Raw genomic sequence first — 126283 nt, 5'->3', positions numbered from 1 at the left:
GGTTGTGAGCCACCATGTGGTTGCTGGGAATTGAACTCAGGACCTCTCGAAGAGCAGTCAGTGCTCTTAACCGCTGAGCCATCTCTCCAGCCCCAGTGATTTCTTTTTTAAAAAAGGTGGTCCATGCCTCTAATCCCAACAGTCAAGAGGCAGAAATAGGTGGATCTCTGTGAGTTTGAAGTCAGCCTGGTTTACACCATGAGTTCCAGGACAGCCAGGGACATGTTGAGAGACCCTGTCTCAAAAAACAAAACAAAACTAAATAAAACATGGTTTGGGAGTCTTACTCTAGGGACAGAACATTTGCCTTGTATACGTGAAGCCCTGGGCTTGATTTTTAGTATGATGGATAGATGGATGGATGGATGGATGGATGGATGGATGGATGGATGGATGAATAGGAGAAGGAACTGAGGAAGCTTCAACTAGTGACTTTATTTCTTTGTTTGTTACTGAGACAGGATCTCTTTGTAGACCAGACTAAACTTGAGCTCAGAGATGTTCCTACCATTTGCCTCCTGAGTGCTAGGATTAAAGGTGTGAACTGCTATGCTCAGGTCTTTTTTTTTTTTTTTGGGGTAGTTTTGTGTAGCCCTGGCCTTAAATTCAGCAGGATCCTCTTGCCTTGTTTCAAGAGTTGCTGGCTTGAGCCACTCCATTCAACTATGTTGTCTTTGATTATTAGCTTATGAAAACTCAGCTGAGTTTGATGCCTCATACTATAATCTGAGCATTGGAGAGTTTGAGGCAGAAAGAATGTATGGAGTTTGAAACCAGTCTGGGCTCTGTAGTGAAGTGAGTTTTAAGACAACCTGGGCTACTGTGGGAGACCCTCAGATACAGCACAATTATAGAACAGTTGTTTAGCATATGTGAGGAGTTAGGTTCAATTCCCAGTACTATAAGAACAACAATAAGGCAGAATTACACAGTTATATAGGAAGAATTAGTTCTTTTTTTAAAAAATGATTTATTTATTTATTTCATGTATGTGAGTACACTGTTGCTGTCTTCAGACACACCAGAAAAGAGGGCATCAGATCCCATTACAGATGGTTGTGAGCCATCATGTGGTTGCTGGGAATTGAACCCAGGACCTCTTGAAGAGCAGTCAGTCCTCTTAACCGCTGAGCCATCTCTCCAGCCCTAGAAGAATTTGTTCTTATGGTCACAGTAGGGCCACTACACAATAATTTATGATGCTTTTCAAAATATCCAGACAAGCCTGGGGTTCTGAAAAATTATAAATCTCTCTCTCTCTCTCTCTCTCTCTCTCTCTCTCTCTCTCTCTCTCTCTCACACACACACACACACACACACACAATGATAAATGTGGTTTTAAAGTGTGGTGACACCACAAGCCCAGTGATCTACGCTCCATCCCCGGTATCTTTATGATAAGAAAGAACCGTTCCCCTTACAGTATCCTCTGACCTTCCTCTGTGTGTTGTGGCAAGAAAGTGCAGCGCACCACCAGAAGATTTTTGGGTGCATTTCTCTCTGTGGAGTCCCGACGAATGCAGCCCAACCTCGCAACATAACACAGACCAATACATGTGTGTTGTTAGCCAAGAATCCTTCATCATGTGTCCTTTCACAGGCTTGCTTTAGCAGGATATCCTCTCTTGTGTGTCTGCTTCAGTGAAATATTTCTTCTTGAGTCTGCCTTAGTCTTTCACCTGTGCTCGCCTCAGCTAAACATTCCTTCCTGTGTTTGCCCCAGCAAAACACCATCTGACTGACTTTCCAAAGAACCCTTACGTTTTCACTTCATATGAGCTTTACTTTACAATGGTCAGCCCTAGCCTGATTTGGTCGTTATATAATCTATACATGTATCGAATCATTTTACTAACCCTAATAAATATGTACGAATACATGTTGATTTAAAACTACTTGTTGGGGACATGTCAGGTTGAAAACCTGAGGGCCAGAGTTTGGATTAGAACCCAGATAAAAGCTGGTTAAACCCCAGCACACATTAGGCAGAGGCAATGATTCCAGGGGCTGGGCTTTCTGGATAGCTAGATTAGCCAGAATAAGCTAATCTGGCCCAGAGGGACCCTTCCTCAGTAAATAAAGTGGGGAGCTACTGAAAAAGATGCCTGATATCCTCTCAGAACTCAACATGAATAAGCACAGGTCCACATGCACTCGTGCACGCAAGCTCTCTCTCTCTCTCTCTCTCTCTCTCTCTCTCTCTCTCTCTCTCACACACACACACACACACACACACACACACACACACACACACACACACACACACACACCCCTTTTCTGGTTAGTTATACAAAAACTCGTCACCTGGAAAGAAGAAAACCTCAAACTGAGAAATAGCTTCCGTGGCACTTTGTGGGCCATTTTCTTTTCTTTTCTTTTTTAAAAGATTTCTTTCTTTCTTTCATGTATGTGAATACACTATCACTGTCTTCAGACACACCAGAAGAGGGCATCAGATCCCATTACAGATGGTTGTGAGCCACCATGTGGTTGCTGGAAATTGAACTCGGGACCTCTGGAAGAACAGTCAGTGCTCTTAACCTTTTATTTTTTTCTCTCCCAGAACCCAAGGACGGAGCCCAGGGCCTTGTGCTTGCTAGGAAAGTGCTCTACCAGTGAGCTAAATCCCCAACCCTGTGGGGCATTTTCTTGATTGGTAATTGATATAGGAGGGTCCAGCTTACTGCAGCTCACGACTGGCCTTGAACTCCCGGTGAGTCACCAGCTTCAGGAGTCTAGCCATGGAGCCTAGCTTTCTTTTTCTTGACCTTTCCACATGTCACCGGAGACTTGTGTATAGATTCAGATACATCAACGACTCTATCTACCTCTTCTTCCCTTCTGAGCATATGTGCACATGTGTAGCCAGGTATACACGCACAGGTATCTATCTTGTATCTTTTTTTTTCCCTTTCTCCAGATAGGGTTTCATATTAAACCTGGAAGCAACTCATTGATTTAGTGAGCCCGGCTGGCCAATGAGTTCCAAGGATCTCCTGTCTCTGCTCTCCCAGCACTGGGACTACAGACGAGGTGACTATGACCAGCTTTTATGTGCACACCAGGGATCCCATTTTGGTCCTCCTACCTGACTGGCAAACACTTTACCAACTGAGGCACCCCCAACCCCCCCACCCTTTTTGACACTGTGCAGTGACAGCACATGCCTTTAATCCCGGCACTCAGGGGGCAGACAGGCAAATCTCTTGAGTTCAAGGCCAGCCTGATCTACAGAATGAGTACCAGGACAGCCAGGGCTACCCAGAGAGAACCTATCTCACACAAACGAACAAGCAAATGAGACAGAATCTCATGTAACACAAGCTAACCTCAAATTCATTATGGAGCTGAGATTGGGTCTGGACTCCTGAGCCTTCTGCCTGTATACACTAAGTGCCGGGATTACAGTCCTGAGTCCAAATCATCAGGAATCTACTTGTGCTAAAGAAACAGTAAAGTGATTTATGAGGAGCACTGTTGAGGTTTCCAGATTAGGAAAGTCACTTGCATTTTGGCTTTAAGCGATCACGGTCCTTTTTTCTTTCTTCTTCTTTCTTTTTAGGTGTCTAAGTCTTTTGCCTATATATGTCTGTGCACCGTGTGTGTGCCTTATGCCTGTGCAGGTCTGTGCTTTAGAACTAGATTTACAGATGGCTGTAGGCACCATATAGGTGCAGGGAATTGAACCCAGGTCCTCTGCAAGAGGAGCCAGTACTTTTAATCACTGCGCCATCTCTCCAGCAGCATCCCCCCCATTGGTTTTCTTACACTCTTGAAAGTTATCTTTCAGGACTGCACTCCTTGTAGGCATTCTTCCTTGGTTTTGTCAACTATATTAAGCTCTTGACTTCAGCCAGCAGGAAATGTAATATGTATCATTTGGGGAGGGCCTTCTTGTCTTTCCTATGTCCCCTTTATTTTCCTGGTACTGGAGAAACTGGGGCCTTATCCAAGCTAGGTAAGAGAGCTGTTCCACAGATAACCCTTAGACCCAAGTGCTTTCCCCCTGTTCCCTTTATTTTTTTTTAAAGATTTATTTATTTTATGTACACGAGTACACTGTCGCTGTCTTCAGACACACCAGGAGAGGGCACCAGATCTCATTACAGATGGCTGTGAGCCACCATGTGGTTGCTGGGAATTGAACTTAGGACCTCTGGAAGGGTGATCAGTGCTCTTAACCACTGAGCCAACTCTCCAGCGCCCCCTGCTCCCTTTAAAAATAACTTTTTTTTTTCTTTTTTTCGGAGCTGGGGACCGAACCCAGGGCCTTGCACTTGCTAGGCAAGTGCTCTACCACTGAGCTAAATCCCCAACCCCTATTTTTTATTTTCATTTGTGCATATGTGTTGTGGTGCTTTGAATGAGATTGGCCCCCATAGGCTCATATACTTGCATGCTTAGTCCTCAGTTGACTGATTGAGGACTGAATTGGAGTTGGTTTGGGAAGAATCAGAAGATGTGGTTTTGCTGAAGGAGGTGTTCACTGGGAGTGGGCCATGAGGTTTCAAAAGGCCATGCGTCTGTCTGTCTCCCTCCCTCCTCTCTTCACCGCATGCATGCATGCATGCGTGCATGTGTGAGACCCTGCTGCCTGAAGACCAGGATATAAAACTCTCAACTACTTCTCCAGCCCCATGTCTGTCTCTGTGCTTCCTGCTCCCTGCTATGAACATTAGAACACATGTATACATCTGTGTGAGTGTATGCCACAAGTGTGTGGGTGTCCAAGGAGGCCAGCAGAGGGCGTCAGATCCCTTGGAGCTGGAATTGTGACCAACTGACTTGTGTTTGGGAGTTGAACTCTGGTCCTCTGGAAAAGCTATCTCTCCACCTCTGTTTTTTTTTTTAATATATTTTTTTTAATTTTTAAATTGTATGTAGATGTATTGTGGTTTGTGAACACCCATGTAGGCACCTGCAAAGTCCAGGAAAAGACATAGGAATTCCTGGAGCTGCAGTTATAGGCAAGTCTGAGCTGCCAGATGTGGGTGCTAGGAACTGACTTCAAGTCCTTAGAAGAACAGGAAGTGCTCTTAACCACTGAGCAATTTCTCCATCCCTTCCTTTTTTTCTCTTTGAGGTAAGGTCTTATACCATAGCCCAGGCTATATGATAGCCTCCTGTCTCAGTGTCTCCACTGTTGTGATTACAGCCAGGGGCTGCCACTATGCCAAGTCAAGGAATTCTTTCCTTTTAAACAGGAGCTACTGATTGACTTGTATGGACCACGCTGGCTTGCCCCTTGCGTGACCCCTAGCCTCTGCCTCTGCCTCCTGAATGCTAAGCTATAGGCTGTGTGAGCTACCGTATCCTGCCAGGGATGGGCTTCCGGCTTGGCCTCCCTGGCTGGAGAGTGTTACCCTAGAGCAGGTCTGACCGTGTCAATGTCACCCAGCCACACCGGCTTCTCGGGCTGTGAGTAAGGCTTGGCTCCTGAGCTCTTTGGGGATGCATTCTGTTTAATGGAACCACTGCCAACACTGCAACAGCAGGCGTCCCTGCTTCTCGTTCTGCTGCAGAGCCTCGGATCTGCATTGCTGAAGCAGCGGCAGCAAGAAGAGGTGCCTCGTCACTTGCGAGAGAGACGGCTTCCTGGGTTCACAGACAATCCTGCTCACAGAGCAGGAAGAGTGTATCGACAATAATAACGGCTGGTTTCACACACACACACACACACACACACACACACACACACACACACACGTTGTTTCCTATGGAGTCAAACATGCATAAAAATCACAGGCATTGGGAATTACTGTTAACTCATGCTACAGCCAGAAATAGGAAGACACAGCTGTGACTGGCCAACTGACAGAACAGCCCCCATTCCTGCTGGGACTGACTCCGTGTCCTCTTAGGCTTCTTGGTTCAGGACACCAAATGTGGAAAGTATGTTCTTGTAAGAAAAACTAAAATATGAGAGAGAGAGAGAGAGAGAGAGAGAGAGAGAGAGAGAGAGAGAGAGAGAGCGCTCATGTCCTCCTTGCCCATCCTCACTCATCACTCATGCAGCATGCTCTGCTCCATGATGGGTTCACTGCAAGTCTTATTCCTTTACGTGTTTAGGGATGTTTGGGGCTCCAGGGTCTCTTGCGTGCTAAGCAAGTGCTCTATCTAGCACTGGGCTCCACCAACAAAGCCATGGCCCATTGCTTCCTTCTTTCCTGAGGAGATTCTCAAATTCAGGCTGTAACCATGGTTGCACTAGAACTGTTGATTCTGCCTTCCCCTCCCATGATGCAGTACTTAAAAATACTTTTCATTTCACTTGTGTGTGTTCTGTTTTAGTCACGGTTCTGTGGCTGTGAAGGAGCTATGACCAAGGCAATTCTTACAAAGGAAAGCACTTAATTGGGGGCTGGCTTATAGTTTCAGAGGCTTAGTGCATTATCTTTATGGCGTGGAGCATGGTGTCTCTCGAGCTGAGAGCTTTCCATCCTGATCCCCAAGCCAAGGGAGTGAGAATGGGCCTGGCATGGGCGTTTGAAACCTCAAAGCCCACCCTTAGTGACACACTTCTTCAGCGAGGCCGCACCTCCTCATCCTTCTAATCCTTTCAAATGGCTAGTGACTAAGCATACACATACGTGAATCTCATTCAACCCACCATCATCCATTCCCTGGCCCCCATAGACTTGTGACCATATCATATTGCAAAATGCATTCAATCCAACTTCAAAACCACCCGTAAGTAAGCTCTCCAGTCGCAACACTGTTTAAAATCCACATCTTTGCTGAGACTTGAGGCAGTCTCTTAACTGCAACCCCCTGTAACAAGGAGCAAATCACACACTTCCAACATATGATGGCACAAAATATACATAACCATTCCAAAAGAGACGAAAGGGAGCTTTGTGAGGAAATGCTGGACCAAAGCAAGACCAAAAGCCAGCAAGGCATTTTCAGTTGGTTCTCACTTCCCACCTTTACCTGGGCTGTGTAGGTGAGGATGACATTGAATTCCTGATCCCCTTACCTCCCAAGTGCTGACATTACAGGCCTCTGCCACCCCACCCAGCCTTACAAAAGGCCTTGAAGGGAGTCCATTACTGTGCATATATATATCAACCATCTTCTAGTCAAAACCTTCGTGAAACATAGAACCCTCGTCAGCGATGCTGGAGTGTCTTCCAGTTTGGGGCTATGACAAACGATGCTGTCACGCACAGCTTTCGAAAAGTTTTACTGGAAGCTTTCCACTGTAGAGTTGGAAGTTTATTCCAGAAGGATCCACCTGAGAAAAACAGGAAAACAGTATCCCAACTGTCAATCCAATTCTAGCTGAGTATGTTTCCTCCTCAGGAACAATGGTGAGCCATTCCCTGCTTCTTCACAACTCTTGAGGAAATAAAAATTTTAAAAGAAAAGAAGGGAAAGAAAAAAAAATCTGAAGAAGTTGGGTCATGGTGGTGAGTTTGAATAATCCTAGCATTCTGGAGACTGAATTAGGAGGAGTTTGAATTAGGGCCAGCCTGGGCTACATAGGAAGATCCTATCTAAAAAAAAAAAAAAGGCTAAAGTGATGGATCAGCAGATGGCTGCTCTTCTAGAGGACCTGGGTTTGTTTCCTGTCACACAGATGGTGGCCACAATGGTCTTTAACTCTAGCTTCTGAGGCTCTAACACCTTCTGCTTTCCTCTTCTGGAACGCACGAGGTGCGCAGACACACATGTAGGCAAAACAGTCATCCACATAAAACGATGCTGTTGACAGTCATAATAAAAACTAAATAATTTTAATAGTTTTTTATTTTTATTTTTATACGCATTGGTGTTTTGCCACATTTATGTCTGTGTGAGGGTGTTGGATCCTGGAGTTACAAACAGTTTTGAGCTTCATGTGTGTGCTGTGTGCTGGGTATTGAACCCTGGTCCTCTGAAAGTGCAGTGAGTGCTCTTAACCTCGGAGCTATCTCACCAGTCCCTAAAATAATAATTAAAAAAAAAAAAACCTTTTTAAAAAGGTCAAAATTGGGGTTGGGGATTTAGCTCAGTGGTAGAGCGCTTGCCTAGCAAGTGCAAGGCCCTGGGTTCGGTCCTCAGCTCCGAAAAAAAAAAAAAAAAAAAGGTCAAAATTAGGGGATTGGAGAGATGGCTCAGCAGTTAAGAGCACTATCTGCTCTTCCAGAGGTCCTGAATTCAATTTCCAGCAACCACAGGGTGGCTCACAACCATCTGTAATGTAATGGGATCTATTGCCCTCTCCTGGTGTGTCTGAAGACAGCTACGGTGTACCCATATTAAACCAATCAACCAATCAGTCACTCAGTCAGTCAATTAATAGATAAGAAAGACTTAGCTTTAATTAAAGCACTAAAAGAAAAAGTCAAAATTACAGACAGGCGGTGGTTCCACATGCACTCAATAGACAGAGGTAAGCGAATGAGTTCCTGGATAGCCAGAGCTACACAGAGAAACCTTGTCAAGAAAAAAAAAAAAGAGCAAAACATACTTTTACCTTGTACCCCGAGTCACAAAAACAAAACAAAACGAAAACTGGCGAGTGTCTTTACTTCTCTCTGGTGGTTGTAGTTCTGGAAGTTGGTACGTGGAGCGCTCCGTGTAAGTTTGAGAACTTTTTCCCTTCAGTAAGGCGGGGCTGCATGCAGGCTCTACGGACTCTGGAGCAAGATCGAGTGAACTCCATTTCCCAGAGTGCGCTGCGCGGCATGCGCAGTCACGTTAAAGAGCCGGCTCTGCGAGCTCTGGGCGGACGCAGGTAAGTGGGTCCGCGGGGTCTTCAGTTCCACTCTAGTTTGGGGCGCTTTCTCGCGGGTCTCCCGGATCTCTGTCGTTACCCCAGCGCTGGTTAGCTGCAAGGGACCTCTGCAGTGCAGCTTTTTCTTGATTTGGGTTTTTAGAGGGCGCCCCGCGACTTGGGGACACCTGGCACACAGAGCGACATTCCCTTGAGCCAGTTGAGCTCTAGATGCCAGCGCTACTCAGATTTTGATATGAGTCGTTTTCCTGCCTCAGTTTATACCACTAGGCACACATTTTATGAACGCATTGTTTACTATTTGGTTTTACTTCTAGGCAACTTCTTTCTGCCTCTTGTTCTTCAGAAAGCCGCAAATTAGTGTCTCCTGGGCCTGATATTCTCTCTCTCTCTCTCTCTCTCTCTCTCTCTCTCTCTCTCTCTCTCTCTCTCTCTCTCTCTCTCACACACACACACACACACACAAACACACACATTCAACTTTTAAAGTTTTTAAAATACTGAAATGTGCATAGTCCTTACCTATACCATCTTTCTTCAGTAAGCATATTATTGTGGCCCAGGCCTGTAAACCTAGTTACAGGGAAAGTTTGAGGCCAGCTAGGGCTAAATAGTGCGAGCCTGTCTCGAAAATATGTGTGTGTGTGCACGCGTGTGTGCAAGAGGGGCTTTATTTTATTGCCTCTGCTTGCTATCCTGTAGTTTTGCTGAGGATGCCTAGCACTAAAAAGCAAACAAAACACAAAAAACCAACCAACCAACCAAAAATGCTTGACTAGGTGAGTCGGTGCAAGCCTTTATTTACAGTGCACAGGAGGTAGAGGAGGAAGACCAGAAGTTTGAGGCCATGCTTGGCCATATAGTGGATTAGAGACCAGGTTTTCTTCATTGGGACCATATCTTAACTCAAAAAAAAAAAAAAAAAAAAAAAAAAAAAGGCCCAGTCCCCAAAACTCCAACTTGGATTGGGCAAATGAAGTTCTGTTAAAAGCAGGCCTAGTGCTGTGGTAATCTCTTCTCGGTATTCCAAGATCACTGCACCAATGCCACGTGTGACGCCAACTGCAGGACCATTCCTCACTGTGACTAAGGGCAGCCGTTGGGCCACACCCAGCTGTTTGCACTGGCTCTACCTGACCTTAAGCAGCCTGCTTACTCTTTAAGCCACTGTTTCTTTATGTGCATGGTGTGATAAGATCAACTATTAGGGCTGGTGAATGGCTCCTTTGAGCTGTCACTACAATGTTGTTGGCTTGGTGCCTGAGAAACACTCCCTGAGTGTTAGTTACTCTCTTGGCTGATCTGACTGGGAATGCTTGATTTCTTGAGACTTTTCTCTATCTTCCCGGACCCCGATCCCCCATACCCTATTATTCAGAATTATCTAAGTTTGCTTTTCTTTTCTTTCTTTCTTTTTTTTTTTTTAAGAATTATTTATTTTATATATATGAGTACACTGTCACTGTCTTTAGTCACACCGGAAGAGGGCATCAGATCTCATTACAGATGGTTGCGAGCCACCATGTGGTTGCTGGGATTTGAACTCAGGACCTCTGGAAGAACAGTCTGTGTTCTTAACTGCTGAGCCATCTCTCTAGCCCTAAGTTTGCTTTTCTATTACTGTGATAAAACTACCAAAAGCAATCCAGGGAGGAAAGGGAGGGTATATGCCTTATACTTCCAGGTCAGGAACTCCCGGCAGGAATTTGGAGCAGGAACCACAGAGGCATGCTGCTTACTAGTTTGCTTCTTGATTGCTCAGCCCTTTCTTATCTGTCCCAGGGGCTTTCTTATATGGCTAGGGATGGGGCCACACACACCAGCCATCAATCAAAACAGTCGCTCAAAGACATGCCCAAAGGAGTCTGATTGAGGCAGGTCTTCAGCCGAGGTTCTTTCTTTGCACATGACTATGTTATATCAAGTTGACAATTAAAACCAGGACTATGGCCTTTGACCCCAAGACCATTTCAAAGCCTTCATTTCCTCCTAAACAGGGCTAGGCCAAATCTCTCTTACTCTCTTGTCACACCCTGGAAGGATGTGTGTCATTCACTCAACCACAGTCGGGTGCCACATGTTGTCTTGTGGAGGGGGACAATTTCTTTTTTTTAATTCATTTATTATATATAAGTACACTATAGCCGTCTTCAGACACCAGAAGAGGGCATCGGATCTCTTTTACAGATGGTTGTGAGCCACCATGTGGTTGCTGGGAATTGAACTCAGGACCTCTGGAAGGTAGTTGTGTGCTTTAACACGTGAAACCATCTCTCAGCCCAAGAGGGGACAATTTCAAGTCATGTTTTTTTTTTTCTTGAACTGAGGCCAGACAGTGCCTTCTGCTTGTTAGGCAAGTGCTCTACCACTGAGCTAAATCCCCAACCCCTCAAGTCATCCTTTTTTTCTTTGGAGCTGGGGACCGAACCCAGGGCCTTGCGCAAGTCATGCTTTTTTTTTTTTTCTTTTCTTTTTTTTCGGAGCTGGGGACCGAACCCAGGGCCTTGCGCTCCCTAGGCAAGGGCTTTACCGCTGAGCTAAATCCCCAACACCGCAAGTCATGCTTTTTAAAAAAAGATTTATCTTTATTTTATGTGCATTGGTATTCTGACCGTGTATATATCTGTGTGAAGGTGTCAAGATCCCCTGGAACCAGAGTTACAGACAGTTGTGAGCTGCCATGTGTGTACTGGGAACTGAACTCAGGACCTCTGGAAGAGCAGCCAGTGCTCTTAACCGCTGAGCCATCTCTCTAGCCCCTAAAGTCATGCTTTTCATTTTAAAAGTCCAGTGAACAAAGTTAAGGATTAGGAGGGGCTGGAGAGATGGCCCAGTGGTTAAGAACACTTACTGTTCTTCCAGAGGTTTCCAGTTCAATTCCCAGCATACACGTGATGGCTGACAACCATCTGTAACTCCAGTCTCAGGGGTACTGACACTCCCCTCCAACCCCTGAAGGCACTTGGCGCTGTACTCCTGTGGTATAATACACACTTGCAGGCAAAACACTTAAACAAAATAATAAAACTTAGAAAGAGTCTATACTTGTGTTATAATTCATAGAACTGCGTGCAGAACAAATTAATTTTAGTGGATGACCTCAGAAACATTCACGTATGCATTATATACATTGCTGTTTCAGGAAGCCCCTCCATTTTGGCCAGAATGGACCAGCCAAAGGGGGTCAATTGGACGGTCATTATCCTGACATGCCAGTACAAGGACAGTGTCCAGGTCTTTCAGAGAGGTAGGTGACACACCCTCCCCCCTTTACTTTATATTAGAACTCCTTCCCTCTCCCTTACCAGACCCCTGCTGCACTGGAGGCCTGGTAGACCTGGGTTGAAACACAGGCTTTCTTCCTAGTCTTGTAACTTGATGTACATCTCATGTCCTTAGTCTTTAGTTTTCTCATCTGTAAGCTCAGGATAACAGGACTTAATTACGTCCAAGAAGTATTTAACCACCTGCTCTATGTAAGGCTGAGTCACAGGAATCAAACGACTGTTAACAGGCTCGCTCGGGTCCTTGGGGCCAGCACAGGCGGGCGGTGACTGTGCGTGTGTCCCAACGTTTATTTTGCTCACAGAGCTGGAGGTAAGGCAGAAGCGAGAGCAGATCCCTGCCGGGACGATGTTACTGGCTGTGGAGGACCCCCAGACCCGAGTAGGCAGTGGAGGAGCTACTCTCAATGCACTGCTGGTGGCTGCTGAGCACCTGAGTGCCCGAGCTGGCTTCACCGTGAGTGCTTCTGAGCTGCCGCCCCGCCCCTCTGGCCCACGTTCATAGTTCCTAAGACTTCCAGACCTTCGTTCTGTAAGTTTGACTGGCTCGTTTCTGCCGGGTCACCCTGCCCTTAGACGGCTCTCCTGCTCTTCACAGGTGGTCACGTCAGATGTCCTACACTCGGCTTGGATTCTCATCTTGCACATGGTAAGCAGAATTCAGGATGTGGGCTGGGCAGAGGGTCGGATCCTGGTTCTAGCGATTGGATGGGACTGTACGGGTGTCCTATAGTGGTGTGTGTGGGAGGTGATCATCCTGTAGAGCCAGAGGGATCCGAATGAAACGAAATGTCTGGAAGTTGGGAACTGGTTAGGTATGTACTTCAGACAAATTAGAAGGTACATCTGGGGATGGAGAGAAGGCTCAGTGGGTAAGAGCATTTACTGTGTAAATATGAAGACCTGGGTTCAAATCCCCAACACCATGTAAACGCTGAGCATGGCTTTGTGTGTCTGTAATCCCAGGACCAGAGGACATGCACCTGCGCACACGTGTGCATGCAACACACATACACACATACAGATACATGTGCATGCGACACACACAGACATGTACATAAAACATACACATACACGTGCACACACACATGTGCATGCAACACACACATACATGCACACACAAATGTGCATACATACACAGCTCAGTGAGTCAAGGCTCCTAGTGCCAAACCTGATAAACTGAATTCAGTCCTGAGGAATCAGTTCTCCTTGGAATTTTCATCAAGATACAAATGCACATAGAAGAAATAATACAGAGAGGGTTTTTTGTTATTTTTGTATGTATGTATGTATGTATGTATGTATGTATGTATGTTTGTATGTATGTATGTATGTATGTATGTATGTATTTTTGCCCATATTCCCCCAGTGGTAATATTTTTAAATTGCCAGAATATTGTTATTGCTGTAGATGCCCGTCTCATTCTCCAGTGTTAAACCTTCAGGATCTGTGTGACTTTCTGCTGTTGTTTTTGCCCTTCCTCCTTCCCTCCCTCCCTCCCTCCCTCCCTCCCTCCCTTTCTTCCTTCCTTATTTTTATTTATGTTTGTATGTGTGTGTTCCTGCTTGTTTGCATGTACATCCATGTGCACACACTGCTCATGGAGGTCAGAATGGGGTGCAGAGGGTAGAAAGGGGCATTAGGTTACCACAGAACCAGAGTTACAGGAGGTTGTGGGTGCTCTGAACTGAACCTGGGTCCTTTCTAAGAGCAGCAAGTACTTTTAACCAACGAGCCATCTCTCCAACCCTGTTCCCACCTCTTCAGCATACTCTATGGTTTTTGGGGATTGTTATTATGTATCTAAAGTTTTCATTCTATTTATTGTGTGTATGTGCGTGTGTGTGTGTGTAGACAGGTGGAGGTCAGGGGGCAGCTTTTGGAGTTAGTTCTTTCCTTCTACCATATGGGTGTAAGGACTTTAAATCACCTTTCAGGCCTGGTGGCAAGGTCCCTTACCCACTGAACCATCTTCCTGGCCCAGACCCTGTTATTAAATCTTTCAATCAGGCCTCATGGGGTCGGAGAGGTGGCTCAGTGGTTAAGAGTGCCTGGCCCTCCTACAGAGGATCCAGGTTCAGCTTCCAGCACATGCCTTGGGCAGTTCACAACCACCCATACAGTTCCCGTTTCATAGGATTTGATGCCCTCTTTTGGCCTCTGCAGACACCCGCATGTACATGACACACATTTTCAAAAATGGTAAAAATAAAAGGGGGGCCTCATGTAGCCTTGTCTTGCCCCACACTTGCTGTGGAGCTGAGAACAGAACTTCTGATTCTCTACCCCGCAAGGGCTAGTATTCTAGGCATGTCTCCATGCCCCGTTTCTAAGACACTGGGACTTACACCCAGGGCTTCATGATTGCAGAGCGAGCAAGCTGCCAACTGAGTCACGTCTCCAGTTTACTGAGCTTATGTTTGCTTGCTTGTTTGTACCCTGAGGCCCTGTGTAGCCCTGGAACTCAGAATGTAGACCAGGCTAGCCTCAGACTCACAAAGATCCACCTGCCTCTGCCTCTCAAGCCCTGGGACCGATGGCTCGTTCCATCATGCCTTATCTGCTCACGTTCATTAAAAAACAAAACTTAGAGAATGTATGAATGGAAGTTGGGTGAATGGCTCCAGGGTGAAGGCGCCCTCTGCCCTCAAGACCAATATGGTAGGAGCAGAGAGACCCAGCTTCTTTTGTTCTTGGACCTCCATTTCCTGTCCTATGGCACATGCATGTGCACATACATGCAGACAGACAGACACTTAAAACATGCAAAAGAAATATTAATGACAATCTGATGGGATATACCTCAAAACGAGGACAGCACTTAGTGTCCCTGAGGATGGTTTTTCTTTTCCTCTTGTATGTGTATGGTTTATAATTTTGCACAGTAATCATGTTAGTTGTAAAAATTCAAACAAGAACCATCATATAATTTTCTTAAAACCTCTTTTGCCTAATGCCTTTTGCCCTTGTACAGTGGAGGTGTCCCCCTGTTCCCGCTTCCCTGCAGCAAGGAGTCCCTCTAATGAGGTTCGCTTCCTCCCTAGGGCCGAGACTTCCCCTTTGATGACTGTGGCAGGGCCTTCACTTGCCTCCCTGTGGAGAATCCACAGGCCCCTGTGGAGGCCTTGGTATGCAACCTGGACTGCCTGTTGGATATCATGACCCACCGGGTAAGGCCAAGTAGTCAACCAGAGTGGGTCCTCCCAGATGAGCCAGTTTGTACATACTGAGCCACCAGTGAGGGTCTGTGTGTCCTGGGTGGGGAACCCCAGGAAGAAAGGTCGGTAGTGAGCAAAACTAGAACTTCAAGCAGTTGTTGTGGGGCCAGGTGTGGTGGTGAAGGCTTTTAATCTCAGCACTCAGGAGCCCAGAAAGTTGGAGCTCTGAGTTCCAGCCCAGCCGGGTCCACTAGTTGAGACTGCCTCAAAACAAACAACAAACAAACAAACAAAACCCCAAAAACAAAAAACCCAAGAAGTTTGGAATGGGGTTGAGTGGGAAGGGGGTTAACACTGAACACTGGCCCTGATGGCAGATGCTTTTCATATTTAAGTGGCTGGAACACAGGGAGGTGGGGTGTGCGTAGGTGGTTAGGGGATGGGGGGGAGGGCGGGAGAGTGAAAGAGTGGAGGAAGGGCCGGGCCACTAGCTAAATTCTGTCTTTTCTCTCTTTCCCGTCCTCTGCAGCTGGGTCCAGGATCCCCACCAGGTGTGTGGGTCTGCAGCACCGACATGCTTCTGTCTGTTCCTCCAAACCCTGGTGAGCATGGGTGGCCTGGGACCGCCTTCCCTCATCAAGTCTGTTTCGGCAGCCCGTTTATACAGGAAGAATGGGCTAGACCATCGGTCTGTTGAGCCTCAGTCTGCCCTTCTGCAGACTTGGTGGCTGGTTGTGGTGCTTCATGCCTGTAATTCTAGCACTCGGGAGGGCAAGGCAGGAAGATGCAGCAAGTTAAGCTACAGTGAGTTCTAGATCCACTTCCGCCCCCACCACCTCCACGGGAGCGGGGTTAAATAGGAATCACCAGACTCCCCCGCCCCCTTCGCCTACAGTTTGTTGTGGAAGGACCTTAAGGGAGAAGGGGTTACGATTTTCCCAGAGGAATGTCCGGTTGGCCTTGGAAACTGTATTTTCCTTTTAGAGCTCCCAAACGCTTCAGCTCTGAGCTCATGTCTGGGGCTCCCTACCTTGCCGCCCTGATTGTGCCATCCCGTAGGGATCAGTTGGGATGGCTTCCGGGGAACCAGAGTGATCGCCTTTCCTGGGAGCCTGGCCTACGCTCTAAACCACGGGGTCTACCTCACTGACTCGCAGGTATTACTCCTGGTATGGCTAAGCCGCCCTGGGATCCTGGGATTGAGGTGCTTTTCCGGCCCTGTGCTCTGGGACCTGCCTTGCTTGTCATTCCGTGTGGTCTCGAGGCTGCGTCCTTTTATGGCACTGCCCTGATGCTGCTCACTTGCCTGGATGTCCTGTACCTAGGGGCTGAGGCTGTGTCAGTGACTAAAACCTGCCCTCCTCTCCGACTTATACAGATAGAAGTCCCCACAAACACACTGGTACCTGCCAGACTTGCACCTTCTCCCTTGGAGACCCTTTGTTGACTCTCACACAGTGGTGCCTACCTCCTGGTCCTCTCTTGTTCCTGACGCTAATTCTGTTCCCCCCTCCCCACAGGGCGTGGTTTTGGACATTTACTACCAGGGCACTAAGGCAGAGATACAACGGTGTGTCAGGCCTGATGGGCTGGTACCACTGGTATGGCTCTATGGGCTTGGGATGAGGGATCCTGGGAAATTTGGGAATAGGGGAGGGACAGTTTCCCTTTCTTTCTGGAGAAGAGCTCCCTTTTTTTTTTTTTTTTTTTTTTTTTTCTTTTTTTTTTTCCGAGCTGGGGACCAAACCCAGGGCCTTGCACTTGCTAGGCAAGCGCTCTACCACTGAGCTAAATCCCCAACCCGGAGCTCCACTCTTTTTAGACCATCCCAGGCCAAGCTAGAACTGGAACCTAAAGAGACATTCAGGAGAGCAGATGAGGCTAGAGGCTGTGGAACAGGTAGATGTGGAGGTTCAGGGTCTTGCCTCGAGCCAGAAAGCTAGCAGAAGTGAGGGAGAGGCAGCCTGGTGGATGTGGGTAAGAGTGTTGGGAAAGGGTGTGGAGCTGGGCTTGGCAGGAGAAAGTTGGTGGGGTTCTATAAGGTGCTTTGGTAGAAGCTGTCCAAACCTGGGATCTGGGGGCTGGGGTGGATAAAAGTCCGTGCCTTTTACGGTACCACACCCCGTCTGGCTCATCTGCTTGCGCCCTTCTCAATCCATGCCTGAGCTTGGCACCAGGGTTCCCCCACGTGAGCCTTGTGGGTCCCTCCAGGTCTCTGGGGTTGTCTTCTTCTCTGTGGAGACTGCTGAGCACCTCCTAGCCACCCACGTGAGCCCACCGCTGGACGCCTGCACCTATATGGGCTTGGACTCCGGAGCCCAGCCTGTGCAGGTGACTAAAGGAAGCAACCGGGGGCCCCTGGCTAGGAGTGAAAGGCTGAGTGACCTCGGGCCAGTCCGTTCCCCTTTCTGGGTTAGCCTCTCTGCAGATGGGACTAGCCCAACCGTGGGATTGCGGGGCCCAGCTGCTGCCCTGCCAATAGCCACGCTTCTCACCCTCACCCAGCTGTCTCTGTTTTTCGACATCCTGCTCTGCATGGCTCGGAATATGAGCAGGGAGAACTTCGTGGCTGGGCGGCCCCCGGAGATGGGGCAAGGTGACCCGGATGTAGCACGTTACCTGAAGGGAGCCCGGGCCCAGCTGTGGAGGGAGCTTCGAGATCAGCCCCTCACTATGGGTGGGTATCTCTTATTAGCCCTTGGGTAGAGAGAGAGCTACCTCCTGCACTGTGGACTAGCAAGATGGCTCAGCGGTTTAAGAGCATCCACTGCTCTTTCAGAGGTCCCCAGTTTAATTCCCAGGAATCACACGGTGGCTCACAACCATTCGTAATGGGATCCAGTGCCCTCGTCTGTGTATCTGAAGACAGCGACAGTGTATCTCACAATATATAAAATAGATAAATCTTTTTTTTAAAAAATCCCAAAAAACTGTTTGTATTTTTGGGTGTCTGCCTTGATGGTATGTTCATGTGGGTGCAGGTCCCCAAGAGGCCAGAAGAGGGCGTTGGATCTCTTGGAGCTGGAGTTACAGGTGGTTGTGAGCCGCCTGGTGTGGGTGCTGGGAATTGTTTAGACCTCTGCAAGAGCAACCCGACCATCTCTCGAGCCCCCGGGGTTCGTTCTCATGTCTTTACAGTGTATGTCCCTGACGGCGGTTACAGCTACATGACAACTGATGCCACGGAGTTCCTGCACAGACTCACGATGCCTGGAGTAGCTGTGGCCCAGATTGTTCACTCTCAGGTGGAGGTGAGACCTGTCTGCCCCCCCCCCTTTTTTTTTTTTTTTTTTTTTTTTTCGGAGATGGGGACCGAACCCAGGGCCTTGTGCTTGCTAGGCAAGCGCTCTACCACTGAGCTAAATCCCCAACCCCCTGTCTGCCCCTTAATAGGTGCCTGCTGAGTACTTGAGGTCAGGTGAGACCTCCAGAGAGAGAAATACCCTTGGAACAGTTTACCTATGAGTTAACTGCTGGGAGTGAAAGGTCCTCCGAAGCTTCTAACTTAGCCATTAACTGGTCACTCTGTCATTTCCTGTCTTTTATTGTCTATTTCCTGCAGGGTCTCATGCAGCCTGAGGCTACTTGGTGGCTTGTGGCTCAAACTTGATATATTTCCAAGGATGACTTTAAATTTTCTCCACACCCCCACCCACCCCCATCTTCCAGACAGGGTTTGTGTAGCCCTGGCTGTCTTGGAACTTGTTCTGTAGACCAGGTTGGTCCTGAATTCAGAGATCTGCCTGCCTCTGCCCACTGTTTGGCTGACCTTGAAATTTTTATTTGACTTACTTATTTGTTACATTTTATTTGTGTGTGTGTGTGTGTGTGTGTGTGTGTGTGTGTGTGCATGTGCACATACTATAGTATGTATAGTACGCATCTGGAAGTCAGAGTTCAACTTAAAAGAGGGATTTTTCTCCATTATTTGAGTTTCAGGGATCCAGCTCAGGTTTTCATACTTGGTAACACAGGCCTTTACTGGGCAATCTAGTTTTTAGACTTTGAACTGTCTTATTTTCTTGAGGCAGTGTTTCTTTGTGTAGTCCTGACTGACCTTGAGGTCACAGAGATCCTGCTGCCTCTGCCTCCCAGTTTCTGGGATTAAAAGCATGCACCACCACATGTCGATACCCCGAGAGACACTGGAGGCTCAGAGAAGCCAAACTACTTATTCAAGGTTACAGAGTGACCAGTTAATGGCTTAAGTTAGAAGCTGCGAAGGACCTTTCTGAAGGTTCTTTGGGGAGCCACGATGCTGGGGGTCTGGACAGATGGCGTTCAGAAGTGACTCTTAGGGTCGGCGTGCTGGAGAGATTAGATAGGATGGAAAAAGTTCCTTGGCTTGGGCCAGGACAGGTCTAGAGGGGGACCTGGCTAGTTGAAGATCCTGGAGTATGGTGGGTTTTTATTCTTTCCACCTAGATATTTGTTTGCAAATAAAAATTGAGGTGCCCCTGGCCCCTGGCCTTCAACTTTACTGGTTTTCTTCCCTGGCTTCTCAGGAGCCGCAGCTGCTAGAGGCTACGTGCTCCATGGTCAGCTGCCTGCTGGAGGGTCCCGTGCACCTGGGGCCTCGCAGTGTCCTGCAGCACTGTCACCTGAGGGTGAGCCATGACAGCATGGGCAGAGGGAAGCAGAGGGGTTGCCATTGCTTGGCACTTGTTTGGATGCCCCGTGGACCTGCCCCTCACCTCAAGATACCTGTCCCCTCCCCTTCAGGGCCCCATTCATATTGGCGCTGGCTGCTTTGTGAGTGGCCTGGATACGGCCCACTCCGAGGCACTGCATGGCCTGGAGCTTCATGATCTCATCCTTCAGGGACACCACATACGGCTGCATGGCTCCCAGAGTCGCGTATTCACTCTTGCTGGCCGTCTGGACAGCTGGGAAGTAGGCATCTACCTCTCATTCCTTTGTCTCCATCTTTAGACATTGGGGAGCCCCCAGTGGTCTGGCTCTATCTGTCCTCTTACAGGGGTCTCTGAGCATTGGCCTGAGGGATAGACTGGGGGCGGGGGTGGCCAGACGTCTTATTAGACCTTAGAGAACTTTATCCCCATGTTGGAGGCTGGTGGTTGAGGTTTAGAGGGGATAGCTTGCTTTGGGTCGCATGGTCAGTGATGGCCCCCATCAAGTAGAACTCAGGATTCTGCTCTAAATCCTAGGCATTTGGGTAGAAGTGTTCACGTGGTTTAAAAGAACCTATTCCTGTGTGTGTCTCTCTTTCTTCCAGTCCCCCTTGGAGCGTCTGTTCCCCAGTCTCTGGCCTGGTGTCCCCTAGCCCCTTTCAAAGGCCCCTGCATTCCTGACTGCTTCTTCCTCTTCCCCCAGAGACAGGGGGCAGGCATGTATCTCAACATGTCCTGGAATGAGTTCTTCAAGAAGACAGGCATTCGGTAAGTCAGCTGGTGCTCCAGCAGGCCTCTGTGGGCCTAGGCAGCCAGCGTAGCTGCTTCTTTGTAGCCTCTCCCTGAGCAGCTCTGTCAGTTCCTACCACCCTGCTAGGCCCACTACAGTTTGGGATTCTCCCCAGTACCTTTTCCTGAGCAGCTCTAAAGCCCTGATACGTCATGTCTACCCTTTGGGATTTTTTTATTCAGTATCTTCAGCAAGTTGACAAGGCAGCATGGCTTCCCTCCCCTAGTAACACGCTAGTGCCGCCCATGGTGGGTTGGGAGGAAGTGTGTCCTGTCCCCATGAGTGACAGACAGGCTTGGAAAGAAGGCAGGAACCTTAGCTTTCTCCCTACTAATGCACCTTTCTGCACCCCAGAGACTGGGACCTGTGGGACCCAGATATACCCCTCTCAGATCGATGCCTTCTCAGTGCCCGCCTTTTCCCTGTGCTCCACCCCACGAGGGCTCTGGGGCCCCAGGATGTGCTGTGGATGCTGCATCCTTATAAGGACAGAGGCGAGGCCCTGCGTGCCTGGAGAGCCTCCTGGCGTCTGTCCTGGGAGCAGCTGCAACCTCGCCTGGACCGGGCTGCCACACTGGACTTCCGTCGGGATCTGTTCTTCCGCCAGGCCTTGCAGAAGGCGAGGCATGTGTTAGAGGCCCGGCAGGACCTCTGCCTACATCCACTGATCCGGGCTGCTGTCGGTGAAGGTTGCTCTGGGCCCCTGCTGGCCACACTTGACAAGGGTGAGTGTGCTGGCTGTTATAGTAAGGAGCAAGACTATGTTGTCTGCCCTGCCTGCCCTCTGCGCCATCAATTGAAAGGACTAAAGACTAGGGGGCCATGCAATTCTAAAATAGAAGAGACACTGGAGTTTTGTTTTCTAGCAAGCTTCGTCCTTGTTAGTAAGGCTTTTACTGGGAGTTTTTAGCCCAGTTGTTAAGACTCTGGGTCCTTACAGCATCTACAGGCCTGTGTGTTCTGTACGGAGTGCCAGGATGGGGGCAAAGAGCTCTCACAGGGACCTGGCATATAGGCAGCTCTCCCATACTGTAGATGGGCCAGTTGGGCTGGTGGCTCAGAGTCTTAGCCTCAGAAAGTGACTCATTAGTGGCCTTGAGAAGAGTGCAATCTTGTCCCAGTTAAAATCACTCACCCACAGCTAGCTGAGACGAAGACTTAAACCCAGGTGGTTTGACCTCCGAACTCTTTTTTTCTTCGGTTTTTTTTTTTTTCTTGGTTTTTTTTTTCGGAGCTGGGGACCGAACCCAGGGCCTTGCGCTTCCTAGGCAAGCCCTCTACCACTTAGCTAAATCCCCAACCCCCCGAACTCTTTTTTTAAAGTATTTATTTAAGTCAGGCAGTGGTAGTGCACTCCTTTAATCCCAGCACTCTGGAGCAGAGGCAGGTGGATCTGAGTTTGAGGCCAGGCTGGTCTACAGAGCAAGTTCTAGGATAGCTAGGGCTACACAGAGAAACCCTGTCTTGAAAAACCAAACCAAACCCATTATTTGCGTGCGTGCGTGTGCGTATGTGTGTGTGTATGTGTGCATGTGTGTATGTGTGTGTGTATGTATGTGTGTGTGTGTCTGTGCGTGTGTGTGTGTGTGTCTGTGTGCGTGTATGTGTGCGTATGTGTGCGTGTGTGCTTGCGTGTGTGTGTGTCAGTCTTGTGTGTGTGTGTGTGTGTGTGTGTGTGTGTGTCTGTGTGTGTGTGTGTGTGTGTGTGTGTGCGTGTGTGTGTGTGTGTGTGTGTGTGTGTGTGTGTGTGCATGTGTGTGCACATGTGCGTGTATGTGTGTGTGCGCATGTGCGTGTAGTATTAGAGGACAACTTTCCCCATGAGCGGCAGAGATTGAATTCAGGTTGTCATATTTGGCAGCAAGTGAGTTTACCCCGAGCCTCCACACTAACTCAAGCCTGAACTCTGAGCCACTCTAATGCCTCAGGTAGCACTGGGGAATACAATTGGGTTGGATCTAGTAGAATAAAACCTTTGCTAGGCAGAGTAGGGTGCAGACACAGGCAGGGACACACCTTGACAAAAGCTTGTAGGAATGAGGAGCCTGTCATATTGGGGACTGTTGAGCCTGGGGTAGAATATTAGAGGTCAGAGCCTTCTCTTCTGAAACTTCTAACTCCTGGTCCCTCAGTTGCAGCAGGGGCAGAAGATCCTGGTGTGGCAGCCCGGGCTCTGGCTTGTGTGGCAGATGTACTCAGCTGCATGGCAGAGGGCCAAGGAGGCTTGCGCAGTGGGCCAGCTGCCAACCCTGAGTGGATTCAGCCTTTCTCATACTTGGAACGTGGAGACCTCATGAGGGGTGTGGAGGCACTAGCCCAGGAAAGAGAGAAGTGGCTGACCAGGTGGGTGTTAATCAAATTAGAACCTGTCAAGCCATCTGTGGAAGGATCTCCTGATGGTGGAGGCTCAGAGAGAGAGAGACAAGCAGTCTACTCCCACTTTGGGGCTCCGTGAGACTGTCTGTCTTCCCTCCTGTCAGGCCTGCCTTGTTGGTTCGAGCTGCCCGCCATTATGAGGGGGCTGAGCAGATCCTGATCCGCCAGGCTGTGATGACAGCCCGGCACTTCGTCTCCACCCAGCCAGTGGAATTGCCAGCACCTGGGCAGTGGGTGGTGACTGAGTGCCCAGCCCGTGTGGATTTCTCTGGTGAGTTCCTTAGGTTAGGTATGGGTAACCTCAGAGTCAGGTTGGCAGGCTCTGTGACCATTTTGTTAAACTGCTATAGGGGGCTGGAGTGACACACCACCCATTGCCTATGAGCTTGGTGGAGCAGTATTGGGCCTGGCTGTTCGGGTGGATGGCCGCCGGCCCATCGGGGCCAAGGCACGCCGCATCCTAGAGCCTGAGCTCTGGCTGGCAGTGGGACCTCGACAGGATGAGATGACCGTGAAGATAGTGTGCCGGAGCCTTGATGACCTGCAGGATTACTGCCAGCCTCATGCCCCAGGTCAGGACAATTAGAACATCATCAAGGAGGGAAGGCAGCCAGAGCCAGCTGGGATAGGGCAGAACTTGGATATTCATCCACAGAGGACTGCAGACTATTGAGGACCTGACCTTAGCCATTATGTTTGAGGAGCTCTGAGACCAGAAAAGGGTGACAGTTACCCTTCTTAGGTACCAACTGTCACTGGACACATTTGCCTGTGGTAGAGCCTAGATGCCCTTTCCTGTTTTGAAGATGTGACCTACACTGTCCATCTTGGGTTGAGAAATTGCAGGGGAGGTGTGTTAAGTGAGGCTAAGATGGGCCTAGGAGCATAATTCCTTCCTTTTTGTTCATCCCTCAGGTGCCTTGCTGAAGGCAGCCTTTATCTGTGCGGGTATTGTGCATATCAACTCAGAGGTCCCTCTGCATGAACAGTTGTTACGCTCGTTTAATGGTGGCTTTGAGCTGCACACATGGTCAGAGCTGCCACACGGCTCTGGTCTTGGTAAGCCCTGGTTCCCTGTTGTTACCTTCCCCTCCTCAACTCTTCAGTCTTGCTTGTGGTCCTGGTCCCTGGCCTCTGTGCTGCACAGAGTGGGGTGGGACTGGTGGGATTGGACAGAAGTGTCTCATGACTGGTGCCTTCCTGTGTTCTGCAGGCACTAGCAGCATCCTGGCAGGGGCTGCCCTGGCTGCTTTGCAGCGGGCTGCAGGCCGGACAGTGGGCACAGAGGCTCTCATCCATGCAGTGTTGCACCTGGAGCAGGTGCTCACCACAGGTACACAGTGGTCCAGGGTGGTGGTGAACTCTGACAGTTTTCCTAGACCCTGTAGGCGGGGCTCCCCTAGATTTACCAGTAGCCACGTAACTGTAAAATGGTTGTAGTTCCCTTACCACTTTGATTTCTGATGCTTTTCTTTTTTTTTTCTTTTTTTCGGAGCTGGGGACCGAACCCAGGGCCTTGCGCTTGCTAGGCAAGCGCTCTACCACTGAGCTAAATCCCCAACCCCTCTGATGCTTTTCAACTTGGAAATATTTTACCTCAAAGGAGCTAAGGTCCTACTTAAGGCCTGGACTTGGCTGGAAGCTATTGCTCCTTTTGATTTGTGTGTGAGCGTTTGCCTGGACGTACGTTAGTGCACCTTGTCTCGGGTCCGTGGAGGGCAGAAGAGGGTGCTGGATTCTTTGGAGCTGGTGCCAACAGGAGGAAATGAGCCACCTATGGGTGATGGGAACTGAACCGGGTATTGTGAAAGTAAATACTCTTAACTGCTGAGCCATCTCTCCAGCCCAGCCACGCCTTTCTTTTATTAGGTACCTGTGGTCCAGATGGTAGTCTTCATGACTACCCATTCCAGGCTGCCCTTCAGAAACTGGGGGGCAGATCTGGCTTTGGAGGGGAGGATGGACCTGTCTTTCTGGAAAGTGTCACTTTCTAGGCTATAAAGATTCTTGCCCCTCTGCTCTCCATATTGCAGAACAATGAGGGCCCAGCAAGAACTATACTCTGAGGTGTTCTGGGCACCAGACCTCTTTTTGGCTGTTATGGTACCTGGAAGCTGAGTATTATGTAAAGCAGCCACACGTTTGTCTGGTTCTAGGTCCTAGACTGTTCTGTTCACCCATGGGTCTCATCTCTGGTATAATTTGAAGGAAACTGCCTCAAAAATGTATGAATACCTGACCACAGGGCCTTCTCTAGTTCCTCTGAAGCCCTTTGTACTGACCCAAATCCCACAATTGGCAGGACATTAGCAAAAGTTAGATATCAGAGCTTTCAATCTCCTTTTGAGATGTACCATTTGAGTTCTTCATTGGTCAGTATACGTTTATTGATAATTTACTCTATTGGGGCCTAGGGATAAAATGAGCAAAATCATGTCCTTAGTTTCAAAAGTCATGGGATATAAGGGACATAGGCATTATTAGTAGCCACTGGGGTGAATGTAGCATTAGCAGCTGAACTGCATGCTCTGAAGAAGGGTGTAGTCAAGTGCTTGGTATTTTTCTACTCTGTCTCTCCATCCTCCTGTACTTTAGATCCTTAAATACTGAGGGATTGAAGGTTAGAGAGATAGCTTGGTGGGTAAAGTGCTTGCTGTGCAAACATGAGGATCTGACCTTAGATGCCCAGCACCAGTACAGAAGTCTAGGTGTGAAACCATGCACTTGTAAGCCCTGTACTAGGAGGTGGGCACTATGCGTTCCCAGGGTTCACCGGCCAGCCAGTGAGCTAATTGGTGAGGTCCAGGTGGTAGAGGGCCTTGAGAGTTCCTAGCTCACAGCCACCTCTAAATCCTGCTTCAAGGGATTTGGCACCCCTCTGGGCACTGCATTCATGTGCACATACCCACAAACACAGCAATTTTTTTTTTCAAGACCTGGTCTTAGTATGTAGTACTGGCTGTCCTGGAACTCGCTCTGTGGAACAGGCTGGTTTTGAAATCACAGCGATGTCTGCTTCTGCCTACAAAGTGCTGGGATTAAAGGTGTCTGCCACCACTACCTGGCTTTTTTTTTTTAGTATCTTATTTTATATATACACGGGTATTTTGTGCCTACATGCAGAGGTCAGAAGAGGGTAAGGGAATCCCCCTGGGACTTGAGTTATTAATACCAAATGGGCACTGGGAATTGAACCTGGGTCCTCTGGAAAAGCAGCCAGTGTTTTCTCCAGCCCTCTTCTTTCTTTTTTTTTTTTTTTTTTTGTTTTTTTTTTTCGGAGCTGGGGACCGAACCCAGGGCCTTGCGCTTCCTAGGTAAGCGCTCTACCGCTGAGCTAAATCCCCAGCCCCGCCCTCTTCTTTCTTAAAAAGACGTCTTATTTTTAGGTATGTGTACATGTGAGTGCCTAGAGGCCAGAAGGTATTTAATGCCCTCTGCTGAGTTACAGGTGGTTGTGATCTGTCAGATGTAGGTGCTGGGATCCACACGCTGGCCTTCTGCAGGAGCAGTAAGCACTTTTACGTGCTCAGCCACCTTTGTGCGTCTATGAACTTATTTTTCAAGGACTCTTAGAAGACATTGTCAGGGTACTGGCAGATTATGTGGAAGTCTATCTTCTGATGTGACTTGTTCCAATTCTAATTACACATTAGATGTGCAACAAATCTTTCCCTTTCTGGGACTGGCCTACTGTCATGGTTTGCTAGTTGTAGCTAGAGTTGGGGCAAGCTGTACTCCCACTCTGGCTAGAGATTGGGGCCATGGAACAAGGCTGGGTGAGGTTGGGCCACTTAGGCTCCAACAGTGACAGGACTTTGGGCTCACAGGAGGTGGCTGGCAGGACCAAGTGAGTGGCCTGATGCCTGGCATCAAGGTGGGGCGCTCTCGGGCACAGCTGCCCCTAAAGGTGGAGGTGGAGGAAATCACTGTGCCTGAGAGCTTTGTCCAGAAGATCAATGACCATCTGCTCCTGGTTTATACTGGCAAGACCCGGCTGGCACGGAATCTGCTGCAGGTGAGCTCAGCCCCTAGAGAAGGAAGGCAGTTTCTTGGCTGGGCTTGGCTGGAGCCAGTTCTCATGGCACTGTCCATGGCCCACTTGCCTTGCAGGACGTGCTAAGGAACTGGTATGCTCGGTTGCCTGTTGTGGTACAGAATGCCCGCAGACTGGTGCGACAGACTGAGAAGTGTGCTGAAGCTTTCCGCCAAGGTGAGCTGTTCATCCACTCTGAGGTAAATCCTATCTCAGGGCCCAACACAACTCCACATACTAGGTCCTTGGGATCTTGTTTCCTCCTTGTGGGAGCCCCATCTCAGTATCAAACTTTTCTCATGGGAATGGCCCTCTGATACCATTCACCAGGAAACGGGAAAGAGGCTCTGCCTTGAGTTGCAGGGAGGTGGGGGCTGCCCAGGCCCCAAGGATGAAGCGGTAGGATGCTGACTGCACACTATGCTAGTTGCTTTGTGCATATCAGTCCACATCCCTGTGCAGTTGGTGAAGTCATGTCTTGACACTCCCTTCCCTCTGCAAAAGTTACCACCTGAGTATCCTGGCCCAGGCAAATCATTCCTTCCCCCAACCCAGGAAACTTGGCTCTGCTGGGACAGTACCTGACCTCATACTGGGAGCAGAAGAAGCTTATGGCCCCAGGCTGTGAGCCACTGGCTGTGCAGCGGATGATGGATGTCCTGGCCCCTTATGCCTTCGGCCAAAGTCTGGCAGGGGCAGGCGGTGGGGGCTTTCTCTATCTGTTGACCAAGGAACCCCGGCAGAAAGAGGTCCTGGAAGCTGTGCTGGCCAAGGTGGAGGTATGTGCCGCTGTAAGGGCTGGCAGTTGGCTGGAATGAAATACCCAACTATGGCCTACCAACTCATGGGCCTCCCGGCCCTGTGCCAGCCCAGCCTCCAAAAGGCCTGCAGTTGTCTAAAGCCCTTTCAAAACCTTCTGTCCCATCCAGGGCCTCGGCAACTACAGCGTCCACCTGGTGCAAGTGGACACTCAGGGCCTGAGCCTGCAGCTGCTAGAACATGACGCCCATCTTTGTGGGGCTGGGCCCTCTGAAGTGGGCAACACCTAGAGCTGCAGCTGCATTTCCCTTGAGCGGATCTCGGTTTGCTATTCCTCATCTACCTCTTCAAGTCTGCCGATAAGGAAGCAAGCAGGACTTGGGCAGAAGAGGCAGTGTTTGGAAACAGTACTGTACTTCATGCTGGACAGTGGCTAAGACTTGGCCTCTGTTTCATCTGGATTAAGGGAGGTCTTGGTCACAGTGTCCCATGTGGACTCTACAAATGGCTCAGTATAGGCCTCCTAGGGCCCCGGAAGGGATGACAATCAGACCAGCTCTGAAGATACACTTTCAGGCATTCCCATACCAAGTGTGAGCCTTGGTCTTCTACAGTAGGGGCAGGAAGAGTGGAGCTGTTTTCAGGTCTGTGGCAGTGAACCATTTCCTGCCACAGTCCACGGCAAGTTTTGATAACCTAAGCCTTTCCAACAACACTACAGTGTCGAAGGAACCTGATGGTAATAGGTTCTCAGTACTGGCATTCTTGGAATAAATTTTAATTTTCAAGGTTGTCTTCAGAAAACTTTTGTTTTTGCTGGGAGAAGTTCCTACTTCTGGCACTGTAGGAAGCTACCACATCTGGACTGATCCAGTTCCTGGCGCTGACAGCCCAAGAGAGTTCTGATGTCCAGGACTGGATGAGGGTTCCTGCTGTTATGTGACTAGATGAGGGAGGACTTGACTTCAGGTTTTAGGGCCATTGCTGGAATGGTCTCGGCTAAGCAGCCAGCCCTTCCTGGACCCAACACAATGGCATGTCTCCAGGTAGTGTCTTTATTCTGATGTTTATTTGTGAACATCATAGCCTTGCCTTTAGGTCACCAGGAGCCTCCAAGCTCTCTATGCTGTCAGCATGTGTGCTGCAGTGTGCGGGTGAGAGTGACTGCTCATGGGATAGATGGCTGGGTTGTGTGCTCCCTGCTAGTCCCCACCTCTCTGTAGGGAAAGCTATCGTAAAGTAGCCCTCTCTGCCTCCAGCCTTCACTGCTCCTGGGAAGAACTTTGCAGTGAGTGAGTGTACTCCTTGCTTCCTGGTTTCCGTGCAGTGGTGCAGTCTGGGCCTTCGGCTTACCCAAGCCAGCAGCTCTGCATAGTTCTACTTAGAAAACAGGCCCTGAGGTCTGGTGGGCCACATGGCCTCACATGGCTGCTACAGGCGCAGTCTCTTGATGTCCTCATTGCGGAAGTCTATGCGCAGAGCCAGTACCTGTCGCACTTCAGCAGGGGTGAGGCGCCATGTCAAAGGGCCAGAGTTAGCACCCCAGTAATCTAGTATCTCGGTCACCTGTGGGGGAAGAATAAACTAGTCAGCAGAGGTGAGTCTATTCTGAGGGACGCTCTTGGGCTTTACTAAGACATGTAGGGGAGTAGGGGTGCCTTAAAGAACTGTGCTGCTATCAAGTGAGGGGGCAGGGGCTTCTAAACTTGGCTATGGACTCTTCCCAGTCAGTTTTCTAGGGTGGCTGAGGGAGTCACATACCCGCTCTAGATTAAGGATTGTAGCCATCTGGGAGAGCCGGGCGAACTTGTCTCGGATGGTCCAGGTGGTCACAGTGGTAAGGTAAGCAATGAGTGACCGGAGTTCCTTGTCAAACTGCAGACCACCTAGCTACAGGAGAGTGAACATGAACTTTGTCTCTGAGGCCCCACCCCATGATGAAGCAGAACTAGAATTCAGCGGCCCTCAGAACTGGGAGGCAAAGACTGAGGAGATGGTTCAGCAGGAAGAAGTACTCGCCACCAACCCCGATGGTCTGGGCTTGATTCCCAGAACCCACATGGAGAACCAAAACAGGCTGTCCACATGCACCGTGGCATGTGCTTCCCTCCAAATAAATAAATGTTTTTTTTTTTTCTTTTTTTCGGAGCTGGGGACCGAACCCAGGGCCTTGTGCTTGCTAGGCAAGCGCCCTAGCACTGAGCTAAATCCCCAACCCCCAAATAAATAAATGTTAACAACAACAACAGAAGAGGGAGCCAAACAGAACAGGGTCTGGATAAGCAGAGTGTGCTGGTAGCGCAAAGGCTATGAATATGGGATGGCATGACTTACTAGGAGAAAGCTGCAGGCCCATGTTCCTTTGAACTTACCCTGTTGAAGGTGGATTTCAGAACCACTTTTTCCAGTTCAACAGCAACAAGGCTGGTCATGAGGCCAGTTAGGCTGTCATAGATGACCGGGGACAGGCTGGCCTGCATAAAAGCTTCTATCAGCCGGAGTCCTGTCAGGCTCCTCTGCCTTTAACACGGAGGGTCTTCCAGTGAGACAGTTCGTGAAGAGGCAGTGTCTCCATGGGCTGCCACTCAGTATGGCCTTTGGCTCTACAGCAAGAGTGGCAGGCCACAGGATGCTGGTGAGGGCAGAATGGGCAATCCCACAAACACTCACCTTGAACTCTGCCATCTGCTGTTCTAGGCTGAGGATGAACTGCTGTACCCAGGGGTCATTGGCCTCATAGTCGTTGAATTCTTCCTATTGTGAGAAGAAAGTGGTTTGCCAAGGACCTCTTTCTGAGTTCCTTAGTTCCTCTGCCCAGTTAAGTAAAATCAGCCTGTGTGGGCATGGCGTAACCTCAGAGCCAAGACTGCCCTAAGTTTGATGTCAGCATTGGTTACACAGGGAGATGAGACCCTTGCTTGAAAAAAGTAAAATAAATAAAAATATCCCCCTTTCAGCCAGGCAGTGGCGGTGCACACCTTTTATCCCAGTACTCAGAAGGGAGAGGCAGGTGGATCTCGGTGAGTTTGAGGTCAGCTCGGTCTACAGAGCAAATTAATTCCAGAATACCCAGGGCTACACAGAAACCCTGTCTCAAAAAAATAAAATAAAATAAAAAAAATAAAAATCAGTCAATCAACTCCCATTCAAAACCAAAACCCAAGCAAACCAAACTCAGAAAACCAGCCTCAGTCCCGGCTGGGCCTGTTCTTCCATCAAGCTAACAGTGTGGCTGCAGCAGTGCTTCAGATACTGGGGCAAGGCTAGGCTGGGAAGATAGAGCTCTTACAGGGTTGGCTGTAGTGGCAGAGCACTTGGGGGACAGACACAGGCAGAACTCAAGAGAACTCAGAGTTCAAGGCTAACCAGGGCTACATAGACTCTATCTCAAAAAAAAAAAAACCAAAAAAACAAAAACAAAAACCAAAAACAAAACAGAAGGTGGGGCAAATGCCTCAGTATTAGATGAGTAATATTAGAAGGTAAGGTCCCTTCACATGTCTCTTGAGCCATGCACAAGCTACTTCCTGGGAGGAGCCTAGTCTTGGATGGGTGGAGGTGGGCTGGGAGTAGTCTTGGAGGGGTGGAAGTGGGCTGGAGTAGTCTTGGAGGGGTGGAAGTGGGCTGGAGTAGTCTTGGAGGGGTGGAAGTGGGCTGGAGTAGTCTTGGAGGGGTGGAAGTGGGCTGGAGTAGTCTTGGAGGGGTGGAGGTGGGCTGGAGTAGTCTTGGAGGGGTGGAAGTGGGCTGGAGTAGTCTTGGAGGGGTGGAGGTGGGCTGGAGTAGTCTTGGAGGGGTGGAGGTGGGCTGGAGTAGTCTTGGAGGGGTGGAGGTGGGCTGGAGTAGTCTTGGAGGGGTGGAGGTGGGCTGGAGTAGTCTTGGATGGGGTGGAGGTGGGCTGGAGTAGTCTTGGATGGGGTGGGGTGGGCTGGAGTAGTCTTGGAGGGGTGGAGGTGGGCTGGAGTAGTCTTGGAGGGGTGGAGGTGGGCTGGAGTAGTCTTGGAGGGGTGGAGGTGGGCTGGAGTAGTCTTGGAGGGGTGGAGGTGGGCTGGAGTAGTCTTGGAGGGGTGGAGGTGGGCTGGAGTAGTCTTGGATGGGGTGGAGGTGGGCTGGGAGTAGTCTTGGAGGGGTGGAGGTGGGCTGGGAGTAGTCTTGGATGGGGCGGAGGTGGGCTGGAGTAGTCTTGGATGGGTGGAGGTGGGCTGGGAGCACTAAGGTTAGTCTGCTCGGATGATTCACTGTCTTTGATGACTGCTATGGTCAGGCTGACCTCCTCGATGCTGTGTGAGACTGAGAGAAAAGTGTTGATCCAAGGTTGCACCTGCGGCTTGACTGCTGAACTGTTGAGCTCCGCCAACCCTTCCTGCAGCAGGACAGACAGAGACACATCAGTTCACACACCACCTCTTACCTTATCATCCACCCCTCTCTTTAGCAGCTGAGAGTCCCAGCAGTAACTTCAAGAATTGTAATGGAGGTCAGGATATAAAAGCCAGGAATGTGCCCCTTTCCAGATCTGTGCAGATTTGGGTCCAGAGATAAGGTACTAGGATTGCCTTTGTAAATCTCAAAAGGCGATTTCAGTGCCTGTGGCTATGGTCAAGTATCATGAAACCATGTGGTTCTATTCCTCTGAATAGCCCTCTGAGGGCTCTTGTCATCTTCGGGCCAAGCAGAGATTCTAAAGGAACAGATGCTAGCTTGTTCATGTGATATGTGCTAAAACAAGAACAGTAGGCCCTTTAGTTGCAAGGGATGTGTATGCTTTAGTTGCAGGTGGCTGGCATGCTTTGCCCTTGCCCCATCTTCTCCTCGTTTTCTGCATACAGTGAAATCCATGGTAAGTCAGCTAACAGTCTTCTCAGAGCATCAGGGCAGCAGCTGGAACTTAGGCTTACCTGCAAGAGGTCTCGAAATTTGTTGGACACAGCAGCTAAGTCAGAAAGGCAGCTGTCAAACTTGGCCTGGGCCTGTTCCCCTCCAATGCCCTGACTGAAGAGCTTGGTGCAGTCACTCTGGGGGAAAACACAGCTTTAGAAACTGACTGTCCATGTCATCGTGTGAGTAGTGACAGAGAGGGTCAATGTGCAAAGTAGCCATTTGTCCTTTGCTAGACTTCGCTGAGATTTTTATATTGGTGATTCTCTGCTTTCACCCCCTTCTAATTTGGGGGTGTCTGAGGGAGAGAATTAAAAAAACAGAAATGGCATAACTGTTTTTTATATGTTTCAGGCTAACATTTCTAGGTTCAAGTCCCGATTCAGTCATATATTTCTCTTTTCTTTTTTTTTTTTTTTTAAAGATTTATTCATTTATTATATGTAAGTACACTGTAGCTGTCTTCAGACACATCAGAAGAGGGCATCAGATCCCATTACAGATGGTTGTGAGCCACCCTGTGGTTGCTGGGAATTGAACTCAGGACCTCTGGAAGAGTAGTCGGGTGCTCTTAACCGCTGAGCCATCTCTCCAGCCCCAGTCATATATTTCTTAAATAACTTCAGGCAAACAATTCAGTGGCCAAGTGTCAGTTCCCCTTTCTATGAGGACAGATACATACTGCGCTTACAATTTTGAAATGTTGGTTTCTTTAGAAACCCAGAACTGTAAGTTTTCACTTTAACCAGGTGTGGGGTATGTGGCTGCTTCTGACTGTCTGCAGCAGCTCAGCATGATGGCTTCCTGCTCTAGCAGGGGTGGATAGTTTCTGCGACTGGATGACATTTGAAATTCTCGGAATTTTTCCAAGGTTTGTAGATGCTAGAGCCCTGTAGGTGGGGGGTGGAGGTGGTTCAGGGAGGGGTTGATTGTAGTTTATTAGTAGTGTGCTTCAAGAAGAAACGAGAAAGAAATTAGATTCAGAGATCTCTCTCCCCTCTATCCTTCTTTCTTTCCTATCTCAAGGAAAGGTAGGTTAGACAGCCAGAGCTACACAGAGAAACCGTCCCTGTAAAAAGCTCGGTAAATAAATAAAGTTATTGCCCTCCTTTAAAACACACGCACACAAGTGTGCGCTCACACACACTCAGGCCCAACTCTAAGGTCACAACAGTTTATACAGGCAGCCCTTTCCTTCTGCTTTAAAGTATCCTCCTATTAGTGTCCACCTAGGTGGCAGGACCCTAGCTTTCCTCCTTTCTGAGTCAGGGAGTGGGATGTAACTAGGACCTCACTTTAATGCTTCACAACACTTGCTCTATGCTGTCTGGTCCTGCTATTGGAGACTGTTAGCACATATTTCTCCTGTATCAAGTGGACATTCATTTCATGACAGTGTCATGGTAGAGGTCATTACCTCTCTTTTACAACTGAGGCTAAGGAAACTTAAAACAACTTGCCTACAGCCACCTAAGTGGTTAGATGTCTAGTGGAGATTTGAACATACTAATATCTAACTTCAAGGCCCAAGAAATTTCTACTATGCTCTGCAGCCCTCTTAAAAAAATGACAGCAGGGAGCTGGAGAGATGGCTCAGTGGTTAAGAGCACTGACTGCTTGTTCTTCCAGAGGTCTGAGTTCAATTCCCAGAAACCACATGGTGGCTCACAACCATCTCTACAGGGATCTGTTCCCTTCTTCTGGCATGGTGGTCTACACCATGTGTATGAGATAGAGTACTTATACATAAAATAAATTAATAAAAAGACCCTGACAGACAATTTCCCTTGTACCTCCAGAGTCTTCTTCAGAGTTGAGATGTTCTCACTGCAGACTTCCACATTATTCAGAGTCACCTGCAAGATGGTGGAAAAGGAATGTTACTTCCTGCTCACTGGGCTTGCTGACCACTCAAACGCTACTCGAATGTCTGACGGTTATGGTTCATGAGGCTCAGAGAAGTGCAAGCATGAATTTCAGCCTGAGGAAAGCCCACAGCACTGTTATTAGGCAGGATGCTCAGATCTTGGCTCAGAATGGGAAGCCAGGCTCATGCTTTCTCCTGTTCCCAATACCAAAGCAGAAAACCATATTGACTGCAGAAGTATCACACCCCAGGCTCCACATTACTTACAGACCAAGAACAATGCAGGCAAACAGGAACGTGGTAAGTCCTGGACATTAAGGTAGCAGGCCTCGGTAAGGACTGCAAACATATACTGAACACTTGTGGTGAGCCAGGCATTCTTCTGGATAGTGAGGGGGAAACCAACCAACAGTGCAGCAGAACAGGCAACGCACACGCCTTGAGAGCAGGCGCTACACTTTAGTGCTAGCACGTGTGCTGGGCAGGAGCAAAACCCTGGACTGAGTTCCTAGCACCCAGCCCCGGCCCAGCCTCCGGCCTCTGATACTTATCATACAAAGTCAGGTAGTGATAACACTACGATAAAAAATAAAACAGGGATGGAAACAAATTCACAGTGGAAAGCTCACAACACTAGACTAGGAATGAGCCCCTAGTGTGGACTAAGGGCTTCTTTTTTCATGACTCACATGTCTCTGAGACTGGTCATCAAAGCAGGAAGTGGACTGGAGAGACACCTCAGCAGTTGAGGGAGCTTACTACGTGATCAAGAGGACTAGAGTCTGTATGCCAGCACCAACAACGCCATAACTACAGCTCCAAGAGCTCCACATTGCTCTTCCGCACTCTAATGAAAGGCACACGTACCTTCCTGTACCATGTGCATTTAATCACACACACACACACACACACACACACACACACACACGCACACATGCACACCTCTTGGGGAAACAAAAAGCAGTCAAGGGATGTGACTGAGTTGGTAGAGTGTTTACAGAGCATACGTATACCCCTGGGTTTGATTCCCAGCACTGCATAAACCAGATATGGAAGAGCTCACATAATTCTAGTACTCAGGAAGCAGAGGCAGGAAAATCAGAAATTCAAAGTCGTCCTTGGTTATATAGTGAATTGAGGCCAACCTGGACCATATGAAATCATCTTTAAAAATGGGGCAAAAGTGATAAAGGACAACTATCAACTATGACCATCTGAAGGAATGCATCTTTGGTTTGAGGTACTCAGGAAGGCTCCCTGGTGTAGATGATGGTTGAATTGAATTTACAAAGCTAGAATGCCCACCTTCACTCACTGTAACTGATGGGACCGCCTCACCACTTTATCAGCCTCTCCTCAGCTCCCTGTCATATTCCTTTTCTTCCCACCTGTGGTGCTCAGGATCAAATGCAGGCCATGCCACTAAGGTACATCCCAGGCTTCCCTTGCCCTCTTTAAGGCAGTCTCCTATCATCAGTCCTGTTGACCTCAAACTCCCTGCCTCTACCTCCCAAGTACTAGAGGAATGCCTGACGAGAATTTTTTTTTAATTGTGTGTGTAAGCATGTATATGTCTGGTACAGAGGCCGAGAGTCCAGGCATCAGAACCACTGGAACTGTAGTTATAGATGGTTGTAAGTCACCATCCATCCATCTGGTGCTGGGAAGGGAACTTTCTTCCACAAGAACAGCATGTGTGCAGCCAGGAGAGATGGCCCAACAGTTAAAAGAGTATTTGTCATTCTTGCGGAGGACCTATGTCTCTTTCTTAGCACTTACATGGTACCTTACAACTATCCATAACTCCAGTTATAGGGGACCTGACATTTTCTTTTGATCTCAGTAGAAACCAGGCATATCCATGTGCACATGTATGCATACAGGCAAAACTCATACATGTGGGGTCAGCAGAGATGGCCCAGCAGATAAAAGAATATTCATTATTCTTGTAATGGACCTAGGTTTAGTTCTTGGTACTCACAGGGTACCTTACATATACACAAAATAAATAAATCTTTAAAAAGTTAAAAACAAGATATCTTAATTAATAAACCACTTTTCCAGCACCATCATGGCAATTTTTTTTTAAAGATTTATTTATTTAATGTATATGAAGATACTGTAGCTGTCTTCAGACACATCAGAAGAGGGCATTGGATCCCACTATAGATGGTTGTGAGCCACCATGTGGTTGCTGGGGATTGAACTCAGGACCTCTGGAAGAGCAGTCAGCGCTCTTAACCACTGAGCCATCTCTCCAGCCCCATCACGGCAATTTTAAGAGGGTCTCCTATAGCCTATACTGGCCTCAAACTTGCAATGAAGCTGAAGCTGGCCTTGAACTCTGGACTCTGTCTCTACCTCCTGAAGTTACAGATGTGTGCCACCATGTCCAGTTTCTGGCAGTATGTTTTAGGGCAGTGATGCTATATAAGCAAGACTATGGCTTGGGATATTGGTAATAGAGACTGTGGGTGGCAGGATTAACATACCTGGGAGATGCCTCAACCTGGTTAGTAGGTGGCATGGCCCAGGAAGATGGCAGGCAGGAGCCACAACTAAGAACTTAGGGATTTTAGGGTAAATGGAGAGTCCCAGATCCACATGGGTTGAAGTACTTTTCTAGTTGACATCATGCAGTCAGTACTGAGAAACCACACTGCTGACTGTGCCACTTAGACCACGCTGAATGGGGTTGCGTAATGGAACTAAAGCCATAACAGAAGCCTGCTAACATTGAATGTTTCCAGAAAAACAACTATTCTGTTACAACATAAGTGATTCCCAGGCACTTTAGGGCACCAAGAAATAATTGTCATGAGAGGAAAATGGGTTGGGTATTGACTTTTAGAGTTTCCCTTGGACTGACAATCTTTGTAAACATGGAATCGCTGGGTTTAGCTCCTGCTTATAGAAAATGGGATTATAGAGTTGGGGGATTCCTTTTGACAGCTAAATGAATCAAAGTGTCATGCAAGTAGGCTCTGTGGGGCTGGGGGCATGGCTCAGGCAGTAAAGGTCAGGCTTACAACTAAAATGCCAAAGAAGAATTCGTAGTGGGGGGATGACATTCTAAGTGTTTGGAACCAGAAAAACTAGAAATCTGTCACCAAGCACTCAGTACCACCTTTGTTTTGGCTTTTTCATGTGGGTCTCCTAACAATGAAATTGTCAGCCTATCGATGGTGGTGCAGTCCCAGCACTTGGGAGGCAGAGGTAGGTGGATCTCTAAGGCCAGCCTGGTCTACAGAGTAAGTTCCAGGACAGCTAGGGCTCCATAAAGAAAGCCTGTCTTGAAAAGAATCCAACAAAACAAAGCCAAACAATGAAACTGTGTAACTGGAAGATTCCCAGGGAATGATGAATGAGAGCCAAGGCACTCAGTGGCCAGCCTTGGGGATGGGAGAAGTCATGTGGTAGAAAAGAACTACAAAAGGCAGATGGGTTAGATTAAGAGGTTCGAAACAAAAGACCAACTCGGCTTGTGGCCTGTGCCAGTAACCCAGCTGCTCAGAGGCTGAGGAAGGCAGGTGTAATTGCAAGACTGCCTGGGTTATGGAGCAACCAGGCAAGCCTAAGTAAGTTGGTGAGACTTTGGCTCAGATCAAGCATCGGGAGACATATTTTAGGGGCAGTGTGCTTACCTGGCACATGTGAAGCCTTATGTTCAATTTCTAGCACTGAAAAAACAAAAATGGGGTGGAGAGATGGCTCAGTGGTTAAGAGCACTGGCTGCTCTTCCAGAGGTTATGAGTTCAATTCCCAGCAACCACATGGTGGCTCACAATCATCTGTAATGGGATCAGATGCCCTCTTCTGGTGTGTCTGAAAATAGCTACAGTGTACTCATACACATAAAATAAATAAATGATTCTTAAAAAAAAAAAAACAACCCAAACAAACAAAAAAATCAAGCAAACAAAAACCAAGTAAAACAAACAGATGCCTAGTCAAAGACATGGAGCGCTAATGTGATAGGTCCCAAGAGGCCTGAGTGTTTCTGAGTCCAGCATGGCAGAATGAATGAATGAATGAATGAATGATGATGATAAATAATAATAATAAGTTCTGTGAGACAAAGGAAATAGTGTGCAAGCAAAGCTAAAAGTGTAAGTTCGTCAGAGTGTGACAACGTTTGTTGGGCCTTTTTGGCAAAGTTTTTAAAAGGAAATACATTTGATAAGTAAATATCTTTTGGATATTTAGTTATAACTTTAGTTAAAGTTATTACTTCTTTGTGTGTGTGCTATGTGTGTGGATGGATGTGCCTTATTGAGGCAGGGTCTGGCTCTGTAGCCCTGGCTGTCCTGGAACTCTCTATGCAGACCAGGCCTTAAGCTTCCAGTGCTGATAGTAAAAACGGGCACCCCTATTTCTAGCCTTCCCTCCTCCCCACTTTTAAAAAGACAAGGTCTGATGTATACAGGGCTGACTTTGAACTTTCTACATAGCCAACTCATCTTCCTGTCTCCGCCTCCCAAATGCTGGGTTACAGGTGTACACTACCAAGTTTGGGTTGCTCCTCTTTTTGGACAGCACGCGTGACATCATACAGCTAGCTCGGACCGATGGAACTCATACCAACACAATTTTCTTCTTGTTTTTTGAGACAAAGTAACCTTGGTTGGCCTGGAACTTCTAGAGATCTGTTTGCCTCTACTTCCTGAGTGTTGGGATTAAAGGTGTCAATCACTATACCTGTCTCAAGGGAAATTTTTTCAATGTCAACAAGAGGACAGGGAGCTAAAATAACCATGTTAGATGTGTCTGGTGACTAGTTAGTGTGATTTCCTTGTAATGGTTAAGGTTTCAGTAAAGTTATAGCCAATGTCTCTGAGATCAAGAACCTAAATGTGAGAGTAGCTGAGCACCCTGAACTTCATGGACACACTTTTGTATTCAATCTATCGGCAGATTATTGACTGAGAGCTCAGCTTCAGACATGTCCTTCACTTTAGGCCTCAGGCACTAAGCTCAAGTCTAGTGGATGTGAAGGAGGGAATACAAGTGACCAGGATAGCATTGTTCCTATTCACGTCAGTGAGCATGGGCAGAGAGACTGGATCGTGAGCGTCAGCGTCTTTTCTGTGTCCTTTAGTGTCACGAACTCTCTGCCCCCTGTACGAATGCTTTCATCTTTGCAGGCCCCTCTTTCCTCTTACCACACAGTGGGGAGGCTCACTGGTTCATTACTCTCTTCTTTGACTCTGTGAGGATAAATGTCCCCTACCCTCCTTGCGACAGCCTGGATAGGAGCCCAGGATAACCCTGAATTCATGATCCACCTTTCTCAGCTTCCCAAATGCTGAGATTACAGGCATGTTCCAAAGAGGAAGTTACTAGAAAAGCAGTTTTGTGAGGCAAAGGGCTCTCGATTGTCGGCCTTCCCTCAGAAAAGCCTAGCACCGCTGTTAGAATTGGTTTGTGGGACACATACACCACGGAGCCCCTTAATTGCTTGTAAAAGGAGCTTTGGAAAGAACACTGAGAAGTAAGGAACCTAGGTTTTCAGAAAAAAGAAGGAAAAAAAAGTACATATTCTGCCTCTGGTTACTTAGAGCAGGTTTCTGGCAAGAAGTGGTTTCAGAACCTAGAGGAACTTTCCTTAAAGGTGTTTTCCTTTTCAATTAAGTTCTAGAGAAAAAGTCTTCACCCTGAGGCTTTTTATGATATGACTAAGGAGTTACAGTATAACCTTTCAAGGGGTCTGGAAATGTGGCTCAGTTAAGCCACCACTGCTGAAATGGGGCACTCCAAAGGCAAAGGCAGGAAGACTGAAGTTAAAGGTCATCCTTCGGGTTGGGGATTTAGCTCAGTGGTAGAGTGCTTGCCTAGCAAGCACAAGGCCCTGGGTTCGGTCCCCAGCTCTGAAAAAAAAAAAAAAAGAAAGTCTGCCCCAGCCGCCGGCCTAATGGCCACCTACCAGGAAGGACAGCTTGGCTTCATCAGTGCTCTCGATGCCTTTGGTGTCAAACTTGCCCTGTTGGAGGCTGCTGTGCATGATGTTCACGGCACTCGTCACCCCACGCTGGATGTCCTGTAAGGTGGTGGCTGGGAAGCCCATTCTTAGCTTATTACATAGAACATCCCTGTGGGGCAGAAAGGCATATGCAGTGTTCACCCTGGCCTACAGGACAGCAAGAACAGAGCACCCACTACCCTGAATCAACAGTCCCAGCTACTCTTTGGGGGTGGAGACTACTGTGGGGGACCTCAGGGACCAGGACAGGACAGCAACCAGTACTTGCTCAAAGATACTAAGAGTATATAGAGGAGACCGGTCACTTCTTTTTATAAAATACAGGAAAAAAGAAACTACACTGTCCATGGTGGCCCTGACAGTGTCACTGTGCTTCTAGCTACTGTTTATTTCTCCATCAGGCTTTCATTTATCACCAATGAACTGCAAAGAGGACAGAGTAAAGCTTAGTGAGATGCAGTCCCATGCAGGAGCTGAAACACTTTTGAGTCAAGTTAGTACTGAGTTCTCTGTTTTACTTCTTAAGAGGTCTGGGACCATGACAAAGGGTCACAATATAACCTCTCCAGGCCCCAGTTCTACATTTACAGAACAGAAAGCATAGTTTCTATATCATTATTTAAATATTTATTTATTTTGTGAAGGCAGCAATGCTACAGCACATTTGTGGAGGTGAGGGAACAACTTGCAGGAATTGGTTCACCTTCCACTCAGTGTGGGCTCTGGAGATTAAACTCAGATCATTAGATTTAGCAGCAAATATCTTTACCTGCTGAGCCATATCATCTGTCTCACATCAAAGTTTTTATACAATAAAAAAGGGGGGTGGGGACAGGCATGGTGGCACACAGCTTTAGTCCCAGCACTCAAGAGGCAAAGGTAGGCAGATCTCGGAGTTTGAGGCTTGCCCAGTTTACAGAGCCACGTTCCAGGACAGCCAGGGCTACACTGAGAAACCCTGTCTCAAAAAATGAAAGTATAAGGGGGAGGGTGGAGGGTGTTGGTATAGTGCTTGGCTTATAGAAACTATGAGTGTCATTATAACCACTGCTCTTATCTAAACCACTTGCTTTTCTTTTGGGTCTGAGGGTAATGACACCTTCAACATACTTCAGTGAATTAGGTTAAGTATTAGAAATTGGGCACTTGGGCTGGAGAGATGGCTTAGTGGTTATGAGTACTGACTGTTCTTCCAGAGGTCATGAGTTCAATTCCCAGCAACCACATGGTGGCTCACAACCATCTGTAATAGAATCTGATGTCTTCTTCTGGTGTGAATGAAGACAGAGTACTCATCCACAATAAATAAATAAATAAATAAATAAATAAATAAATAAATAAATAAATAAATAAATAAATGGAAATTAGGCACTTAAGATATTTGGCTGATAGTTTCCAAAATAAATAAATAAACAAATAAATAAATAAATAAATAAATAAATAAATAAATAAATAAATAAATGGAAATTAGGCACTTAAGATATTTGGCTGATAGTTTCCCTGAGCTTAGGATGTCATATTTGGAATAGAAACATATCTCTATTTTTTTTTTTTCCTTTTTGAGACAGGGTTTTCCTGAGTCCTTGGCTTTTCTCGAACTCACTCTGTAGAGCAGGATGGTCTTGAACTCAGAGATCCACCTGCTTCTGCCTCCTTAGATTAAAGGCATGTGCCATCAGGCTCAATCAGCTTAATCTTGTTTAGAACCAAATATGACCAATAAAAAAAGGAAAGAAACAAATAAGACAAGGAATCAAATAAAACTAGAACTTTTATGCCCATAAAGCAGAAAGGGCATCAACAATACCTGAAATCAGCTTCCAGCTCTCTGGTCGCAAGGTTGATCATGGCACAGAGACAGTCGATGTTAGAGCTGGAGAGAGCACGCCCAATGCACTTTTTAACAATGTAAAAGACATCATCCACCATGCTGGATGTCAACTGGCCCTTCTCATAGGTATCCAGAGCCACAGCCTATCAAAAGGCAAAGTCCTAAGTGAGTGTCCAGATCTGATGTTCTAGATAATTCTGGTTATACTAGCCCTGTCTCTGAACCATTTCTTATATTTTGTCCATGCTGGTCACAGCTTGACAAAAAAAAAAAAAAAAAAAATTACTACGTTAGAAAGCAATATTTGGGGCCTTTCCTTTGGCAATATCCATTACCTGGGATGTTAGACATAGGAGAGGCCCTACCCTCATATATCTGCAGGGAGGTGGGGAAGAAGTAGGCACCATAAGAGCTAAGCTGTTCTTTTGTAATCTTCAGGAAAGACCCAGCTAGGAATGTGAAGAGCATGACAACTTCAGAGATGTCTTCTTACTAGATCCAAAAGTACTTTCAAAGCAGGACCAAGAAATATGTCAGGTCCCAGCCATTTCCCTCAGCTTGGCTTCTTGGACAGGAAGCCCCACTTGCAGAGATGTATCCTAATGTCCTACCTTATTGACAGTCTCTCTCATGAAGTACTCCTCCATGGTAATATAGAAGCCAACTAGCTCCTGCATGGTACAGCTCAATAGGCAGTTATTGAGGAGTTTGTCCAGGCACTTCTGGTGCTCTAGGGGACAGCCAAGAAAGGAATATTCACTTTTTCCCCAAGACGGAAAGAGCAAGGCTTTTCATTTTTCAAGTTCCTCTCTAGTCTTTTTCCCAAGCAGGTGCATATTTTCCATGATTAAAATCAGTATAGATAGCATTTTTCTACATCTTTTTTCTGTAGCTTAATTTTTTTCATTTATTTATTTATGTGAGTACACCGTCACTATCTTCGGACGCATCAGATCCCATTACAGATGGTTGTGAGCCACCATGTGGTTGCTGGGATTTGAACTCAGGACCTCTGGAAGCGTAGTCAGTGCTCTTAACCACTGAGCAATCTCTCCAGCCCCAGCTTAATTATTTTTAAAGACTTTTTGATTGATTGATTGATTATTTATTATTTATTTATTTACATGTGTGTGTTTATGTGTAGGCTAATGAATCACTGCAGAGACCAGAAGAGAGCATCTCTGGGGCTGGATTACAAGTGGTTGTGAGCTGCCCAACAAGCCTTAGGAACCAAACTCTGGACCTGTGGGAGAGCTGGAAGCACTCTTACCCACTGAACTACCTCTCTCGCCCCTTAGTCATCTCTAGCCTGGGATACAAAAATGAACCCAGGGCCTTGAACAGAATAGATGACTCTTCTGCCTTAGCCTCCCAAGTCCTGCAATTACAGACCACTGTACCCAGCACCACTGGACATTTTATTAATTATTAGATAATTTGTATTATTTTAATTTTACTTGTTTATGTTTTGAGATAGTATCTTACTATATTTTGAACCATTTTGACGGAGATCTATCTGCCTCTACCTACAGAGCACTGGGATTAGAGGTGTGGCCCACCACCTACAGTCCTAACTCCAGTTTTAGACACCAGGGTTTTTTCTTTCTTTCATTCCTTTTTTTCTTCTGTTTTGGTTTCTTGAGAAAGTTTTTCTGTGAATTCCTGGCTACCCTTAGAACTTGCTGTAGATCAGGTAGGTCTTGAACTCAGGGATCTGCCTATTTCTGCCTCCTGAGTGCTAGGATCAAAGGCATGCACTACCTCAGCTAACACATGGGTTATTTCTAAATTTTTCTTTCATAACTGGAAATAGTAATTGAAGAAAATACTGAACATTTAAAAAATAGATTTACTTTTATGTATGTCTGGGTGTTTTGCCTGCATGTAAATGTACGATTGTCTGGTACTTATGGAGGCCAGAAGAGGGAACCTCTTTCCTAGTACTGGAGTTGCAGACGGTTGAGAGCAGTTACATGGGTACCAAGAACAAAACCCAAGTCCAGGATTCTTAACTGTTGACCCACTTCTCCCATAGTGAACGATTTTGTACAAATAATTTAATGCCTTTTCATTAGTTTCTCCAAGATGACATAGAAGTCTAAAGATGCACATTTCCAGGGTAAAGACCAAAATTAACTAGTCATAGAGCCCTTCATCCTCTATGTCATCACTGCCTAGCTGCTCAATAGGAGTATCTGTGACGGTACAAGTTTTAAAATACTATACATATTATTCTGTGTGTGTTAATAATGTGTGGAAGCGTGGGCCATACATGCATATATATGTTCTGGTGGAGGTCAGAGGACAACTGCTAGAAAGACAGCTCTTTCTTTCTACCACAGGTTCTAGGGATTGAACTCAGGTCATAAAGCTTGTAGGGGAAGCACTGTCATGGTCTGAGCCATCTAGCCAGTCAAAGACATGTTTTAATTACGCTGTCCAGAAAGGAAGTCAAATCCATGGCATGGCTGGGGAAAAGACTCAGTAGGTAAAGTGCTTCCTGTACAATCACAGGACCAGAATTCAGATTCCCCAGCAGTCGTGTTAAAAGTCAGAGGAAAGTGTCAGGCAAGATGGCACATACATTCAATTCCAGCACTCAGAGGCAGAGGTAGGGAGATCTCTGTAAATTCCAGCTGACCTGGTCTATAAAGTTCCAGGCCAGCCAGGGTTACACAGTGAGACCCTATTTCAAACCAAAACCAAAACCAAATCTGAGGAGTGTGGCAGCCTGCTTGTAATCCTATTCTGGGAGAGGGAAACAGAGAATCCTGAGAGCAAACCAGCGAGGCTATATAAGTCTCACTGAAGAAGATACTCAGTATTAACTTTAGGCCTTCACACACATGTGAACATATATACATGTAAAGAAGTCATGGCAGATTTCTCCCCCATTAATGAAGTCTGGCTCTCTAACCTAGGCTGGGGTGATAGTCCAGGGTACACTCAAGCTAGCAGTGGTATATCTATATCAGACAAGTGCTGACGGCTGAACTAATCTAAGGCTTTCTCTAAGGCCCTGATAATGGAGAAGGAACATAGCTCCTTCTCTAAAACCAGGAATACGCTTGGTGGAGCCAGTAATAGCCTGGAATCAGGGCCTCGGGAGATAGTCCTTGAGGCCCTGATGTAGGAAACTAGGAATATGCTTGGCAGAGCTGGTAATGGCTTGGGGCCTAGGCCTTGGGGAAGCTATGAATGGCTTTGGGTCCTGAGAACCCAACTCTTACTGCAAGGCCACTGTGTACTCAGTCTGTAATGTTCTGCAAATGACCTGCGTTACCCTAGTGCATTATTGTTTGATTAGCTTCCTGTCAACTCTGTCCCATCATATGATAGTTTCTGTTGACCTGGTCCCATTTCTCCCTGAGAATCGCACATAAGATGCTGTATTTAATCAGCCTGCCTGGCCTAAGACTCTCTCAGGCAAGGTCTCCAAGCCAACCTGTTCTCTCTTTTTATCTCTGATCCCTGGAACTTCCTTCTTAGGACTCTGTCACTAAAGAATGGCTTGCTAGTCCAGGTCTGTCAAATACTGGCATTATCAGAGTGTGCCACCACGCCTAACTTCATGGCAACTCTTAAGACTTCAAATACGGGGGTTGGGGATTTAGCTCAGTGGTAGAGCGCTTGCCTAGGAAGTGCAAGGCCCTGGGTTCGGTCCCCAGCTCCGGGGGAAAAAAAAAAAAAAGACTTCAAATATGGCTAAGGATCAAGGAATTGAATTTTAAAATTTTAACTGTAGTTAAATTTATTTATTTTTTTAAAGATTTATTTATTTATCTATTTATTTATTATATAAGTACCCTGTGGCTGTCTTCAGACACACCAGAAGAGGGCATCAGATCCCATTACAAATGGTTGTGAGCCACCATGTGGTTGCTGAAATTTGAACTCAGGACCTCTGGAAGAACAATCAGTGCTACAATCAGCACTTTTAACCACTAAGCCATCTCTTCAGCCCTGTCTGTTTATTTTTTAAGACAGTTTTCCCTGTATAGTCCTGGCTGGCCTGGAACTCACCTTGTAGACCAGGTTGGACTTGAACTCAGAGATCCACCTCTGCTTCCAGTGCTGGACTTAAAGGTATACAGTACCATGCCCAACTTGATTTTAATTAAATCTTAATTTCAGGGGGCTGGAGAGATGGCTCAGTGGTTAAGAACACTGACTGTTCTTCCAGAGGTCCTGAGTTCAATTCCCAGCAACCACATGGTGGCTCACAACCATCTGTGATGAGATCTAATTCCCTCTTCTGGTGTATCTGAAGACAGCCACAGTGTACTTATATAATAAATAAATCTTTAAAAAAATAAACAAATAAATAAATTCCTTCTACTGTACTTGAAGGCAGATCACTCATGTACATAAAATACATGAATAAATAAATCTTAAAACCCACTAGGTAGGTTGGGGATTTAGCTCAGTGGTAGAGCGCTTGCTAGCTTGGCGCAAGGCCCTGAGTTCGGTCCCCACTCAAAAAAAAAAAAAAAAAAAAAAAAAAAAAAAAAAAAAAAAAAAAAAACCCACTAGGTAGATTTTAACTTCAACAGTCACTCACATGTGGCTGGTAGCTATTATGCTATACAACAGGGGGTCTGAACAGAGGTAGACTTTCAAGCATATGTGGCCATGTCTGACGATTTATTTATTTATTTTTTTGAAAATAGGGTTTTTCTGCGTAGCCCTGGTTGTCCTGGAACTTACTATGTAGACTTGGCTGGCTTTGTACTCACAGAGATCTGCCTGACTCTGCCTCCCCAGTGCTGGGAATAAAGGCATGCACCACCATCATCCAGGTTATTTTTTTTTGTTATTCACTTTTTTTTAAGATTTATTTATTTATTTTATGTACAGCATTTTGTCTGCATATGTGACTGAAGGCCAGAAGAGGACAGCAGATCCCATTACAGGTGGTTGTGAGCCACCATGTGGTTGCTGGGAATTGAATTCATGACCTCTGGAAGAGCAGTCAGTGTTCTTAACCACTGAGCCATCTCTCCAGCTCTATTCACCTTTTTTTAATTAGCCACTTCATATCTTCATTTTGTGCAGTAAGCACTCTTAGCCAGTGAGCCATCTCTGACACTGCTAAGTACCTAACTCCAAATAAGTATGTAATTCCCTTTAAACTGATTAAGTAAATCTCCTCCTGTGTTTTATTGACCTAAGCCACAAAGAATGTCAGATACTCCAGGAGTCTGCATGTTACATAACTCAGTGTGGGGACTAGATGTGTAAATCTATTTTCTGTTTGTATTATGTACTTTTTACTGAGGTGTGACCTGTAGTCCACAGAATTCACTACTGTATCCAATGATCTTTAGCAACTTACTCTATTTGTGCAACAATGGCTACTACCCAGTTCCAGAGTGTCTGTCACTTAAAAGTTCACCAGTATAAGCAGATCTTTTGTATTATCTAAATCTTTACATGGACACACTTCCCAAGTCTAGCTATAAACCAGAGCATAGAGAAAGGTGTAAGAAATCAAAGGCCATCAAATTTCCTTGCCTTTATATAAAGTGTTTAGAAGTTTTAAAATTCCAGTCTAATTCTAAAGTGTGGCACACTGAACAATCCCACTGAGAGACAGCTTGCCGAGAGAGGCTTCCTTAGGAAGAACTCTGACTTGACAAGTCAGGGCCAACTGCTTATCAAATATGAGAAGTATGTTTTACCTTGCTTTACTTCTTCTGAAGCCATGGAGTCCCCCACCTCAAAATCTGCACTGATCCTCTTCCTAAGGAAGCGTAAGTACAATTCACTTCGAGCATTCATCAGGGTAACCTCAGTCAAGACGGGGTCCAGCTCCCTGAGACACAGAGCACAGGAATAAGAACATTGTGTCCCTGTAACGGCAAGGCTACAGAGTGAACAGACTCCCTGCTCCTAACACAGGTACGTAAGGGTAGCTCTGTCAGATGATGGCTGCGCTGCCTTGTTTGTTACAGAGACTGCTATCAGTCACATTTTCCTTTTTCTTTCTTCCCTTCTTTCCCTCTCCCTCCCCATCATCCCCTCTCTTTCTTTTTTAGTAGGGTCTCTCCATGTAGCTCTGGCTGTCCTAGAACTCACTGTGTAGACCATCTACCTGCTTCTGCCTCCCAAGTGCTGGGATTAAATGTGTGCCACTACACTCAGCTTCACCCACAGTTTTCACTCAGCTTCACCCACAGTTTTCACTTGCCAGGGCTCAACCATGTACCTCCAATGGGAAAATTACCTATGCTTTTGTGAAGAAAATATACTCCTCTAATCTCAAATTGAGCCATGAGATTTAGGACACACCATTATACTATGTCCTATCTATCTACCTCAGTGAGCAGCCAAAACAGTCCTGAGAACAAACGGGAAGACTTAAACTTGCGGACTTCACAACTTACTGCAGGGCGGGAGACTGCTCTCTGGCTAAGAGTGCTTGCTGCGCAAAGTAAAGGCTCGAGTTGGAATTCCCAGCACCCATGTTAAAAAAAAGGCTGGGTGATGGTGGTACATGCCTTTAATCATCAGCCCTCGTAGGACCAGCCTTGTTCCAGGACAGTCAGGGTTAAACCTGTCTCAAAAAACCAAAAAGCAAACCAAACCACCACCCACCCAAACCTTCAGGCATGGCCACTTGTGCTGTGATTCCAGCATCACGACAGAGTGGCGGTGGTAGAGAGGCTAGGTCCTGGGAGCTTACTGCCAACCAGCCCACCTCAAACAGCAAGCTTCAAGACTATGGTCTCAGGTGAACAAGGTGGAGAGTACAGGAGGAGGAGAGTAACAGAACAAGATACTCAAAGTCTTCCTCTGCCTGGGGACTCGCACAAATACACAGACACAGACACAGCCTGCACTTGCACACACCAAGCTATACTAGTACAGACTAGTGTAAAGATACAGGTATAAGTGGAACAGAACAGAGAGTCCAAGGCGGTCAGCTGATTTTTTTCAGACAAGGTTTACTATGTAGCCATGGCTATTCTGAACTAGCTCTGTAGACCAGAATAGCCTGGAACTTAGAAATCTGCCTGCCTCTGCTTCCTGAGTGCTTGGATTAAGGGCCTGTACCATTGCCACCCAGCTCTTCCCATCTCCAGACAGGGTTTCTCTGTGTAACAGAGCCTTGGCCGTCCTAGAACTCACTGCAGATCAGGCTGGCCTTGAGCCCTGTGCAGAGATCTGCCTGCCTCTGCTTCCCAAGTGCTGGGACTTAAGGTGTGTAGCCAGCTCTTTAAAAGACAGGGTCTCTTTATATAGCCTTGGCTGGCCTAGACTTCACTCCAGATACCAGGCTGGTCTTAAACTCATAGAGGTCCTGCTGCACAAATGATTTTTTTAAAGGATTTATTTATTTTATTTGAGTACCGTAGCTGTCTTCAGACACACCAGAAGAGGGCATCAGATCCCATTACAGATGGTTGTGAGCTACCATGTGGTTGCTGGGATTTGAACTCAGGACCCCTGGAAGAGCAGCCAGTGCTCTTAACCTCTGAGCCATTTCTCCAGCCCCCCAGCACAAATGATTTTTAATGGGACTACTAAGACAACTGAATGGGGGAATGAATGATCCATTCAAAGAACTGTGCTAGAAGCACTGATATCCACATGAATAAGAATGAAGTTGAACCTCATTTCACATTATAAATACAAGATCCCTTTACTCACTGAAGGGAACTGGCCAAAACATGTATTTGGTCATAAAGTTTCCACAGTTATTGATACACAACCTGAGAATAACTCTATAATGCTCCTCTCATATTATGTTATTTCAGGATCTCTCCAGAATTTAGGATATACTTCCTTTACCCTATCTGCAACACTCTTTCTTATACTCCAACTCACTCTTCAAGTCTCAGGCCTATGGCCATTTATCCTGAGGAAGAACCCTGAACCTTGCCCATATTTGATTATATCTCATTACATGTTCTCTTGTACCCTATAAATCATATACACCTCAGTGGTTGACACCATGTACTCAGAGCTAAACTGTGTGGATTCTATTTCTGCCTCTGCCATTTTCTAGCTTTATTATCTTGATCAAATCCTTTAGCATTTCTAGGCTTTAGTTTGTTCTTCGGAGTTATAGATTAGTGATTTACAACTGATTTTGCTCTCCCAGGGTTCCAAGGTACTATAGTGGATAGACAGGGATACTGATATTCATTTCATAGAACACAGGACAGTTCCTGGGGTGGGGACAGCTATCTAGCCAAAATGCCAGTAGTGTATAGGTTAACATACCTTGAAGTGGTTTAATATTTGTTAAGTGCTTATAACAAAGCTTAGCGTATGATAAACGTTATATATGTGTCAACTATCATAACTAACCTAGTGAATTTTTCTGACAACTTAACACAAGCTAGGGTCTACTGGGAAGAAGAAACCTCAAATGAGAAAATACTTTCATAAGATTGGCCTATAGGAAAGTCTATGAGGCATTTCCTTTTTATTTTTTTTTAAGCTTTATTTATTTATTGTATGCCAGCATACTGTCACTGTCTTCAGACACACCAGAAGAGGGCATCAGATCCCATTACAGATGGCTGTGAGCCACCATGTGGTTGCTGGGAATTGAACTTGGGACCTCCGGAAGAGCGATCAGTGCTCTTAATCACTGAGCCACCTCTCCAGCCCCCCCTGCTCCCTTTAAAAATAACTTTTTCTTCTCTGGTACATTCTATGTACACAGTAAAGATTTTTGTTTCTAAATAAAAATGTTTAAAAGTTTCTTTCATTTTTTTTTTACATGGATGGTGCTGTGTCCACATATATGTCTACCCAACAAGACTATACACTACCAGCAGAGGCCAGAGGCACTGCAACCCCTGGAAGTAGAGTTATGATGTTGCATGAGTTGCCATATGGAAGAATAGCTACTGCTCTTCATTGATGAACCATCTCTCCAGACCAGTATTTTATGAAAACAAAATTAGCTATGTGTATGCCTATATGTGGGTATGTGCACATACACAAGAGCCCACAGATTTCAAAGGTTGGATCTCTTAGAGCTGGAATTAAAGGTGATTTGTGAGCCACCTAATCTGGATGCTGAGAACCAAACTTGGATCCACTGGAAGAGCAGTAGATGCTCTTAACCACTGGACCATCTCCTAGCCCCTAATCTTTTTTTTGAAATAGGGTCTCGTGTAGTGCATGCTGTCCTTGAATTCACTAAGTAGCTGGTTATGACCTTGAACATATCTCATCCTCCTGCTTTTACCTTCTGGGGTACCGTTACTATAGGCATGAACCTTCATGTCTGCTTTTATGGGTACTGCGCTTTGTGTGTGTTGGGAAGAATTCTTACCAGGTGAGATATCCTCAGCCAGTGATCTAGTATTGCCTATTGACTAGAGCTTTTTATACACTGTCTTCTACAGGAGAAATTGATAGCTGGAATTTGGTGGCTCGTGCCTGTAATCTCAGTACTTGGAAGACTGAGACAGGTGGATTGTTAGAGTCTGAGACTAGTCTGGGCTACAGAGTGGTCAACAACTTACCTGTACTATATTTTAAAAATAAAATTACTCCATGCATAGTGGCACAGGACTTTAATCCCAGCACTTGAGAGGCAGAGGCAGGAGAATCTCTGTAAGTTCGAGGTTAGATGGATGAGTTCCCAGGAAAGAACATAAAAAGACCTTGTCCCAAAATCAATCCAACCAAAAAAAAAAAAAAAAAAACCCAAACCAAAAATCCCCTACATTTTAACAAAGTAGTCTTTTTTTTTTTCCCCCCCAGAGCTGGGGACCGAACCCGGGCCCTTGTGCTTGCTAGTCAAGCGCTCTACCGCTGAGCTAAATCCGCAAGCGCTCTACCGCTGAGCTAAATCCCCAACCCCAACAAAGTAGTCTTTAAACTAGTAACTAGTAACTGAAATTCTTACAGGCTGAAGGATTATTATTACCTTGGTTCAATTTTTTCTGTTGCAGAATTTCTCATCAAGTTACTCTGGACAAGCCGGAACTGAAAAACAGCAGAGAAATCAGAACAGCCTCCCACCTCCCCCTGGCCACTCTAGCCTACAATGATAAGCCGCAGGCTGCTAACCAGGCAGGCTTACTTTTCTTTCAGACAAGAGTGGGTTTTGGCTTAGGGATTGTTCCTCTCATTTCTGTTATTACATTTATTTGTTTGTATTTTAGGTATGGACGTTTTGCCTGGTATATGGATGTGCACCATGAGTCACAGGTGGTAGTTAGCTAGCACAGGAGTGCTTGGAATTAAACTCAGTTCTTCTAGAAGAGAAGCAAATTCTCTTAACTGCTAAGCCACCTCTCCAGTCACTGCTATTATATTTAAAAGACTAGTAGGGCTGGTGAGATAACTGAGTGGTTAAGAGCACTTGCTGCTCTTGCAGAGGTCAGTAATTTGGTTCTCAGAACCCATGTGGTAGCAAACAACCATCTGTTCCTCTAACTCCAAGGGACCCAGTGCCCTTTTCTGGCCTCCAAGCACCAGGCATGCACATGCTGCACGTACACAGGCAAGCCATTCTCACACAGAGAATAAGAACTGTAAGTCTTTTTTTTTTTTTTGGTTCTTTTTTTCGGAGCTGGGGACCGAACCCAGGGCCTAGAACCGTAAGTCTTAAACAACAGTAATGCTAATGCCATTCTCACGGACTGCTGTCTGGCCTCACAGTCTGGGGTTCTGCCAATAGACAGTGACTATGTAACTCAGGCTGGCCTGGATCTCCTAACGTAGTCCAGGCTGACTTCAGATTACTGGCCATCCTGTTGCTTCATCCTCCCCATGGCTGGAGTTATAGTTAAGTGCCACCCAGCTGGCCATTCCTATTTCTGTATGCTACTGTTATTCCCTGAGCCTATGGGGATAGAAAAATAGTTCTGAAAAAGAGAGCCATAAGAACTACAGTGAAATTAAAAACAAATTATTAATACTTGATACTCAGTAGCATTCTAGGAGAGAAAAATCCTTTGTGCATCACCAGAGAGCACTGTTGAACTTCAATGAGAGATTATTTGGTCTTCTGTTTCTGTTGTGTTAAGGTACTAAGTAATAGACAAAGGGAGGGCCACTACACCTCCAGCATCTGCCCTTCTCCTCTAGGCAGACCATTCATCCATCCGTCTGTCTGTCTGTCCGCCCGCCCGCCCGCCCGTCCATCCATCCAACCATCCATCCATCCATCCATCCATCCATCCACCCACCCACCCACCCACCTTCATGTCTTCTCATGTATTCTACTGAGTGCCCTGATTCTAGCTGCTTTCAAGCAGCAGATAGTCCCCTGCTCACCTGCTGGTGGTAGTCCCTTTGCTTGATGAACTTGTTTACCACCTTCTCTACCTGCGTGTCACATTCTACTTGAAGATATTTGATCAGGGTAAAGAGTCGCCCTGGCCCATAGTAAGTCTCCACTATGGGTTGGTGGGTTTCCACAATTCGGGCAATCCCTAGAAGGAAGTGAGAGTTGGACTTCACATGTTTTTTCCATAAAATAAATTCCTTTCCCTCATCAAAGATTAACCTAGGCCTAACAGAATCCCTTCCAGGGACTGAGTTCACTATCTGAAATGGACAGTTCTAGTTAATGCTAGATGTTGTCATGAAGCTTTGTTAACTCTCAACAGTGATGGCATTAGTAAAAGGCACAGTGAAGCTGTTTTCTCTAGCGGGATCATTAAAATAGATACCTTCTCTGTAACGGATTTTAGATTAAATTTATTTTTTTTTAGGATCTCGAGGGCTATGGAGCTTCAAAATACTGGAGAGACGCCAATCTTGCTAATCAGATACTAATCTGGAAATTGATTACCTAATGAATCAACACATAGAAACTACAGAATTGGATCAGGCACACCTGAGATGTCAGAAGAAAATGTCTCTGGTCTCCCTAGAGCAGAGAAAGAGGCTCACCTTCAAACAGGAGAGTGAGAGTGTCCGCAAAGATGACTGCAGCTCTTCGATCACTCATGTCTGACCCCAGCACCAAGAGCAGATTCTCTTCAGCCTTACTGGCCACCTGAGGGCAGAGAGAACGTACAGGTAGTTTTCAGACCAACAGCTTCCCATTGCTTTTCTTGCATGTTTCCCTTGGCAGTTGGAGGTTGGAGGCAGCACCAAGGAACCGCTCTTATGGGTGCTCAAGTAGGACAAAACCTGAGTATGTGATGCCTTATTTTTCTTTTTTGAGACAGGGTCTCACTATGTAACTCACTGGTGGTGTGGAACTTGCTTGCTATGTAGATTAGGCTTGCCTCCAACATATAGAGAGCCACCTGTCTCTGCCTATTCAGTCCCAAGATTAAAGCTATGTGCTACCATGATCACCGTGACGGCTCATCTGTTCAGGGGAATAAATAACTTTTTAATCTCTTTGAAAATACAGACTACCATTAGGTAAAAGGAGAAAGAACGTCTATTTTCACTAATGATCTTAAAGTGTAACTTGATACATTTACAGTGCTTTCTTGAGGGTGCTGGAGAGAAGGCTCGGTGGATGAGAGAATTGGCTGTTCTCCCAAAGGACTTCCATTCAATTCCCAGCACCTACAACCATCTGTTAACTATAGTTACAGGCTCTCTTTTGGTTTCCATAGGCACCAGGTATGCAGGTGGTGCATAGCTATTCATACAGGCAAAACTCCTATATACATAAAATACAAATTAAAAATTTAATTAATTTTTAAAATGAAAAATGTACCGTATAACATTTTTATTTACTTATTTATTTATTTAAATGTATGAGTGCTCTGTCTGCATGCACACCTGCATGCCAGAAGATGGCATTAAAGATGGTCATGAGCCACCATGTGGTTGCTGGGAATTGAACTCAGGACTTTTGCACGAGGAGCCAGCGCTCTTAACTACTGAGCCATCTCACCAGCCCCATTTTATTTTGTTTTATTTTTTGAGCCCCAGTCCCTCTATCTACTAGTCCAGGCCTTTGTGGTACGAAGACACTTGTCTTTTTTTGAGACCAGACCTCATGTGGCCCAGGCTGGCCTCGAACTTTACCCTTAGCTGCTTCTCTTGTCTCTACCTCCCCAATTGGTCTATTCAAGACCAGGCCCAGTTTCTGTTGGTCCAAATCTGAAGGCTGGAAGACAAAGCCTTTAATTCAGATCTTGAGGTGGGAAGACACACCTTCAATGTGGGCCACACCTTCTGCGGAAAGTCTACATAAGGACATATGAAGGAAGCTTTTGCCCTTTGCCTACTTAACCCTTACCTTGCTAGCACGGCCATTCCTTCCCTAGCTCTGACGCTTTCTTCTTTAGCATTCTAGCATATACAGATCAGCTGAGACACCCAGCCTCGTGGACTGAACAACCATTAGATATTTGAACTTGCCGATCACAGCTGGTCATTGCTGGATTAGCTGGACTGCAGTCTGTAAGTTATTCCAATAAATCCTCCTATGACTCTTGAGAACCCTGACTGATACACTGCCCTTACCTGTTTGCACAGGTATTCCGAGAACTTGCTCAGTCCATCCTCATGTAAACCCAGCAGTGGGAAGATCTTGAAGAATCGCTCCACCTGGGGCAAATCCCCTTCTTTGGTAGCAGCAGCAAACTTCTCTGCTACTATGGCTTTAAGACGTTGCTCAGCTTCCTGCAGTAATTTCAGGTTGGCATCAATCATGCTTCCTGCTCCATGGAGATAAAACAAAAATCAATTTAAAGAATGGTGCCACGTCAGATCCATGCCACTTTGTGTACCACTATTAACTTAGCAAATATGTTTAAATACCTACTATGTATAAGATACTTAGCTAGGAATGTGGATGGACAGAAAGATGAATTTATCATCATTATACTCCTGTGAAAAGTTACAATCAGGTAAAAAGAGTTGTGTCTGTGTTCTACTATACATAATACAATTCAATTTATGGTAAAAGTTGTAAGAAAGGTGCCTAAAAGTCAAATTTCTGCGTGAAATTATCAAACAGACTTCCCAGAGAAGCTGGACAGGACGCTGGTAGCTGAGTAGGAAGAATACGCTCCAGGAGAGAGCACATAAGAAACAAAGGGAGAGGCGCTCTGCCTCCCCAGCCCAGAATTACAAGCAACACGGTGAAGTGTACGTAACCCAAGAGGCAGAGATTAGAAGATACAAGATCAGTTTCCTTTTCCAGTGGCTTTGGGTTTCTTTGCTGTCATAAACACCATGATCAAACTGACTTGGGTTGTGAGGGGTGGCTCTGGCTTATAGGTAATGGTCGGTCTTTCAGTAAGCCAAGACAGGGTCTCAGAACAGGAATCTGGAGGCAAGAAGCAGAAGCCATGGAAAAATGTGGCTTACTGGCTTGGTCTTATGGATCATCGGCCTGAATGTGGCACCACACATAGTGAGATCGGCCCTTCTACTTTAATCTTTCATTAAGCAAATGCCCCACAGACTCACCTATAGATAATCTAATAGGCATTTTCTTCATTGAGGTTCTTCCCAGGTAAATCTAGTTTATGTCTAGTTGGCAAAAATAGCAACTAGAATATCCTTTCTAAATTTTTTGTTGTTTTTGTTTGCTTTTGGTGTTTTCAGAGATTGGTTCTCACTTTGTAGTCCAGGCTGGCTTTGAACTCATTGGATCCTCCTGCTTCAGCCTCTCAACACAGACTTGAGCCACCATACCTGGCAACACACGCTTTTCTTAATTGAGCTTGCTCAGTTCAGCACAGACGCTTCTAACCAAACCAGAATCAACAGTCTGGGATGCTGACCTTCTTTGCCTTGTCGACTGAGCTCTATGACGGACTTGTCCAGGCACAAGTAACGATGAATGTGGGCTGCAGCCTGCTCATAATCTTCACTCCTCAAAGCAGTCTGAACTCCATCCATGCAGAACTTCAGGTCCAAGATGTCATCTGCTCTCTGAATGGCCTGATAGAGTCGGTTCTACAAAAATTCTTGTGTTTAAAGACAATGATCTATTCCTTCAAAATGTTCTTCAGAACATACAGATATTTAGGAGTGGAACAACATTAACTGTCAGTTCTTTTCAGCTGCAACTGGCAAATTAATCATAACCACTTACAAAACTGTTATGGATGTTAATGAAGATACTAGTGGATACCCTGATCTAATTAATGTGGCTACTTCACTTTAATAAGCACAAATGGGAGTAATCCATATCTATTTTGTTAACCTTATAACTGAATTAAGAAGTATGTGATACTTGGGAAATAGCACTGCTGTGCTGCAATCTAACCTAGGTTGTTGATGCGAGATAGGCAGTGCTCTATCAAGCTCCATCCTCACTCCCTTTACCGCATGATTTGACTCTCAGACATTAAACCAGCTTTGCACTCCTACCGGTCTTGGTATCGAATCTTCCTTATAAGTTGCTCAATTTGCTTTTAGTATTGAGAATTTTTATTTTTATATGCATAAAAGCTACTGGAGTTTTCATGTGGTATCTTTTCTGGTTCTGATATTTTGTATTGCATTTTACTGGATGGTCCTTATCTAGAGTCTTCTATGTAATTCTTCCCTCCCTTCTATGAGCTCAAACATCAAAAGCTTGGTGGAATTACCTTGGCCAGGTCAAGCTGACGGACTTTGCTGGACACATTTTCAGCTAGGTTGCAGGTAAAGGTGATCATCCCAGCCAGTTGCTTTGCATCTCCCTCAATCAACTGCAGGTTGGGACTACAGACAGATTTTTGTCAAGGCACACAGAGGCAGAAGGCAGGAACAAGAGTGGAAATTAGGTGTTTTTGGTTTTTCCCCCTAGGTGGAGCTTGTGTCTTCTGCTCTCACTTCTTTTGCTATTTTACGATTCTTTCTTTCTTTCTATGTGTATGTGTGCACAAGAGAGGGGTTGGGGGAGGGATTGAGTTAGGCAAATGCTCTATCACTGAGTCACAACCCCAGCTCTCTCTCTTTGCTTGTTTGGAAATGAAGTCTGATGTAGGCCAGGATGTCTTCAAACTCACTGTGTAAGCAGAAAATAGCCTTGAACTCTTGATCCTCTTGTCTGTGTTTCCAACTGTTAAGGATTACAGGTGTATCAAACCACAGACAGGGGCCCTTGTCTCCCTCTACCCTTTTGAATCAAGTTTCAAGCTGGCCTCAAACTGAGATCCACATATTTAAGCTTTCTGAATGCTTAGATTATAGGCATATACCACAATGCTCAGCAAACTTAAAACTGATTAAAGCAGAAGTTCTTATACTGCAAATCAAAAACACCTGAAAGACTTACTAAAATACATATTTCTGGGCCACAACAACAAAGTCTGTAATTCAGGAAGTTTAGGGTAGGGGTTTTCATATGTATATTTATATAAAAATATAAATAAAACCACCACCACAATCTATATTTTTTTTTTCGGAGCTGGGGACCGAACCCAGGGCCTTGCGCAACCAATGAGCTAAATCCCCAACCCCACAATTTATATTTCTAATAAGGTTCCATGTGGGTCAAGGAGACCATTTTGTGTTGTTTTTTTGAGAAGGCTGTAAATAGCCAAGTTGAGCTTCTTACTCACTGTGCAGCTGCAGGACCTTGAACCCCACGTCCACTATGAGACTCAGCTGTAAGGCATTTTCTCAATTAGTGATCAAGGGGGGAAGGCATAGCCCATTGTGGGTGGTGCCATTCCTGGGCTGGTAGTCTTGGGTTTTATAAGAAAGGGAGCTGAGCAAGCCAGGGGGAGCAAGCCAGTAAGCAGCATCCCTCCATGGTCTCTGCATCCATTCTTGCCTCCAAGTTCCTACCCTGTGTGAGTTCCTGTCCTGACTTCCTTTGGTGATGAACAGCAATGTAGAAGTGTAAGCTGAATAAACCCTTTCCTCCCCAATTTGCTTCTTGGTCATGTTGTTTGTGCAAGAATAGAAACCCTGACTAAGACACCACCTTAGCTTCCTTAGAGACTGGACTATTGGGTTAGGAAAACTAATTTTATCCTGGTCCCCATTGGAGTGTACAACTTTTGCTGTGAAACATACTCACCCCATCCTATGGAGAGTGACCATCTTACTTTCAATGGTGTTTTGCTGTTCCAAAAGAGCATCCAGTTCTTTCTCAACCACTTTCTGAAATGGACAAACATCATCAGAATAGATATAGGGAATTTTCTTTTTAAGTTACTAGGGGACTAAACTTATGACCTTGTACATGCTAGGCAAGTGTTTAAATATTAAACTCTCTTTTTACCCCTAGGTAGAAAGAACTTATTTAAATTAAGCCAGGTGTGATAACATACATTTTTCATGCCAGCATTGGGAGGCATCTGGATCTCTGTGTTTGAAGCCAGTCTTGTATACATATTCAGAACAGCAAGTACTACATAGAGAGACCCCATCTCAAAACAACAAACAAACCTGTAAGAGGTACATTTATGTAACTGGACCTAGCTAAAAGGTCAACTTCGTTTCTTCCCCCCCCACTATAGTCCCCTTGGACTTCAATACTGCTTTGGTTTGTTTTGTTAGATTAAATAATTAGCTGTGTAATCTTTCTCATGCTTGTTTCGATACAAGATCTCATGTAACCCAGGATGGTCCTTCACTTGTTCTGAAACATGGGATGACCTTGAATTCTTGTTCTTTCCTTACTTCCCAAGTACTAGGATTATGCATGTGCCCTCTACTTGGTTTATTGTGAGTGTATCTTATTCCATCTAGCAGATGAGTAATACAATGGGAACAAATATTTATTCATTATTACTTGTAGAGTGTTTCAAACCAAGAGGCTCTAAAATTTAGTGGCTAATCCAGATGCGTGATGTTCCCTTGTTATCCCAGTATTCAGGAGACAGGCAGGAGGATGAGAAGCCAATTTGAGATCCTGTCTCAGAATCAAAATAAGGACTGGAGAGAGGACTCCTGCCTCCATGTCTGATGACTAGAATTTGATCCTCAGCATTTACATGGTAGAAGAAGAGACTGCTTCTGAGAGTTGTCCCCGCCCCCTTCTATACTTGTGGTATGACACACTTGCTTTCCCATACACATAAATTTTTAAAAAGAACAAAATAAAATATAGTAGCTAAATAAATAAAATTTCCAAAGAGACCATAGGGTTTTTTTTTTTAACCCTTTCTTTCTGCATACTTATATTCAGAGGGGGTGGCTATATTTCTATGCCAATGATGCCACTTATTGTGCTACATCAATTTATGTACCCTTGAGAAGGGGTCTCTGTGTAGTTCATGAACTTGAAATCCTACTGCCTCAGCCTCCTGCATGCTGAGATTACAGTGTAGGGAGAGCAATATGTACCTTATAGGGTTTTTGTGTAATTGAAACAGAATAATAAAAGTACATAACACAGTATGCAGTAAACAATTTAACAGTATTAGCTACATAGTTTAATAAAAGTAGTCTAAGAAGGATGCAGAGGAAAATTTCCATATAGTCATTAAATACAAACACAGAGCAAACACTACTCCATTTTAAAAGATCTCAAAAATTTCCCCAATGTATTAATTGATTCAATGAGTATTAAGTTAGAAATGTTAAATCAAGAGCACTGAACTTCAAAGCACTTCTTGTACAGGAAGTATGAGAAACTGCTAGAATTGATGCAAGGCAATATTTGAAAACACTGTCTTTTCCTCTATTAAAAGTGCTCTGAGAGCTGCGTGACATCAATCTCAGCACTTGAGTGACAGCAGCAGGCAGATTACGGATCTGATCTATACTGTGAGTTCCAGGCCAGGTAGGGCTAGTTAGACCATGTCTAAAAAGAAAAAAAAAAGTTCACTTTGAAAAACAGCTGCCAAACTTTTAGGTCAGAGTTTACATCTTCTGACTACCAAGGAATCCATGTACACATTGGAAAGTGAACTGTCAGCACCAGATTGCCACGGAAATGTCACAGAGGTATAAAGAGATAGAGCATGCTATCAATTGAAAGGAATCAGAATCCTGTCCACACCTATTACTTGTAATACATCCAAGGTACAAGAGATGAAATGGCTTGTCTGAGACCTGGCAGCTGTGCCTTAGTCTTAAAAAGTCAAACTCCTGGGCTAGAGAGATGGCTCAGTGATTAAGAGAATTGACCGCTCTTCCAGAGGAATTCAACTCCCAACAACAACATGGTGGCTCACAACCATCTGTAATGGGGTCCGATGCCCTCTTCTGGTGTGTCTTTAGACAGTGACAGTGTACTTATATGTAATAAATAAATTTTTAAAAAAAATTCAAACTCCTAACAGTGAGCTTTGACACTTCTAGCAAGCTGTGAGCTCACCTATAATGACAGGAGCTTGGGAGGTTTCTGAGGTTGCTGTAGGAAGGTGGCAAATTTGAAGATAATATGGACGACACGGAGGCTGTCTCAAAATAAGAAAATGTCCAAACTCCTACACTTAACTGAAATGGTAAAATTACATACATAATTATTCCCTCCAAGATTACGTTTTAAAACTTCAAGCTAATTTGCATGAACTTCTCGTGTAAATGAGTCGAGACGGAACTTTCATAACGTTTCACTTCCCAAGACGAAGCAATTCTTATTCTGAAATAAAGCCATTTGGTGTATACATATGTACGTATACATATAACACATATATGTGTATACATACACCGCTTCCAGTTTTACTCCACAGGGAAATCAATACGGAGGCAGACAAGGAAGTAGTCCAGGTAATAGGCCATATAAGCTTGAGTGTGTAGAACTGACAGGTGTACCCAAATGCCCAACTACACTAAAGCGTCTTGGGAAGGTGCTTTTTAGTTTTCCCTAGTAGAGACCGACGCCTGGGATGTCTTCTGCCACTGGGTCGTCCAGGAAAAAGGAGGATCAGCTCCTCACCTCCTCACCGCAGAGTCGTTCGTACACAGCTTCCAGCTCCTGCAGCTCTGTCAGAGAGCGAATGAGCTCGGTAGAGATTTCGGAGCAGTGACCTCCTCCCACCCCCTCAGGTGGTGGAGGCGCTCCTGACAACTTCGGAGGGGATTCGACATCCGCCATCTTGGTGCCCACTCGGCGCTTCCGGGCTCGCGAGGTCCCCTCTGCGCTGGCGCGGCAACCTTTGGGACTGTCCATAGAAATGCCCGATCAAAAACATTTTAAGTCTATTTTTAAAATTAACCTTCTGTTTTACAGAAAACTTACCGTAAAGTATAAGTTTTAGATAACTTAAGAGACTGCAGGAGCAAGATGGAGCTCGTAAAATTACACATATAGTTATCAGGCGGAAGCTGGATACCTTTTTCTCGGTCGCGCGGCACGCGAAGGCCCATCGTGAAAGGCTAATGGCGGACGCCGGCGGGTTGGCAGTGGTGGTGGCTTAGGCCTTGAAGGGATTCAGCATCCGTCGGGTATCGAAGCCATCCTTCTTGCAGCAGGGTAAAGAAGTGGCCTCACAGCTTCTCTGTAGCGGAGGAAGTGGAGAGCGGTCACAGGGGAGAGCTGCCCGGCACCTTGGCGGGAGCCGCAGAAGCAGTTTTAGGCCCGAGTGGTTCGGTAGGCGTGAGATTAGGAAAATGCTTGCGGTCCGCAAATGGCCTCGTGGGCTCTTCTCCCACTTCTGTTCTCAGAGTGGGGACGAGTCCTTTAAGGCTTGCAAGTCTGACGTGGCGGCACACTCGTGTATTTCCACCACGCGGGGTAGTTGAAGTATTCTCGGAAGTGGGAGTCCCACCGAGGCTACATAAGGAGGCTCTGCCGAGGGAATAATAAGGTGTAAAAACTCAGCTATTCAAAATGTGTAAATAACATGTTTCCTGGCCTCGGAGCCCGGACTCTGGTTTGGATTTGTGCTCTGATAGTTGGGCAAAATGGCGTTTCTCTTCTGAACCTTTTTTTACTGTAAAAGAAAAAAAGAAGGCAAATAGTACCTATCGGAAAATTTTGCAAGATAAAAAAAAATGAGGTGATGTTGAAACGGGAGAAATCACAGGCAGTGGCGGGGAGGAGAGATCTCCCAAGTTTTGGCGGTTAAAGTTACAGATACCGATAGTCCTCCAGGATGCATCTCTTCAATATGCGTGGAAATCCGATTGTTTAAGTGTTTACTGAGTGCGTAGGTGCTCATTTTAATCCTCTATCGGTACCTAGTAGAGCACTTGCGCAAGGTCCTGGGGTTCATTCTCGTCGCCACAAATACGAAATTCTTTTTATAGAGCCTTAGGTACAAGGGGAAGCTGGATCTAGGTACCACCTCCCCACCCCCACCCCCAGCCCCATCCCCGAAGTCATAACATAACTTTGGCTGCTTATGGTGCAACTGGAACTCACACATGACAGTCTTGTAAATTGTGAGGTGTCCTCTAAAAGTTTGTTTGGAAATGTCAAAATTTAACAAGTATTAAATTTTAAATCCCTCAAGTGCCAGTGCCAGTTCGACCTTTAGGAACAAGTCTTAGAGGTATAACTCATTCACTTACATATAGTGTCAACAGTTTGACTAATTATAGGCATTGAGTGAGGTTCTCTGTATTTTTAGCAGAAAACCGTCTTGTTACTGGTTTCTCAGAAAATTCATCCTTTGGTTAAAGAGAGGACATAAAATATGGTATAAATAGGGGTTGGGGATTTAGCTCAGTGGTAGAGCCCTGGGTTCGGTCCCCAGCTCCGAAAAAAAGAAAAAAGAAAAAAAAATAGAAAAAAAAATATGGTATAAATATATGTTCTTGAATTTGCACATATAAGCATATGGGAAGATTGGAGTTGGTAAGATTTATACCCCTAGAGAGTGGGGTTCCTGAGAAATGGATCTGAGGTTTTTTGAGTCTTGAATGACATGACCGTTGAACTACAGTTAACTATAGGTTTTCATTTGTCTGACAAAAAATGGCAAAAGGCATGTTGCATTAATTGAACAAGTTTCACCACTTTCTGTATGTTGGACAATGGATATAATTTTTGAGCATAGGTTTCCTTGACCGTAGAAGTTTGGTTTTGGTTTTTGAGATAGGGTCTCACTCTGTATCGTAGGCTGGAACTGAACTTGTGATCCTCCTTCCTCTGCCTCTCTAGTGCTAGGGTTACAGAAGAGATCCAGGATAGCTAGCTAGCTCTCGCTCTCGCTCGCTCTCTCTCTCTCTCTCTCTCTCTCTCTCTCTCTCTCTCTCTCTCTCTTTAAATTCCTAAATTGGGTGTGGGGAGTGTTGGCACACACCTTTTATTCCAGTGCCTCGGGGCATAGGCTGGGGAATCTGTGAGTTCTAGGATAGCCAGAACTATGTGAAAGAAAGAAAAACTAAGACTAGGGTATTTCTGTATTGTCCATTCTGGAATTCACTGTGCAGCTTATACTGATCTTACACTTGCAGATGTCCTCCTGCCTCAGCCTCTTGAGTGTTTATACCAGTATGCAGGCTTTCATAGAGTTCACATGAAATGAAGAGTGAAGGATGTAGTATATTAGAATGGTACCTACTACCTAAATGGTGGTGTGTTTTTTCCCCTTAAGATTGCAACCCAGGCCCTCATGCCTGCTTAGGAAGCACATGGAGAAAGCACACTTAACTGCCTGTTCTGCCTTCAACAAGAAGGTCCCATACAGAGTTCCTTTTTAAAAAAATTCTTTTGTTTTTGTGTCCATAGCCTGCTTTGACTTGGAACTGTTGCCATAACCAAGACGTGACTGAGTGTCACAGCTTTGCTTGTCACCATGTTTCTGTACAACTTGACCTTACAGCGGGCCACTGGCATCAGCTTTGCCATCCATGGCAACTTCTCTGGTAAGTGCTATAGGTCTTATTTTTTTTTTTTTTTTTCCTTTTCTTTTTTTCGAAGCTGGGGACCGAACCCAGGGCCTTGCGCTTCCTAGGCAAGCGCTCTACCACTGAGCTAAATCCCTAACCCCTAGGTCTTATTTTTGTGAAAGGAAATGAATTACTATATATTTTGCTTACCTTTTGTTGAAATGTTTCCCACTTACAAGAAAAATGTTGGTGTGGAGTTTGTGTTAAATTACTGTGTATTACCTGTCATCAGTTTCAGGGGCATATCTTCCCAAATTGTATATTGTGAGACATGAGCTTTGAAAGTCATGGTAGTCACACTTTAACCCAAAATGGCTTCACCTGGTAGTCCTCCTCCCTTAGTTTCCCAGAGCTGGTTCTTAATTTTGAGCTTGACATCAAATTTGATAAAAGAACATGGTGTCCTAGCTGCCGCCTGTGACTCTGAGGAGGCTGAGGCACCCTAGGAGCAGGACCGCTGGCCAGCCCGAGCTTGAGGCTAGCCTAGGATGCACAGGTTTGTTTTGTTCTGCTTTGTTTTTCAAGATTGGTTTTCTCTGTGTAGCTCTGACTGTCCTGGTTCAGGCTATGCAGACCAGGCTGGCCTCAAACTCACAGAAATCCTCTCACCTCTGCTTGGAGTGCTGGAAGTCTTACAAAAAAATCGGACTGACAAGATCCAACAAAAGCACTTGTTACTGAGCCTGACAGCCAGGGTTGATTATTAGAGCCCAGTGTAGGAGAAAACTGACTTCCGAAAGTTGTCCTCTTGGTTTCACATGCACCATAGAACTCACAGTCACAGCCTATATGCACATCATCATTATCATAACCAAGGGCTGGAGAGATTCTCATTAGTATTAATGAGTATTAGTCTTGCTGTAGTAGTATAAGGACTTGAGTTTGGGTCCCTAGAATCTACATAAAGCTAAATTTAGTAGCTCTTCTGTAATCGCAGCACTCTTACAGGGTAGCTTTCAGGCTAGCTCGCCCAGTGTATGCAGTTGCTAACAGGAGACCCTGTCTTATACAAGGTGGAAGGGGAGAGCTAACTTCTGAGATTGTCCTTTGACCTTCACATGTGTGCTTGTGGCACATGCTCACCTGTACTTAGACATCGCACATATGTATCATACACAGATACACAAAGGTTTTTGTTTCTGTTTTGGACTCATATGGAGCTAAGAGAGTTAGCATCAGCATCACAGGGAGAGTGCTTACCAAACAAGCATCAGGCTCTAGATCCATGCACAACCATGTAATTATCAGTAACAGATGCTTACAATTGGGTATATTGGTGGCCAGTCTTAGGAAAATAAAGGTGTTTTTTTTTTTTAACAAATGTAACCCTTTATAAAAAGCTTGTTTGATAATTTTATTAGTCAATTATAGGTAAAGTACCCTTTCAAGGAGAATAAATTAATTCAAAACATAGATTTCCCCAACTTATTCTATTGTTTTTACTGTCATTTCTATCCATCCTAGTTATTTTGGGGGCTCATTCTGTTTATGATCTTCATTTTGGTGACTTAGGAACCAAGCAACAGGAAATTGTCGTTTCCCGTGGGAAGATTTTGGAGTTACTTCGCCCAGATCCTAACACTGGCAAAGTGCATACCCTTCTCACTGTTGAAGTTTTTGGTGTTATCCGGTCACTTATGGCATTTAGGCTAACAGGTGGCACCAAAGACTACATTGTAGTTGGCAGTGACTCAGGCCGAATTGTTATCTTGGAATACCAGCCATCAAAGAATATGTTTGAGAAAATTCACCAAGAAACTTTTGGCAAAAGTGGATGTCGCCGTATTGTTCCTGGCCAGTTCTTAGCCGTGGATCCCAAAGGAAGAGCTGTTATGATTAGTGAGTGTCCTACTTTATTTGCTCTGAGTGCTGCTCTGGATTTTATGTGTGCTCAACATAGTGTAAGTCAATCTGTGATCTTGGCCATGTGCCAGTTTATCACTTAATCATTAACATTTGGCATTACATTGATACTTACTAAGTTGATTTTTCATTTTGCTAAAGATTTCCTTTTAAAACAAAGTCATAAAGTAAACTACTTTATTTAGTTGAATGAATTTATTATATCTGCAGCAAAGGCCACAGTGAATTGATCTCAGTTGTGTGGTTTGGTTGCTTTCTTCAGCCTGAAGTGATGATTCACAATCATGTCTCTTCTCTGAAGAATTCTTGGAGATTCTGTGTATCTGATCAGGCCTCTAGAGGGCAAGCCACCCTTTGCCCAGTTACAAAACCACTGGGCCTAATTCAAAAAGGAGTTAACAGACTGATTGGCTATTGTCCCATCTCTCAGGGTACCTTAATGTCCCGGGCACCTAAACATTTCTGAAGAATTGGAGGGATGTTGAGATGTTTGTTGGAGGGGGTTATGATGGTTTTCTGAGAAGGTGTTGTCTGCCAGCAGTAGAGGGCAGTATGTCTGGATAGTTAGTGGTGACTGCTAATGGTCTTATCTAAAAGAATGAATGTGTAGGCGTCTGTCTTCTCATGTGGAAATCTGCTCTTTCATCTCCTCCAACAATAGGTGCGATTGAGAAGCAGAAATTGGTGTATATCTTGAACAGAGACGCTGCAGCCCGACTTACCATTTCATCTCCCCTGGAGGCCCACAAAGCAAACACTCTAGTGTACCATGTGGTTGGAGTAGATGTGGGATTTGAAAATCCTATGTTTGCTTGTCTGGAAATGGATTATGAGGTACCAGGGTCTCCCTCTCCTCCCTTCTTCTCTCCCTCTCTGTTTTAGTCATCTCAGATTTTTTTCCTAAAATAATTTTAATTGTATATGTAGATATTAAAATCATTCTTGCTAGCGGATCTTTTTCTCGATATGAGTGCTTGACTGAAAATCTTGGGTGCACTTGACTAGTATTATCTGTTCAGATTTAAATGACTGCTCTGAACTGAGACATTTATTAAGAGGAGCTGCATGAGAAAAGCAGAGTTCTATTTGGGTTTGGGGGGAGGGGCGTTGTTTAAGGGAAGTAGTAAAAGGCAAAACATGCCAGTCTTTGCTTTAGCCAGAGCGCCTCCCTCTAGTGGTGGCTGGCAGCCCAGGGTCCAACATAGAGATTGCTAAACTTTGTCAAACTATTTGGACTCTGAACCTTTACTTCATTGTATGTAAAGTTCTGATATCCTTCCCAAGTCAAAGACTTGATTAGTTTTTGTGCACTGTCTTACAGGAAGCAGACAATGATCCAACAGGGGAAGCAGCAGCCAATACCCAGCAGACACTTACTTTCTATGAATTGGACCTTGGTTTAAATCACGTGGTTCGGAAATACAGTGAACCCTTGGAGGAACATGGCAACTTCCTTATTACAGGTACTTTTCTGCAGTGCTCCTTTGTGCCTTTAGGGGAAAAAGCTTACTTTATCTGGGTGTTTTGCTTGTGTGCATGTCTATAGAGACCAGAAAAAGACATTGGATCCCTGTGATCTGGAGTTACAGACCATTATAAGCTGCCACATGGGTGCTTACCACACAGGATTTGGATCTTAATCTCATTGTAGTAAACCTAATGTCTTATATGTTTTTGTTGCGTTGTTTTAGACAAGTTCTCATTCTAAAGTCCTCATTAGGTAGACTAAGTTGACCTTGAAATCAAGGCCATTCTTGCCTTAGTTTCTCTAGTGCTGGAATTACAGATGTTCGCTACCATACCAGGTTTCTGTTTCTTGAGGCTAAAGATGGTAAAGTTTTTTTTTGTTCGTTTGTTGTTTTTTTTTTTTTTAAAAAAGGCCAGGTGCTCCCCTCTTTGATTCCAGTGGGGGATCTCTGAGTTGGAGGCCAGCCTTTCTCAGAATGAATTACAGGTCTTGAGAGGTGGACACAGTTGGATCTGACTGTGTTTGAGGCCAGCTATGGGTATACATGAGACTCCTGTCTCAAAAGAAAAGGAAAAACACATTAGACACTAGTAAGATAATAAAAGCTACTTATTTAAAAGAATAAAACTATATGAGATCATATGGCCTTATATGAATGTCAGACTTTGAGATGGGACTGGAGGTGCAACTCAGCAGTTCTGAGCAGTGGCAGCGAGCCCCAGGGATATCACCCACCCCACGCCCGGGACTCAGGTGTGCTTTTGCTCACAGCTTTTTTTTTCTTCCGGAGCTGGGGATCGAACCCAGGGCCTTGCGCTTCCTAGGCAAGTGCTCGACCACTGAGCTAAATCCCCAACCCCTCGCTCACAGCTTTTAAATGGGCCTCATGCTTACACGGCAAGTACTTTACCAGCTGAGCTGGGTTTTAATTTTTGAAATTTTCTCATTCCTCAGGCTGGCTTTAGAAAGAGTTTCCACGTAACTAAAGGTGGCTTAAACTCTTGATCAAGATTACAGATGGAAACTACCATGCTTGGCTTTATTTTAATTTTTTTAGAGACAGGATCTCTCAGACCAGCCTCAAACTCACTTTGTAACTGAAGACCATTTGACTTTTGACCCTCTTGCCCCTGCTTTCCAAGTACTTGATTAGAGGCGGACATCAAAAGAAGCACTTGGTTTTCAGCATCATTGGTGAGAAGGAGAACAGTTGATAATCAAAGCAGTGCAAAATAGTTTAAGCTTTTTCCCCTCTCACAGTTCCTGGAGGATCAGATGGTCCAAGTGGAGTGCTGATCTGCTCTGAGAATTATATCACCTACAAGAACTTTGGTGACCAGCCAGACATCCGATGTCCAATTCCCAGGAGAAGGGTAAAGTCTGCCATAGAGCAACAGCTGACTAGGGAATGAATTAGCTTGTTTGTTTGCTCTTAATGATCCCACCATAGTATCTTCCTCTCTCTTCTATTTATTACTCTGTGTGCATGTATGCCATGGTTCGTGTATGAAGGTCGGAGGAGAAGCTGCAGGAGTCAGTTTGTCCTTCCATCATGAGGGACTCCATTTGAACTCAGGTTGACAAGCGTACTACCTGCTGCACCATCTCACCAGCTTAGTAATACTTTGGAGTGCAGGACTTTGTGCACTCTACATATTAAGCAAGTTATCACTTTATTAAGGTCATACCTTCCTGTTCATGTCATTGTGAGGGTACAGACTTAGGATTTTTTTTTTTTTTTTATAGATCGTAAATATTCTTCCCTTTTTGGTCTGTTCATTATGTGGATACAGTACCAGTCTTATTACTGAGTCAGTTATTACATTTTTCCTCCCTCAACTTACATATTTTTAATATTGGTTCTGGGTCAAACCTTATAGGTTAAGCGATAAAATTTAATCTTGTCAAAAAACATTGAAATCGGCCTGTTGATCAGACATTTCCTAAGCCAGGAATTTGTATTCGTTTTGGAGCAGTGAAAAGGTATAAAACTTATGAGTTTGTATGCAGAAATATTTTTTAAAATGTTGAAAACATTTAACAACTCCAAGCACTAGACTTATTTGTAGGGGAGTGGGAACTTGGTACTACACAGGCTGGTGGTGATGGATGGTTTCCATGGCAGTGTGGATGAGTGTGCTTTTTGTTTTTAAATTATTATGTACAGCCTGAAATGACTATTTAATTCATGTATCTTCTATGACATTCTCCTCTGGAGATGATTTTTGCCTTGCTGATCTAATGAGGCTGCAGAGTGGAATATTAGCTGTTTCTTGGTCACGGGGTGGCGGCGGTGGGGGCAGCTTTAGTTGTTAACAGCTATTGTGGCAATGTTTGCATGTTAGTCCTTGAGTAGTCTGTAGAGTTCCTTTTTGTAAAAGATGAATTCCAGAATACTGAGTTGCTTATTTCTAAGATGTTGGCTCTGTTTCTGGTTTTGCCAGAATGACCTGGATGACCCTGAAAGAGGAATGATTTTTGTTTGCTCTGCCACCCATAAGACCAAGTCCATGTTCTTCTTTTTGGCCCAAACGGAGCAGGGAGATATCTTTAAGATCACTTTGGAGACAGATGAAGATATGGTAAATAGAACATGGATGGAGGGGGGTATCTATTTGCTGTAGTCTATCTTGATTTTTAATTTGAATATAATTAAAAACCTTTGTCTAAAGTACCTGCTGTTTGTGCATGTAAGATTTACAAAGCTGTTTTACTTTTTTTGTTACTGTTTTTGGTTTTTTGAGATGGGATTTGCCTTGCCAGTCATAGCTCTGTAGACTAGGCTGACTTAGAACTCAGAATGTGCTTGTCCCTGCCTCTTGAGTGCTGGAGTTAAAGGTGTGTGCCACCACTACCTGGCTCTCAAAGCTGCTTAACGTCTATACTTCATAACTTTTCCCTGCGGCAAGATAGGGAGCAAGTGCAACTGATTCTCAACAAGTCAGAAGGAGGTCTTACTTTTCAGAAGAGGAACTGGAGGGGGGTGATCTGGGGGAGACGGGCTGGGAAAAGCCGGGAGAAGTGAAGGAGGGGAAACTGGGATGTATGGTGTGAGACCAGAATCTACTTTGAGTAAAAGAGGGGAAAATTTAGAAATTTAGATACTTTAGAAAGTGGTTACCTTTTGGTTTGAATTTGAATTTGGGTTTTCTCATTCTGGCTAACAAGTATCTGACCTAGTAAAGCCACTTAAGATGTTTAGTTTTTCTCTGCTGTGTATTCTCAGTCCAAAGTAACTGACATTGAAGCAGAAAAAGCAGTAGCTACGTTTAAGCCCTCAGGCTGGCTGCACTGTCCTTTGTTCACTTGTCCTCATGTGGTGACAGAGCAGGCTTCTGCGGCTAAGCTGCCTATAACACCGTCCTTCTGTTCCAGGTAACCGAGATCCGCCTCAAGTATTTTGATACTGTTCCTGTTGCTGCTGCTATGTGTGTGCTTAAAACAGGCTTCCTTTTTGTGGCATCAGAATTTGGAAATCAGTAAGTAATCCTTTTTTTATTTGTTTATTTATTCATTTATTTATTTATCTTAGCTTACCACTATAACTCCTAGGTTACCACACATAGTAAAAGTTAGCAGATGGGAGGTGTTGGGGAACTTTTCATAGAATAGTTGAGGTTTTTCAGAAGTGTTGCTCTCGTTTTCCCTTTTTATTCATTCTCCCTATCCCTTTTCTTCCACTGCGTTTTTGTGGGTTTTTAGAGTTGTTTAAAATTGCATTTTCTATGTATGTATACTGAGTGCATGTACATGCCCCACATATGTAGAAGGTCAGACGAGGCATCTAGAACTGGAGTTCCAGTGTTTGTGAGCTGTCAAGGTAGGAATGCTGGGAACCAAACTCAGGTCCTCAGCAAGAGCAGCAAGGGCTTTTAAAAATACCACCCCAAGTCCTTCCTCCAACCCCGTTTTTGTGTTAATTTTCATTGTTAGCTTCCTTTACTGTAGTGACTTCCATTACTATCCTGAATGTCTGTAAGTATGGGCTGAGGCAGGAAGATCTCAAGTATGGGGCCAGCTTGGGCTGCATAGTGAGGTGGTTTTCTAACGAAAAGTAAAGCCAGAGAGATTTTTTTCTACATGTGCTCTCTTGTACAGACCTACAGTTGAAGTTTCTTCGTATCCACATTGCCTGCCTGTATCGCCATTGTGCCTTGCTCAATATTTTTGTTTAATGGGCCTCTTCTAGTGACTTGTGGAGTCTGAGTTTATTTTTCCTCTACTCCTTTTAGTCAAGTGTACGAGTTCTAGTTTTACTTACTACACTGTTTCCAGTCTAAATTTAATTTGCTTTGCTTTCCTGCAAAATCCAGTCTTTATAGAATCAAACTCAACAAGATGGGACATTACCTTATTGATAATGTAGTTATTATGTTAGTGACATTATTTCCTATATCTCAGTATTAACAAACTTTGATGGATTTTCATTGCCATACAGAAGAAATCTGAACTCTAATGAGCAGTTTAAGACCAGTATCCACAATTCCAAATTACTTATGAATGACAGGGCCTTGCTGCTGTCTACTAACATGTCTGCAAAACAGTTTACTGAAAACTGAGCTCAGTTTTCTCATAATTAAAATTAGATGCTTTTTAGAATTTTGTGGCATGTATGAATTGTGTGCAGTAGAAGTGTGGTGGGTATGTAGGTCAGACATGGATGTCAGGTCTTCCTCAGTAGCTCTTTACCTTATTTTCTGAGAGAGAACCTGAAATAACTGGTTCTGTGTGGACTGGCTAGGACAGGGATCTGGGACTGTCTCCCCAGCTCTGGGATCACGGGTGGGTGCTGCTGCATCCTGCTTTTCACATGAATATTGGGAATCTGAACGCAGGTCCCCATGCTTGTGTGCCCAGCACTCTTTCCCCTGCCCACACGTGCTCTGCACTTCCTGCCATTTGTTCTGAGTGCCTTGTTTCGTCTCTCCCCTTGAAGCCTATACAGCCAACTGCTGTCACATCTCACTTCCAAGCATACTGTGACCTGTGCCAAAGAAAATCTCTTTTGCTTTGTCCCCAGTTACTTGTATCAAATTGCCCATCTTGGAGATGATGACGAAGAGCCTGAGTTTTCATCTGCCATGCCTTTAGAAGAAGGAGACACATTCTTCTTTCAGCCGAGACCACTCAAAAATCTCGTGCTGGTGGATGAACTGGACAGCCTCTCTCCTATTCTGTTTTGCCAGGTGTGACTTTATTCAATTACTTCTCAACTATGCCAGCCCACTATTATTAAATCTGAAATGTAATGGTTTAAAGTTTTCCTCAATATGAGATGTAGTCTAAAAACTACTTATCTGTGAAATCGTTACTATGGAAACCTGGTAGTTAACAGAAGTTCAGGGACCTATCAATTTATGAGGGCTGTTTGTTTTGAGACAAGACAGTCTTAGTCTGTATAGCTCAAATCTAGTTTTGACTGCACATTTCATTGACCTGCTTTCCTTTGACTGTGTGAGCAGTGATAATTCTTATGTGCTATACTAATAGTTGAAGGTTCATTAGCAGAGTAACTGCATACAGTAATTCTGCCAGTCCCCTTCAGACAAAAATAAAAACAATAATAAAAAATAAAAATTAAAAAAAAAAATCTAGTTTTGGGGTTGGGGATTTAGCTCAGTGGTAGAGCACTTGCCTAGCAAGCGCAAGGCCCTGGGTTCGGTCCTCAGCTCCAGGGGGGAAAAAAAATCTAGTTTTGAACTTAACTATCCTCCTGCCTCAACCTCCTCACTGCTGGGATTAGAGGTGTAAGCTGCCGTGCGTGGCTGGGTGGTGAGGTTTGAGTTCACGGCTGTCCTGGTGTAGTCACCTAGGAGTTGGCTAACTGCGTGATATGCACGTATGTGGGTATGCAGCTAATAACACTCTAATAACAATGGGGCCCATAGGTTTTTGAAGTACTGGTTAGAATAAATGACTCTTGGAATACCTGAAAACTTGGTAATTACTTTTATTGGTAACAACGTTCTAATTCAGTGTAGTTTGGCACTGATAAGTAGAAGGAAACACTAATCTTGGGTGCAAGTCAGGTTTAACAACACTTCATTGCACATGATGTCAAAGTTTCTTTCTGACTTCTGAATAAATTGCATGAGTGTTTTTGTTTTTTTTGTTTTGTTTGTTTGTTTGTTTGTTTGGTTGGTTGGTTGGTTGGTTGGTTGGTTTTTGAGCATTATTTCTGTGTGCAGTCCTTGCTGTCTTTGGAACTCTGTAGACTAGGATAGTCTTTAACTCAAATCTTCCTGCCTCTTCCTGCTGGTTCTGCTTCCGGAGTGCTGGGAATAAAGGTGTTTGCTACTATACCCTACAAGGTGGTTTTTGTTGTTGTTGTTGTTGTGTTGTTTTTTTAATATTTACTTATTTTTTTATATATGAGTACACTGTTGGCTGACTTCAGACACACCAAAAGAGGCCATTGGATACCATTACAGATGGTTGTGAGCTACCATGTGGTGGTTGCTGGGGATTGAACTCAGGATCTCTGGAAGAGCAGTGGACACTCTTAATTGCTGAGCCATCTCTAGTATGTTTTTTGGTTCTTTTAAATGTGGAATGCTTGGGGCTGGAGAAGATGGCTCAGTGGTAAAGAGCACTGACAGCTCTTCCAGAGGTCCTGAGTTCAATTCCCAGCAACCACATGGTGGCTCACAACCATCTGTAATGGGATCCGATGTCCTCTTCTGGTGTGTCTGAAGACAGCTACAGTGTACTCACATACATGAAGTAAATAAATAAATCTTTAAATGTGGAATGCTGGGACCTTTTCTCTTTTTCCAGTTAGTAGCCCTTATGTAACTTCAAATCAGAGAACAGTTTGTCCTCTTGTAATTGTGCTTAAAAATGCGGCATAATAGACATTTTTTTTCTTGTCTGTGCAGATAGCTGATTTGGCCAATGAAGACACTCCACAGCTGTATGTAGCCTGTGGTAGGGGACCCCGGTCGTCTCTGAGAGTCTTAAGACATGGACTTGAGGTAAGATGAGAATTTTTTGGTTCTCTTTTGGTGTGAAAGGAAGCCGGGCACAGATTATACAGGCTTACTTTTCAGAAATGAAAGATAAATTACTGTTTGTACGGACAGAAATGTACTTTATCTTTTCCCTGGTTTAGATTACCTACTCCTTAACATACTGGGCTCGCAGTTCAGATTCACTCCCTGCGCATCCTGGCAGAAGTAAATAATACTTTCAGTGACCAGTTGTGGTTGGCAAACTATTGTCTGTTTTTAATCAGTTTTTGTTGAAAATATAGCCAAGATGATGTGTGCAGTCCTTGCTGTCCTTGCTTGGTTTTAAGTCTGGCTTTACTAAGTAGCAGCTTTTAATTAAGTTTTTGTTCTGTAAAATTCAGTTAATGTATTTGTTGTCTGGTTGAGATAGCTTAAGTTGCCGCATGCTCTAGTTATAAAAGTGGGCACAGTATATGTTACTTGAGCTTCATTAGGCAGAGGTAGGAGGGTTTTTGAGTTCAGGCCTAGTTTGTTTAACATGGTCTTGAAAATACAGATAGTCTATAGAAAGTGTTTGTTATAGCGTTTTGGAAATCTGAAAACATTTTCCCTACCAAAATATCCATTTTTTCAGTATTGAGTGTCCTGGATTTAAAACCAGCTTGTGTGTGCTGGTTTGCCTTTCCTCTTTTTCTTCTCTTTCTGTCTTTCCCTTTCTCAGTTTCTGGTCCCTGTCCTCGTTTGTTTGTTTTTTAAGATTTATTTATTTATTTATTTATTTATTTATTTATTTATTTATGAGTACACTGTTGCTGTCTTCAGACACACCAGAAGGGGCCATCAGATCTCATTACAGATGGTTGTGAGCCACCATGTGGTTGCTGGGAATTGAACTCAGGACCTCTCGAAGAGCAGTCAGTGCTCTTAACCACTGAGCCACCTCTCCAGCCCATTTTGTTTTTTTTGTTTTTTTTTTTTTTTTTTTGGAAGATAATTTTGTAATTTTATTTATGTACAGAAAACTGAAGTGTACATTTAACCCAGTTTAGTGGCGAGTTCTTTAGCCTTTGCCTTTTCCAGCTTGGCAATGCAAGCTACAGACTTAGGACCCAGGACGTTGCCTCCTCAGTGGTGGCGGATCTCGTCATATCTGTCATTATAATTGGTCCTAATAGCTTCCACCAGCTTAGCCAGAGCACCCTTGTCTTCCGAGTTAACCTGTGTGAAGGCAACCGTGGTGCATGTCTTCCTGTGGACCAGGCACCCCAGCCTGGCCTTTCCCTTGATGATGCAGTAGGGCACCCCCATCTTTCGACAAAGGGCAGGTAGGAAACCACCAGCTCAATGGGGTCTACATAATGGGCAATCACCACCAGCTGAGCCTTCTTGTTCTCCACCAAGGTGACTGTATTGACCCCTGCTCGGAGGACAGGCAGTCTCTTAGTTGGGACATCCCCTTTGCCAGCAGCTTTCTTCTCAGCTCAGGCCAGCAGCCTCTGCTTTTTCTCGTGCTTTGTCTCTGGCCTGTACTTGTGGGCAAGCTTAAGCAGCTGAGTCGCTGTCTGCCTGTCCAGGGCCTGGGTGAACTGGTTGATGGCAGGAGGTACTTTGAGCCCTTACAGAGGATGGCTCTTTGCCGCTGCAGCCTGATGTAGTGGGGCCATTTGATGAAGCGCGTGAGATTTCTTTTGGGCTGGATGTCCTGCCCAATGCTGAAGTTCTTAGGCCTTTTCTCAAACAAAGGATTGACCACCTTTTTGGCCTCTTGTTTCTTGACCACGGCGGGGGCCGGGGCCACCTTCTTCCCCTTGGCCTCCTTTCCTTTGGGCATCTTGCTCGGCTGGAGGAGAGAGCCGTTTGTTTGTTTGTTTGTTTTTTAAGACAGGGTTTCTGGTTTTTCTGTGTAACCCTTGCCTCTTCTGGAACACACTCTGTAGACCAGGCTGGCCTCAAACTCAAGATCCTCTTGCCTCTGCCTCCTGAGTGCTGGGATAAAAGGCGTATGCCGTCACTACCCAGCTTCTTTTTTGTTTTTAAAGAAAAAGTCTTACTGAAGCTAGTTCCACTGTCTCAGCCTACTTGCAGGGAGCCAAAGGTTTTGATTACTTACTGTTCATTAGCTCCTAATGAAGATTTGATACACATTAACTCTTTCCACAAAAAAAGGAAGAGTGCTTTGTATAGTGTAAGATAAAGCAGTCCATAGTTGCTTTTAACTTTTTTCAGGTTTTTTTGTTTGTTTGTTTGTTTTTGTTTTTGTTTTATATATATGAGTACAGTGTTGGTGTCTTCAGACACACCAGAAGAGGGCATCTGGTCCCATTACAGATGGTTGTGAGATACCATGATGTGGTTGCTGGGAATTGAACTCAGGACCTCTGGAAGAGCAGCCAGTGCTCTTAACCTCTACGCCATCTCTCCAGTTCTGTGGTTGCTTTTTAATGCCTTGCCTTTTGTTCTTACTTTATATGCAGAGCTTTTGTTGTATTTTGAAAATAATTCAAAATTGTTGATTATTGCTTTGTTCCTTTTTGTATGTCTGTGTCTAACTTAGACTGTTGCCGTACTTGGATTAAAAACAGTTACCTATTTGGTAGAGTATAGACAGTTAAGTTTAACTGAAGTTTTTTGTGTTCTACTGTCTACTTGGAAACTCTAAAGGATAGTGCCTTGGGTTTATTCGCTCTTTTTATAATATATAGTTAAATAGTGCTATGTATTAAGCTGTCTACTCTGTCTCTGTTTTAGCTAACAATAACAAATCTATCGTAAAGCAGTTTTGTGTTAACAAAAATTTCAAAAATAATAAATACAGAGAGGGTGTCTGACCCACTCCTGGCTGTCCTTAAGGAATGTCGAAGTGTAGTTAAACAGCAACAAACCCTCCCTGGTTGAGTGTTGTGAGCCACTTGTAAGGTGATTGTCAGCCCAGGGGTAACGCAGTATTCTTCTGACATGTGTGGCATTGTGGAATTGAGAGAAAGCAATAATGTGCTGCTGTAGATCTGGGTGGTTTGGTTTGGTTTGGTTTGGTTTGGTTTGGTTTGGGATATGGCCATGACAAAGAAAGTGTATAGGTTTGGCTGTAAAACCTGTACCCTCTGGGTCTTCCATGACGTCTATCTGGATTTTAAGTCCTTTTGCTCTGTCGTACAGTGCGAGGCCTTTGCCTTTGGGGCATTACTACCTCACTTACCATGAAGTCGTAGAGTTTCATGTTCACTGGATCTGTGGCTTGCCTCCTCTCCTGTTAGGTGTCGGAAATGGCTGTTTCTGAGCTCCCTGGTAACCCCAATGCTGTCTGGACTGTCCGTCGGCACATTGAAGGTAAGTGTCCCTTTTCTTATAGTCAAGATGGGGTTTGGGAGCCATTGCCATGAAACTTAGAAACTGCATTCCTACTATGTCTGTATCATTTCATCTAGTGCCACATGCCAGGAACTTCTGGCACAATACCACCTGTTCTGAGGTTTCTTCTGATCAGGGTACCTTTATTTACAATTGCTTTTTCTGAAAGTGGATAGAGAGGGTATACATTGATTGTTAGTTGCACAAACACTACAGAATTGTTGAGCTGCCTGTGTGATTTCTAAACCTCTGCTTTCATCTGTGTACGTTCTAAGCGAAAGTTGTTGTTTCTCATTGTACTTGAACTATTTTCATTGTTCTAAAAATCACAATGAAAGTCAATATTTTAAAACCTGTCAGTTCTGCTTACACTTAAGAAAAGCATAGATGAGTGAGTAGAGTCAGTTTTAGAGTGAGTAAAAGAGTCGTGAAGGATGTGGAAGCCAAGTCACCTCAGATTGAAAGGCTGGTAGCTTGTATGGTACTCCAGTGGCAAGAATGTCTTTTGACATTAAATTTCAGTCCTGTAACAATAGAAGTTGTTGTATTTCCCATGGTTCACTTTGGAGCAGAAGGTTTGTTCTAAGACCTCATTTTCATCTGTTCTCTCAGGAATGTGAAACCAGAAAGTGAGATCTGGCCAGCAAACAAAGCTTTGGCTAGAAAACAGCTGCAATTCTGCCTGAGGTCTGATGTCTAGTTGAATGGAATGAGCTGAGGGAGCTGGGAAATGTGTAGGAGGGGAATTTACTAGAATACTACATACTTTTCTGTGGATTTTGTTCTCATTTTGGAATCACATGAGTTGGAAGGGGAACTTCAACAGGAAATTCGGCTCCTTTTAGCTGAAAAGGTGATTGGATGTTTGGTTTGAAGAGATTTATACATTGAATATAATTTCTACATAGAGAAGATAGTTAACGTTGATCTTAATTCTGGTGGACTTTGATGATAACGTTCTAGTAAATGTTACCTAGAGTAGTTAAACTAGAAAGACGCTTGAGAGAGCTACTGTTTTTAAAGATAGGTCGTCTTGCTGTGTACTCAGGCTGGCCTGGAACTTGGTGTGTTCATGATGGTCATATCCCCACCCTCCTGAGTGCAGTGGTGACACGCATGTCACCATGCCTAGCTTCTCATTTTTAGATGGTTTCTGAAAATTTTAGAGCAGCTTTAGCTTTGCCAGAAGTTGCTCCTCATTTTTGTGAAGAAAGCAGGCTCTCTCAAGTGGTAACGCTGAGGCAACACATCCAAGTGTTAGGGCAGAAAACAGAAAAAGTGAGTGCTCTCTTGACTCGTTCTGTGGTGAGAGCTGATAGCAGTGGTTTCTTGTGTGCTGGCATCCTGTACTCAGTTAAGTGTCCACTGTCCATTTAGAGTAATTAGTGTAGAATTTCTGCCTAAGAACATTTGTCACATAAAGGAGACGAGTAACTCCACTGGAGTGGAGCACTTGGCCACTGGGGCCAGATCTTACAGACCATCGAAAAATAAATAAAAAAAAAAAGACAGGTATACAACCCGTGTGCACTGATGTGGTGAAAGGCACACACATGCTACCAAAAGGAACTATAGGAGAGGAAACAGACGTATTTAAAGGTGAAGGAAGGTAGTGGAGAGAGAAACAATTGCCAACATTCAGTGATAGGCAGGCTGTTTCTAGTGTGGTGGACCTAGTAGTTGAAACTGTCCTCTGTTAAATATCAAAACCTAGGTAGCAAATGTTTCTTGATCACTTTTACTTTTTACTGTACCTTGGTCAATTATCCACAAAAACATGTTAGGTTTTCTGGTCATTTTCTTTCCAGATACCCTACGATCCTATTGAGTGAGCATTCCTCTATCCACACGTGCCTCCGTCTTCAGGCAAATACTAACCTTGGCTGGTACTTGGTGATGCATACTACCAATACCAAGCCTTTTTTTCTCTTCCACAGGTGGCTGGTGAAGGTGCTGATTATCACAGGTGTGTACCTACTGCTAGGGTCTACTGTGGGATTTATAGGGAGAGGGATGACCTTCACAGAATACTGAGGCTGACCTAATGGTGTCTCTCAGAGGGAACTTTGCAGGTAGATGTCAGTGTACACCATAGTGACACTCATTGGTCTGCTAGCATGTCAGCTGGTCTAAGGCAGGAATTAGACTCTGGACAGGAGAACTAGTTGGTTTTTATGTTTTTAAAAGAACGTGTAACTAACAAACCACAGCTTCATTCTCCTTTGTTTGGAATTGTCCATTCCAGGTGAACTGACTCAAAGATTAGGTCCTGGAGAAACTATTTTGAGTATATAATATATTAAACTAGGTGAGATAAGAGCCTGGTACTCTTGAGTATCAAGTGCAAATGAAACTCGGGAAGCTTGGTCATCTGCACTGGCACCCGTGTTACTGTTTAGAGAAGGTTATTTGTAGAATAATTTAGTAAGAAAATAATTTATTCAGAAAAGTAAAGCATTTTCTCTCATGGTTGGTCCAGTAGGGCTCAAAAAAAGAAAAAGGAAAGATACTGAACTTGGCCCTAAAGAGGTATTTATTCTCTTACCCTGAGAGATTCCTCACTGAGACAGAAAGGACTATTTTTATAAGACTTACAACCTCTAGCAAAGGGCACTAGGATTTATAATCCCTAGAAGTAGCAGTGCCTGAAGCTTTATTTCTGTATTGAATGTCAACTTTTAAGGCCTGCACTCTCCCTAGGAGTAATTAATGTTTTTCCGTACTTCATTGCTGGGGAACGGCAGTGGTAGAAGTTATAGTGATTGGTATTCAGGGGTGCTGTGATTAAAGGGGGTTTTAAAGCAGTGGTCGTTGCTCTCTTCCTTGTGGAATTATTTAGTCAAAGTATGACTGTATTAATTGAACATTTCCTTTATATATGAGTGGTCTGGTCTTGTAGCTAAAGGGAAGGTGTAAACATGGGCACCCCTTCTCCACCCCATTTTCTTAATATGTAAGTCAAAAACTGATTTATCTTCCAAGGACACACACTGAGGGACAACACTAGAAATTGAAACTAGTTAAAGTCCTTTATTAGTTGGCCGTAATTTATTACACAGCTTTGAAGATACAAGGTTTCATTAAATGGGAGCATGGGAGATGGATGATAGAGTGTTCTCATAAAAATAAGCAGTTTCTTACTACATGTCAGAAATTTCCAGGTCAAAAGTTCAGAGCTGGAGTAAATATTAAGTTTGATGTCATGTTGAGATCAATTGAGGTCTTTTTGGTAGACTATTAGAAATCCATTAGGAACAACCATATCCTAATTAACTTTTTTTTAAAGTATTTACTCGTTATAATGTATGTGTAGACATGTGTGCCACAGCGTGCATGTGGAGTTCAGAGGACAACTTTGTGGAGTTGGTTCTCCATCCATCTTTATGTGACTCTTGTGGGTGGAACTTGGATCACCAGGCCCGAACAGTGAGCACCTTTATGCTCTGAGCCATGTCACCAGGCCTTAAGTTGTTTTATGATAGCAAGCAGGGCTTGACATAAAGCCATTGTAAATGATGTCTTCAAAGCACTTGCTAACAGTACAATCAAAAACCAAGTATCTGGTCTAGCACTGCACTTTAAGGTTTAGAAAATTGTATTTATACTTTATGGGTTACCTGTCTATCCATCATTAGAACATGCGTGTTGGGAAAGATCTTTGTTTCTTGCTTTCTGCCACCCCTGTTGTATATGTGTATTATTAACTGGAAGTTTTGTTAAACAGCACTTAACCCTCACTGTGTGAAGCAATCTCATACCATTATTTCTATTATAAAATACTGATTACAACTCACCAAACTGTGTGTCCTGCTAACGGGTCAGAATACTGTGTAGGCTATACCAATGATATGTCTTCACCTCACCTACAAAGAATGCTGATTAAAGTAGTTGCAATAATAATAACTTTGGAGTAATACAAACTAAAAATGGTTCTTGAAGTGTGTGGAGTAAGTAGGTTAGTCCTGTAGCATTGAGCTCTGACAAGGGTCAGGGCAAGCAGAGCCCTGTAGCTGCCAGTCTAGTTTAGTTTAGTTTACTGCCTTACTCTGTTGTTCTGTCCTTTGTTTAGCTGATTTCTGGGTTGGGCACAAAATGACATACAAAAGTTGATGTAGAAATACAGATTGGGAGGGGAAATAATTATAAAAGAATAATTGTACCTTTATTCAGTGTATATCCTGTGTTCTGTGTTGTTGACATAGGCAACTCAGAAGTTGTTTTATGCTGTAGAGTGAAGTATGGGAAATAGATGGCCTTTGGCAATGGGGTTGAGCAAGAGACGCTATTCAGATGGCCTTTATATAGAACTCAGACCATAGGGCCTTGAGAAACTCATTAGTGTTTGTTTATTAAACTACATTATGAAAAGCAAATTCTAGTAAGATTGCTCGTAACCACTGCGTTGCTAACATTTTTAAACAGTGAAAAATCCTAGAGGTCAAGGACTGACCATATCTACATTCTCCCTTCCCCCATTTCCGGGTTAATTGGTGCTCCCTCTTCTCAGTGGGATTAGGATTCCCAGGCTCCAGCCCTAGAATAACCAAATATGTTGAAGCCTCAAGTAGTCCATTTTCTTCACTAAAGGTTATATGCTTGCATTAGCTTCCTTTGGAAAAAGTTGGGTATCTTTTTGGGGGGTTTGGAGTGGTTTTTGTTGTTGTTTTGGTGGGGCTTTTTCGTTTGTTTTGAGACATAGCCTTGGCGTCCTCAAACTCAGAGATCTACTTTTTTTCTGCCTCCTAAGTGCTTGATTCATGGAGTGCCCCGCCACACCTGGCTGGTCTTTTTCTCTTAATGTTCCTTAAGTGGGTTGGAATTCAGTAGGATTCGCTCAGCTGCCTATCGTGCAGGAACCTCAGTTCCATCTCCAGCACTTGATAAGCCGGCCATGGTGGTACATCTGTAATTCTTAGTACTAAGGAAAGTCAAGTCAGGGGGTTCAGAAGTTCAAAGTCATCTTTGGCTGTATATTGAGTTTCAGTCCAGTCTGGGCTATATGATAACCTTTCCATCAGTCAGCAATGGGCACAAACAGATTGCTCTAGTTTTTCACACCATTATTTAAGGTCTTCATATACTTTTTATTTTTTTATTTTTATTATTATCTTCTTTTTACCAAATAATCGAAGAATATACTAGTTTTCAGATATTTATACTCAGTGTGCTTGGGCATTTATTTGTAGGTTGCTAGGACACTCAATCCTCTTTTGAACCATCCTGTCCTGTGTGTGCATGTGTGTAGTGACTGCATATAGAAGTGTTGTGGAGGTTTCTGAAACTGTTCAGTGTCTTAACTGCCTTTCTAATGCTGGGAATTCGAGTTCTTCCCTAACAACGCCGTTGTTTTCTTTTTCCAGATGAGTTTGATGCCTACATCATTGTGTCTTTCGTGAATGCCACGCTGGTGCTGTCCATCGGAGAGACTGTGGAAGAAGTGACGGACTCCGGGTTCTTGGGTACCACTCCAACCTTGTCCTGTTCCTTATTGGGAGATGACGCGTTGGTGCAGGTGAGCTTGCTCCCTCCTCAGCAGGCCGTGGCCGGCCTTTGCCCGCCATGCTGCTGTCCTGTGGTGTGCTTACATTCATGTCTCTTCATTCTCACCTTCCTGAAAGCCTTGGGGAGGGCCTAATGTTTCATCAACATAAAAAAGGGTACTGAGAATTAATTCCTTTAAGATTTTTACTAACTAAGCATTTAGGAAAATTTGAAACCGAACATTTCCTCTCGGTCATTTCCATTGTAAGACTTCCATCACTGCTTTCTCGTCTTCATTATTAACAAGTGGACATTGGACCTTTCGGAGCTGACGTGGCAAAACATGAGCACTTTAAAAATTATTTAAAAGTTGATACTAACTATAAGCAGAGCCTCAAATTGCATGGTGCCAGGTGTGCCAGGTGTGAGGTTCATTCTGGGTGACAATCAAATCGCGAGTTAGAGTTTCTTCTTTTCGGACGTCTAGGTGTATCCAGATGGCATTCGACACATCCGCGCAGACAAGAGAGTCAATGAGTGGAAGACTCCTGGCAAGAAGACAATTGTGAAGTGTGCAGTGAACCAGCGACAAGTAGTGATCGCCTTGACTGGGGGAGAGCTGGTCTATTTCGAGATGGATCCTGTATGTTTTCTGTTCTGTTGTGCTGGCTGTATGTTATCTTCCATTATGGTTCCTGGGCTGGGATTCCATGGTGTTCAGTGACAGGGTTACCAGTGTGTATGTCTTTTGAATACATGTATTCTTCACAAGAAAGAATTGAGAATGAAGCGTCCACAAACAAGACAGTCTGCCCCCTTTTTAAAGATTAAGGACAAAAACTAGTATATGTAATTTAGATTATAGTTGTAAAATCCTCTTTTGAAGGTGAAATAACTTGTTCCTTTTGAACCCCACCCCTGTTTTGTTTTCTTTTATTTTCTTTTCTTTTAAGATTTATTTATTTCTGTTTATATCAGTACACTGTAGCTGTCTTCAGACACACCAGAAGAGGGCATCTGATCCCATTACAGATGGTTGTGAGCCACCATGTGGTTGCTGGGAATTGAACTCAGGACCTCTGGAAGAGCAGTCAATGCTCTTGACCGCTGAGCCATCTCTCCACGTGTTTTCTAATGAAAATTTAGCAAAGATTTATTTTATTTTATTTTATTTTTAATTTTCTTCTGGTCCTTTTTTGCTTTTTGTTTTGAGAAAGAGGCTAATGTAGAATTCTAGGGTGGTATCAAACTCACAGCAGTCCTCCTGTCTCCGCTTCACAAGTGCTAGGATTAGTTATGAGTTACTATGACTGATTTTGCTATTTTATATGAAAATGTATCCAGAATTTACCTTCTACAAAAATCTCTTGTATGCTTTGAGATTTTTTGATGATGATGATGATGTTGTTGTCTTGTGACCGTGTTGAGTTTACTTTGGTGTTTTTAGAAAGGGTTTTGTTTTTGAGATGGTCTCATGCAGACTAAATTGGCCTTGAACCACTGGTTCTTCTGTCTCCCCTTCTGTTTCCCACATGCCACAATTACAGTCTTGTCCCAGCTGGCTTTGTTCAGGGTTCTCATGATGAGAACAGATGAATGGTTTTATATATTTGTTTCTTAGTCTGGGTTAGTTTATATTCATGCCACATCCTGCTTTTTTTCTTTTCCCTCTGGGGCACTAACCTGTGGAGTTGATTATGAGACCGCATTGGTGAGATTCTTGGTCAGAGTGAGATGTGAGACAGGTGTTAGCAGTGAAGTTCAGTTGGGATCTCCAGCACTGTATAAACAGGGTGTGTTCAGACCCTTAGTAATCCCAGTGCTCAGTGGAGGCAGCATGGTCTCAAGTTCACCCTTGAACATAGCTAGTAATAGTTACTAAAAGCAAAAAGAGGGTGAAAGAAGGGGTGGGGGGGGTCTTCCCATCCTCCTTTCCTAGTCTAGAATTACAGGTGGATCCCAGCGTAACCTATTTTGTTGTTCCTCCTGTAGTCAGGACAGTTGAATGAGTACACGGAGCGGAAAGAGATGTCAGCAGATGTGGTGTGCATGAGTCTGGCCAACGTGCCCCCTGGAGAACAGCGGTCTCGGTTCCTGGCTGTGGGGCTGGTGGACAACACTGTCAGAATCATCTCCCTTGACCCATCAGTGAGTGGCATCCTTAGGGTTGGGGCGGGCCTAAGCACCTGGCTGCCTGAATCTGTGCCATATGCAGCTACTACATACCATATTTCTTTGTAGTGTTTTCTGTTTTGTCTGTATTACTCAGGTTTTGCTTGCATGTTTATTAGAAAGTGTCCAGTACCCTGAAATGGACTATTGTAAGCCAGAGTGTAGATCCTGGGAGCCTGGGTCCTCTGGGAGAGCAACAGGTTCTGTTAACTACTGGAGCCGTCTCTGTAGCCTTGCCTGTAGTTAAGAATCCCGAGACGGTTAACTAAAAAGCAACCTTGCTTGCTATGGGGCCTAATGTGACTTTCTTACTTTGACCATTGTCCACTTTGACAAAATAAACAAGAGCTCCCCAAAACTTATTCTGAGATTTAGATTTAACGAACATCTACTGTCTCAGTTTTCTTCTGGGGTTTTCATTTTCCTCAAGAAAGATCCTCCTTCAGTCCTAACAGATTTCTGTAAGTATGTGCTTTTCCAAAATTGTGTTACAGCTCTTTTTCATCCCTCCCCACCTCCATTCCATAGGACTGTTTGCAGCCTCTGAGTATGCAGGCTCTCCCAGCCCAGCCTGAGTCTCTGTGTATTGTGGAAATGGGTGGGACCGAGAAACAAGATGAGCTGGGTGAGAGGGGCTCTATTGGCTTCCTGTACCTGAACATTGGACTCCAGGTAAGAGGTCCAGGGGCTCACATTGCCGCCTGTTCCTTTATCCAGTATAGGCATTTTCTTTGCCCATAGTTCTCGATTGCACCTTGGGAAAGTCATCGTACAGTGATGTCGTGGGTTAATTTTCTCAACACTTAGAACACATTAGGCAGGCTTGGGAAGAGCATGCACAGAGTCTTCCTATCTGCTAAAAGTGTTTAGTGATAGATGTTTTGGATTGGAATTAAGTGAGTCTTCAGTCGTAACCTGTAGTTCCATGGTATTCCAGCCTTTAAAAATGAATTCCTCAGAGTTAGTTCACTGTTGACCACGTTAGCTCACGTGAAGCCTGGTGGTTTCTGTAGCCAAAGCAGCTGAGCTTGGCCTGGCACAGAAAGCAGGCGCCTGGCATGAAAAAGCATTGGTGACATCAGTTAGAGGACAAACTTTTAAGTTGAGCTTCACATTTAAAAATGCTTGGGCATGAGACGCACAGATTAGACCAATATAATAAGTCTTCATTTTCCTTTTTTCTTTCTTTAAGGAACAGTAATGTCATACCCACCAAGATTAGTAACACTTTGTGAATATCTGATACTTTGTGCATGTTTAATTTCCTCCTTAAAAATTATAGCTAGTTCAGACTGTCGAAGTTGATAGCATTTATTTGTAACTTTTAGAAATCGGAAAGAGTGGTGGAAGTGGTTCTGTTCACTCTGTGTTGTATCCCATAGGAGGTACACGATGTTGAAATGTTTGTAATCAAATATCTGTAAGATAAATTGAGGTTTATTCCTTTGCTCTAAACATACTTTATACAGGAAAAGGATAATGGCTCTTGCCACCCCAACCCTGTTCTTCAGTCTCTAATTTTACAGTTAAAGAGTTAGGACCGCAACAGTCATCCTAGTTGAGTCTGAGGAAATAGGGATTTTGTTGGTTGTAAGTGGATTTTATTTTTTAACTATATAAATTTGTGGGTATTTTCTTGTTCAAATTGCTATCTATCTTCTCTTAGATTTTTTTTCGTTCACTTCATTTTTGATTGTGGTTCTCTTCGAAGTTCCTTTATTTGACCCAGCTAGCTTGCCTGCCTTCTACAGTTAGGTATCTGTTTGCATTGGGAATGTTCTTCTGCCTTGAGTCAGTTGTCCCTTGTTCCTTTTAGGGAAAATGAGACTTAGAGGTCCCATAGTCAATACATTCCAGTTTTTAACTGTGGGTCTGGGTTTATGTTGTTTTGTTTTGTTTTTTGAGGAGGTCTGCTTTTAAATTATAAAAAGTATTTAACTTAAATGATTTTGGGGGGGATGAGGTGGTGAGCCCTGACTGTCCTGGAACTAGCTCTCCAGACCAGGCTGGCCTCAAACACTCAGAGATTCTCCTGCTTCTGCTTTGTGAGTGCTGGACTTAAAGATACGCACCATCCCTGCCTGACTTGATGACATTTTGTTAATGTACAGGGGTTGTATGTATAGTGAGAAGTGGTTTGTTAATGTACAGGGGATGTATATATAGTGAGAAGTGGCTTTTGCCTGTAGATGCTTAGTAACTAGGAGAGAATGAGTGAATCCCTGATTGTTGGGGTGCTTTATGTTTCACCACCAAGTCATATCTTTCTGTCTTCTGCCAAAGTAGTCAAAGGAAAGTCTCACATAAAAGTTCCCATCATAAAAAGGAGGGTTTACCTGTTCTTATCTTTTCCACTAGAACGGTGTGCTGCTGAGAACTGTCCTAGACCCTGTTACTGGGGACCTGTCTGACACCCGCACTAGGTATCTGGGGTCCCGTCCTGTGAAGCTCTTTCGGGTTCGGATGCAAGGCCAGGAGGCTGTAAGTAGTAAAAAGACATTTGGATGTTAGTCCCACTGTGAACATCTGACCAGTTCACTTTGTAATTGATATTAGCTCTCTGATAGGTTTTACCTACATGGAAAATCCTGGGTTCTTTAGAGTTTCTGAGAGACGGCTGTGGCATGGTACTGTGGCATTATGAGGTTATAGGAAGTTTGAATATTGATCCTTGAGTCTCTCTTTAGACTTAGCTATCTGGTGTGGAAAAGGCTGGAGCCTTCCATTCAGGATTATAGTGATATCATGAATCTACCCGATAGGAATGAGAGCCTATTCTTCATAGTTCAGAATTAACATTGCCTCTGCTGTGCTAGTTCTTAAATGTTACCTTACCCACTTCTACAGCTGTCCAACCTTGTAATAGAATCTCTAATTTATACTCAAGGAAACAAGTCCAGAGAAATGTGATTGATAAAGTTGACTTTTCTTTTTTATTTATTTTTCCCGTCTTTATACAATAAGCCATGTACTGCCTGTTTAGGTTCCCTGTGTTTAAAGTGTCTCTAAAGTTGGGTGGTGTGTTTGGTCAGTGCCTGGGCCTTTCCAGTCTTGACTGTAGCTCTTCCTCCCCAGGTTCTGGCTATGTCCAGTCGCTCGTGGCTGAGCTACTCTTACCAGTCTCGCTTCCATCTCACCCCTCTGTCTTATGAGACCCTGGAGTTTGCATCGGGCTTTGCCTCTGAACAGTGTCCTGAAGGCATCGTTGCCATCTCCACCAACACTTTGAGGTGAGAAAATCCTTAGGTTCGAAGCCCAGCAGGAAGCCTTTGTGCCAAGTCCTCAGCCTGTGGTTCTGCCAGAGTTGGAGGTGTTTGTAGAGATGGCTGAGAACAAGCGCTTCACCAGGAAAGAGTGTTGCAGCTGAACTTCAGTTTGGCTCAGGCTTTGGACTCTGTGAGCCAAATTTGAGTGCTTAGCACCTAGCTTCCGTTTAGACTCCAGGGGCTAAGTTGTAAAACCAGTCTAGTCCTGTACTTTGAGATTTCTGGTTCCTGGTAAAATGCTCATATTCCAGGATTAGTTTTAGAGCAAGTGTTAAATCTGTGTATTTATCTATAGATTTATGTCTTTATTATTTTTTTATGTCAGTGTTTTACCATGTAGCCCAGGAACATAGACCAGCCTGGCTTCAAACTCGTGGAGATCCACCTGCCTATGCCTCCTGAGTGCTGGGATTAAACCCTTGTTATTTATTTATTTATTTATTTATTTATTTATTTATTCCATGTATATGAGTACACTGTCACTGTCTTTGGACACACTAGAAGAGGGCATCAGATCCCATTACAGATGGTTGTGAGCCACCATGTGGTTGCTGGGAATTGAACTCGGGTCCTTTGGAAGGGCAGTCAGTGCTCTTAACCACTGAGCCATCTCTCCGGCTCGTTATTTATTTTTTATGATAGAATCTTCCTAGGTAGCCAGTGCTGGTTGGCTTCAAGATCAAATTTCAGTTGCTCGCTTGGAAGGCCACTGAACATTCTAGTACTTACTGTTAGAATCATTCACTTATAAACTTTTTGACTATTAGTAAATGTGTAAATGTTTATCTTAATTTTTTGTGTGAATGCAGGTTTTCTTTTTTCTTTTAAAGGCAGTTTTTGAAAGAGTGAAATAGAAATATGATTACTGTTGTGTTGTGGGGTATTTGCCAGAGTCTACTGCTCAAAAATGAAGCCTCACACAAGGAAAAGGATCAGAAGTATGGTCACCAAAGAGGCTCAACTGTAGGCTTAAAGACTAGCTTGAGGTAGCTCTGTCTTCACGAATACTAGAGGGCCACCCAGTGCCCAACAGTCATCCTTGGGTCTAGGGAGTGTTTACATGGACCAAAGCTTCAGTTTATCAATTGTTACTGTAGAGTGGGGTGCCCAGTGGGCTGGAAAGTTAGTCTGTTGCGGGTAGACCAGAGAGATAAGGGATAGGGCCTTAATGCGGCTTAGATTCCCAAGGGGAAAACATGAAGGCACCAAGATAACCTACCTACCAAGTTACATGACACCAACATTAGGGTTTCACCAATGTTAGGGTTTTGTGGCAGAAGGAAGTGTGCCTTGGTGGATTGGGGCCAAAGAACACACACCACAAAGTCAGGCCATGTAAAAAAAAACCTCGTATGAGAGGCTTATTGGGGGGCGATATATGGAGGGAGGTTGCCTCTGAACGAGGGTGGAATAGAGGATAGGAGTGGTGAAGGCACTGTTTATAAAGTGGTGCGGCACATAGTGAGAATACCCAACTTGTGACAGTGGAAATGTGTCGCATTTAGTGGCCACTGTAGCATACTGAAGTTGTAGTTACTGAACTGTGGATGTTAAAGGTAGAATTGGGCGTTTCCAACATGTTCAAATGTGCCTTCATCAGTTGTAGTCCAAAGCTAGAGAGATGGCTCAGTGGTTATGAGCACTGATTTCTCTTCTAGAGAACCTAAGTTCAATTCCCAGCAACCACATGGTGGCTCACAACCATCTGTAACACATCTACTGGTGTGTCTGAAGACAGCGACAGTGTACTTGTATACATAAAATAAGTAAATAAGTTTTTTTTTTTAAATGCAGTCCAAGAATAGAGTCATGTGAAAATTCTGAGTGCTTGTGAAAAAAACTCCAAGAAAACAAAAGAGTCTGCCCTCAGTTTCTTCAGAACACAGAGTTCTAGGAATGTACTGTGTTCCTTCCAGGTGTGGCAGAGTTTGACTGGGTTTTTGCCATGTATGGCTTGTCCTTGTGATTAAATACTCATGTGACTCTGAAGCTTCAGGGTATAAAATGGTGATGCTCAGAATAAAGTTGGCTATTCAATGAGAGTTTAGCCTCATTTTTAGGCCCCACTCTCCCAGGTTCATGAAACCAACTGGAGAGATAAAACACTCATCCCTATTTTTTGAGGCAGAATCTCTCACTGAAAATAGTTTGTGAATTAGCTAAACTGACTATCATCAGACCCCAGAGACCCTCCTGTCTCTTTTTCCTTAGCACAGGGCCTACAGGGCCCTGCTGACTGCTGCACCCTCCTTTTTTTTTTTTTTTTTTTTTTTTTTTTTTTTTTTTTTTTTTTCAGAGCTGGGGACCAACCAGTGCGCCTCCTTTAAATGGATTTTAGGGTCTGTAACTCGGGTCATCATGGTTCCATACAAATACTCTACCAACTGAACCTTCTCCATGGCCCCTGAACTTCATATTGTTACACTGGCTGTAGAATAATAAGGTTTTTACAATTCAGTGTGTTCAGGAGTGAAGGCACAAGTGCAGTAAAAGTGGGATGCGCTGCTGAAGAGGGAATCTTCCTGGCTCTCCTTCCTTTGGTGTGTGGTCCTTTACGCATAGACAGTTGTTATCATGTTTTCCTGTGTCATCCTTACAGCGTTAACAGTCCTGTTTTCTGTGACTGATCATGCTTGATTTCGTGGATTCCTAAGCTGAGCGAGCAATGTTCTTTAACTCCTTTGCTTATTGCCATAGGATTTTGGCATTAGAGAAGCTTGGCGCTGTCTTCAATCAAGTGGCCTTTCCATTGCAGTACACACCCAGGAAGTTTGTCATCCACCCTGAGAGTAACAACCTTATCATCATAGAGACGGATCACAACGCCTACACTGAGGCTACAAAAGCTCAGAGAAAGCAGCAGATGGCTGAGGTAATTACTCTGACCTTGAAAGGGGTAGTTTCAAAAGGCTTGTCTATAAAGTTGTTTAGAAAAGTTTAAATCTGGGGGTTGGGGATTTAGGTCAGTGGTAGAGCGCTTGCCTAGCAAGCGCAAGGCCCTGGGTTCGGTCCCCAGCTCCGAAAAAAAGAAAAAAAAAAAAAAAAAAGAAAAGTTTAAATCTAAAACATGTCTAATTCTCTTCTCCCTGCCACATCCATACTACTTTGGAGATAGTGGTCTCAGACCATAACCCTGGCTCTCCAGGAACTCTTAATGATCCTGCTGCTCCCAGCTTTCCAAGTGCACTGCCACACATAATAGCCATAGTCTTTGTTTTTTGAGACATTTTGCTATCCACTGTGTAGACCACAATGGCCTTGAATTTACAGGGATTTGCCTGCCTCTACCCCTGGAGTGTTGGGATTAAAGGTGTACACTACCACACTTGGTTGCCTTTGTTAGTTTTAAAGCACAGTGGTATTATTCTTGACCAGCATGCGCAAAGCTCCAGGTTAGATTCCTAGGACCTTTTGGAAAAACAAAGGTAAAGTGGGTTGGACCCTAAAGCTACAAGGATAAACCAGCCCCTTTGCAGGACTTCAAGCCAAGTTCTTTGCCCTATTCTCCCTTTGACAGGCTTTTTTGTGGCCTGGTTACTCAGAATTCAGTTCCCTCTGTGGAACTAACTGTTCTCTAGTCCTTGAACTCCCACAATTGGGTGTCACGTGATGCCTTGATTTGAGCCCAACTGCACAGCTTTCAGTTTTCCCTCAGCACCAGCTCATCCAAAAACTGTTTGCCAGCAAAAACCAACTAGCACCAAGCATGTAGAAACCATATCTAGTCTAAGACAAGTAGTCTTAGCCAGGGAAACCCGGGGGCACTGTATGACTGAGCCAGGTTTTCACTTCTGAGTTTTGTACACCCCCCCCCCACTACAACTGCTAGGGTTTTGGGGGGTTTTGTTGTTGTTGTTGCTGCTGGTTTTTTATTTTCCTTTTAGTGATCTCTTTATTTTACATTTCTCCCTTGAATCTTTTTTTTTTTTCCTTTTAAATTGTGTGTCTGAGTGTTTGACCTGAACACTATGTCTGCTGCACTTTCTGTTGAGGCTGATACCTGTAGGGCCATAAGTCCTCTCTCTACCTGTGGGGCTGTCTCGAGGCCCTTCCTTCTGAATCTCTGTTTGAGAGAACCCTGGTGCTCGCCAACAGTCCTCTTTGCTGCTACTTCACATTTCTCACCTGCTCTTGTGTTTTGAATTTAGGAAATGGTAGAAGCAGCAGGGGAGGATGAACGGGAGCTGGCTGCAGAGATGGCAGCCGCGTTCCTCAACGAAAACCTCCCAGAATCCATTTTCGGAGCTCCCAAGGCTGGCAACGGGCAGTGGGCCTCTGTGATTCGGGTGATGAACCCTATCCAGGGGAATACACTAGACCTTGTCCAGCTGGAGCAGAATGAGGCAGCCTTTAGGTAAGGGCCTGAGGTCAGTTGGGGGTTTGGTGATGTGAACAGGGTTCTTGGCATTTTGACTGATCCTGGCTTTTCCTTCTTGGTCTATTTTTAGTGTGGCAGTTTGTAGGTTCTCTAACACTGGTGAAGACTGGTATGTGCTGGTTGGTGTTGCCAAGGACTTGATCCTGAGCCCTCGGTCTGTGGCAGGGGGCTTTGTGTATACATACAAGCTTGTGAACAATGGGGAAAAGTTGGAGTTTTTGCACAAGGTAAGAACAAACTTCGGTTCTCTTGGATCGTAGGTCTTACTGAATTCTCCCATTTTTGCAGAAAACTTCTGGATTGGGTCTTATTGGTGTGTGGGTGTGTGTGTGGGTGTGGGTGTGTGTGTTTATGAGGCCATCTGACTTAGTTTTGGCTATGTAACTTGCTTTATGGATCAGGTTGGCCTTGAGCTCAAGGATGATCTTACCTCTCTGCCTTCCGAGTACTGGGATTACACCACCATGTTGAGCTTGTCTTTTATAGATTAGCTTGTTGACTCGAATTCATCTTTGTGTAGCATAGAGAACTTACTAAGACCTTCATCTAAGACCTTCATGCTTCAGTGAGGTTCCTGTGCCTGGCACAGGAAGCCGTGTTCTCACCACTTTCAATGTTAAAAGGCATGCGGTGAGCTGGTCCCTTGTTTACTGTGTTATTAAGCAGTTAAAGAATTAGCATGTCCAGGAAGTTAGTATTTAATAGGAACAGTTTCATTTTGGGAGAGCAGCATTCTGTGATCACTGGGCAGTGTAAATACATTTAATACCCCTGAAGCATACACTCTAAAAATAGGGTTTTGTTGTTTTTATTTTACTACAATGTATTTGTTTTTTAAGATTTTTATTGACATATCTGAGTATACTCGTCCTCAATACTAGAAAAGGTCATTGAGTCTCATTACAAATGGTTGTGAGCCACCATGTGGTTGCTGGGAATTAAACTCAGGACCTCTAGAAAAGTGGTCAGTACTCTTAACCACTGAGCCATCCCTCCGGCCCCCCTACAGTGTACTTTTTTAAAGGGCTATTTTATGTTCTGTCCTCTATTCTGACAGTACCTACATCTGCCTGCTTCCTCTTGGGAATAGAGTATATCACATTCTTTATGCTAGGCATCTCTTCCTTAGAACTACGATGTCACTTTTCGGTATAGTTTTTCTCGTTCCTCCGCAGGCCTCAGTTGCTTCTTGGATGTTAGGGCTTTGCTGTTCTTCCTCGTGTTGTGTGTTAGTAACTAGTACAGGCCTGAACAGCATTCCACAGCACTGGGAAAGCTGCTCTTTGGAGGCATTTCTTGCTGGGGACCTACTTACTCCAATGCATTGCTTCGTAGGGATTACTTGTTGCATTTGCAGTTTATTTGTATGGTGAGCAGAGTGAGTGTGGTTTGCTGCCTGTCTTCTGGTTTATGCTTACATAGTTCTATGTCCAGGGTCTGGTGAGTGGCTGAAAGCTGCCATTATGTTCTTTTCACAGACTCCAGTGGAAGAAGTCCCTGCTGCCATTGCCCCATTCCAGGGGAGGGTACTGATTGGTGTGGGGAAGCTTTTACGAGTCTATGACCTGGGGAAGAAGAAGTTACTTCGAAAGTGTGAGAATAAGGTAAATGTGCTGTTATGGGGCAGATTCACAGCACCAGTCCTTAAAATCGTATTACGAGTGTCTCGGAAAGGCAGTAGGTAATCTCATTTCTTTGTTCTTAGCTCCTCCAAAAGAGCTTCCTATCCTGACTTAGAAGGAATTTATTTCCACTATTCAAAAAAGTAGCTTCTATAGGTGTACCAGTGAATTCCCATTATCCAAGCACTGAGGAAGCCTAGTCAGCAGGAGTTCAAGGCTGGCCTGGGCCACATGGATGCTCTCTCTCAAAGCCAAACAAGATACACAAGATGGATCATCAGCTTAAGGCACTTGCCACCAACCTTGATGACTTGTGTTGGATTCCTGGGACCTACAAAGTGGAAGGAGAGAGCTGACCTAAAAGTCATTCTCTGCTCTCCATGTGTACATGGAATGCACAATTAAAAAATTTAAGCCAAGTAAGGACTGGGGTTGTAGCTCAGTGGTAGAGCATTTGCCCAACATGCATACAACCCTGTGCTTAGAACTCCAGAACCCCATTCCATCCTTACTCCCAAAATAACTCATAATCTTCAGTACTTACTATAGATTGATGTTCTTTGACGTGTGCACTCGGTGTGTTGTGGTTAGGTAAAGCTGGGCTTTTAGATTCTGAGTTCAAGGATCACAAAGATTGCCAATTTTGTTTTCTGTAGCATATTGCCAACTACATATCAGGGATCCAGACAATTGGTCACAGGGTAATCGTGTCTGATGTCCAGGAAAGTTTCATCTGGGTTCGCTACAAGCGTAATGAGAACCAGCTCATTATCTTTGCTGATGACACCTATCCCAGATGGGTCACCACTGCCAGCCTTCTCGACTATGATACTGTGGCTGGGGCAGACAAGTTTGGCAACATTTGTGTGGTGAGTTGATGTTGGTTCTTTGGGTGACCATGACATATGGGAAAGCTGCCTCAGTTTGTGGGGTGGTTAAACAAAGGAGTAAGGGTTATATTCTCTAACATGAAAAGTAAGTAAAGGTGTAAAATTCAATCCTGCTCAGTCAGGCCCAACTCCTCAGTAAATCTTTATGTTTAAGCCATCCTACCTCTCTTGGAAATCCCTCAGGGCCCGGTTCACCTTCATCTTGTTCATAGAACAAGAGTCCGTGATGATGGGTGGTTTTCAGCCCAGCCTGATTTCTCACTCATTCTCTGGTCTGTCTTTGCTCTTGGCAGTGATGAGCCCTTGTCTGTGGTTTATTCTCTGTGGCTTCTCACTTAAACAGCAGAAGACAGGCTCAAGCCCCTGTGTAGGTTGCTTGCTAAGACCCAGGGCAAACATAATTCTTGGTGAGTAGTTAATCTTCCATGGGACTCAGTCTAAGATTGTATCCCTTTTTTTTTAGGTGAGGCTCCCACCTAACACCAACGATGAGGTGGATGAAGATCCCACTGGAAACAAAGCCCTGTGGGACCGGGGCTTGCTCAATGGGGCTTCACAGAAGGTAAGATTGCAGAAAGGACCAAAAGGGCCATTATTAACAAGTGCTCCCTTGTGTGTGCTCCTTTACCTATAATACACAGATACTGAAATTTTCATAAGGTGTTTATAGCACCTATCTTAGGATTTCTGTTGCTGTGGAGAGGCACTACGACCACAGTAACTCATAAAGGAAAACATTTAACTGGGGCTGGCTTATAGTTTCAGAGGTTTAGTTCATTTTCATCATGGCAGGAAGCATGGCGGCACTCAGGTAGGCATGGTGCTGAGAGTTCTACTTCAGGGTCCCCAGGCAGCAGAAAGAGAATGCCACCCTATGTGTGACCTTGGGGTTCTGATACCTCAAAGCCCATCCCCTACTAACACTTCCACCATCAAGGCCACACCTCCCAATACTGCCAGTCCCTGTGTGGTTCCCTTTTTTTAAAGAATCCCAATATCAGATTATTCTGAAATTTGCTGTATGACCCAGGCCTTTGCCACCTAAATGCTGGTATATAGGCATGTCTAAAGAGGTTTTTCCATAGGAAGTAATTATTAGAAATGTTTGAACTCTGCATGTTTTGAAACACAAAGCTCTAAGTGATGAAGAAAATGAAAGCATCTTTAGATCTCCATAAGTTCTGGATTTTAAAAGCTGGTGAGTGGTTCTGGGCCGTGTGTGGCTCAGTTGGTGGAGAGCCTGGCATTCATGCCTGAGGCCCAGGGTTCCATCTCTCCAGGGCAGGGGAAGAGAAGTGAAAGGCAAAGTTGCCAAACTGTTTTTGATTTGTAGGCAGAGGTCATCATGAACTACCATGTTGGGGAGACAGTGCTGTCATTGCAGAAGACCACACTGATCCCTGGAGGCTCAGAATCACTTGTCTACACCACTTTATCTGGAGGAATTGGAATCCTTGTCCCTTTCACGTCTCATGAGGTTGAGTACCCACGTTGCCCTTACTTCGATTTTCCTCAGGTTGTTTCTTGGTGTTGAATCTGCCTAGGATAGCAAGCCTTTACTTATAATTAGGAGCTTTCTAGAAATTGTATAAAGTAACAGTTAAGGTACCTAGAAAACAGAATCTTGAGTTCTTTTAGGAAGGTCTTGCATACCATGGTATAAGTACAGGGTTATATTCTGATCCCAAAGCATCAAAGTTGCAGTCCACAGACTGAGAATGGTGGTCTGGGATTGCTGTCTGGTGGGACATTTGCCTGCCAAGAATCAGTGGCTTGGAGTTGGGTATGGTGGCAATTAGCTATAATCCCACACTAAGTGGACTTCTGTCAAGAGGATTTCAAGTTGAAGGCCAGACTGAGGTCTGTAATAAGACCCTGGCTCTTGTATGTACTTTGTTCTGTAAATTACTTCTTTCTTAGAGACAGAATCTGTTTCCTCTGTTAGGACCACGACTTTTTCCAGCATGTTGAGATGCACCTGCGGTCTGAGCATCCTCCTCTCTGTGGACGGGACCACCTCAGCTTTCGTTCTTATTATTTCCCTGTTAAGGTAATTTGGAAAAAGGAATCCTGTGCCTGCCCATTCACTGACCTTTTCTGTCAGCCTTTGTTTCTTAAGATTCAGATGTGAATCCTGTGCCTGCCCATTCACTGACCTTTTCTGTCAGCCTTTGTTTCTTAAGATTCAGATAGTTTTTGATGGGACATGGTGATGCTTCAGTTCAGCGCTTAAATAGAAAGATAGACCATGAGTAATATTTATTCTGCAACATAAATTACAACTGTATAAACTCATGATGAATGTGTTGATGACATTTAAGATATTATAAGCTGGGCTGGAGAGATGGCTCAGTAGTTTAGAGCACTGACTCTTCTTCCAGAGGTCCTGAGTTCAAATCCCAGCAACCACATGGTGGCTCACAACCATCTGTAATGGGATCTAATGCCCTCTTCTGGTATGTCTGAAGACAGAGACAGTGTACTCATATACATAAAATAAATAAATCTTTAAAAAAAGATATTATAAGCTATTGCATAGATTTTTTTTTCCTAAAAAATTATAAGCTATTGCATAGATTTTTTTTTTCCTAAAATTTCATGTGCATGCACACACACCCATACACCCTTAGTGGCTGAACATTGAGGAATGGGTTGATAAAGCACATGTGGTTGGTGATAATCCTTTCTAGAAGGCAAAAGACAAAAACTGCACTGGGTTTTGCCATTCTGAACCCTGGCTACGGGAGTGGGGGTTCACCTTAGACGCTCTTGCTGAACTTTGCCCTCTCTGACTCTTCCGTGTCTTAGAATGTGATTGATGGAGACCTTTGTGAGCAGTTCAACTCCATGGAGCCCAACAAGCAGAAAAATGTCTCTGAAGAGCTGGACCGAACCCCACCTGAAGTGTCTAAGAAGCTTGAGGATATTCGGACCCGCTATGCTTTCTGAATCCGTCGTTGTCTGGGGCTCGCCAGAGAGTGCCTCTTGTTTCCATCACTGGTGTCTGGCTCTTGCCACACAGCAGGAGAAAAGTGGTGTAGCATCTAAGACTGCAGTTGAAGCCGATAGCTCTGCGCCCTCAGACCTCCCTTTTGAACGACTGGTTCCCTCAGTTGGCACTGGAGTCCGCTCCTTCACATAGTGTGTGGCCCTGTGCTTCGGTGTGGAACTCAGTATTCCTTATTCCCAAAGCCACCCCTGCATTGTGTAATTTCCGGCTCTTGTCTACTTTTGTACACACTCTTAATTCTCATTTTGTTTTCCTGTAAATACAGTTTTGTACAATGTTGCTTTGTAAGATGGAGGGAGACAGGCTAAGGTGCAGTTGTTGCAGTGTGGCTCAGTCCTGCCCTCTGAACCCTCCTGGGTATATAAAACTAGTTTTTAAGGTGTCCAGCATGCGTGTAGTTTTTTGTTGCTTTTTAGTTCTTTCCTGGGGATGAGAATTCTGGAGAGAGGCTTGAGCCCAGATTAGAACAATAGTTGGATCTTTTACTTCTTGGTTCTTTACATCATGGCTCTAGTGGTTTCTTAGCATGTCTTGGTTCTTTGCTGTGGAGGTAGAACATGAGCTCACCCCACTACTCATGGATGTTGAAGGGGCTGCTTCCCTCCCCCTCAGGTTTTTACCTCTGTGAAATCTTAGAATATTAAATTGGGCACAATTCCCAGTTAAGGAGTCTGACTTCACAGTGCTTGATTAAGTGGCTCCTGAGGTTTGGGGCGGAGTGACCAGGGACAGATGCGCCTTCATCCTAACCTAGCCTGGAGGAGAGTGTCCACAGCCCAGGGCACAGTAGGGTAGACTGATGGCAGGCATATAAGGAAGGACTGACCGCCATCGTTCTGGCCAGAAGTGTCCGTGACATAATTAGAAGTTCCTCCTGGCTGGCTTTATGGGAAGCCCTACTCTTTAAGGTAGCTCTTTAGCACATTGAACCTAGAGATTGCCCCAGGTCTCCACTGGTCTTCATAATTAATAAAGTTGCTCTTAATCCCAGCACTTATAAACAAACACAGGCAGACCTTTGAGTTCCAGGTCAGCTAGGAATATACAGTGAGACCCAGTTTAAAACATACACACGAACTTGCAAGAAGTTTGTAACCGTGAGTGAGGCTGCATCACTTGTTTAAGGCCCCACCATGTCTCTTTGGGTGGATTGAGCGAGCAGGTAAATAGGGAGACCTCACAGAGACTATCGGGGACTGAGAAAAGGAGGCTCCGTCACCTCGGGACCCTGAGTCATTGCTTTGCTCCTCCCTCTGTAAATCCCCTGCTACTTAGATCTAACAGTTCACCGATCTCAGCTGCCTCAGCTTTCCCCTGACCTCACCGGGCAGAGGGTTTGCAGATGTGGCTTCCTTCGGAAGATCTCTTGCCAAGAATAGCATTCCTATGGGGAGGGGGTTCAAGCTGGACTGTGCCTGGAATGTTGCTGTTTTTGGTTTGTGTAAATGGATTGCTAGCAGGACAGCTGCTAGAGCTGGGAATGTTCTCCTGGTTCCCTGGCTCACAGGGAGAGAGGGCTGATATCCAGGATGTTGGCCGCTCTCACAGATCCCAGCCCGTCTTGAGAGCCAGAAACACTGAGGTATTTTTTTCATCCACCCGGCTTTCAGAATCTGTTAATTCCTTGGTTCTGTTTTCTATTCAAAGTGGAAATGCTGTGTTGGCTTGCATGAGTCACCCAGTTGCTCATCTACATATGAAATACTGTATGTGTGTATATTTTAAGTTTATGCATGCTTAAAATTAATCTCTTGAAAAATGCTGTGGGGGAGGAGATAGCTTAGTGTGGGGCACATGGTAGCGATTCAGCAAACACTTAAACTTGGCTGTTGGTTTTTATATTTGGGGACCTGAGTTCTAGTGAACTGAAAACCACACAAGCCAGCAGGTCTGTTTCTTGGGAAACTTAAAAAGCTGGACACTGGAAGAGTTTGTAAATACCAGCTCTACTCTTAGTCTGTTCTATCCCTAGGTAGGAGGAGGGTGTTGATAACCTGACAGTCTCCCACTCAGTATGGTGGCCAATGTCGTGAAGCCTTGGGCCTGTCTGATTTCCTTAGGTTAAAAAGGCTTGGGAACTTACAGGAAAAACCAGGATATCCCAAGTCTAAAAGCTGGCTAGGCCACCCATGTTTCACGTTAGGAGATGAGAAGAAACCCATCACCATGGCTCTTAACCCAACATAGGACTCAAGATCAGAGTAGGCACCCGGTGCCTACCCAGAAACCTTGCTTTTGAGTATTTCTAAGTCTGATGGAAGTGATCCTCACTAGCTGTGACTAAGGGTTTGTTCAAAGCAAAACAAAAAGTTGAATTTGGAAGTTACAGTTTTAGAAAAGAGACAGATGAACGAACATTCACCTTGGCTGAAGGGCTGTCTTCAGACCCTGTCAGAATCCAGAGGTAGCCTGCCTGCCTCTGGTTCTGGCCCTTGCCTGGCTCTCCTATTTGCAACCCATAGACCCACACAGCAGGCATAGCCCCTTCTGAGAGGCAAATTGTTGAGATTTTACTTGTTGGGTTTTTTGTTTTGTTTTGTTTTCAATTTAGTGGGCATATATAGACATGTGAGTAATTTCCTCCGTGTGGCACTTTCCAGATCAAACAGGTTTTCAGGCTTGGCAGCAAGTGCATTTACTGACTTCACAGCTCACCAGTCCAAGAGTTGCTTTTGATAAGGTTTGGGGAGAGTCATAGTCTCCTTTTGAATGGTCGTAGTAATGTGTGTGCATGATACATGGGAGTAGAGACTAATATTTGCTGTGGGTTTCAGGGACTGGTGCCGTCAGAGAGACACACTGGGGATTCTGGCCAATGCTGTAACTAGAGAAGGCAGCTTTACTCATGAAGCCTTGAGGAACATCTGCTAGAGGCCGTGTGACAAATCTATGGAAAAGCACTGGACAGTGGAGTCTGATGACTCGAGTGTGACTGTGGTAGCAGGAGTGTTGACTGTCGTGAGGGTAGTCTGAGAGGCCTGGGCTCTGCAAGACCTGACCATCTTCATCCTGAACCGCCAGCCTGTAAATTGAGTACTTGGAGGAAGCTCGTCACACCAGGTCACCTCTGAAGAGGACTCAGTGGTATCTTCTGCCTGACAGAACAGCCTTGGCAGAGCTTTTGTGCAGGGCCTGGTGTGGTCCGAGCACAGCGAGGGGATGTGGAGGTGGAGAGAATTCGCTGGGCGCATACCAGTGTGGGCACATTGTCTTCCTGCAGTTCAGGGAATCCAGTTTTCTCAATCTAATTAAGAAAGCCTTTCTTGAGCACCACCATTCATTAGCATTTAGAATAGGGCAAGCCCTTGTGTCCAGGCCAGCTTTGTGGAGTCACTTGAGTGGCCCTTACTGAGAGAGGCTGTTTTCGAGTTGAGGAAATCGAGTCTACCTCCCTTGTTGATAACGATGCTTTCAAAACACCCACCACCACCATTGCAGTGTCTAGCGGTGGGGAGATAAAAGAAAGACCCTCTGGGGGATGGGGATCACCACCCGTAGCTACTCCAAAATCAGTCATAAAATTAGAGAATCTAATCTAAAGATACCCCCAGAATCTAAAGAGTGGTGGCACACACCTGTGAGCATTACACTATAAAGTAAAACCGTAGACTAGTTTGAAGCTAGCCTGGGCTACATTGAGGTCCTATTTAGGAAAAAAAAGTTTGCTATTAAAAACTTGGCGAAGGGGGGTTGGGGATTTAGCTCAGTGGTAGAGCACTTGCCTAGCAAGCGCAAGGCCCTGGGTTCGGTCCCCAGCTCCAAAAAAAAAAGAAAAAAAAAAAAAAAAAAAAAAACTTTGGAAGAGGGCTGGAGAGATGGCTCAGAGGTTGAGAGCAATGACTGCTCTTCCAGAGGTCCTGAGTTCAATTCCCAGCAACCACATGGTGGTTCACAGCCATCTGTAATGGGATCTGGAGCCTGTCGTACAGATATATATGCAGAACACTGTGTATGCAATAAAGAAACTTGTGGAAGAAAGAGGTGCTGTCCCTGTTGCTTGGGGCCTCGTCACCATTACTAGGAAAGTAAGTGTCCGTGTCTGCAGGCGTGGCTCAGCCTCCAGAAGTTCCATGAGGGTTGTCTCAGGCTTGTGGTTAGCCCTCAGTAACCAGCCATGTGCATTCTTGGGTAAACCACCTCCCTGCGCTCAGGTCTGCCTGTAGATGGGTTAACTGTCCCCCCCACCCCCCACCCCAAAAAAAACCAACCTCTCCTAGGCCCAGGCATCAGCTGTGTTCAATTTTGTCACGAAAGACCCCAGGTATTCAGGAGAGGGCCTGGAATTTTCCCCTAAAAACCAGTCCAACCTACATAGAAACTAAAGATACCCCCAGATTCTAAAGACACCCCATATTCACCCTCAGGGCAGTCCCCGTGCCTTGGCTGTGTTTGAAGCTCCCTCCTACTCCACACTCCAAGACAGGCTGGGGCCACATAGCTCCGCCCCACCCTGCCCTTGCTGGTTCCGGTTCCAGAATCAAATCTGAGCTGCTGTAGCTTGCATTCCCCGCCCTCTGAGAAGACCGTGGGCTGAGGGGCCACGACAGCCTGTCCCACGTAGCATTTACTGCCACAGCCCCAAGGCACCTGCTCCAGGCCTTGAGCTGCGTAAAGTTTCCAGCAACTGAGAGAAGCCCACCGCCTGGCAGGTAAGCAGAACCGATGGTTTTCTTTTACAAGGTGGCTCCTTCGCCTTTGCTGTCTCTGATGAATACCTTTCCCTCATCGATTTAACAGCCAGAGAGACTTGAGCACAGTCGACAAAGTGCTGGCTAAGAAGCTCTGAAATGGTATGATCTCTGCTACGTTTTGTTTTTTTAACCTTTGCTTTCACAGCCTTGCAGGAGGAAAAACAGAGCCATATAGCTATCAAATTGACTTACCTGTGTTTCCGTCCGTGTTTTGTCGTTGGCAAATGCACTCTCTGTATTGTTTTTGGCTTCCTGGAACTGCAGATTGCTTTAGGTCTTTACACCTTGTTATGCCATGTGCGTGAATTATTACTTGTATGAACCTCCTTGTTAAAGCTTAATTGAGGCTAGCTGGCGTGGTGAGGCACTCCCGTAATCTCAGCACGTGAGAGGTGGAGATGGGAGGGTTAGTCATCCTTGGCTACTTAGCAAGTTCAAGCCCAGCCTCAAAAAAAATTAAAAAAAAAAAAGAAAGAAAGGAAAGAACAAGGCTGGGGGGAGAGGTGTCAGTAAAATGTTTGCAAGGTGCTGAGGACCTGAGTTTTTCCCTAGAACCCGTGTGAAGAAACACTGGGCATGGTAGCATGGGGAGGTGGGGACAGGCAAGTCCTTGTAGCTTGCTGACTGGGCAGTCAAGCCTGCTTGGCTAGTTCCAAGTCAATGAGAGACCCTGTCTCAAAGGTGGGCAGTGACTAAGGAATGGCGCATAAAGTGTTTCTCTGGCCTTTGCATTGCAACACACGCGCGCGCGCGGGGTATTTCTGAAATTATAATAAAGTGCTTCTACTTTTACATTTTGCTGCTTTTTTCCCCTTGTATTAAACAGGGTCTTACTGTGTAGCCCTGGCTGCCCTGGAACTTGCTATGTAGCCCAGGCTAGCTTCAAACTCTGCCTGTGTCTGCCTCTCCACCTGGCAGTAACCATTATTTTAACCATCTATGTGGTATTTGCCACATTAACAAACTCTTCTCAGAATGTCTTTGGTCCCTGTGAGGTTCAGTTGTTTGTAGATGTTTTTGCAACCAGCAGCTCAGCTTCCGTAGAGAGCTGTGAAAATAAACATATTCAACATATTCAAACCACCACACCACCTCAGCCACCTTCCACAGCATAGACCTAGGAGGTCTCAGAGGAGCAGCGAGACACCCCGGAAGCCTGTGGGTTCTTCTCCTGGTCCCCACACCACAATTTGCTGCGGTGGATTGCAGGGTAAACATGCGGTGCAGCATAGTGAGCCTCCTCAGCTGAGCTGGACGGATCCCAGTGCACTTTGCACCACAGTTGGATCTGGCGGGCCATGGGCTCTCACTACACCTGGGGTGCCTTGCTTTCGATTAAGAAATGTGGACGCCTGTGCAGAGTTGGCATGGGCCACCACAAATAAACATCTGTCTCTGTCAAAGCTTTGGGGAAGGTACCAGAGCAAACAGAGACAGGTAGAAAAATGGATTCGTTTTCTCAGTCAAAACATCTTTTGATCATTTTTAGCCTCGATGTTCTTTTTGCCTCCTCCCCAGAGCTTGTTCTCCACCCAGAAGAAATACTTGGGGCGAAGGGCAAGGGCATTTTTGTGACAGTGCTCATAGTGTACATGGGTTAGCTCCCTCTCGGGAATTACAGGACATAGTTATTCATTTCTGGTCCCCTGATACTCCAGTGTGGTAGGTAGGGACTTTTACTCTCAGGGGATTTTCCAGGAAAGAATTGAGACCGACGTGGCACGGTGTGCAATAACTTGGCTTGTATGTGTACAGCGGGCTGATTCACCTAAGGTAATGACATAATACCTTGATTCGAATATAAAACCAAGGTTAGAAAGAATATCGGGAAACAGAGGTGGTGCGAATGAAGCTTCTAGTATATCTCATGCCTCAGAAGCATCCAAAGGGCTCTTCCAGCCCAGGATTTTCCCTGGGCCAAGCTGAACAGGATGAGAAGGTCCAGGAAGGCCACGTTCTCTGCCCTTTGAACAGTGTAGACCGGGAGGCTGAAAAGGACTGGCCCACTTCGTTAGACTTTTTTTTTTTTTTTTAATCCCTGGCCTGTCCTGAGGACAGACGACTGGATGTCAAACTTCCTTGGATGATCCCCCCAGTCTCAGGCCTCCTCTCCCTTCAAACTAGCAATGTCACGACTGTCTTAGTTACTTTTTTATTGCTGTGGTAAAACACTGTGACCAAAGCAATTTAAAAGTGAATTTATCTGGGCTTGTACTTCTGGAGTATTAGAATTTATAATGGCGGATGAAAGGGGTGGTGGCAGACGGTCTGAGTCGCAACTGAGAGCACAAATCTGGATCTCCCAGGCACGAGGCAGACAGCGCACTAAGGAGAAACAACAGAGCCCGCCCCTAGTGACATAGTTACTTTACTTAGACCACAGCTCCTAGTCCTTTCTAATATTCCCACCAACCAGGATCAAGTATGCAAATGCCCAAGACTTACGGTCGACAGACATTTCATTCAAACCCTCACATCACCTCAGTCACCTACCACAGCGCAGTCCTAAGAGGTCCAGAAGGAGCAGTGAGACGCCCCGGGAAGCCTGTAGGTATCGCTTCTGGTCTGCTGTGGTGGATTGCGGGGTAAACATGTGGTGCCGTCTACTGAGGCTCCACGAAGCTGGGTGGATCCCGGTGCACTTTGCACCACTTGCTGGGTCTGGCGGGCCATGGGCTCTCACTACACCTCAGTGCCTTGCCTGTGATAAGGAAATGTGGACGCTTGTGCAGAGTTGGCATGGGCCACCATAAGTAAACATCTGTCTCTGTCAAAAGCTTTGAGGAAGGTACCAGAGCAAACCACAGAGACAGGTGGGAAAATGCACTTATTTTCTCAGTCAACAAACTCATGGGAGAAGCTGGTTGTATATGGGGAACCCAAGGTGGGGGCGTGGGCTCCTCAGCCTTTGAGATAGGCATGTAGCTTGTGTATGGAAAGTGGGGACAGTGACCCTGTCCTCTGGGTCTTGAGGAAAGCTCAGTGTTGAAGACTGCAAGCAGCTGACTAGGAGGAAGGAACAGGACAGTGGTGGCTAACAGGGTTGGGATGAATGACAAGTTCTGGTGAGCTTCCGAGTTGGGCAAGGGAAAGGGATAGGCAGAGGAAGGCGCAAGATGGGACAGTGGGAGCCAGGCCTGACGTGAGTAGGTAGGATTTAAGGAGGCACTGAGATCCTGTGCTGACAGCTTCCAAGGCTGGGCCAGAACTGGGGACCTAGAATGGATCGGCCTTCTACCCCATCTCAGGCTTTGCTGCAGAGCTGCTGAGAGTGGGAGCCCTCACTCGGGAAATGTCTGGCACAAGGAAGCCTGGCCTGAGACGCGGGTCGTGGGACTTTGGGGGATCTGGTTCTACTCCCTCTGCCAGAGCCTATGATTCTCTTTAGATGACAGCCTGGGACAAGGAGGGGTTTTACAGCTCTGGGAAGTCTGTAGAAGATCTCTGGAAGCCATAGATGCTACAGTCTCTACTCTAAACCCTTGCCCCTGAGACTTCACTGTCCTGAGGCTTCCTGTCTTGGCTTTGGGAGGAAGAGGCATCATTTCTGAAAATACAATCTGGATCCTTAAATCTGGAAGAGACTCTGGAAATTTGAGAACTCTGGCCCCAGGCCTGGAACAATCCTGAGGGAATTCTGTGTACTTGTGTTATGCGTGCGAGCCTGTGTGAGAGCCATGTCCCTCAACTGTGGAGCATCTCTTGGGACCTGAGCTGTATTGGGCCTGGGAACCTACCCCTGAAGCTTCCAGGATTGCTCTAGATATAATGGCAGCCCAGAAGGGACTGCTGCCTCTGCCTGGAGAACCAGCCAGGCTGCCCCTGGGACCTTCTCCAGGATGGGGGTTGTACATGGGTTGGGACGTGGCTTTAATTAGGAAGGTTCTGGTAATGAGCCTAAAAAGTCAGACTGATAGGGACTTCTAGCCAGCTACAGAGGAAGATCATCCCCAACTTTAAACCTTTCCCGGGTATCTACCCACCAGCTTTCAAAGCCCAAGAAAGGTTGAACTGTGACCTAAGATTCTGCAACCAGAACCCAGCCTCATGTCTGGCCCGGCCACTCACATGTCCTCTAAGTCATCCCCTGCTCCCAGCTGTCAACCCTCCTTCATCCTCGACAACCAGCACCCTCCTGCTTCCTTGTCTTTCATTGTCCTGTGTCCTTGGTGTCTCTCTGCAGGCATTTCCCCTCTCCCACTTCCCCACCCATACTGTTGTGCAAGGGATCTTGCAAAACCCAAACTCTACCACCAGACAAGTCTCCAGGCCCTCTCCCCAGCTCCTGATAACCTTTCGACTTCTGGCTTGACCACTCCTCTAACTGAAGTTGCAATCTCTCGCTAGTGGTGCATTTCACTTAGCAAAGTTCCCAAGGTTTCTCCTGGTTGTAGAATGTGGCAGGGTTTTCTTCTTCAAATTGAAAGACATGGTATATACATATACATATACATATATATGTATGCATATGTGTGTATATGTATGTGTTGTGTGTACATGTAATATATATGTATGCATATGTGTAATGTCTATGAACATGTATATGTATATTCATGCATATATGTAATGTATATGCATACACATATGTTTCATCTGTCCACAGACCCTTGAGTTGCTTCTGTCTTTGTCTTTGTCTATACTGAAGAAAGCCACTGTGAACATGGGTGACTTGAATTTCCCCTCTAGTCTTTGTTTTCAGTTCTTCTGCTGGATCATAGGCTAATTCTATTTTTCAATTTTTTTTTATTTTGAGGCACCACCATACCCTGCTCGTGGGTCCCATCCTAATCGAAGTTTATTTTCCGGCAGTCACTGTTCATAATATCCACCCCATGGAAATGTGGTGTCTCAGGAAGGCATTTATTTACGTTTCCCTGGTGACTAATGACCTTTTCAGATGCACGTTGTCTATTTGGGCATGATCTTTAGCAAACTATCTAATGCTACCATGTTCTGATTAAATCGTGATTGGAGGGAATTTTCTTTTTTGAGACAGTGTTTAGCCTTGGCTGTCCTGAAACTTGATCTGTAGATCAGACTGCCTCTGCCTCCCGAGTGCTGGGATTAAAGGCGTGTGCTACAACTGCCCTGGCAGAAGGAATTCCTTATAAGTTCTAGATCTTAACCTCTTATCGGCTAGATGCATACATATTTTCTTCACTCTGTAAATTGGTCTTTTACTCTGAGTGCACAGACTTTACACTCCCCACACCACATCTTTATGCACTCTTTAATTTTTTTAAAAGATGTATTTATTTATTTTATGTACGTGAGTACACTGTTGCTGTCTTCAGACACCAGAAGAGAGAATTGGATCCATTACAGATGGTTGTGAGCCACCGTGAACTCAGGACCTCTGGAAGAGCAGTCAGTGCTCCTAACTGCTGAGCCATCGCTCCAGCCCACATTCTTTAATTTTTAAATTATTCCTATTTCTTTGTCCACGTCTCTTGGTTGACACAAGTTGATTCCCTGTCAGTTGCTGCCCAAACTTTACATTATTATGTAGTTTTGCTTGGTTGGCTTGACTTTTGATACCTGCATTAATTTTTCTTTTTTAGTGTTTGGGTGGTGTTTTGCATGCATGCAAGACTTGGCACCATGTTCATGAAATGCCCATGGAGGCTAAAAGAGGGCATCTGATTCCCTGGGACTGGAGTTAGGGACAGTTATGGGTGGTGCTGGGAACCAAATTCAGGTCCTCTGGATGAACAACCGGTCCTTTTAACCACTAGGCTATCTCCCTGGCTCTCGCTGTCTGCAGTTTTTGGTGTCCTATCTGAGAAATAACAACCAAGTCCAAAATCAGGAAACCTTTTCTTTCGTCTTCTCCTAGGAGTTGATAGCTTCTAATCTTACATTTCTTTTTTTTTTTTAAAGATTTGTTTGTTTATTTATTTTAAAGATTTATTCATTTATTATATATAAGTACACTGTAGCTGTCTTCAGATACACCAGAAGAGGGCATCGGATCTCTTTACAGATGGTTGTGAGGCACCATGTGGTTGCTGGGAATTGAACTCAGGACCTCTGGAAGAGCAGTCAGTGCTCTAACCACTGAGCCACCTCTCCAGCCCCACCCCTCATCTTAAATTCCTTAGGCCTCTTGTTAGCTTTACTGGTTTTTATTATATGAGATTATGAGAGGTCTGGGGCTGGCACTCTGGTTCAGCAGGCAAAGGGGTTTGCCTCCCCTCCAGGCCTGATGATCTGAGTTTAGTCTCAGGAAGAAGGTTAGAAGAGAACGGACTCCTGCAAAATGTCCTCCCACACCTCCACACTAAATACATGTAACGATTTAAAAAATGCTAATTCAGAGAAACACAAGAGAACCATTTGTCTTCAGTTCTAAATGAGCAGCTTAGTTGGCCAGGAATTCGCCTTCCTCCAGCCTCAGGCTCTTGACTTCTAAGATTACAAGCTTGTGTCACTTTCCTGACAGGTCACGCATCATCACCTCTTACACTATAGCTGCACACGCATTGCTAGTAGGGACTTAAAATGTGGCTTCTCATGCTGAAGGTCTGAGGTAGAGCCCCCCAGGCTGCCTTTTTCTCCCAGGCTCTTAGATGATTCATAGTGGCTTAGCTTTCTTCAGTATAGACAAAGGCAGAAGCAACTCAAGGGTCTATGGCCAGAAGAAACATATATGTACATGTGCATGTGCATATGCATATACACATGCATATACATATATATACATATATTACACATATATACACATATACGTACATATACCATATCTTTCAACTTGAAGAAGAAAACCACATGCTTGCTAATGCATTATTAGGCTAAAGCGTCTCCCAGGAAGATGCTGGCTACTATGATTAGGCAGCCAAGCTTGGAGTAGTGAGAGTTTGCAAGTGACACAGGATCACTTGTCCACAAGCCTTGTCTCTTTTGGCCCCTGACAGTATGTCATGGAGGTGCCTGTAAACCGAGAGCTCTGTCACCTTTTCAGGTGGATGAATTGAGAGTACTGCAGCCACCACTGTTCTGAACAGAGCTGCAGCACACATCTGTGACTCTGGCTTTATTTCCCCCAAATAAGTATTATTTTCTTTAAGAAGCTGACTGAAACTTGGGTACCTGGGAACTTGGGTAGCATATGTGTTCTTCAAAGGAGTCTCCGAGAAGACTAATCCCTTAATCTCAAGCCTCTGTCTGTCTTCAGTGGGGAGAGGCAAGTGGCAAGGGACAGCCATGATACACGTGGGAGCTAGCATTGTGGGGTGGGTAAGGGGGGTGTGGGAGAAAGCAGCTATGAGGGGGCATTGTTTGGTGGCTGAACTTGGTCAATGCGTATGGCTCCTTGAAAAGCTCTCGTCAGTCTCCCCACCTCACAGATGGAGAAATGAGACCCAGATAGCCCCAATGTGCCCAGGATCATGCAGGCGGGAAGCGAGAAGGCAGGCCTATGGGAGGACATTGGACAGACCTGCTCAGCCTCCACCCGCTCTGTCACTCAGGCTGCCCCAGTGACCTCATTAGATTCTAAACCTTTGTGGTACCCATTCTCTCTTACCGCAGGGGAATCCAGGAGTCACCCTGCAGATCCTGACCCATCAGATAACTAAGCCAACCCTGAGGCTAAACTCCTACCTACCCAAGTAGGCCCGGTCTCAAGTATTAGTTTCAGGGTTGTTTTGGTTGGGAAATCCGAGGGCTGGAGTCAGGCTTACAGCCCCCTTTGTGCCAGCAGCTCCTCTGTACTCTGGCAGGCTCTGAATGGTGGGGCCTCACAGTGAACATTGACCAGTTGGGCAGTGAGGATGGGGTGGAACACTGGACAGCTGCAGACAGCCTTGAGCTCGAATCCTAGCCTGTCTTCCTCCTGCTGTCTACAACACCTGTAACATGGAACCACAAAATGGATTGAAAATGGCATCTCTCCAGACTACCTTATGGCTATTAAGATGGCGATGAAAAGAGAGACAGAGAGAGAGAGAGAGAGAGACAGAGACAGAGAGAGACAGAGAGACAGAGACAGACAGAGAGAGAGACAGAGACAGACAGAGACAGACAGATAGAAATGCACAGAGGGAGAGAGACAGAGAGACAGAGAAACAAACAAGAGAGAGAAAGGGAGAAGAACGAAATGTGGAAAGCAATGTGGAAAGACCATTAAACAACAGAAGAATTACCACTCCAGTTCTTCCACATTGATAGGTGCTGAAGGGAATTATGACCATCCCATAAACAACAGAAGAATTACCATCTCCAGTTCTTCCACATCTGGATATGTGCTGAAAAGAATTATGAGCAGGGTCTCCAAGGGGTATTTATACACCCATGTTCATAGTGTGTTCACATTCTTATTAGCCTCTTATTCTTGATAAGAAGCAGCCTACCATACACAGAGGAAGGGAGAAGTCATATGAAACATAACTGTACAGAGAAATACTACTCGGCCTTAAAAAGGAAGGAAACGGGCCAGGTGGTGGTAACACACAGCTTGAATCTTAGCACTCGGGAGGCAGAGGCAGGAGCATCTCTGTAAGTCTGAGGCCAACCTGGTCTACAGAGCAAGTTCCAGGATAGCCAAGGCTACACAGAGAAACCTTGTCTTGAAAAACCAAGAAGGATGAGGAAGAGGAGGAGGAGGAGGAGGAAGAAGAAGAGGAGGAGGAGGAGGAGGAAGAGGAGGAGGAGGAGGAGAATTCATGGAGTGAAATAAGCCAAACACAAAAGGATAAAAACTGTATGATCCACAGGATTGGAGAACCAGAAAGAGCAGAAGCAGAAGCAGAGTTTCAGTTTTGCAAGCTAAGAAAGTTCTGTATTTAGTTGGGGCTAGGGGTTGTACAGCAACATGAATAATGTTCAATGCCACTGAACTGTGCACTGAAAAACGATTAGAATGAGAATCTGAGGATTACCTGGAATGCTCATCTTCCTGTCTCCAGCTGCCAAGTGCTGGGCTCATCTGGACCACCATGCCCAGTTTTACTCAGTGCTGGGATTAGCCCCAGGCTTCGTTCTTGCTAGGCAAGCATTCTGCAGACTGAGCCACATCCCGCTCCTCTTGGCTTTTTTTTTTTTTTTTTTTTTTTTTTTTTTTTTTTTGGAGCTGGGGACTGAACCCAGGGCCTTGCGCTTGGTAGGCAAGCGCTCTAACCACTGAGCTAAATCCCCAACCCTGGCTTTTTCTTTTTAAACCACACTTTTACAAAAACAAAACAAAACAAAACAAAACAACAACAACAAAAAAAAACCAACCTTCTCACAGGAGTTCTATGGGGATCGAATAGAGCAATACAGGCGAACCCTTGAGCCAGGTCTGTGGAAACCAAGCTTCTTGCTTCGAGCAGCGTTGCAGACGCTGGGCATTGATGAGTTGCTTGTCTTCAAGAACTGCTCAGATTTGGGTGGGAGAGACTGGGGATTTTGAGAGGCTTCCTAGAGGAACAACTGGGGCCCTGTTTAAAGGATTCCTTCTGTTTATGAATGAGTGGATTACACACATTGGAAAGTCCCTGGCAAGAAAACCGAAGGGCAGTTAGGAGGGTGGAGAACGTGTGGACTAAACCGTATGTGTGGCCGATTGCCTCGTGGACTGGAGAGTTCTCCTCCAGTGGAAGCAAGTCAGGAGGGATTGGGGAGCTGCAGAGGAAACTCCCGTGTGGCTTGAGGACAAAGCCAGTGTGTGTCCCTGAGACTCTGTACCTTTCTGATGTGATCAGTCCAGGCCCAGGTTATAGGCAGCACGTGCGTGTGCACACAGGCACAGGGGGTTGCAGCACACCTTGACCCCAGCCTTACATTCATAGAGTCGTAATAGCTGCTTTGGTGTACCTTGGGCCATGCCCAGCACTAATAGAAACAGGCTGAATCCCAAATCCTTGCCTCACTGGTGCCACAGGCGCTATTGCCACCTGAAAACCAGGCCTGGGGGAAGCTGCTGCCTCAGGCAGCCAGAAGCTGGTATGGGATTTGAACTCACACATCTTAGCTGGACCTCTTGATTCCCCATCCCCATCTCCCAAGCAGGCTGTACCTGCCCTTTGGCATCCTGTTTGGGTCCCGATGCTCTGCTAGGTGCTGAGCCAGCTGCCACAGTTTCTCCCCATCCCTGAGCAGAGAGAGTCAGCACTGCCGGATTCCAGCCTGGCTGGCTTCCTTGGGAGCTAGGCTCAGTCTGCTCAGCGTTATAGGATCTAAGGGCAACAATAACCTTGACCAGGAGCCATCTTATTCCATTAAATGGATGTAGTTCAGTTAGTAGCATGCTTGTTTAGCATGCATGAGACCATGGGTTTGATCTCCAGCACTGGGGAAACTGCACTCAAGGCAAAGGCAGGACGACCAGAGAAGTTCCAGGTCCTGGCTATGTGGGGAGTTCGAGGCTAGGCTGAGCTCCGAAGCCAAAAATGAGTGGGACCCTTCTGAATAACTTTCTCCCAGGGCTCAAAGGGCCCTCTGCTGTAGTGTTGAATTCAGCTCATTTTGTCCTTTTGGTAACTATGCGTTTGCAACCCGGCTCTCTGGATGCCAAGACCAGAATTTACCTAGCACCATTTTAGCATCTGCTGGGCAACAAATGCCATCCTAGTGGCAGTGACTCAGTGGCCTCCTCTGACTCAGCTCTCTGGCCGGAATGCTACAATGCCCACAGTTGCAACGGAGGAGGTCCAGGTGGGGACAGTCTCAAGGGAATGTCTCCACAATCCTATGCCAGGCAGAGAGCAAGGCCTCTGACAGACACAAGCTCAGGCATCAGGGAGCCCATTATGGAAGGTGGGTCTGTCGGTACAGCACCTGAGGAAACTGGCCTGAAGATCTGTGCTAGCTGCTGGGTCTAAGGGACACGATGGGGTCCTCTCACTGGCTGTGGACTTACAGACATGCAGGCCTCTCCTTCCGTTCTTCCTATGGCCTCCTCACTATCCGGGGTGGGGCTGTGGGAGGGATTCTGTATGACGGATGGAGAAGCTACCTAGGGGTTTCCCCAAAACCTCACAGAGGGAAGAAGGTGGCACCTTTCTCTCCCCAGGTTCCTTTTCTCCTCCTGCACTGGGTGACTTCCTCTGTAGTCCTCCGGATGACTTCTCTGGAAGGGCTGTCCCAGGCACGAGTGATTGATGAGGGTTAAGCTGTAGACCAGCTGGACCAGCTGAGGCTGGACAGGAGCCAGGTGCTTTCCATATCTCCCTATAGGCAGGAAAATGGCTTTCATGAGATGCTCCTCCAGAGAGGCTGCGGCTTGGTCTTGTTCACTGCCGCTCCCTCTTTGCAGGGTGAGAGAAAGGCACTTCTTTCTCTGTCCTCAGAAATGGTGTAGGCACCACCATTGCTTACCGTCACACAAGAGGTTCAGAGTTCTGAACTCCTGACCCAGCCCTGTGAGGAACGGCCGTCTGGAGGAACAGGCGAGGGAGAGGAGGAGGAGAGAGGAGGAAGCTGATTCGGGTACCGGAGCACTGGAACCTTGCCAGTCTTCCCGAAAAGCCCACGACATTTCTGGAAATTTTAATGTTTAAACTAGTTCTTAACGCGTTGTTTAAAAATTAATCGAGGCTGGGGACGAGCTCGGTGGTAGTGAAACTTGCCTAGTGTGCAGAAGGTCCTGGCACAATCCCCAGCACCACAAAAGTAAAATCGAATAAATCATGGATGTGATGGTACGGACCCTATAGTCCCATCGTTTGGGGAACAGAGGCAGGAGGATCAGGAGTTCAAGGTCATCCTTAGCATACATAGTAAATTGGAGGTCAGCCTGGGTCATGTGAGATCCCGACTCAAAAAACAAACCAAATATATGTGTATCTGTACACATGTATTTGTAAAGATATATTTGTATACAAAACAAATAAATGTATGTATACATATATTTGGTTTGTTTGGTTTGCTTTATACACACAGTCTTAGATTCATAGAACTGAGCATATTTGAGGTGGATTTGCTCTCCTCTAGAATTAGAGGCTCTGTGCTACAGCCAGGGGAGCCTACCCTGATATATTCGAGCTCAAACACATAAAATCTGTGTTCAGACTCTGAACCTGCCAGGATACCCAGGTCACCGTGACAGCACCAGATCAATCAAGCTGCACTCTGACTGCTGCCTACCTACTGTTCTCTCCTCCCCTCCCCTCCCCTCCCCTCTCCTCCCTTTTTCTTCTTCTCTTTAGCTGCATCAGGTGGCTGGGTTGGGAGAATGTGACCTTTCCCTTTTGCCTCCAGACTGTCCCTCCACACGGAGGTGGCAGCTGGAGTTCTGCTGACAGCATCTACCTAAGTTTAATGCCTAGTGTGCCGCTCTCCCACCAGCTGCTGAGTACGCCACACGCCTGTTGCGGGAATCTCAGTTCCAGGTTCGGCGCTGTCTCCTGGCCTCCGCTGGCCCCAGGCGTGCACACAGAGTACACAGGCACATGCAGGCAAAACATCCTCCGTCCATCCAAAGCAAGCAAACAAAACAAACCCTAAAAGCAAACAAAATGTAACGAAATATTTTTAAGGATATAATTATTGTGTCATAGCTGGGAACAGTGGCCCATGCACTCAGGAGACAGAGGCGGGAAGAAACAGAGATGGAGACCAGGCTGGACTGCATGGAGAGTTCCAGGCTAGCTTGGGCTACATAATGTTTTTTTAAACAACAGCAGAGAACAACACCATTTCTTTGCAGTGAAAACATAGGAAAGTCCAGGCCTTGCGTCACTGCGTCTGCTCACTCCTGTCAATTAAGAAAAAAAAAAAAAAAGACCGTGAGCCAACGAAAACAACTCTCGAAGGTCACCTGTCAGAACTTAAGTTGTTCTCATCTCCTTGGATGACCGTTGTATTAATTTTCACACACATAAATGTACACAGTGTACTCCAGGGTCCCTGGCCTAGGAATTCTGCTGCTTCCTGATAGGAAACGGTCCCCACAAAGCTGCCTGTGTGGACAGTCATTGCGGTATAGCTTGTAGAAGATTTAGATGGCAAAGGGGGGGGGGTGAGATGGCCTGGTGGCCAAAGGTGGGTGATCGCTGCAAAGCCGAAAGATCTCACCACTCCAGCCCACACCGTAGAGGGAGAGAACATATTCCCACAACCTCTGACCTCCACATACGTGCCAGCGGCAAGCACAAGTGTGAGCATGACACACCCAAATGAATGAATGAATGAGTGAGTGTAATGAATGAATGAATGAGTGTAATGAATGAATGAATGAAATGAATGAATGAATGAGTGTAATGAATGAATGAATGAGTGTAATGAATGAATGTAATGAATGAATGAATGAATGAGTGTAATGAATGAATGAATGAATGAGTGTAATGAAAATTAAATACCAAAAAAGACAAAGAGGTAAAGATTACAAAAGGCTAACGGCTGGCAACAGTAGGCAGACTCTGTGCATAGCAGCTTACTCAGCAGCTGGTGGGAGAGAGAGGCTGCATCACAGGGGTCCAGATAGACTGAGCCACGCATGCGTCAGCACTCTCTTAGCTTCCACAGCCTGTCAACATGTTTCCTCTCTTCCAGTTTTGGAAATAAGAAGCCTAGAAACAAAATATCAACAGGCTCGTTCTTCTGAGGGCTTCAAAGGAGGATTCTTCCCAGCCAATGTTTGACAATCTAGGCTTGTGCTACACTAAATTGTCTTTATCTCTGCTCTGTTACCAAATGGCCTTTCATCCGTGCGCATGCTTTCTGTAGCGAGGACACCAGCTATCTGATTTTGATTGTACCTTCATCTGCCCAAATCTTTTTTTAAAATATTTATTATATATTATATATTATCATATGTAATTATAGATATATATCTATATCTATCTATCTATATATTATATATATAATATATATATTACACTGTAGCTATATATATATTACACTGTAGCTATATATATATTACACTGTAGCTGTAGCTTCTTCAGATACACCAGAAGGCATCAGATCCCATTACAGATGGTTGTGAGCCACCATGTGGTTGCTGGGACTTGAACTCAGGACCTCCGGAATAGCAGTCAGTGCTTTTAACCACTGAGCCATCTCTCCGGCCCATCTGGCCACAGATTAATTAATGGTATCCATAAAGATTGTTTTGGTTTTTTTGGTCCTTGTTGTATCACTCTGATCTGGAACTCACGTCCAGGCTGGCCTCAAGTTCGTAACCCTTCTCCCGATTCAGCCTCTGGGTCGCTGGGATTACAAATGATCCTCGTTCCAAATCAGGTCACATGCTGAGTGAGGTGTCAGGGTGCTTGTCATTCAGCTCATCACACGCATGTGCACTGTGCTACCCTTGGAGGCAGGGAGGTGCCTCGGGTGCACTGCTGTGGTAACAGTAGGCTCAGTGGGCATACACAGAGAAGTCTCTGGAAGAGAGCACACAAATGGTAGGACTGTGGCAGGGAGCAGAGGGAGGTGATTTCAAGCTGTGTTCTCTCCAGTGCACCTTAGGACTGAGGCTTGGCGCCCGCAGGCCTCCTCACCCAGAGCCTGGGAAAGGGCACACAGCCGCTTGGGTTCATTGCTCACCACCTCAACTTCTGCTGAGGGCCAATGAGACCTGCAGATCATTGACCCTGGGGACAAGTGCTTCTGAAAGTTCGGAAACAACCCTCCTCCCCAGGCTGGGTTCCACAGTAAGGGTTAAGGAAATCCACTGTCCCTCGGGGAGACTTGGGCCTTTCCTATCTTTTGCCTGTCTTACAGATTCTCATGAGTAGTCCGGTAAAAGGAGGTAAGTTCCCATTTCTTGGCTTTGTGTTGTTGTTGCTGTTGTTGTTATTGTTGTTGTTTGTTGTATTGAGACAGGGTCTCATGTAGCCCAATGTGCTCTCATATTGGCTATGTATTAGAGATGGCCTTGAGCTGCTGGTCCCCTTGTCTCTACCTCCCAAGTGCTGGATCATGGGCACGAACCACCACAGCTGGTGCATGCATGGCTGGAGATGGAACCCATAGCTTTGCACATGCTAGGCAAGCACTCCACCAACTGGTTTCTCTGTATCTGTGACCCCCCTCCCCCTCCCCCTCTGTGCCTGTTTGGGCTAGTAGAGCCACAGCTCTCCCCCTTGGCTCCTTGTTCACTGTGCTCGGCAGTGCCAAATGCTGGGCTCAGTTTTTCATCTTCGTGTGCCAACCCCTTGGGCACACAAGAGAGGCTCTGCTCAAAGACGCACGTAAAGTAATAGGCTGCTCAGAGCGAAATGGAAACTTTGTGAGCTGTTTAAGAAGTATCTGCTAGCAGAAGTGGGGGTAGGGCGGGAGGCTGCATGTGACCTGGGCAGGATAAAGCTGTGGTAAGGAGAGGAGAGAGTGAGGAGGCTGGAGATCTTTCCCATCCTCTTGGCCTGGGGACCACAATCACACCCCCTCAGAGCCCAGAGACAGGAGAAGAGCCACCCTAATCCTCTCCAGCAGGCTTTTGATCATTCGTTGCTTGACTGATGCTCTGACTTAGGGGCCTGGAATTCGGGGAGGCAGAATCTGGAGATGTGAGCCCAAGGAGGTTAATCAGTTCCGTGGCTTGCCAATGTGACAGAGCCGGGGAGAGCGCCAGGCCAGAGGATGGGCAAGGGCGTGTCGCATCCATGGAAGAGTGAGACATGAACCCAAAGTCAACAAGTGTAAAGCCAACCCCTGCATGCTGGGGTGGGGAGGACACACAGACAACAGGAAACAAAGCTGCACTGTTCACCAAGAATTCCATTTCTCCATTGTTCCCCTCCGGGAACATTCTCGAAAGGGTAGAAAACTGACTGGCTCAGTCCAAGTCCCCCGGGTCTGATCTGCTGTGTTGGGTGACTCAAAAAGAAATGGGGAGGAGGTGGCGGGAGTGGAGGGAAGGGGACATGGCAGGAGGACATGGGGAGAGAGAGGTGCCAGGCAAGTACAATATCTAAAAAGTTCTAGGCTCACCAAGACGAGGTGCACGGTGAGTGTAGGACCCTTTGGGCAGGCTGATGGAGGAGAGCAGGGGCGAGCAGGAACTGGGTGGACAGGAGTTGACAGCCTTGCATGATGATAGGAAAGTGCACGTGTGCAAATGTGTATATATGTGCATGCATGCATGCATGTGTTCATGCAGTGTGTGTATGTATGTTTGTATGTATACATGTGTGCCTGAGTGAATGTGTGTGTGTGTGTGTGTGTGTGTGTGTGTCCTTATAGGTGAGCGTGATTTCTTTGTGGTGGGGGAGGGGAGGGCATTCCTGTACCCAGTGAAGCAGGTGCCAAGGGCTGAAGCAGAGTGGGGGCCTGACTCCCAGAAGTCCTGGCTACATGAAAAGTTGTCTGTCCCTGTGGGAATGAAAGCCTTTTTGGGTCTTTTTGAAAACCAAAACACCCCCTCAGGGGCTGGGGGGAAGGGTCTACTTATATGTGTGTCCTTTTGAATTTTTAAAAATCTTTTTGCATGCACGTATTTATTGTGTATATGTGCATATGCACATGAGCCACGGCGTATGTGTGCAGGTCAGAGGACAACTCACAGGAGTCAGTTCTCTCCTTCTGTCATGTGGCTCCTGGAAATTGAACTCAGGTCATCAGACTTAGCAATAAGCTCCTTTACCTGCTGGGACATCTTGCCAGCCTCCTTTAAAAACACTTTTTGTTTTTTTGAGTCAATGACCTATGTAGCTCAGGCTGGCCTCGAATCTATTATATAGTTGAAGCTGTTTGGTTTTTTTTTTTTTTAAAGATTTATTTATTTATTTTATATATAAGTACACTGTCTTCAGACACGCCAGAAAAGCGAATCGGATCCTATCACAGATGGTTGTGAGCCACCATGTGGTTGCTGGGAATTGAACTCAGGACCTCTGGAAGAGCAGTCGGTGCTCTTAACCACTGAGCCATCTCTCCAGCCCCTGCAGCTGGTTTTTAATGCTTGATCCTCCTGGCTCACAGGCATGCACTACCATATCCACCTCTCTCAGAAACTTTATGGTAGTAATAAAATAAACATAACAAAAAGTTTACCACTTTGGCCATTTTAAGTGAATGATTCAGTCACATTAGTGCATGCGTGGTGTGTAATCATCTGACTATGTTCATCTCTGAACAAAACCTCTACCCATTAAATAGCTCTCCATTCTTCACCCACTCCGTCACTCAGCCCTGGGTAACCTTTGCTCCACCTCTCTCTCTCTCCTAGGTCCTTCAAATCCTATGCAGTTAAAAAAGAAAACAAAAGGGGATCTTCTGGTCTCTGAGGGTCCTGCACACAGGGATGCTCAGACCTACCCGCAGGCAAAACACCCATACTTACAGAATAAAAAAGAAAGTCTAATGGGGTTGGGATTTAGCTCAGTGGTAGAGCGCTTGCCTAGGAAGCATAAGGCCCTGGTTCGGTCCCCAGCTTGAAAAAAAAAAAAAAGAACCAAAAAAAAAAAAAAAAAGAAAGTCTAAAAACATTATTTAAAGCCCCAAATATAGAAGTACGGCGGCCATAAAACAAGGCACAACAACTGAACTAGCACATTCAATCCCAAATATGTATTTTATAATCAAGATAAGGAGACCGTAGGGAGAGGAGGGAATGGGAGGGATGGGATAAAAAGATAAGGGATATATCAATCATATCAATCATTGCCAAACTTTCCTCGGGCCTGGGACACCCCCAGGCCCACCCCCACCCCATCTGCAAACTACAGTTAACCTCCTCTCTATTGCTGTAGACAAGTTCAGATTTTCTAGTTTAAAATTAATATTATATATAGGGTGTTCTTTCTTTTGAGGTTTCTTTCTTTTTGATGTTGTATTTTTGTGGGTTTTTTTTTTTTTTGAGCAAGATTTCTGCATAACCTTGGCTGTCCTGGTCACTCTGTGGACCAGGCTGCCTTTGAGCTACGATGTGGGTTCTAGGGACTGAACCTGGGGCTTCGCAAACACACCATGGACTCCTAATTGCTGGGCTGACTCTCAAGCCCTGTGGGTGTGTGGGGATTGGGGAGTGCATGCCACAGGGGGACCACTCTGAGGGTTTGGTTCTCTCCTTCCACTAAATGGATCTCAGGGGTGAAACTCAGGTTGGCAGGATTAGAGGTGGTCGTCCTTACACACTGGATTGTTTCACCAGGCCCGTTTTGTTTTTTTTTATTAAAAAAAAAAAAAAAAAAGACAAAGTCTAATGTAACTCAGACTGGTCTCAAACACGATGTGTAGGTAAGAGAGACATTAATCTGATCCACCTGTCTCCACACTCCAGGTGCTGGGCTTAAAGCCTGTGCCACCCTGCCTAGCTTAAACGCATGCCTTAGGGTTTTCTATATAACTAACAGGGCTGTCTAGAAACTGGGCAGTCATCTTCCCCCTTTACAGTGTTTGTGTTCCTCTACAGTGGTTTTGTCTGCCTGCCTTATTATGTTTTATTTTTATTGTCCTGGACAAGGCTGAGCAGAAGTGTCCAGTGCAGACACACACGTCTTGTCCCAGAGGAAAAGCCCCTTTCAGTCCCCCACCTGCTGTCCCAGGTGGAGGAAGGGTTCCCTCTCAGTCAGAGTTTGCTGAGGGCTTTAACCAGGAAAGGGTTGCTGGGCTGTGCCAAGGGCATTTTCTGCCTCTGCTGAAATGACAATAGAGTTTCCCCTTTTCAGTTTGTGACCATAGCTGATTTTAAAACTGCTAAAGTAGTGTTGTGTGCCTAGGGTGCTATGGTAGTGAGACATTGGGCTTTGGGAGCCAGGAACCTCCAGCTGGGTTTGCTTCCTCATAAGACAGGGCTTGGGGTCGGGAGATAGCTTGTCCATAAAGTGCTTCACTATGCAATTGTGAGGATCTGAATTAGATCCCTCAGAACCGTTATTATTATTATTATTATTATTATTATTATTATTATTATTATTATTATTATTATTATTAAGCTAGAGTGGTGGTGCACTCTTGTCCATGTGTTATCCTAGCACTGCAGCCTGGGGTTGGGGCAGGGACAGGCAGACCCTGGGGCTCACTGGCCAGCCTGGTTGACAAGCTTAAGACCAGTAAGAGACCGTGTCTCAAAATAAGATGGATGCATCAGGTGTGGTGCCGCACGCCTTTAATCCCAGCGCTTGGGAGGCAGAGGCAGGTGGAGAATTGTGAGTTCGAGGCCAACCTGGCCTAGGTGGATGATGTACCTGAGGCTTTGTCTTCTGGGCCCCACATGCACCTGTCTACACACACACACACACATGACCTTCTCACATACACATAGACATACACAGACATGTACATGCACACACACACCACATACATGCACACAGACAGACAGGGAGGGCCTGGGCACTGGAGGCATTTCTTCTGCTCTGGTTTCAGTTTGCAATGGGGTGGCTTAGCCTTGTGACTCCCAGGTGATGCTCCCCGTGAGGCTAATGTGAGCCCTGTGGCTCTCTCTGGAAGAGAGACTCAAGGAGGCTTTGACTGGAACCCAGGAGTCCCTAGGCAGTGTGAGTGGTCTCCCCCAAATGAGCATTTTCCCCATGAACACTACCATCCATCCACATTAGGGATGGCAGCTAAAAGGGGAAGTTGACTACGGAGGATTTCATCACACAGAGGATTGTGGGTCGGGGTATCCTTGCTACCCAGGGCCTGTGTCATATTCCTCCAGCTACGGGGTGGGGGGGCAGGGAGGGAGTATCTTCTCACTGCTATTTGACTTGGCTGGGCTTCTCCATTAGCTCTGACGTCCAATCTATTCCCTTGGGGGGTCAGAGTCCCCTCTGCCCAGCTAGGAGACCCAGTAATGAGACAGAACCAGGCTCTGTCCCCCAGCAGCAGTACTCACCAGGAGATGCACAGCACTGAGTGGACCTGAGGTAATGTCAGTGTGCCCATTGCTGAAGATGCCACCGTGTAAGTGGCTTTGGGGCTTGTGTGGGATGCCCCCAAGGAAGCTTCTCTAGGAAAGCTTGAATGGGCAAGGCTAAGACTGCTGGAAAACATTCCCCACAGAACATTCGAGACCTAAGGTTCTCAGCCTTTCTAATGCTGCAACCCTTTAATGTTGCGGTGACCCCCAACCATAAACTTATTTTTGTTGCTACTCCACAACTGTAATTTTGCTACTGTTATGATAGGCAGAGTGTCTGATATATGACCTCTGTGAAAGGATCATTTGACCCCCACACAAGGGGTTGTGGCCCCAGGTTGAGAACCTCCGTTCTAGACAAGAGGAAGAGCAGAGGAAGAGTTGGTTGATAGGGACAGTGGGTGATGCTGGGGAACAAGGCTGGGAGGGAAGACAGAAAGGCCCGACCAGGACAGGGTTTTCAGAGACTAGTAAGAGCTAGTGGATTCCAAGAATCTTCTAGAGGTGAAAAAGATACTTTGTAGCCTCCCAGTCTCACTTTTGCAATTTTTAAGTTACATTGTGTGTGTGTGTGTGTGTGTGTGTGTGTGTGTGTGTGTGTGTGTGTGTGTGTGTTCAGGGGCACACATTGTGCCATGGTGGTACATATGTGGAGCTCAGAGGACAAGTTGGGAGAGTCTCTTCTCTCCTCCCACCATGTGAGTCCCAGATAAAAACTCAGGCTGTCAGGCTTAGTGGTAAGCGCCTTTGTCTGATAAGCCATCTCGCTGCTGGCCTAGGCTTGTGGGTTTGGAGGCCAATTATGTAGGAAGAGACTTGGACCAGAAGGAAGAGTTGGCATCCACCAAATCCTCTCTATTTGCCAAGTCCGGTATCCACAGCTTTGAGGAGGCTGGGTGACAGAACAGCAGGTCTCTGTTCTCCAGTGAGGCTCTCCGCTCTACACCCTGGGGGTCAGGTTCACTGTGCCTCCAGGTGGGAAGGCTTTATGGAACGACTTGTTTACTTAATATTTTTGCTTGATTTTGTGACAAGGTTTCATGTAGTTTAGGTAGGCCTCAGACCCATTGCGTTTTAACTTCAGATCTTCCTGGGGCCTCCCGAGTGCTGGAGTTCTGAGCTGCCCATGTGGGGTGCCTTTCGGAACTCAGTTCCTCTCTTTCGCCTTGTTGAGGCAAGGTCTCCTCTTATTTCTGCTCTGTTCTGAGTAGTCTAGGGTAGCTGGGCCAGGGACTGGCTGGTTCCCACCTCTCACGGGAGGAGCATCAGGATTAGAGGATTAGAGGACAAGGATGTGCTACTTGTCTGGCTTTTTGAAGGTTCTGGGGTTTAACTGAGGTCTCTAGGCTTACCATGGCAAGTCCACTCATCTTGTCAGCTTTCAGTAGCCTTTTTGTTAGAGTTATGAAGTGAATTGACAAAACAATGCATCCAGTATAAATCTGGGGGTCTTCAGGGTCTTGAGCCATTGGCGAGAAGGCGTCTCAGCTTTTCCACACCAGCTCCCCTCTGACTCTGCCGCCCATAGTCTCAGGCACACGCTTGCTGCCTTCCTCAGAGTCCCACAGCAGGTCCTGTCAGAGGTGCGCATCCGGAAAAGAAGGTGACTTGGCTACAGAATACGTTTTGTCCAAAGCACATTAATACACACACAGGCACACATGCACATGCACACATGCATGCACACAGCTCACTAATGAACATGCCCAACGTGGACTGAGAAAAGCCCAGGAGGCTCCAACCCTACACAAAGAACTATAGACAACTGGGGAAAGCTGGGAACAGAAGAGGCTTCCTTTCTTCTCAGCGAAGAACATACCAATTTGCTGTCCAGTGCCAAATGGTCAGCCTTGAAAACACACACAGGTAGCATTGTATGGTCTGAGAAGGTTATATTCCGTGATATATCTGTATATTCATACATACATGCAATAGCAATCAGTGGAAAAAAAGAGGCTGTGACTCTGAAGGAGAACAGGGAGGGGTATAAGACAGGGTTTGAAGGGAGGAAAGAGAAGAAAGAAATATTGCAACTGTATTTCAAAAAGCAAACAAAAAAAAACAACCAACAGCCTGGTCAAGTGCACTGTCACGTGCCTGTAGTTCCAGGCCCTTAGGAATCTGGGGCAGGAGGATCACCTGAATGTAAGAGTTTCTGGTTAGCCTGGGCTATAGAGTGAGACCCCCTCTCAAAGGCCACCAAGAAACAAAGAAAAAGTACAGCCTCATTGTACTGGCTGGTTTTTGTGTGTCAACTTGGCACAAGCTAGAGTTATCACAGAGAAAGGAGCCTCCTGTGAGGAAATGCCTCATTTTATGAGATCCAGCTGTAAGGCACTTTCTCAATTAGTGATCAAAGATAGGAGGGCCCATGGTGGGTGGTGCCATCCCTGGATCCCTGGGCTGGTAGTTCTGGGTTCTGTAAGAAAGCAAGCTGAGCAAGCCAGGGGAAGCAAGCCAGTAAGCAGCACCCCTCCATGACCTC

General features: G+C 45.4%; 4 protein-coding genes and 3 non-coding genes across 8 annotated transcripts in view; 6 read left to right on the top strand and 1 right to left on the bottom strand.

The window, feature by feature from the left end:
- Positions 1-8643: 8643 nt before the first annotated feature.
- Fcsk (fucose kinase) lies at positions 8644-28542 on the top strand. Its single transcript, XM_032887956.1, has 24 exons — positions 8644-8722; positions 11865-11969; positions 12312-12463; positions 12605-12655; positions 15052-15177; positions 15695-15767; positions 16225-16322; positions 16686-16766; positions 17377-17496; positions 17671-17842; positions 18304-18416; positions 19671-19772; positions 19888-20058; positions 20500-20564; positions 20941-21311; positions 22719-22929; positions 23067-23233; positions 23313-23534; positions 23878-24021; positions 24176-24295; positions 26790-26977; positions 27073-27172; positions 27551-27774; positions 27925-28542. Exons 2-24 carry the CDS (start codon positions 11888-11890, stop codon positions 28042-28044), a joined length of 3273 nt encoding a protein of 1090 aa, XP_032743847.1. The 5' UTR covers positions 8644-8722; positions 11865-11887; the 3' UTR covers positions 28045-28542.
- On the bottom strand, positions 28517-62233 carry Cog4 (component of oligomeric golgi complex 4). The gene is made up of 19 exons (XM_032887958.1): positions 62034-62233; positions 59223-59305; positions 57802-57916; positions 56989-57163; positions 55721-55914; positions 54179-54284; positions 53558-53715; positions 52203-52261; positions 47989-48122; positions 42919-43037; positions 42284-42450; positions 40420-40585; positions 34423-34485; positions 32650-32766; positions 32022-32114; positions 30425-30508; positions 30127-30228; positions 29516-29644; positions 28517-29320 (listed from the first exon to the last, which is right to left on the bottom strand). The coding sequence occupies exons 1-19, from the start codon at positions 62190-62192 to the stop codon at positions 29186-29188; spliced, it is 2358 nt and encodes a 785-aa protein (XP_032743849.1). The 5' UTR covers positions 62193-62233; the 3' UTR covers positions 28517-29185.
- Positions 62234-62450: 217 nt separating this feature from the next.
- Positions 62451-99407, top strand: Sf3b3 (splicing factor 3b subunit 3). Of its 2 annotated transcripts, none has more exons than XM_032887954.1 (26): positions 62451-62570; positions 64773-64909; positions 66446-66772; positions 67458-67630; positions 68118-68259; positions 69525-69637; positions 70709-70846; positions 71640-71743; positions 73285-73450; positions 75143-75238; positions 78469-78541; positions 83923-84074; positions 84531-84686; positions 86036-86191; positions 86744-86887; positions 88574-88696; positions 89291-89445; positions 92179-92353; positions 93630-93835; positions 93930-94086; positions 95338-95463; positions 96138-96350; positions 96835-96933; positions 97705-97848; positions 98317-98421; positions 99180-99407. In XM_032887954.1, exons 2-26 carry the CDS (start codon positions 64840-64842, stop codon positions 99318-99320), a joined length of 3654 nt encoding a protein of 1217 aa, XP_032743845.1. In that variant the 5' UTR covers positions 62451-62570; positions 64773-64839; the 3' UTR covers positions 99321-99407. The 2 variants fall into 2 exon arrangements, with proteins under 2 accessions (XP_032743845.1, XP_032743846.1); XM_032887955.1 differs by having other exon boundaries at positions 62451-62687.
- Positions 67056-67131, top strand: LOC116886752. The gene has a single exon (XR_004386154.1). It is a non-coding gene; the product is annotated as a small nucleolar RNA SNORD111 (small nucleolar RNA).
- On the top strand, positions 70429-70514 carry LOC116886750. The gene has a single exon (XR_004386153.1). It is a non-coding gene; the product is annotated as a small nucleolar RNA SNORD111 (small nucleolar RNA).
- Positions 73684-73815, top strand: LOC116886727. The gene has a single exon (XR_004386138.1). It is a non-coding gene; the product is annotated as a small nucleolar RNA SNORA19 (small nucleolar RNA).
- Positions 99408-103837: 4430 nt separating the features above from the next.
- Il34 (interleukin 34) overlaps positions 103838-126283 on the top strand; it is a 62126-nt gene continuing 39680 nt past the window's right edge. The window contains exon 1 of the mRNA XM_032887377.1: positions 103838-104030. The gene's annotated coding sequence lies outside the window, so the exon portion shown is untranslated. The remainder of the gene's footprint in view (positions 104031-126283) is intronic.

The sequence above is a fragment of the Rattus rattus genome, chromosome 17 (assembly GCF_011064425.1).
Source record: "Rattus rattus isolate New Zealand chromosome 17, Rrattus_CSIRO_v1, whole genome shotgun sequence".
NCBI classification, from domain to species: domain Eukaryota; kingdom Metazoa; phylum Chordata; class Mammalia; order Rodentia; family Muridae; genus Rattus; species Rattus rattus.
Note: the sequence above shows the minus strand (reverse complement) of the source record. Positions and strands in the feature narration are given on the sequence as shown.

Coding starts and splice junctions, on each gene's coding strand:
- Fcsk (XM_032887956.1), top strand. CDS start 11,888: ATGGACCAGCCAAAGGGGGTCAATTGGACGGTCATTATCCTGACATGC. Junction 21,312..22,718: donor GCTGGCCACACTTGACAAGG/GTGAGTGTGCTG, acceptor CTGGTCCCTCAG/TTGCAGCAGGGGCAGAAGAT. Junction 24,022..24,175: donor GCCACACGGCTCTGGTCTTG/GTAAGCCCTGGT, acceptor TGTGTTCTGCAG/GCACTAGCAGCATCCTGGCA.
- Cog4 (XM_032887958.1), bottom strand. CDS start 62,192: ATGGCGGATGTCGAATCCCCTCCGAAGTTGTCAGGAGCGCCTCCACCA. Junction 53,716..54,178: donor TCTCACTCTCCTGTTTGAAG/GTGAGCCTCTTT, acceptor ACTTCCTTCTAG/GGATTGCCCGAATTGTGGAA. Junction 30,229..30,424: donor AGCAGATGGCAGAGTTCAAG/GTGAGTGTTTGT, acceptor GCTTTTATGCAG/GCCAGCCTGTCCCCGGTCAT.
- Sf3b3 (XM_032887954.1), top strand. CDS start 64,840: ATGTTTCTGTACAACTTGACCTTACAGCGGGCCACTGGCATCAGCTTT. Junction 94,087..95,337: donor AGTTGGAGTTTTTGCACAAG/GTAAGAACAAAC, acceptor TTCTTTTCACAG/ACTCCAGTGGAAGAAGTCCC. Junction 96,351..96,834: donor AGTTTGGCAACATTTGTGTG/GTGAGTTGATGT, acceptor CTTTTTTTTTAG/GTGAGGCTCCCACCTAACAC.